The following is a 143,788-nucleotide window of genomic DNA, read 5'->3' as shown; positions in this document are numbered from 1 at the left end:
GGTGGAGTCAGTTAGATCATGCTGCTGGAGGCTGTGTCAAGTTTTGAATGTTTTCAGGGGTAGGGATTCCACAGCATCTCTTGACAACTTGTCAGTGATACAAGGTTCCTTTCATTAACCTGTTAAGATTTTCTGCTGTTCTAATTTGTGTTCATTACCTCTTGACCCAACACTGTGACGTGTGGGAGGAGATAAGGAATGCTGGCCTTTAGTTTTCAAACACTAGAAGTGGAGTTTCCCCTTGTAACATGGGACTGTGTTTCCCAGAACCTTTGTAATTGTAAACATCTACCCTGTCCAACAGGCTATGCATGCAAGAAAGAAAACTGCTCATACATTGGAAAAACGTGGACAGAGCTTCTGAAGCATAATAAAGAAAGTCATACAGGTAAACTCCCAAATGCTTTAGTAAAGAAAACTTAACTTTTGATATAAGTACTGTGAATTTGAAGAGGTGTTCTTATTGAACTCATTTGATTAATTTGCCATTGTGTCTAGGCAAACTTGTTTACTAATGCTTTATGGATACAATGGTTGCCACTGGCTAGACCGATGAAAATGCTGCTCAGTATACTAACTTTGCTTTGTGATCCAGTCAATGAGTATACATTATTATGTAGGGTTTTGAATCTGGATAATTCATTCTGCAGTACTCTCTTCTAGGCTGTTGAGTTCCTCACATTTTATATGGACTTTAGCGTTGTTCTCAAGGACTACTAGGGTTTGATTCTGAGCCCCTGCAAGAAGCTGTTAATTTATACTCAATCTGTCTCTATCCCACTCAGAGCTTGTTTGCAGTGAGTGCAACAAAACTTTTAAAAGGAAGGATTATCTCAAGCAGCATCAAAAAACACATGCTGTGGAGAGGGAAGTCTGGCGATGCCCAAGACAAGGATGTGAGAGAACTTACACAACCGCATTTAACCTTCAAAGCCACATCCTATCTTTTCATGAGGAAAAGAGACCATTCTCTTGTGATTATCCAGGCTGTGGGAAAGTATTTGCAATGAAGGTATGTATTTTTTACACTGTTCTAATCTGAATCACATGATCTGAAACAGTAAACCTAACTACTTTTGGTGTTTTTATCCCCTGCTATTTTTACCTGCAGCAGAGCCTAGCGAGGCACGCAGTGGTACATGATCCTGAAAAGAGAAAGCTAAACTTGAAGGTAAGTTACAGTTTTGGAAAAAAGTCCTTTCAACCATACCCTGTCACTTCAGAGGAGAGTCAGAATTACGTGTCTTAGAATAGGACTTCAAGCAGGAAACCAGGCTGGCTATCTACTTCATTTAGGGGACTCTTAATTTCTGAAGCTCCTTTCAATAATGCAGTACTGGCCTATCAATTTATTTCTTCTTCCCCCACCACATTAATAGTCTTTGCTCCATCCTAGATACATTAAAGTTGTCAACTCTGGATTTATTTCTGCCAGGCAAAGCGTTCTCGTCCTAAGAGGAGCTTAGCATCCCGTCTGAGTGGCTACATTCCTCCTAAAAAGCAGCCAGGAAAGGATGCAGTTGTGACAGAAAACAAGACAACGGAGAAGCCCATGGAAAGTGAAATACCAACTGTTGAAATTCTGACTCTGCAGTAAAGGTTAACTGAGACAACATTCTTCTTGGAATGACCAGTGAAAAGCTCAGCAATGACTTTCTTAAGTTTATAATGTTGTGGGTTTGGGTTTATTTGGGTTTTTTTTACACAAGAAAACAGTATTGTTTACAGCTCTCAGAGTCACTGACACAAGTCATTTGACTTCAGATCTTCACTCGCCTTGTTCTCTTCTGTACTGTTTTTATTCTTCTGGTATGCTTTCAACTCTTTGTCAGACATGTGTCTCAAAACACAGGTACTTACTCCTTCTCTGGCAACTTTTGGCTTGGAAAGGTAAGTGGCTTTCTCAGACACAGTTTCTAAAATTTGATCAAACAGCAGGAACTAAAAAAGAAGGAGAAAAATAGGACTAAGTACTCAAATACAGGTAGAACAATATTTCAGGCTGTTCTTTAACAACACTCTCCTGCTTGTGGTTTAGCTGTTCGCTGAAATGAGCTAGCTGCTAGTCCTGGTTTGAGCAGCTCAGCTTGTCATTTCCTAGCCATTTGTTCTTTACTCAGGGCCAGGATTAGGAAAATCACCAGAGATGGAGCCATTTCCTAACATATAGGCTGAATTCTTCACTCGTCCTGTTTTGCTATTTAAAGCTGTCTATGGAAGTTAATGGCATCTGACTCTCCACTCTCTTCTGGGCATACTAATGGACCTTTTTTCTTTCCTTACTGTTCTAAGGTTAGCAGAACATGGTATTGTTGAAACTGGGTGACACAGTGCATTCATATCACAAGCTGAACTACACTTTTAAATTTAAGGCCAACCTAAATCTGGACTGTATCATGAAATGTTCTGCACCCTCTCATATCCAGTTCTTCCTCTTGTTACCCATTCCCTGTGAATTCAAAATCTATTAAAAAGTTTTGTTCCTTTTACATGAAGTGGAATCACAATTTTTCCCCAGCAATTTAGTAGAGAGAATCATCAGAGAAACTTAATTCACTATCCACATTGCAAATGACAGTGAAGACAAGTCTCGGGGCCCAGCAATTATACTAGTGAGTAAGTTGCTACCAGCTCTTTTGAGATTTATAGATGCTTACTTTGCCAATCTTGGAATGCCATGAGAGTCTAAGAGCCCTGGGGCTTTTTAGTCTGGAGAAGAGAAGACTTACGAGGGGATTTAATAAATGTTTATAAATATCTGAGGGCTGAGTGTCAAGAGGAAGGGGACAGGCTCCTCTCCATTGCACCCTGTGATAGGACAAGGGGTAATGGATCTAAACTACAGGACAGGAGGTGCCACCTCAACATGAGGAGGAACTTCTTCACTGTGAAGGTCACAGAGCACTGGAACAGGCTGCCCAGAGAGGTTGTGGAGTCTCCTCCTCTGGAGACTTTCAAGACCCATCTGGATGCATTCCTGTGTGACCTGTGCTAGATTCTGTGGCCCTGCTCTGGCAGGGGGGTTGGACTTGATGATCTCCGGAGGTCCCTTCCAACCCCTAACATCCTGTGATCCTATTCCAGTAGTTTTTTACTCATCAATGGACAACTAACCTTAGCCACAGTTGCACAAACACTCTTAAGAAGAACAGTTAGACCATTGCAATAATCTAGCTAAAATAACAGCAGATTATTTTTTTTTAAACCTTGTTGTTAAACAGGCTTAAGGCAGGAGACAGGAGAATTGTGGCACCCCTGTTACAAAGGTGGTGCTGCAGAGGAGTAGGAGCTGCTTTAACTCTGCTGTTAAAAAAACCTGCATTCTTAAGAAGGCATGGTGTTTGAATTGTCTCCATGAGAACCACTTTTCTAGAACTACAGTGGATGACAGTTGCAGTTTAAGGTGGGGTAACCATTGCTTTCATGGGACCTAGACCTTCACTTATTTTAGCAGTACATGATGTATTAAAGTGGCAGTACTGAATAGGGAAAGCTAATACAAGTACAGCTGTTGATGAAATTGATTGCTCCAACTTTCAGAACTCCACTTACCATGTCTGTGTTGCTATCTCTTGCTTGCCGGATGGTAATTTTAACATGGTATTTCTTTTCAATCCACTGTGCTATCTGCTTAGTCTTGGTCTCTAAGTCATTCTTGGCAATAGTTGAAGAAATTGATAACTCCTTCTGGACCACCCCTGTTTAAAAAAAACAAAACCAAAAAACAAACAACTAAAACTGTGCTGGCTTAACATCTGACAAACCTGTATTAATTGCTGTATTTCAACAGCTTTTAGTGCTTGGTCTGCTTAAGTTCCTTCCCCCACGCTTTCTCATAGGCAGAGCATCCCAATCTCATTGTCTCAGCATGCACCACTCACCTTACAGGGCAACTACTTTGTATCTCAGACCACTCAGGAGACTGAGTGCACGTTCAAGGCACAGAGAAAGTCTCTTCAGGATCAGAAGGTTTAAAGTATTTTTATTTTACAATTTTCATATTGCCTACAATGCAGGTCTAACAAAGATAGACAGATAAGCATTGGAGCTGGAGTTAAAGATTTAGAGTGCAGAATGCCTACATTTTGCCCACAGTGTAACTGAAAGTTTGGAAGATTGATAGCTCTTCATCCCAAGCCTGTTTTCTTAAGAGATGCACTATTTAACTGCAGGCGTGATGCCCTGGCATGTATTTGAACAATTTGTGTTCTTCTTCCTTCTTACAGTTTCTCTAAAGTAGTTACCATTTGCCTAACATTTTTGTAATGTCTTGAACAGAAAAAAATACCACTGCCACAATAGTGCTCCCCTCTAAAACCAGAACTCTACCTAAAGCACAGATGCCTTCATAGCCTGAAGATAAAAAGATACAAGGTCAGATACCTTTTCTCAAACTTCTTTGCCAAACTCAGTTTCTTAAACTGCTGGAGCAGGCTGACTTAAGAAACAACTCTAAATAAAGTGAAGCTGTTCTTTTATTCTGCACAAGAAAGGGCTACAGACTATCTTAGCAGCAAGCTAGGAGGAGAATGACTACTGTTGACAAAGTTACATAGCAATACTGCTATATTTGGTGCGCAGTTTGTGAAACCTGGCTGTTACTTCGTGCCTTAGTAAAAGAACAGAAATTCAGTGAGTCTTCTGGAACCAGAGTCTAGTTCTATTCACTTAAATAAAAACAGATTAAAGAAAAAAAAAAAAAAAAGCCAGCAGATGCCAAAATAGTAAATCCTGAGAAGGCAGTAGAAGGCTTCTCCGTGGAAGACTAGACTAATCCAAAATTTTATTTTCACCACTGCAAATCCTTAATAGCGTGGACTGCACTGGCTTTGGATTTACACAAATGCAAGTAAGAGGATTTCATCTACTGAAACTGCTTTTAATGCAGCAAAGTGCTCAGGGTTGTAGTGTCAACAATCTACATACCTGGTTTTGGACTTCCTTTTTTCTTCTCTGCGCGTCTGAGCTGTTCTTCGTGAATCTGCTGCCCAGTCATGAGTCTGTAGACAGGAGGATCTGCGTTCTCGCGAAGAAGAACTAGCTTCAGGTTATGCTGATCCATAAGTTGGAGTGCCTCTGCTCGGTGCATATGTCCTAAGCTCTCTCCATCCTGATTGATGACATGCAAAATCCGATAGGGAATTCTTCGCCCAACACTTCCAAACTGTGCTTTGCTTTTTGGTGCCGTTTGAGATTTTTCAGCTGTACAAAATGGTTGAGTAAGTCCAAACACAGCTGATTTTGTAAGGTCAGGTACCACCAGCCAGAATGGAGACAAGACCCTCTTTTGTGATGTTTGTGTCAGAAGAGTACCAAAGAATCTTTTTGCATACCTGTTCTCATTTCTGGTTGTGTGACATAAAAGTTTCATCATGCCAATGGCAGTCATTCTGAGGAGGCAAGGAAGAAGAAAATAAGTGTTATCCGCATTAGTTAGGTTCATCTAGTTATCTTAGAAAGAAAGTCTGGGTTGGAAGGGACCTTGGAAGATCATCTAGTCCAATCCCCTCTGCAGTAAGCAGAGACATCTTTAACTGGATCAGGTTGCCCAGAGCCCTGTGAGCCTCACCTTGAATATCTCCAGGGACAGCGCCCCAACCACCTCCCCAAGCAACCTGTTACTGTTCCATTATCCTCATGGTAAAGACCTTGTTCCTAACATCTAATCTAAATCAGAACTTCTCTGGTTTGAAGCCAATGCCCATCATCTTGTCACTCCAGGCCTTTGTAAACAGTCTCTCTCCATCCTTCCTGTAGGCTCCCTTCAGGTACTGGAAGGCTACTATTGGATCTCCCTGGAGCTTTCTCTTCTCCAGGCTGAACAACCCCAGCTCCTTCAGCCTGTCTTAGTAGCAGCGGTGCTCCAACCCCCTGATCATTTTCATGGGCCTCCTCTGGACCTGCTCCATCAGTTTAGTAAGCCCTAGTCCTTAAAACTACTCTGAAAGATGTGTAGGGGTTCCTGTCAGTTTCTCATTCTGCATAGTAACTTAATGGTAACAAGAAGGCTTTTACAGAGACAGGACACTTGACAAAGGAACAAAATAATAAAGAGTTGATGCTGCCTTCAGTGTTTAAAGATGTGAGCCTCAACTCCTTTAAAGAATGCAACATTTCTGGTTCATTTCTCCCCATAATATCTACTCTTACAAAGCTTTTTGTATGTCTGTGTGCATGTATAGAGATTAGCCAATGGTTAGGAGCCAGAATTTGCTATCAAATAAAATGGCATGCAACGTTTGTAATTTTAGTCCAGGTTTTTTTGAAGGCAGTATCTAACACTAGGACTTTCTCCCTGGTTCTGATACTACTCTTTGGAAAGTTTCATTTAAACCATGCTAATTCAGATCCACCCTAATCACGTAGTCAATGAAGTGGTGGTTTGTGCAACATCCATCAGCAGCCATCCCAACATCTATAGCCTGACACATTCTTATGTTCTGTAAAGTTTTGGAGTTTCAAAGCCTTGACCATACAGAGTAAGACTGCTGTGAAAAGTCTTCACCTTGGCATTAAAACATGACAAAGTAACCATTACTACACTCAAAATTAGGGTTTTTCTCAGAGTTCAGAAGTCTCCCAGAGCTAGCATACAACTTACTTTTCACAGCACTGGCCCCAAACTGTACAGTTTCTCAGTTTTCCAAATGCCATTTTGTGGCTTGGCCCTGTATGGATTAAGCACCAATACTATTTTAGTAACCTTAAAAAAAATAAAGTGTCATCACTGTCTTTTAAGCTCAAGGTCTACTGATTGAGACATGCTTCAAAGTGAAAGCACTGCCTTCATCTCAAACATACTTATCAGGTATTTAAAGCATCCATTGATTTGCCCAGTTTTTCCACAGTGAATGTACAGTGGCACATTCCTAATTTCAATGAGATGTGTTTCTCCAGTTATCAAAACTATTTAGAGTTCTTACATAAGGAAAGCATTTCACCAGAACCATCCAATAAAAACACTGATAATTAGAATTAACCCGGTGGGATAAGACCTTTGAGTCCAACCTATCACCCAACACTAGCTAATCAACTAAACCATAGCACCAAGCACCCCATCAAGTCTCTTCCTAAACACCTCCAGTGATGGTGACTCCACCTCCCTGGGCAGCCCATTCCAATGGCCAATCACTCTTTCTGTGAAGAACTTCCTAACATCCAGCCTAAACCTCCCCTGGTGCAGCTTGAGACTGTGTCCTCTTGTTCTGGTGCTGGTTGCCTGGGAGAAGAGACCAATCCCCACATGTCTACAACCACCCTTCAGGTAGTTGTAGACAGCAATAAGGTCTCCCCTGAGCCTCCTCTTTTCCAGACTAAGCAACCCCAGCTCCCTCAGCCTCTCCTCATAGAGCTTGTGCTCCAACCCCCTCCCCAGCTTTGTTGCCCTTCTCTGGACACATTCCAGCAAGTCAACATCTTTCCTGAACTGAGGGGCCCAGAACTGGACAAACGGTATTTTGCTTCTTGAATGATGAGAAAAGCTGGGGGGGGGAGGGGGAAATTAAAATAGAGACACAGGTAAGACTTGCCTGCAATACATGGACTTGAAAATAAGCAACAGATTTGTATGCCCAAGATCCTCACTTGCAAATTAAAATGTAAATAAACTCTTACAGGCATCTATTCTGGCATAGTACCCATAAAGCTGTATATTTCAAAAGGCACCAGTGCTTGAAGACTAGTGAAAACTGATCTTTAGGACATTTCTTTCATGGTTCATGGAAATCTCCCTGACCATTATTTGCATAAGATATCTATGTTTTAACAGCTAAAAAGATGTAGAAATAAAAGGCAAACTCTTGAGAATCATCTGCAGTTGTATTCCATGGTTAAAAGGCAACAAGTACATGGCAAGCCATACATGAAACCAAAACCAGGACATAGCAGAGGAGTTGGAAAGAGCATGTCTTCTTTTGCTTAGGAAGGCATGTGGCTATAAACATGCACATGCATACGTGTGTGTGTGTGTGTATGAGATTGTGTAAGTACCTACCCATGTGCATACATACACATGGAAAAGGTGGAAACAATCAGCCAGGACAAGGAACTGTTCAAAATTCTGAGCAGTGTTGGCTCAGGAGCAAGCAAAATGACCTGCTTGTGAATAAATGCAGTCTGACAACAGGGAGAGTATGGAGCTTGGGACAAATTTCAGAGTGGGGACAAAGACAATATAAGCTGCTTGAAGGTGGTACATGTCAGTTCATAAACAAGGCAAGGCTCTGTGCCATAGCAGGACTATGAACTCAGCTAGCCACAGGGCGCAGGAGAGAAACACCAGGATATTCACAGCCAAGCTTACAAGCCACTGGCAAGCACCACCTACCACCCCTCTAGCCTCAGGTCCTGCCTCTGCCAAGTCCAAACCTGAAACACTGCCCCCGAGAAACACTAGTTCTTGGCTATGGCAACAGCCCTTCAACTAAATACCCACTGCCACCTGTCCAGTATCTTTCTGTGTCATCAGTACAGCAACACACAAGCCAAGAAGTCCTTATTTTTAAAACGTTTTCATAGACTAGTTGTGCGTGGTGCTGTGGTGTTTTGCTTTGTGCACTTACACCCCCTCCACAGACCATGCACTGGCATGGCCGGTGGGGCGTTTCGAGGAGCACGCAGGCTCCAGGCCTACTGGCACTGCAGACAGGTTTCGCTGCACCTGTGAGTGCCTCACGCCTACAGCTACGTGCAGGTGCTACGGGAGATGCCCTGCGTCCTGCAGGAGCTGCTGCCGTGCCTTGTTTCTGCGCTGTCCTGTGCGAACTCCGGCTGTGAAGGCGCTCCTTCAGATCTATGCGCGGATCGGTGCGGGGCAGAACGACTGCGCGACCCTGCGGTCCTGGCGAGGAGGTCACCGTGCCCCCGACCGTATGACCCGGGCAGGGCTGTGTGCCGCTGCAGGCAGGCCCCGGGGCTCCGGCCTGGCTGTCCGGAGGCCGCTGGGATTCCCGCGGCTGCCCTGGACTGTCCGCTCGTCTCCCGCGCCGGGCGGCTCTTACCTGCCGGCCGAGCCGAGCCACCGGGCCCGGCCGGCCTCAGCAGCCGAGGGAGCAGACGACTACCGGCAAGGTAGAGACAGGCCCATCTCTCCCGTTTCCTTTTCCTCTTCCTCCTCTTCCTCTTCCTCCTCCCGCTCTCCGCCCCGCGGGGAGGCGCGTGTGCGCCCTCGTCTGCGCGTCCCCGTCTGCGCAGGCTCGTTCCGTGCGCGTTCGCGTGTGCCGGCCTGTACCATGGGCGTCAGTGCGCGCCAGGAGCTCTCCCGGGAGTGCCCTGTGCTGCGGGCTGCGCGGCGCCACCTCTGCGCCCCTGTGTGCGGCGGGGTAGCGGCCTGCGGCTGTGCCCTGCCGCCTGGGCTCACCTGCGTGCGGCTGTCACTGGTGCGTGGGTGCCAGGCGGGGTATCTGTGTGCGCACAGTGGTTGTGCACGTGTACCTGCCACCCCGTGGGGATGGACACTGCGCCCGGAGAGCTGCCCCATCAGAGCATTTAGGTTGGAAAAGACCTTCATGATCATCGAGTCAACTGTTAACCCTACACTAAGCCATATTCCCGGGTGCCACTTCTATGTGTCTGTTAAACACATCCAGGGGTGGTGACTCAATTGCATACCTGGGCAGCCTGTTCCTATGCCTGACAGCCCTTTCAGTGAAAAAAATTGTTCCTCATGTCCAACATAAACCTTCCCCTGGTGCACCTGGAGGCCATTCCCTCTTGTTCCATCACTACTTGGGAGACCAACACCCACCTCATGACAACCTCCCTTCAGGCAGGTGCAGGGAGCAAGGTTTCCCCTCAGCCTCCTTTTCTCCAGACTTAACAGCCTCAGTTCCTTCAGCGACTCCTCATAAGACTGCTTCTCTAGGCCCTTCACCAGCTTAGTTGCTCTTCTCTGGACCTGCTCTAGCACCTCTATGTCTCTCTTGTAGTGAAGGGGCCAAAAGTGAATACAATACTTGAGGTGCAGCCTCAACAGTGCAGAGCACAGAGGGATGATCCTCTTCCTGGTCCTGTTGGCTGCTTTAATACAAGCCAGGATGCCATTAGCCTTCTTGGCCAGCCATTCACCAGCAACCCCAGGTTTGGTCCGTTTCTGCCAGACAGCTTTCTAGCCACTCCTCCCCCAGCCTGTAGCATTGTGTGTGGGGTTGTTGTGGCCCAAATGCAGGACCTGGCACTTGGTTTTGTGGAACCTCATACTACTGACTTTAGCCCATAGATCCAAGTCCCTCTGTAGAGCCTACCTACCCACAAGGAGACCCATCTGGGTGTCATCCTCAAATTTACGGAGGGTGCACTCTATCTCCTCATCAAGATTATTGATAAATATGTCAAACCAAAGTGGTCCCAATGCTGAGCCCAGAGGAACATCACTTGTGACTGGCCACCAGCTGGATTTAACTCCATTCACCACCGCTCTCTGGGCCAGTAGTGTTTTACCCATCAGAGTGTACACCCATTTAAGCCACAAGCAGTCAGTTTTTCCATGAGAATGCTATGAGAAATAGTGTTGAAGGCTTTGTGGCAGTCCAGCTAGACAACATTCACAGCCTTTCCCTCATCCACTAGGTGGGTCATCTTGTCATAGAAGGAGATCAGGTCTGTCAAGCAGGACCTGTCTGTTATAAACCCATGCTGACTGGACCTGATTGCCTGGTTGTCCCATATATGGTGTGTAGTGGTACTTTACATGATATGCTCCATGACCTTCCCTGGCAATGAGGTTAGACTGACATCTGTAGTTTCCTAGATCCTCCTTTCAGCCTTTTTTGTAGATGGGTGTTGCAGTTGCTACCCTCCAGTCCTCCAGGACCTCCCCAGTTGGCCAGGATCGGTGGTAAATGATTCCCATCCTGGGAAACGTTGCGACATCAAGCGCAACCTGGTATAGTTAAAGATGTCCCTGCTCACTGCAGGGGTGTTGGGCCAGAGGACCTTTAAAGGTCCCTTCCAACCCCAACCATTCTGCAATTCTGTCTGCACATCTGGTTCTGCATACATCTGCATGTCATGCGTGCCCTGGGTACATACAGATGTATTTCTGCATGTGCCAGTTGGTGTGTGTAGAGAGTTTCTGCCTCTGTACGGATACATGTGCTTCTCTCTGTGTTCCTCTTGCTGTGCTCATATATATCCAGGCTCATGTGCCTGTGTGGCGTGACTTGCAGGGTTCTGCATGTGCAGTTGCTGGGTTGTGGGTTTTTTTCCCAGGTGTGCCATGGCTGCATTGTGTGTCTTTGCTGCTGGGAGAGTCAGCTGTGTGTAGGCTTAAGGACTGATGCTCAGAGTTGTTTCTCATTGTGGTCCTCCTGGGAGGCGAGTTTGTGGTTGTGAGAGGGGAGATGTTCATGCTGAGTGCTTTGTGCATGTTGAGACTCTGTACCCAAGTCATTGTACCCTGCTGTGCACTAGAAAGTGCCACACTGTCTGCACCCGTAAGACTCTTCCCACCGGTGTGACTGCACATCCAGCGAGGTGACCTTGTGTCACCTGCTAGGACTGCTGGAAGCGTGCTTCGGATCGTGTCAGCTGTTCGGGGTGCTGAGCGTGTGTACGAGGGGTGTGTGTGTGTGCTGTGCGTGTGCTGCGTGTGCGGGGGTGTGGGTGGTGCATGATGGAGATGAGTCTGCAGGGGTCAGCAGCGTGTGCGTTTGTGGCATCATGTGAGTCAGTCTGAAAGCTTGCCGGAGGCTCGGGTTTGTTACCTTTTTAGGTAGGCTGCTCTGCTTGAGGTTTGCAGGCTCCTTCTTGCAATTTGGAGATAGGAAACGTTGCCTTTGAAAGGGAAGCCGAAGTTCATGTACAAACCCTAGGTCCCCAGCAGTAAGTAAATGAGTAAAACACTAAACAGCGTGAGAGTTTGCTGTTCTGCTGTTGTGGGGCAGCGTGTCTGCGGAGAGTATCTTCTCAGAAGGTGAGGTGCTTGTGTTTATGGAGGGATGCTGTTCAGCCAGCTGTATGGAGCTGAGAACAAGACTCAGGCTGAAAGTGTGCTTGTGTTCAGAATTTGGTACAAAATGATGCCATGGGAAGCAGCTGGGAGGGAGCCCTTGTCTACTGTCCTTCCTGCTTAAAAATATCAGGGCTTTTTATCTCATTTGCTTTGGTCACAACTAAGTCACCCTTCTCTCCTCTCCTTCCTGCCCAGGAAGAAATGCAATGAAAATTGGGTTTAATCTTCTTGGTTTGAAAGCTTTCTATTTTTAACTGTGGTCTTAGAATGGTTTTGTTCCACATGCTGGTTGCTTTGGTATGGTCATTTTGGTATACACATGCAAAAAAGTCTGTCATTGCTTTATGCTCTCCATCTTTACAGAAGGCATTGTAAGGTAATTGTGTGCAAAACCAGAAGACTTTACTAAACCAGTTCACAATCTGAAATTCATTCAATATTGCCTTATTTTCACTGAAACGTCTTGCTTGCAGTAACGAATATGGGAAAAAAGCCATTAACAGAATTAGCTAAGTAGATGGAGAGCTGTGTCAACAGCCTAGTTGACAACAGTAGCCTCGCCTATTCTATGCAAATAGTGCCTGTTTTTTTCATCCTGCTCTTTTGTTCACTTCTTGATTTCACTCAGGCTTTATGCCTTTGCAGTTGTCAGCTCTTTGGGAACAGAAATCTCCATCCATTATATCCGTAGAGTGCCTAAGAAAACCAGATCAAATAAATTATTGAAATTCTGCAGTGGCCAGTTGTGGAGAGTAAAATATTCCACAATAAGAAAACATAAAAACGATTGTTTTAGTCTCTTTTTATGGTCTGGAAATCAAGTATGGAATTTGAATAACCATGAAGGGAAGTTTTGGCAGAGCTGAAGCCTGGAGACACTTTTCTTTTACTTCATTCTCAGTTCTGCAATATGCTTTAGAGGAGAGCTTGTCTGTGGCCCAGCTTGCAGCTAGCTGCTATTGCCTCTCTGAGAACCACCCCCATAAGACATTTAATTTTCAGCAATGATAGCAGCAGCCATAAAATTAATAATCCTCTTCACTGTGATAAAAACTACCTGCATGAAAGCAAGGTGCTTTGGAGCATACAACTTGCATTCTTTCTCTCTTCCCTTTATTTAATTCCATTTAAATGTGGTGCCTGTTTTATTTCATGCCTTCCTAATTAAATTTAGTGTGCCAAGAAATAGTGCAGCTTTCTCATGCTGTTTGTTCTCAATTAACTTGATCTTTCTGTGGGTTCATTGTCCTCTTTCTCCTTGTCCTTTGTCTCACGTCTGTTTACACTGTAATTGTCCAGGGTCCGTGGTTTTATATGTGCCTATCACAGTGGGACTGCAGTCTTAATTGTGTAGAAGACACTATCATAATAAATGCAGTTAATAATAACATTCTCCCTTCTATTTTGCCTCATCATCCTCAGCCCACTCCTGACAGTCATTTATTTGGGCTTTAATTCCTAAATCTGCATCTGTCTTCGTCTTCTTTTTCTTTTTTTCCTTTCCATTTGACATTTAGTTTCCCCTGCTAGTTAGCAAAGTTGTTTTCACTTTATTATTTTTTGTGCCAAATGAAGGCCTCCTCTGCTAGACCTGGAGCCAAACCAGAGAATTTAAAATGCAAATATATGCAAAGGAGAAAGGATGGTGGATGGAGAGATTTCTCACCCTCATACATGAACAGCATAGTGATCTGGCAGCATGGATGTTGTCAATGTTATCAATAATGTGAAACTCAAGACACTATTGGGAGGCTTCCTCCACATTCACAAGAGATCTGTGGGGCATGTCTGATTGTCCACCCAAGATGCTGGAAACTGTATTTCCAGTCCTTCTGTGTTTCAGGGTCCATGTCACCCTGAAGCTATCTGTTCTGAGGACAGTACGATGCTTGTAATGCCTAGCAGAGAGCGAAAATTCCCTTAGCTGTTGGACAAAGTGCTCACCTGGAGACGCAGGGTTCTAGTTTCCTTTTATTCAAATTCTGTCATTAATTTTGTGAGAGGAGGAACCAAGCTGCTGAAGTGCCTTATACCCACAAAGAGTTCATTTCTGCTGGCACAGGGTGGAGGATAGGGCTTACTTCGATCTGTGGTGAGCGTCTTCTCTATACTGGACTTGGAGTACTTAATATCTGGTCCAAAAAAAATCCAAGTGCCAAGCAGGTTCATCAGGAACCCCATGTTGTTGGGTTTATGCCTGGGGCTCTTGGCCATGGACCAGTGGTAGTGTGTGGGACAGCAGGTTTTTTCAGTCTTATTACTAGATTTGTGATTAGTCTCCTGTACACTTGTGCTTGCAAAAATACTGAGCATCTGGAGGGCTACTTACCCTGTGTACCTCCATTTTCCTGGTTTTCTGTATAACTCCCTCCTTTGTAGGGTGTTTTGTCAGGGAAACTTTGGGGAAGACTTGGAGAGAATCTCTTTCTCCTCCCTGCCCCAGCTTTTTAGCAGCACCTGGCACAGCTCACCTCCCACTTACTTCTTAGTTGTAACCATGGCCACCTTGTTCTGCAGCCCCTTGGTTCAGAGAGGGGCCATATCCTTCACTATGTACCCCTTAGTATTCCTTTTCCTGTTAATGTTTATAAAAGACTTTTGCATGTAACCCAGATGAAAAACTCCCTTGTGCAGGGCTGGGCCTTGCCATATGGCAGAGAACGCGTCACAGTAAACACATATTTAAAGGACACAGAAATTCCGTGTATGTAGTAGGTGAGATTCCTGGGTTCTGCGGTAGCTCATTTACTCCTTTTCCATTCCAAGCTTTTGAAAGCTGCTTCCTACACACACTTCTCTATTTTTATTCTAGCAAGAGACGGTAAAAAAATTAAAGCAAGCCCACAAATTCAATTGAGTGATAAACTCGGCACTGGTGCCCAGCACAGAGTGCATGAATACTGTTGAAACAGCTTAAGTTTCGTGTGGTTTCTGAGCTCTGCCCCTGTTACAGGAATTAAACCAAATCTTTTGAAGATGCTTGCTCTGCCATTAAATTGCTTGGGCTGATTTACCAAATCCAGGCAAAGAATTGGTTTTGCTCCCTGAAAAGCAAGGCCGACTGAATTTATTAGAATGTTAATCATAAAGCAAGCCTGTGGGTCCCTAGGGTGAGCCATGATTAAAGTTAGAACTAACCAGTGTAGAAAGTTTTTTAACTGTCTAGTTTTACATCCTGACTGTAGGGAGAGGAGTTTCCACTGTACATCTAAGACATTGTTCTGCAGCCTTTGCAAGTTGCTGGGTTCAGCTGCGAAGATTTTAAATGCTGCTTTTGTTGGCAGCCTAGGACACATCCGTGACCTTATTAAAGTGGAAGTGAAAGCTCTGCTTTGCTTTTTTTTTTTTTTGCTTTTTTTTTTTTTTTCAACAGTAAATCTACTAATTTTACAGTCAGTTGAACAGCAATAGATTAATTTGTTTAAAGTCTGCGTTCACAAAGAAAACGTGAACTTTGCTGCCTTGAATACCCGAAACTACAGTGCGATATTTAAAGGGTAGAAACTATTACAACTTGCCCTAGAATGGTCCAAGCAGTTCCCTGTCACCTGCTTCTCAGCACAGGTGCTGACCTCCCCGTCTATTCTATCCCTCCTGACAGCCTAGCAGCGAGGCTGGGGCTTTGTGTGCAACAGAGAGCGCTTTTCCAATGACTGGGCCAGTTTTCTTCAGCTACCACAGGAAGCAGAATAAAGACAAGGTTAAGGGCCACCGCGAGGGTCAGAATGGGTTAAAGTTAGTTAACATCAGAGGTTATAGCTTTTAACAAGAGCATGAAGGAAACTTATTCGAAGATGCAATTTGTTTCTTCTTTGTCAACCATTATTTTTTTTTACTCTATTGATAGTGACAGCTTAACAAAGTTTTTATATGCCAGGGTTTTCATCCTTTAGAGGATAAAGAACTGTGATGCAAAAAAAAAAAAAAAGAGAGAGATGCAGGTGGAAGACTTTATAAAGCCTCCATGATTTTCAAATTGAGGGTTGAAAGTAGGCTCCCTGCGTGGCTAAGTCAAAAATAATTTGTCAATGTTAAAAAAAAATACACATTATGGACAGAAGAGCTGCCTTTTTTTTTTTTTTTACTAATCCCCCAGTGTAACTTGCCAAGAGTGGTGTTTCATCAGAAGCTTTACAGTCTAACTGGGTTTGTATGTATTTTTTTCCCAAGGTAATCTTATTTTCTCTGCCTCTAAAGATGATCAAAGTTAAATGCCCTCAACAACAGCCTGCATCGCTTCCCTTCAAGATCTTCATCACTTCCCTTCAAGAGTTTGTAAATATATAACGTAAGATGCTACTTTGTTGAGGGTTGGTTTTTTTTTATCCCCCTCCCAATTTAGTGAAGAAGTAAAAACTACAAAACGGCCTACCAAGGGTGGGTGGCTCCACAGTGGAGTTGTCATTCTGCTTCTTGGAATGAAAAGACAAAGCTTAAATCTTGCTGAAAGCTCTTGAAGAATTTATTTTCAAAAGAAATTCAGGGGAATTTTTCATGTTTCTAGCCAACAGCTCATCTTCTACTGAGCAATGCTTCCTTCACATCTAATTCCTGAAATTACTACTTTTTTCTTTTTGTTTTACCCTGGTACAAAGTCAAGAAAGGAAATCAGAACTGATAAGAATTCATCAGTAGAAACTATTCATTTTGATAGGGTTTTGGTTTTGTTTTTTTCTTTTTAACATGATTTCCTAAAGAAAAAAATAAGTGATCATCCTGTCTTCTTACCCAGCTCTCTTTCTGCAAGTTCTCTTGGCACAGTTTTAATCTCTTGGACACTCCAACACCGTTTGGCAGGGTCCTCAAAGATACTGGACATTTATAATAACAATAAATATTTATGTATTTCTAACAAGTTTTGTGAAAATAATTTCTTGAACAGAGGAGAGACCCTCAAATGAGTGTCTTATTCTGGCCAAAGGGTTTTCTGGTTGACCAGTCAAGCAGAAACTGGGGCTGCCCAGTTAACACACAGGCTTTTTCAGATTATCTACAATCCAGGGTGTCTTTTGCCTCACCAGCTGCCCAAGGGGCTGTACAGTTGACATGGAGGACCGAGGGAGTGTTGTGCTGGTGGATTTAGAGATGGGAGAAGAAGCTTAGATATTTCAAAGGCAATGAAAAGGCACTGGGGACATGCTGGGCAGATATGATACCTTTCATTTTGCTATTTGATATTGTAGTTTTGTTGTAGGAGATGGGAAGAACAGGGGGAATAATTACAGTGGGAACTGAGAGACAGCACAAACCTTGACAATTCATGCATCAGTTATATCAGTGCTCGAAGGACAACTTGTGTTTGCTTACAGGAGAAATGTCATCTGATTTGTGGTATCATTGCAATCTGCATGGCCAGTGCTTGAAATTTCAAATTTGTTTGCTGTTGTGTTAACTCAGACTAGTGCTGGATTCCTGGCTGTATCTTGCTCTCCAGGGTGCTAGATGCCCTTTGAGATGCACATCATCACTTTCATGCTTCATGGAAGGGTTCTGTTTGAAATCAGTTAGTATGAAATTTTTGGTTGGTGTAGAATAAATTCTTCTCTAAGGGACAGCTAGCAAATCTAGGGAAAGTTTGTTCATTTAAAATAGGTAGAATTATGGCTTGCTGTATAAACATGTGTGTAGACCCTTGACAAGCAAAGAGCTAGAGAAGGGGAGTAGGGAGTTGAATAAATACAGGGCCTTCTCTGTCCCCAAAGATGGAGGAAATGGCACTGTTCAGCTCTAATAGCTGAGGGGTGTGTATCCTGTCTCTTTTGTCCACACATGCACAGGAGCAGCCTCAGCTGAGGAGATGACTTCCTGTGGCCTAACTGCAGTGAAAAACAAACAAGAAAGAGTATGGCTCTCTGCAGACCAGAGAAACTGGCCTGGAAAAACACACCAAACCCTCACACTTGCTATTCCACCTACAAGTTGCTGCCAGAACTCATCTGCCTGGAGAATAAGAACATCTCTTTCAAAATGTAAAACTGATTTTAAAAAAATATTTTTTTCCTTCTGAGCTGTTCTGCTGTTCTTACAGGCTTTGAAGCATTAATTTCAAAAGCTTCACAAAGGCAGCAGGCATCAAACAGTCCAGGCTGAGTAGAAGCTTGGGGTGGAGAATTGCAGAGTTGCTTGTGTGGGCGATGCCTGCAGACACTCCAAAGCAAGGTTATTTGTTTATTACAAGTCAGTGATCATGGCTTGCTGTTAATGATAGAGCAGCAGAGGAGTTAGAGCAGCCCAAAGAGCCCTGCATTCATATAGGCTAAACTTCAGCTACATCTTTTGCCTTATGCATGTACTTCCTGGGTGATTCCTGGCTTGGGAGTCAGGGGATGTGAGTTTTGATTGCAGTGCTGACACTGACATGCCCTGTGACCTTGGGTAAGTCACTTCATATCCGTGTTTCTCCTCTCATGGGTGGTTTTTTTTTTGCCCATTTAGACAGAATCTCTCTCCTCTTTTCCTTGCAGGGTCTTTCCCTAATTATACATCTGGACCGTGCCTAGCACAATGGAGCTGTGCCCTCAGGTTACACACTGCTATAATCTGAATGAACAATAAAGAGCTACTGCACTGAGCACTTCACTGGGACTCTCCTGTTATCTCAGGGCTTCACCAATAACCTTAATAAAATAAAAGTCCTCCCAAAGACTGAGCATTCTTGCCTGCTGCCTGCTGTCTTGCTTTTTGTGTAGCATCTTGAACATGAAAAAACCTCAGTTATGAGCCCTGGGTTGTCAGAAAATAAAGATTTATAGTATTTCATGCTTTCTGAATTATTGGTAACATATTTTTTGTCTTCCTGAAATCTCGGCAGTAGTTTCAGTACTCCACTGTACCTAATTTTTTGTCAGACTGAACATGCCACTATGTATCTTATTCATTTTTATATGTTCCCCTTAATTTGGCTCTTTTGTCTAGGTGCAGTTCATGTGTGTCTGAGACTAGGGACAAAGCCTCCTCCAGAATCAATGACACAATACCTCCGAAATCTACTCAGTTTTATCCCCATAAGGATAGGGACCACTATCAAAATTGCTGTCTCCATAATGCAATCTCAGCAAAACTGGATACCTTCTCAAAGATGAGCTTTCCTTGTAGATACTGCTGGCCCAAGCTGTCAACATCTTAAAAAGATATTACTATACCCTCAAAAAAGAAATCTATATCCTTCAGCATTTGCACCCATCTATACCTGCCCTTGCAGCTCTTTCTGTTCCAAGCAGAATTCAGGCTGGATTCTTCTAGGAGATAGATATGAAAAACTCATCATCCAGAGTTTTGCATTTCACCTTTTCCTAAAATTCTCTGTCTTTTTTTCTTTATATCAGATGTGCTCTCAAAGAGCATCTACAGTAAACCTCTCAAAGCTAGGCCAGCTTTCAGTGTTCCCTGTAAATTGTCTGATCCCAAACTCTGTATGTTCATGACTTCCAGACCCCACAGCATGTTATCTACCTCGTGTTTAACTCCAATAGTTTCCTTTCCCCTTCTGCTGTCTCTCCACGAGCTACATGGTTATAGGAACATGGTTTTGGCTCCAGGAGGAGTTGTCAAAGACAATTTACTACTTTGTGATAGAAGTGTAGAATCATATAATAATTAAGGTTAGAAGGGACCTCAGTGGGGGAGCATCTACCCCAAAGGCATACCATGAGTTTTGTATTACAATCTCAACTTGGGTGGGAAAAAACCTTACTTATCTGTGAGTTGTGTCAGAATTCAGCAGGGTCTAAGTGATTTTCAGTTCCTGTTCTTTCACATTCTAACAAAGGATTGAGACTCTTATGTATACATTTTCATAGAAGCAATTACAGTTCTACAAGCTCAGTCCATTTGAAATATAAAGAACTAATCTATATTTGAATTGAAGGTGCAGAGTTTATTTGCTCATTATTTCCAAGCACTTTAATTGTGCTGAGACATTCTTTCGTTCCAAGCAATTTATGTATTTATTTGGATTCATAGTTCAGTAATATTTACACAGTATCAGATCATAAGTTATTTACATAAATTAAACATGGGTGATGAAGCCACAAGAAATGAGTATTGTGTTGTTGGTTTTTTTCCTAAAGAGCAGCAGGAGGCAATTGTTTCAATAAGAAATTGAGAAAAGATCTCTGCATTAACACGTAGGATTGTACTCAGAAATCAAATGAGTTATTCCCATATTCAGCTAAGATCAATAACTCACAGAACATAGTGTTAGAAGGACTGAGCAGAATTTATTCATGCTGTAAAGGCTCACATACATTTGTTCTATTTACATGTGTCAAAGGGAAATCATTCTGCAAAAGATACTAATGAGAAGATCTGTAAGGAGGTGGTGGAGTCACCATCATTGGAGGTGTTTAGGAGGAGACTTGATAGGGTTCTTGGTTGCATGGTTTAGTTGATTAGGTGGTGTTGGATGATGGGTTGGACGTGATGATCTTGAAGGTCTCTTCCAACCTGGTCTATTCTATTCTATTCTATTCTATTCTATTCTATTCTATGCTATTCTGGACCATAACAGGATCTTAAAGAACTCTGATCTGTAGCTTGATAGTGTTTCCTTGTGTTCAAGGCAGGATAAAATTGGTGCCTGGTCCCAGGAAGTAAGGGAATTAGCATATATACATAAACTAAAGTTTCTTGTTTGCCTGCTTGTTTTTAACACCCAAACCCCATACTTATTCATCTGAACCAACGTGTTTCAACACGCCACTGAAACCGATGAGTTATAGTTAGCTGTTTCATGTCTGGGTAAAAATAAAGTGGGAAGAATCATGGAATCTTTTCTTAAATGGCCAAAAAAGGGAACAAAAAATAAAAGCAAGCCTAGAAACAGGGCCAGTTGGTGCTTTATTTACTGGTTAGCTCCCCCTGCTTTTGTAAGCTTTGGAGAGGAATGCCATGTTGCAATAGTAACATGAAAAACAACTGTACTTTGTGAGCTTGCAATATGATTAATTGATGCTCTATTAATTGATGCTCTAAAATGTAAATTGTTTCTTCTAATCATGTCTAAAAATCAGTCATGAGCCAAGCAAAGTGATTTACATAGAGTAACTGTCACAAATATCTGAATAACGATATAGAGGCTATCTCACTGTTTCCTTCTGTGGTTTAAAAAGTATTAATTACAGATCCTTTGAAATAGTTTCAGTAAAATCAGATTTGGAAAAAAATAATGCAGCATTTAATTGAAGCCAAAGGCTTTATTCTGGGATCCTGGATCAAGAAGAGGAAAAGGCAGTTTCAGGTTTTCATTGCCTCAGCGTCATATCAGAATGTGTTATCTCGCTCCAGGCTACAGATGTGAACCTAGTTTTCCCATGTTCCCATGAAATTCTCCTCAATCATATACAACCTGACCACAGGGCAAACAGAAGAAACCAAACCAAACCCCAAAACATACAAAATTTCCAAATGTGGATATTTTCAATGAAATTCAATTATTAGCTTTTGGCTGGCAGTCAGGATGCATTTGTACAGTGTACAATGCTGCTGATCCTTTTCATAGCATTTAAAAAAAGATATTGTCAAGTTATACATCCAAATGCTTTGATACAGAAATGCCCTGAGGTGCTTCATACCTTTATTGCCCTCTTCAGGATGGGTTTTCTAATTTCTAAGTTTCACAAAATACAACAATTACTAATTTTAGTAAATTGTGCCTCAGCAGTTGAACTAAGCCAAGAAAAGAAAAGAAAGGAAAAGAAAGGAAAAGAAAAGAAAGGAAAAGAAAGGAAAAGAAAAGAAAAGAAAAGAAAAGAAAAGAAAAGAAAAGAAAAGAAAAGAAAAGAAAAGAAAAGAAAAGAAAAGAAAAGAGAAAAGAAAATAAAAAGAAAGGAAAAGAAAATAAAAGAAAAGAAAAAAAGAAAAGAGAATACAAAATTAACCAAGTTGGAACAGACCAACTTAACACCCAACACCATCTAATCAACTAAACCATGGCACTAAGTGCCTCATCCAGTCTCTCTTTAAACACCTCCAGTGATGGTGACTCCACCACCTCCCTGGGCAGCCCATTCCAATGGCCAATCACTCTTTCTATGAAGAACTTCTTCCTAACATCCAGCCTAAACCTCCCCTGGCACAGCTTGAGACTGTGTCCTCTGGTTCTGTCACAGGTTGCCTAAGACCAACCCCCACCTGACTACAACCACCGTTCAGGTAGCTGTAGAGAGCAATAATGTCTCTCCCCTGAGCCTCCTCTTCTCCAGGCTAAACAACCCCAGCTCTCTCAGCCACTCCTCAAGAGGCTTGTGCTCCAAACCCCTCACCAGCTTTGTTACCCTTCTCTGGACACGTTTGAGTAACTTAACATCTTTCTTGTACTGAGGGGCCCAGAACTGGACACAGAAGGGGCAGAATATACCACAGACAGAAGACATTGTTTCAGTAAAAATAAAAATCTGTTGTGTTTTAAATTGAAGTTTTCCATAAAAACAGTTTCAGTGGAAAATATCTGGACAAGTCCCAGATAGTGACCACTCCCAAAGTCTGCCAGGAAACAGGGCAGAAGAACATTGCTTATTGACTATTTAAGCACTTATCTTTGTTGAAGTCTACAGGGGAGGGAAGCATCTACTGTAGACTGAACAAATGCAGAGTCTTAGGATGGTGCTAGTTCGGTTGCTAGAACTGCATCATGTCATTTGCATAATGACTCCCATACCAGTAGCTGCTCCATACCTCTGCAGTTACAGTGGTAGTTTCATTGAATGCATAAAAGAGGAATTACAGGACCAGCTTCTCCATTTCCCCCTGATTCTCTGTTGATAAGGAAAGGGCCCATTATCTGGGGCAGGCACAGAGGGATGCGCACTTCAACAAAGGGTTGTGATCTCCCTTCATTATATGCAAATCTGCTGGAGCATTAATCTGCTAGGCATTAACATAATATCAATTGGTGCATCGGGGTAATTCTCATCTGATCCAAAACATTCCTCATGTAAGCAAAACAGTTTAGCTACAGAGAGAAATGGTGAACTAATTCATTTTGGATCTAACCGTATCAAAATCAGCTAGTATGAACCAGAGCTGAATATGACCTGATTATAGGTGCAAAAAGCCACTGCCTTAGAGGCAGTTTATTCATTTAAATAATCAAATTAAACAAGATAGTCCTAAATGCATCTTGCTTAACTTGATTACTTAAATAAACAGCCATCTGGTATGAGTTACACAGATGAAGGTCTTCCATAAATTTTTCTTCTTTCCATTTTTCAGCTCCAGAACTGGTGTGCATCTTGTACTTTTTTTCACATTACTTCTTCACTAGAGTATCTCTGCATAGAGTTTGGGGGCAGAAGTTAATAGAAATTACAATACAAGCAGAGCTCGCTGTCTTTACAACTTGATACTCATCAGGTGAAGGGAGTACATCAGCATCCCTGTTTATACAATGATTTTAGCCACAAGAGAGTCCATTTGTTGCTAGAGGAATACAGCTGAAATCTATCAGGATTAGAAGGCAAAGAAGGATATCACATAAAGGCTGAGTAAAAAGCCCAGCAAGTTCAAATAATCTAGTCCTATCTTGAGGTCAGAGTCCTCATTTCATTAAAAGTGTTTTTGTCTTTTTGAAAAAGAAACACTTTTTTTTTTGGGCTAGACTTTGTTAAGCAGAAAATGCTTTTGGGGTTACAAAGCATTACTTAAGGTCTAATTCTGAAGGCATATGTAAGAGCTGCTTTACACACAGGGACTGTCCTACTGGCTGTGAAGGGATCAAAGGCTTGAGAAAAGTTATGTATGCAGGAGAGTGCTTAAGAACTGGGACTGCTGAGGGGCTCATTGGTGAGCACCTTTGCATATCTTTGCTTAGAGCTTTAGATAATCATAGTTACAAAATTGTACTACTGAAAAATTAGTGGAAGCAAATCATGTTTAATTGTGGTGCAAGGTTTTTTTACAATGACCTTATGTAGAGCCTCTTGCTTACAAATGTGTCCTGTGCACTGCAGTATCTTCTTGAGAAGACCCTCCATTTTCATACTGGTGTAATAGAAATAAGAGTAGTTGATTCTTCTCCCTTGTGGTAGCAGTCCTGTGAATCTTGGCCTAGTTTTGAGCACACATCAGTCCTGCAAGGTGATTCTCCAAGACATTCCTAATACTGATTTTCACCACATGCCTTCAGATCCCACCCTCTTTGCCACATGGACGTGAAGTCCATGTGTGGGTGTGCTGTGGTATTCACATCATGTGTAGCCCGCTGTTTTAAGCTGAATAATGTGCTCTTCTGCTGGCTGTATTTCTCTGTGTGTAATCTGACCATTGTCATTCCCCTACCTGACTGCTCTTATTTTACAGGTGGAGGACTGCCCCTGTAGAAAAGTCGTGGGTAGTAATGGCTATATTTGCATTTACACGAGTGTGTGATGAAGGAGGAGAGTTGTTAAAATTATACTTCTTCCTTTGTATCTGTGTACAACATGATGGATTTGTAAGGAAAAGAAAATTTTGTGAGATGTTTAGTGTTGGCAACTATGTATGCTGGCAAGGTGACTCGCTGAGGAGTTAAAATTCCTGGATTTAGTATTTGATGTCTTCTACCCAAAGACCTTTAAAAGTAATTTAATGTCTTTTTGCTGCCATTTTTTTTCTTTTCAGGTAGCCATCAGGCTCCCCAAGGAGTTTTAACTATATTTCACTTGATGTTCATACAGTGACATTCATCATGGGGATATGGCTACCATGGCATAAAAGGAAACTGGCAGTCAGCTAAGCCATGGTCCCTGATTGCACAGCTACTCCTAGCCTGTGGGACACAAAGAAAATCTCATATCATGAACCTCAGTGGAAAAAAAAAGGTTAATGTAGTTGATTGATTTTGGCACACCAAGTGTTTGCCACACTGACCCTGGCTCACCTCAGTGAAGAAGCTGGGCAGGTCAAGATAGCTCTGTGGTGAATCCTAGTACTCTTGTCCAGCCAGGGTCTCAAGGCACTGCTGTCATACAAGGGCACAGGAAAATATCCTGAGTAAGGAGACCTGTAGACAAGGCACTGAGTAGTGTTGTCACACCAATGCAGTTTCTTTTTCCTAGGTCAAAATACACTTAATAACGGTTATGTAGGAACAGGTAATTACAAGAATGCCTCATTCCTTCTGTTTTTGTTGGGTTTTTTAATCACCTTTAGATGAGTGCTGTCACATATTGAATATAATTTTCCTCTTGGAGCAGACTCCAATAGGGAAAGAAAATAAAACGACAGGTTTATCTCATTCCAAATTTATTCTGACTCTGCCAATTTGATTTTAATGTAAATGTGAGAATAAGATAACCTTTCCATTATTAAGTTAGAATAAGCTTCCCTCCTCCCCACCCTGCACATACTACAACTAACAGCACTAAGAGGTGTGTGTAGTTAGCTCACAGGATTAATTAATGGGTGGATTTCACTTCAATAAATGTATAGGCAATTCTCTAAATGCTCACGGCACTGTCTACCCTGGTAGGTGCTCAGCCTTGAGCTACTGAATCCAGTAAGTGTCTGGGGAAAGCTGTTAATTTAGAATATGCTTCATGGTACTGTTCTGGGTTTGCACGGCAAGGTTTTGGTATTGGTGGGGGGAGGCTACAGCAGTGGCTTCTGTGAGAAGCTGCTAGAAGCCTCCCCTGTGTCCAATAGAGGCAAAGCCAGAAGGCTAAAGACAGACCCACCACCAGCCAAGGGTGAGCCAGTCAGTGATGGTGGTAGTGCCTCTGTGATAACATAGTTAAGAAAGTGTTCAAAATACTGCACAACTGCAACCAGAGAGAGGAGTGACAATATGTGAGAGCAACAGCTCCACAGACACCAGCGTCAGTGAAAAAGGAGGAAGAGGAGGTGCTCCAGGTGCTGGAGGAGGGATTCCCCTGCGTCATGGGGTGAAGACCATGCTGAGGCGGCTCATCCCCCAGAAGCCCATGGAGGTCCACAGTGGAGTAGATATCCACATACAGCCTGTGGAAGACACCAAGGTGGAGCCAGTGAATGTCAGAAGGAGGCTGTTGGAAGCCCATGCTGAAGAAGGCTTCTGGCAGGACCTGTGGACCCATGGAGAGAAGAGCAGCAGGTTTGCTGGTAGGACTTGCGACCCTATGGAGGATCCATGGTGGAGCTATCCGTTCCCAAAGGATTGAACCCCATGGAAGGGACTCATGCTGGAGCAATTTATGAAGAACTGCAGCCCACGGGAAGGACCCATGTTGGAGAAGTTCTTGGAGGAGTTTGCTGTGGGAGTGACCCCACACTGGAGCAGAAGAAGAGTATGAAGAATCCTCCCCATGGTGAGGAAGGAGTGGTGGAGAAAACTCCTGATGAACTGACTGCAGCCCCATTCCCCATCCCTCTGCCCCATAGGAGGAAGAGGTAGAGAAATTTGGAGTGATGCTAAGCCCAGGAAGAAGGGAGGGATGAGGGAAAGGTGTTTGAGGATTTCATTTTATGTATTATTATTCTCCTCTGATTTGACTGGCAATAAACTAGTTTTTCTCCGAGTCAAGTTTGTTTTGACCATAGTGGTAGTTGCTGAGTGACCTCCCTGTCCTTATGCTGACCCAGGAGCTTTTTTGTTATTTCCTCTTCCCTGCCCAGATGAGGAGGGGTGTGATAGAGTGGGTTTGGCGAGCACCTGGCATCTAGCCAGAGCCAACCCGCCACTGATATTGATTAGATGGGAAATGATGCATCTGTTTGCTTCCCAATGCATTATTCATCTCTCAGCAATCTGGAAGCACGGCGTCCTTTTACGTGTTCACCTTTTCCAGACCTGTCCTTTCAATCATGAGAAAGGAATGAACGTGCACTGTCATTACAGCAGAGCCCCACGTGTTTTTCCTGCCAACTGTGCCTCCTGTCAGTCACCAGGTTTATTATGTATCGTGAAAGGGGGGAAAACAAAACAGCAACAGGGCCCTCACTTTAGTTACAACACAGGCTAAGGGATGTGACATACATTCAAATATTTGATTGCAAGCACCAGTCCTGCCCTTGCAGGTCTGAGGAACCCGGGATGCTCCTGTTGTTTGCTAGGTTTTAAAGTCCAACCTCCTCTGTAAAGTTGGCATTTACTAGCTTAATTTTGTCATGCAACATTCCTAATCTTAATACGAGGACAGAAGAACAATATTCTTACCTGCCAGATGAGATCCCAGTAGGTTTCAGGATTTTGCAATTTAGTTTCCTTCTGGTAATCAGTGATACAAGCTGTGGATTATTTATTTACCATGCCTTTCTTATTTACGCACAGATGCTGTTCTTTGAACAGAGGTAATCACCCACAAATGCACTTTCCCTTTCAGAGTGCTCAAGCCAGATGCCAGTGCCCCAGTACCAGGTACCAGTTGTATGTGAGCAATCAAATCCAGTCAGAAGTCAGAAGCCTGAGGGCAGAGAACAGTGCTTGACATCTGTGACAGTGCTCCTAAAAGGAAGGAGTGGAGTGACATATAATTGGGTTTTGGGAGAGACTGACCCCTGACAGTGGCTAGTGATGGATATTTACAGAAGGATGTACAGCTAGAAAACATGGAGATTCTTCTGACTTTGAATCACACAATCATAGAATTGTTGGGGTTGGAGAGGACCTTAAGGATCAACCAGTTCCAACTGCCCTGCCATGGGCAGGGACACCTCACACTAGATCAGGTTGCTCACAGCCACGTCCAGCCTGGCCTTAAAAACTCCCAGGGATGAGGTTTCTACCACCTCCCTGGGCAACCTGTTGCAGTGGGTCACCACCCTCATGGTGAAGAACTTCCTAACATCCAATTTGAATCTACCCATTTCTATTTTTTTTTTCCATTCCCCCTAGTCCTGTCATTACCTGACACCCTAAAAGTCCTTCATCAGCCCCATTTCCCCCCTTTTTCCTCTCAAATCCCAAAGCACCTGGGCTCTGTTGGAGTCTCCTCCCACCCCAGGTGTGGCCATTTGGCCCTCCCCACCCACTCCCCTATTTAATCCCTGCCAGGAAAGGCAGAAGCCCCAAGCTGAGCCCATCTGGGCTGAGGATCCTCCTCTCATCACTGGTGAGTGCCCCTGGTGCACACTGGGTGATGGTGGTGGTGACAACAAAGGCCGGGGGGCCTGGTGGCCCCCCGGTTGTTAGGGCAATGATTGATGACTCCTCCAATCTCATCCACGGGTGCTGGCTGGGTCTCCTTACTGGGGCTGAGCTCCTCTGTGTGGTGTCTTGGCTGGCTGAGCGTCTTGCCCCAGGCTCTGAGATGGGTGTAAAAAGGGTGGTAGTGGAGCAGGAGCTGTTTAGTTATAGGGTAGTATGCTAACAGCACTATTTTTACCTGGAGGCCCCTTGATTCCACTCTCATCATTGAATAAATCTTTGCTTTTGTGCCTCATCTACAGACCATTTCTCCCCCTTCACTGCTTCTTTTCAGAAATAAAGAAGGAACAGGAAGCCCTGAGGAAGAGGGGCAGGTTGGAAAGAGAGAATCACTTGTTGTGAATCACAGGACAAATTTCATAAAGAACAGTCAGCAAAAGACTGCATCTTCTCCATGGTGGTTATGTTTCATGGTGGTAAATGTAGAGGGGGAAACAAGAAGTTCAAGCTGGCTTGGAAACCTCAGTCACACTTCTCTACAGACAGAGTCCCTGAGAAAGGGACACTGTGACAAGTGAATCCCCATCCTTCATGCAGGATTAACCAGGTTGGAAAGGACCTTCAAAATCATTGAGTTGAAGGTCTGTGTCCCTCAGCACCACATCTCCATGGCTTTTAAGGAATCAAGGGATGGAGACTACCGCTGCCCTGGACAGCCTGGTCCAGGGCTTGGCAATCTTTTAGAGGAAGAAATTGCTCCTAATGTTCAACTCCTGACATCACATTTACCTTCTTGACCACCACTGAGTAATGAGCAGGTATTTCAGAGAGCTATTCAAAGCTAAGTTAGAGCCCATCACTGAGTTTACATAGTTAGGATTGTTTTCCCCCACGTGCATGTTACTTGGCATTTATCACTGTTGCATTTCATATTCCATTTTATCCTCAAAGTCACTCCACAGCATAAAAATCTACCTGCAGCTCTTCATAGGCAGTTGTCATTGTTACTCCCTGAACAATTCTGCCACATCAGCAAACTTTGTCACCTCGCTATTCACCCCTTGTCCAAATCACTTATGAAAATGTTGGCCAGCGTAGCTCCCCAGTGGTTTTCTCCTTCATTATGAAAAACTGCCTCATCTTTCCCACCTTTTGTTTCACATCTTTTAACCACTTTAGATTAGCTGTTAATCCTCATAGGAGGATCTTTCATGACTGTTCCATTTCTGTAAGGGCATTCATGAGGGGCCTGAGTAAGAGCTTTTAGGAGAGGAGAAAAAAAAAAGAACAAAACCAAAACACCTTTGTGCTGTTATTTTTTTTCCCCCTTTTGCACAAAGGGAAAAAGTACTTATGAAGGTGGGTAAAGCAAAGCTCCTACTGCCCTCACTGTGCCTGGAGGTAAGAGGCAAGAAAGTGGGAAATGAAATATCTGAGACAACTCACTGAATGAAAGATGTTTCACGGAGCCAGGGTGTTCTCCCAGGCAGCCAGTGAATCACACAGTCAGTTCTTGTAAGAGCTTCAGACCCTGACTGGACAAGGTCTAAAGAAACCTGATCCAGATGTTAAATCATACTTTCTAGTAGTCAATGCAAAGTCCCAAACCCCCATTCACAGCAGCTGCAATTCTAGATATTTTACTTTTAAGTTCTCCTGTAACTGTCCTGGCCAGACATTGTGTGGGTCTAGCCTTCTGTGATGGTCCTTAAGTGCAACCCAAATCATGTCTTTGACCAGGGTGTCCCTCATTTTAGGTAGCAAATTATCTTTCTCCCAGACAAATCTGATACTCACTGTTATTTATTACCACAAATTATTGTAATTAGGGTTTGCTATTAATGGGCTGTAAAAAAGTGAATCACTGTTTAATTCAAGCTGCCATTTTGTGTTTTAGTCAGGACTTGTCTGTGTCCTTCAGGCGAGCAGCAAAAGTGATGTATGAACTGCTCTGTCTGCAGAGTGCAGGGAGCTCCCCAGGTGAACTGAGGCCCTGGAGTGTAGTTCATCACCCTGGCACACCTGGGAGTGGAGAAAGTGATTTATTTCTTAATCGAAAGGGCACAGCAATGTGAGCAGACAGACTCGCTGAGGAAAGAGCATTAGCTGTTCTCTGATTCTCTCATTGCTCATTGTGTACCAACCTTAGTACTGACTCCCCTGGGCTCAGTGCAAGATCTTGAGACACATTTAAGCAGCTGTATGTTGTGTTCATGCCCCATCCCACCACCCTGCCCTGGGGGCTCATCACTTTGCTCTGAAATCAAAGCTTTGTTCAGGTTTCAGAGGCCTGTAGTCTCAGGGGTTAAAAATAGCTATGTAAGTATTCCTTATGTTCTTCAAATAACTAAAGTGCTCACTTTCAGAGCTTAATTTACAGTGTTTGTTTTATTGTTTATTCATAGACCTTAATTTTTGAGATAAAAGGGTTATGGACCACAGTATCATAAACCAGTTCATATTCTGTGTTTATCTCTTCAGTCCTCATCACAGAGGAGAGTGACAATGAACACTGCATGCTTCCTTTGTCTTTGTCATGCCAATCTTAAAAGAAACCCAAACTCCTTCAAGAAGTCTTACATTGCTAGTTGTTCAATAGATTGCACTAGCTAAGCTTAAAAGGGTGGGTGGGTGTGTGTTGAAAAATGTTGTAGTCATTGTTGTGAAGTCTTTTGTGGACACACACGTCTCACTTTGGTTCTGATTTACACTGCTCAATGGTGCTACTGTATGAAACAGCCTCAGCAGCTGCTGTAAATTGCATTCTCTTGTTCCAGCCCATACAATGTCATACCACCCACTGAATTGTGCAGAGACCACATCTGTGCTGTGAATCGTGACTGAAAAGCTGATCTGGTTTAAAAATAAATATTTTGCAGGTTTTTTTAGAGGCAAGGCCAAAAGCCCTGACTTGATTCACAATGTGGCTGCAAAAGTGGTTGCTACAGAGCGAGGATGTAACACGGTACCAGGTGAGCGAAGGAATGCACTGCAGGAGTGAGGGGGCAGAGATGCATTGCTGCTCAACGCAAAGCCACAGCCTCATGTGGAGACAGTTCTCCATCAGCCACTGTTCTCATCTCCTTTTTCTGCCCTTTCATTCCCACCCACCATGCTAACACCTGTGCTGTACTGGCACCAGCAGTTTTATCACCGCTGAGCCAAACAGCTGAAAAATGACGTTGCAAAAATGTGGGCTATTTTTCATCCAAGTAAGTACAGTGGTCCTGGTCACCCTATGTTGCACAGATGTCTGTGCTGGCACAACTGGTGGGCAGACTAGAAGCAGAAGCAAATGCTGGAAATGGAGTTAGGAAGAAATGTGGATTGCCGGTCTCGTTAGTGGCAACGTAGAAAGGTACACAATACAAATGCTTCTGAAATGTATGCAGCCCAAGAACCAGATTGTATGCCTTCCTGGTTGCCCACAGTCCTACCACATACCCACATCCAGATAGCAGGGTCCTTCATTCAGCACTTCCCTACCATTACTCTGATAATTCCCATGCACAGGCAGCTAGAGATTCATGATCAGTGACTGCTCTTGACATCTGAGACTCTCATGTGGTTGTTTCCCTCATATAGATTCCACAGCTGTTGTGTATTACAGTGTACTGTGGTCCAAATACCACAGTGGCAAACTGATGTGTTCATATTAGTACCTTTCCCTCTGGTGTCCTCCTAAAACATACTTCCAGGATTACAAGATACAAGACTGAGTCAGTGTTGCTCAGCAGGCTTCCACGTCAGCTCTCTATGTGCATGTGTGTTTACTCTCCTCACTGTGGGCCAAAATAAGTCAATGCTCCAGCCCTCCCCCATGAACTCAGAGCATGTGTGACAGAGAAGCTGTGGAAGCTCTCAGCCTGAAATTACCTCTGTCTTGGTAAGGTGGCTGTCCCTTGACTGCATGCCACTGGAGCTCTTCATGGGTAGGGACCTGCAGGCCCTTCCTGCACTTTGGAGCAGGCAAGTCAGTGTCCCTGTGGTATGGCAGGAGCTGCTTGCCTTCCCACGTGCAGGTGAATCAGAAATCTAGCACTCTAGACAACTTTGGCTCTGGTTCCTTTCCTTAACCTGCTGAAGCAAGTCGTACCATCTCCACATCACTCAGTACTGCCTCAAGGCTCCCTTTGACCAAATAATTTCTCAGTTCCAAGCTGGCTGTAAATCATGCAGGTTGAATGTGTCTTCCCCTAGATCTCTCTCAGGACAAGAACACCCATATGAACAAAGCATAATCCTTAAGAGAGCATCCCCAGCCCTGAAAGCAGCAGAGCCCCAGTGGCATCTAATGTGGGTAAAGTGCTGCACCATCCTGGGCATGGCTTGGCCACCAAGGTCACCAAAGTTCTATGAGATAACAGTGCACAAGAGGGAGGTTCAGGCACCCCAGACAGTGCACAGACAGTAGTCTGTGCACACAGAGTTAAAAGGAAAGGGTAACCTGCTGTCATCTATTGGGCATGGAATATGCTCCATGGCAAAGCCTTTCCAAGAACACCTTCTCAAAGGGGCAGCACATGTGGACTGCACCCTCTGAACTCCCATCTACAGCTTTCTCAGGAGGCTTCTCAGGCTGGGCAGAAAGCATTATTGGGATAAAAACCTCCATCAGTGCAGGGATAGTAATCACTGGCAGCTATTTTTCATTCCTGCTATACAGGGAACATACTTTTGTTCATATTCAGAATGGAATGGTGGTAGATTTCCCTTGGGGGAAGGATAGATGCTTAAAGAGAATTAAGGAGGCTACAGCTCTTTCATTAGTACAACCTGGGACACCTTGTGCTGTGGATCATTTTCCTGGGAAACAGGCTGTGTCTCTGTAACCAGGCAGGAGAAAGAAGTAATAAGCAGCTATTAGCATCATGTCTGCAGGTTGCTGAGGGCTGCAGTGAGCTAGCTGGTTGTCAGCTCCACACCAGCTTCCCACTGTTTGCACTCTTTGAGTGGAAGTCCTTGAAAATCCACCCATTTCTTAAAATTGAGAGATGTGATGAAATTCATCTAATGATAACTATGTAATAGGATCAGTCCAGTGCTGTTTGGTTTGCTACTACACTAACCTATTGTCTCTGTGCTCACAAACCTCCATTTTCAGTAAGCAGCACATTGATTGCTTCTGGTGTTGGTTTGCTGCTGCTTAAATTACTGTGCTAACCCACGCCTTGGAGTGGCTTGTGCCAGGCTGCTTGCAGGCTTTTTAGACAGTCTTATTGCCCCTGCATGCTTACATCAGGGCTTAATGCTCTCTCTGTAAACAGAGGAAAACAGGGAAGTGGGAGGAGGGGACTTCTTCATCACTACCCAGGTTGCTTCTGGGGTATAAAGGGGAAATTTACACCCAAACTCTGAAAAATCCCAAACAATCTAAACCAGTGACCACATAATTTTCTGGGTTATTCAGGCTCCCATGTGTTGCAAAACATCAGTTGGACTGGTCTGAACTCTGGTGATCAATTTCTGTTCTGTATGTCATGTCAGAGGGACCTACCAGGTCAAATAGGGCTTTTTGGAGGCCACACAGGCAAATGCAGGGGCGAAGAGCCAGACACGGCAAAACTTCTACCCTGCATGTCCTGCTAAAGCGTGAAGAAATGACAAAAAGCTCTGCTCTGTCTGTCTCTGCGCCCTCACCAGTGTGCCTGCAGCTTTTCCACCATCTGCGTGCGTGTCTCTTTCCTTAACACACACAGGCTAAGAGCAGTTCTGGCAAGCGGCAGGATGAAGGATCTAACTAGCACATTCCTGTCTCTACTTGGGTCTCTTCTTGCAATGGTGTTAATTTTTATTACTCTTACATAAAGCAAGTGCTAAACAACATCCACTGAGGAAGCAGCAGAAGCCAGGCCGATGGCAGAACAGCTGAGGTGCTAGACGTGGGGCTGGTCGCCCGGCGAGCGGCTGACGCGTTCTGGCTGGGTCTGCCCCTGTGTGCTGAGGGCGGGCGCAGCGTTCGTGACTGCCAAAGCCGGGGCTGACCTCGAGCTGTCCTTACCACGGACGAATATGAGCGGGGCTATCTGTGGGGTTTCAGCTGTTTATAGTGGAATGAGAAGTGTTGGAATTTAAGGCTGTGACTGGCTCCCGTGATAAAATCTTTCCCTTCCTGCCTCCACCACACTCCTGTGCATGCAGAGGACTTCCAAAAAAACCAACCCAAACCACCACCACCAAAACCACAAAAACAAAACACCAATCTCCACCCCACCCCCCAAAAAAAACCCCAAAACACCCCCCTCCCCCCCAGACAAACAAACAAGCAAAACCCACAAACCACACCCCAACACCAACCTGATTTCTCAGAAATTTTCCAGGGTGTATTTTCTTTACAGAGTTAAAAGTCTGGAAAAATCAGCAGATGTGCTATACTTGTACTACTTTAGCATTTTCTTCATCACAGTCCTTTTAGGTGTGTATCTTAGGCACTTGCCCAGGTAAGCTCCCTGCTGACCTAGTTTTTCAGCCTGAAGATCCTCTTCATGAATTCCCAGTATTTAAGGGCAGCAGAGAACCTCAAATCTCCTGGGCAGACTGCCTGTCTATCACAGGCTATTACATTTCATTTGCTTACCTCTGTCTGAAGCCCAATTACTTGTGTGGGAATACAGACATCTGGCCTTGAGCTGGTGATAGCTATTGCCTTTGGCACTGAGACTAAGCAGCCTGGCTGGTGGAGATCTGCGCTCCAATTCCAAGCTGAATTTGCGTGGCTGCGGCTTCATTCCTTAGCTCTTGCTATGACTTTCTCCTCCATCTTGTACAGTCCCTTTGTAACCCCTGTTTTCTCTCTGAACAAGTTCATATGAGTTGCAGGAAGTTCAGCTTTCAGTATCCTTTATAAGCTCTTAAGCTTTTTTCACAGCAGCAGTTTCTCCAGGTCTTGAAATGTTGATTTTTTTGGATAAAGTCTTAAATATTGAATGCTTTCCAAAACTGCAGAGGCCAGAAGAGGATACAATGCTAGCACTGTACTAATGTGTGCAGTTAAAGTATCCTTTTCAGCCCAGTTTGGATATGCAGAGACTACAAGAGCCTTTTAGGCACACAAGGGACATGTTTTCCTGCTTTGCCCCTGAACTCTTCATCCCTCCATGGACCCACCATCCTGCTCTGTTCCCTACTGCTCCACATCTAGCTCTGGGATTCAGTGGCCTTTGCTAAGTAGGGCTTAGTAGACTGACAAGTCTATCTTACACTGTATGGCTGTCCTGTGCCTTCCACCTGTCCCTGGTCCCTCTGGAAAGGTGCTGCTCTCCTGCCCCTGAAGGAGATTGCCAGACCCTGGTGACTCCCAGCAAAGCCATCCCATCCTGCAATAGCTCACTGAGTGCCGTGGAGCCGATGGCAGCTACTTGCTGAGGGGTCAGCAGCCAGCTTGTCACTCCTTGCCTGTGTGACATTTTAAAAATAATTTCCAAGAAATTCCTTTTAGCATGTTTTACAGATGAAGCAATGCAAGAATATGGCCAGGGAATGGAAAAATGCAGGGCAAAGCACAAAGGCCAAAGGTGGTAATGAGGCAGAGACCAAAGTGAAGGTCCCAAGGGTTTGGGCATAGTCTGAGTGACAGAACTTACCAAGACCCTGCTGTGTGCTGGCTGCTGGGCTCCCATTGCTCCTAGATGGAGTTGCCATCACTGGGGGTGTTTAGGAGGAGACTTGATGGGGTGCTTGGTGCCATGGTTTAGTTGATTAGATAGTGTTGGATGATGGGTTGGACACGGTGATCTCAAAGGTCTCTTCCAACCTGGTCCGGTCCTGTCCTGTCCTGTCCTATCCTATCCTATCCTATCCTATCCTATCCTATCCTATCCTATCCTATCCTATCCTATCCTATCCTATCCTATCCTATCCTATCCTATCCTATCCTATCCTATCCTATCCTATCCTATCCTAGATGAGCTTTTAGACAATGTCAAGTAAGGCAATGGGCATCAGTGGGGACAGAGTTGCAGCACAACCTCAATATCTCCTCTTCCACAAGGACAACAGGGTCAGAAAACTGCTGCAGTCCAGATAGGTTGGTTTATCCTGACCCAGCACACTCACTTGGTTGGGTTTTAAATCTCTCTTGGGGGCCTGAATATTTGCCCTGAATAGCTATTCTAGCATTTCATACATCAGGCCCCTGCTCTGAGTGCTGAAGCACTCAGGAGATTACTGTAAAAAAAAACCATTACAAATTATCCTAGCATACAAGCTCATAGATCTTTGCTCTTCCTTGTGCAACTGTGTGCAGCCTGAGCACCTCCAGCCTTTGGAAGGAGTTGTGAGTAGGATGGATGGTTCAGCCTTCCCAAAATTGGTGGATGCAGAGTCCATCACAAAGACATTGAGACAAATTTGCACTGGTGTAAACAGATGCAGTTCCTGTTAAATCAGTGCAAAACCAGGTGTATCAACCAGAAGTTAATTTCATCTGGAGTCTCTTTATTCTGTAATAAATTCCTAAATGGTTTGTCAGATTTGATATTCTCTCATAAATGTCTAATTAAGGAAAAAGCAAACCACTGCTTCGTAACATCCATGACTGATAGTACTAATAAAATGTCATAAATGCAATGAATGTTGTGATAAAGCTTTTAGAGACTAATTGTCTTTCATTAGCATTACCACAGAACTGATCAGCACCTAGATAAGATACCTCTGTGCTATGGTAGCATCACTGGATGCAGGACAGGAACTGGCTAGGATGAAGAGGAGAAAGCTACTGGGTTTGGTACCCTCCTCACCTGTCCCTGGGCTGCAGACCACCTTGCAGCCCTGGGACCAGGGACCCCTGTCCCCAGGCACTTGGAAGATCACTGACATGGGTTGTTCCTGTGCATGATCTGCCCTCTGCCCTGCAGAGCATTAGCCTTGTGTCAGGCAGCATGAGGATTGTGGCTTCTAGCGGAGCAACCTGGGGAGCCCCCAGCTCAACTCCTCAGCTGTATTCAAGGCAAGGAGGAGGCTGCCAGCCCAACTTGCATGCTCCTGGGCAGGGATGCAGGTGGAATTTCGATTTGCTTCTCCCCTGGTATCGCACCAGTGAGCTCTCCCTGCATCCCACACCAGTCCCCACAACCCAGCTGTACAGGGACTTTAAAGTTGGAGATGGTTGCATAGAAATTATGTGAAAATATGCAAATTATTTCATTATGTCTCTGGCATGAAATGGCACAAGCACAGAGTGAATAGAAGCTTGGCAGCCACAGGAATGGGAAAAGAGAAAAGGAATTCAGAGGGATGCTAAATTTCATCTTCCTCTTGCCCTCCAAGTGAGTGAGTTGCAGGGGTGGGGGAAGCTTCCAGGTTGGTTTGGGAGCATGACATCTCCATCTAGCTTTCCATGGATACCTCCATCGTGCTTAGTTAATGCAGCTGAACATGGATGCTTTGGCTGGAATTTGTTCACATATTGAGCTGCATCTGTGCCACTTTGTGGTATGTGTGTATCTAGTAAATCGTGAGTGGTAGAGAGCAGAAGGGATCAGGAGCTTCAGTTTTCTGTATCCTCCAAAGCAAAGAGTCAAACCTGGCAGTAAGAATAGATTTATTTTACATAATTTGTTGTTTAACACAGCAGTCCCGGGGGTCAGGAAGGGATGGGACTTCACATAGGATACATCTGGAGTTACGGTGCCGAGGAAGTTTGAAAGAATATGCACAAATCTTTCCAGCACACATGTTTTCCTGCCCCTACCTGCTGTCACACTGCCTGCACTGATCTGAGGCTGGAGGCTGCCGGCACTGACCCAGCATTGCCCTCGCCCCCCAGCGCCGCAGCCGACCTGGGAGCCTCCCTGCTCCGAAAGCCTAACCCCGGCTGGCTTCTGTCGGCTGTGTCCAGCCTCACGCTCAGAGCCTCAGCAATTAGATCATTTAATAAACCATCTCATTTCGGGCTGTTTTGTGTAAAGCATTTTACCTGGCTTTATTTCTCGCATTGCTTTGTATTCCGTCAAACTCCAACCCCGCAAATCGATGCGGCGCCGCTATTGTTGCCTCTAAAATGTTTACTCCTGGCTCTCTTTAGGACCTAAAAGGCTGAAAACTGCATCGTAATTGCCCAATTAGTCCTAATGCTGCGTAGTGTTGACTGTTTAGTTACCATATATTGTGTACAGAACTAATTGTGGTGAAAGTAAATGAATGTGAAGGAAACAAACAAGCTACTAGAAAATAATTACTTGGAGTGTTTCTTTTTAGTACCTGTACAGCAGATTTCATTATAGTCAACAGCTTCTAAAGCTGCTTGAAATAGCGGTATTTGTCATTTTCATAGAAACTTGATAATGACATTAATTTATCTTAATGGTCTGTTCTATTGTTATAAATAGTAAAATTAGCTTAAATTGTCTTGCTTTTGCTGGTTTTGGATGGCTCCAAAGGGCCCCACAACAGCAGATGAGTAGATAATTTGGTGTGCTTGACAGATTTCCAATAATTTGTTATGTGGAACATGAGGTAATGCTAGTACCATTAATGTTCATTTTCCTCTAAATTCATTACTGCCCTTTTCCCTTTTATCTTTTTTAATGTCTGGGCCATTTTTCTATATTTCAAGTGGAGCTACCAAGCCTATTCATATTCAGCTATAGTAGCTATTAACATTCTGCACATAGAGAACATCATGTAGAAAAACAACTCTTTATGAAATGATGAGGCTGGTGGCTATTTATGCTGCAAAGTAGGCAAAATGGGTTGTTTGCTGGTATTAGGGATTGGCTGTAATTAAGTCAAATGTAATTTTAAAGAAATTTAAATGTTTTCATTTTTATAGCCAAGGTAAAACACAATTCAGGGAAATTCTAAGAAGGTGTAAATGCATTAATAAAAACTATTTTCCCTGTTTTCTGCCACTCCTGTTTAAACTTCACCGAGGATTTCATGCACGGCTAGTTATTTGCACAATATTTTCTACCCAATTTAAACCTAATTAGTCTTGGGAAAGTATTAACAATAACAGTACTTTTATGTGGGTTTGCTGATATGGTAATGATCTGAACAAACAGAAGAGCTTCCCATCAGGGAAGAATTATTTTGCTGCCTTCTCCTTGCCTTTCTTTTCACTTTTGTATCTAGCCAACATTGGCATCCTCTGCCCCTCCAGGTGCAGAGATGCAGAGCAATGGAAGAGGAGGAAGAGGGTCCATGTCTCACCAGCATATATGTAGTTTCTATGAAAACCCAAACAGAAGCAGTGAGACACAAGGCTGGATGATGTGGGGTAACTGTGGAGGGATGCAGTGTCCCTATCATGTGGCAGGAAAGCAGTGGCAGACAAGGAGGGCAGAAGCTTGTAACAAGGTGGTCTTTTTCCCTAGTGACAAGTGATGGGACAAGAGGAAATGTCCTCAAGTTGCACCAGAGAAGGTTCAGACTGCATCTTAGAAGAAAAGTCTTCACTGAAGGAGTTATTAAACATTAGAATAGGCTCCCCAGGGAGGTGGTTGAGTATCTCATCTCTGGAGGTGTTTAAAAGACACCAGACTTGGCATATAAATGTAGTTGCCATTACAGAAACATGGTGGGATGAGTCACACAATTGCAGCACTGCACTGGATGGTTACAAGCTCTTTAGGAGAGACAGGCAAGGGAGAAGAGGAGGAGGGGTGGCCCTGTATATTAGGGAATCTCGTGATGCTACAGAACTTGAGGTAGAGGATGAAGAGATTGAGTGCCTGTGCCCAGGTGGCCAAGAAGGCCAATAGCATCCTGGCGTGCATCAGAAATAGTGTGGCCAGCAGGAGCAGGGAAGTCATTGTGCCCCTGTACTCAGCACTGGTTAGGCCACACCTTGAGTACTGTGTCCAGTTCTGGGCCCCTCAGTTTAAGAAGGACATTGAGACTCTTGAACGTGTCCAGAGAAGGGCAATGAGACTGGGGAGAGGCCTCGAGCACAAGCCCTATGAGGAGAGGCTGAGGGAGCTGGGATTGTTTAGCCTGGAGAAGAGGAGGCTCAGGGGAGACCTCATTGCTGTCTACAACTACCTGAAGGGAGGTTGTAGCCAGGTGGGGGTTGGTCTCTTCTCCCAGGCAACCTGCACCAGAACAAGAGGACACAGTCTCTAGCTGTGCCAAGGGAAGTTTAGACTCAAGGTGAGGAGAAAGTTCTTCACAGCAAGAGTGATTTGCCATTGGAATGTGCTGCCTGGAGAGGTGGTGGAGTCACCATCCCTGGAGGTGTTTTAAAACGGATTGGACATGGCACTTGGTGCCATGGTTTAGTTAGTCATGAGGTGTTGGGTGACAGGTTGGACTTGATGATCTCTGAGGCCTTTTCCAACCTTGTTGATTCTATGATTCTATGAAATAATGGTTGGACTAAATGGTCTTAAAGGTCTTTTCCAAACAAAATGATTATGTGATCCTATGATTCTGTAAGGACTTTGCTCTGGGGTAGGATGTCCTCTTGGTGCCTCACTGGCAAACAGTGGAGGTGTTCATTCTTTTCTGTTGATGAGCTGTAGACCTTGGCAGGCCAACTTGAGTGTTTCCACCAAAGCATGTTGTTTTGACAGGGCTTCAGAGAAAGAGCTCCTGAGTCATGAAAAACCTGATTTCATAAAATCTGAGATCATCTTTCAGGAAAATCTTCATTGCAAACATTCTTAATTCCTGTATTGTTTGTATATTTTTTTAGATTTCACAGAATCACCGTGGAAAGGGACCTCTGAAAGTCATTTGGTCCAAAACCCTGCACAAGCAGGGCCTCTCAAAACATTTGCCCAGGGCAATATCCAGCTGTTGTATGTCTTCAAAGTGGGAACTGATATTTCTTCAGTTTGGCAACATGCAGCTCTGAGACTCCATGAAATGATGGATGTGGTGCTTGGGGATATGGTTTAGGGGTGAACCTTGTAGAGGAGGGTTATTGGTTGGACTCGGTGATCCTGAGAGTCTTTTCCAACCTGAAGGTTTCTGTGATTCTGTGAATGTGGCAGTCAAAAGATTGCATTGTTTTAAACTTGTCTTTAAAACTAGCTGCTGCTGGTGCCTGAATGTAAATATCCGCCCTTGAAGTCCACATCTCAGAACTGGCACTTGGTTATGACAATGTAATGATTAGTCTGCCTTGCCCGGGTTTAGCCATGCAGGGGGGCCTTCAGCGAATCCCCTCTTTGGTGAGGGGGCACAAAAGCCTCCAGGGCTGACCCAGCCCTTGTTTGGGCAAACACTTTGCTGGCTTTCCTGTTGTGCTTATGGAGATGCTCAGCTTCTTGGCTAAAACGGACTCTCCCTGCGGCTGCCAATGAGCTGGATGGGCATTTTGCCTCTGTGAAGCTGGGGTCTCTAAAGGTGGGTGCCAGTTGGCATCACTGCCTGGCTCCCCGTAGCCAACAAGCAGCAGGCAGCACAGGCCCAGGCACTTGCAGGAGATGGCTTGTTTCTGAATTACTCAGTGTCACCTCTAAAGAGGTCACCCTTCCCTGACAGTCCCCAGATCACAAGTTTTGAGCTGGGTTTTGTTTGTGAGGCATCCTGGCTTGTATTAGAATCACTGTGGCCAGCAGGAGCAGGGAGGTGGTCATCCCCCTGTACTCAGCACAGGTAAGGACACACCTTGAGTACTGCATCCAGTTCTGGGCCCCTCACTATAGGTTATTAAGGTGCTGGAGTATGTCCAGAGAAGGGCAACAGAGCTTGTGAAGGGCCTGGAGCACATGGCCTACAAGGAGCATCTGAGGGAGCTGGGGTTGTTCAGTCTGGAGAAGAGGAGCATGAAGGGGGACCTCATTGCTCTCTACAGCTACTTGAAGGGAGATTGGAGTGAGGAGAGGGACAGCCTCTTCTTCTTGGTGGCAACCGATAGGACTAAATGGTTTCAAGCTGTGCCAGGGCAAATTTAGGCTGGATATTAGGGAATACTTATTCACAGAGTGAGTTATCAAACATTGGAATAGTCTGCCCAGGGCAGTCACCATCCCTGGGGGTTGTTCAAGAGGTGTGTGGGCCTGGCACTTAAGGACATGGTCTAGTGTTAACCCATCAGTGCTGGGTCAAAGGTTGGACTGGATGATCTTCCAGTTCTCTTCCAACCAGATGCATTCTGTGGTTCTGTGATTTCCAACCCAAGAGCACCTTGTATGAGGTGGCTTGAGGCAATGACTCCCTGTTGTGGACCTCCCTGAGTATCCCACCCTTTGGGACTCCCTTGGGGACCCATTTTTCTTTTACCATGCATGCTTAATGTTGTTCAATACAGCCTGCATCCTGGAAGGGTAGCTGAAATCTTCTTTGTTGCTTACATTTTCTTGGGTGCTCTCAAAACCAGACTCTCTCAGGGTACATTTGACTTATTTGGCAAACTCCTCCTCCTCTCCACAGTAGGATTCATCTCTGCCTTTAGACACTACCGTACAAAACTTGGTGCCTTGTTTGCTCATCCCCACTCCCTTTCATGACAGGGAAAAGGCAAAAAAAAAAAGCTGTGCCCACAGTGTGAGTAATCTGATTTATTTTAGACAGCTACATTAGAATGAGATGAACAGTGCCTAAAAATACCAATTTCTCTCCATTAAGGAGAAAGAGAGCCCAAGCTGCTTGGTATAAACACCATCAACATGACAGATATCTGTGCCAAGGCACATCCAGACCATTGGCAGGAGAGATGCCCACTTGATGAAATTCTCCTCCGCTGTGAAAGTCCCAGGCAGCTCAAAGACTGCACATCTACAGGCCTGAGGTATGAAAGTGCAACGTAATTACACATTGCTGAGCCTTTCCAGACATCCAAACCTTACGTTTCTTTCCAGGTTTGGGCTGAAGCTTATCTGCAGTCCCCCCAAAGGTTTCTTTCGCTGTTCCCCTCCCCAAAGATGTGCTTGTCTTATTTTTTTCACTTCTGGGATGTTGCTGCCTACACTGAATTTTGAAAGAGTCATTTCTGTTTGTTGCTGCTCCCGAGATATATTGACTTGACTGAGCATTTCTAATTAAAATATCTGATATTCAAGCTTCCAAAGGCCCAGCGAGCAACAGCCAGGCACACCTGGCTGAAGCTGGGAACGGCACAGTTTTATCTGTTGTTGGCAAGAGTCTGTCACAACATGCCAGGTTTGCTCCTCACTCCCTGGTTAGCTTTTATCTGTTTGACAATGAAAAATCATGCTAAATGAAGGGGAAATTTGCATTGCAAAGATGCATCCCTGTGCTCAGCCTTCCACCCGCGTAATGAAGTCAACAGGTTTCTGATTTCGGCATCTCAAGCCACACAACTGGTTAACCCTCCCTCCCCCCAACACTCTCATGCCCAGATGAGCAGCTCCCTGTGCTTTGCTGTCAATGGGAGACAATGGGAGAGCAATGCAGCAGCTGAAGGATTCTCTGATGAAATGTTTTCCCCCACCCAAGGAAGATGTCCATCCAGGTATTTGTAAAATGATAAATGAAGAATGAGCCAGGAGCCCATATCTGATTCACTCCGTTTGACTTTACCTTGAATCCCTGAGCCGTGGATGGTGCCCAGAAAGATGCTGCATGCCTGTGCCAGCTGGTGGCCCCCAGCAAGGCCCCCAGCAGTATGGTGGCAGGGCCAGTCATCAGAGTGCCTCTGGGCAGGGGACAGGGCCACTAAAGCCTTCTCTTTCAGAGCTTTCACACACCTGTATAAAAGGTGATATGCTCTGGGGCTCTGCATGGAGGAATTTGTGTGGGGAGCAAGCTTTTGGTTTAACTGTGTAGCAGTGAACAGGTGCTTGAATGCTCCAGCCATGAAAAACAGCAATAGCTGAGGAGCTGTGGCTTCTTGTGCTAACAGAGCACAAATTAAGGACAAAGTCAAGCCATCAGAGAGTCCTCTTGTTGGTAATCCGTGTGCAGCATAGTTGTGCAGCTCATGAGACCATAATACAGACAAAGACCTGGACATGCCTGATCTATTCACTAATAGAATGAACCAATTGTAGCAATAAATGAAGCCTTTTCTAAAAGCAGAACATATCAGACTTCATCAGTCTGGGGCAAGTTTTCCTCTGCCTCATGCAAGACAGGCAAACAGGAGCTGCTGTTTACTTAAAGATGTTTCTACAGCATCTCTTGATAAAAGAGATTAAATAAATAAATAAATAAAATCCCTCTCCTTACCTTCCTTGCCAACAAAAATAAGGAGACACAAATAAAATTAAGTGTAGACAGAGGCATAGCTGCTGGATGCTTTCAAAGCCTGCCCCAGAGTGGAACCACCTTTCCTGGCTGCAGCTTGCAGCAGCAGTTCTGGTCCAGGGTGGTGAGATCAGTCCTTCCAGGTCTTGGTACTTTGGGAGAGATAGACTACATAAACAGTGAGGGGAAAGTGAATTAGGAGGGAAGGAAGCAAAGGAAAAGTGGGGGCACATAGGGTGAGTTTAATCTAAGGCTGATTTAATCTAAGATGGATCAAGCTAAAATTGACTTAGAGATGTGTAAAGAAGCAGAGCCATGCCTCAAAGAGCTGTGAGACTGGAAGGAGAACAAACAAGTGAGAATCAATCTTGTCTGTGCTGGGCCACCAAAAAGGCTGCAAACTTTTAGGCAATTATCTGTAATTTGTTACTTCTAACATGTAGGTAGTTGTAGTTAATGTTAATATTGGGGTAATACATAGAACATAGTATGCTAGATAATTCCCTGTCCCAAGGTTTTGGTTGATTATGCACCCTCATTCCTGACCACATCCAGGTTGGCTGGGCAGCAGGATGCTACCAAAACCCATCTTTGTGCAGGTGCTGCTGTTGCAAGTGACTCTGGACCCAAGCCACCAGGGGCTTCAGAGCATGTTTTTGGACATTGTTGCTAACCAACAGAGGGTACCTGAAGAGGCCACTGCAGCACAGGCTCACGTACATGGCCACTGACTAAGGGAATATTTTCCTGCAAGTGTGTCAGTCCCAGGAGACTCAGATGATGAAAAATATTTTTCTGTGGCTGATGTCTCACCCTATTTCTGGCAGATGCTTTTGGAGAGAAAAAAAAAGGAGTGCTGCACTCAAGAAGTTTCTTCTGAAATACAGTTTCTTTAGACTGCAGTTCAGGTTGCTGCAGAGAGCTGTGGCATGCTCTGAAAATACAGTTGGTTTTGATGTTAGGTGAAGTACTGAAACCTGCAGAGATAATGCTGTCATCCAGGGGAAAGGCAGTAAAACTGGCAACACTGACACATGAACAGCCCCTGGTAGGCCACAGCACGCAGGAGCGAGGACTGACCCTACACCCTGGAGGAACAGCCCCAAGAGATGACTTCTTAGGCAGGAGGCTGGTGTGCTTGGGGCTTGCAAAATGAGACAGGATCAGGGAGCCAGCATTGGCTCAGGATGCTGGTGGAACTCAGTGCTCCCTCTCCTTTAGCATCACAGTGAGTGCAAAGATGTCCACTGCCTGGGGGATAAAATTGTGAACCCTGAAACAGGAATAAAGCACAGGGTCACAAGTTTCCAGAAACACTGTGGCCAGTATTGGGATCACCCAGTTTGGCATCTGCCTGTGCAAAAGCCAGTGCCAGGAGAAACAGCCCAGCCTGAAAAGGCTAAGCAGCTACTCATGGAAGCTGTGAGAGTGGACTTGCTGACTGGGGGCCAAAATTGTTGAAATGTATCATAGGTGGGCTGTGGCAGTGGGCAGGGCTGGTGGCACGTGGGTGCTGATGACAGATAGAGAGAGGGTGGCCCTGTGGTACACCTGCTCCATGGGGAAAAACCTTGTGGTTGCTCCTGTGGTTATTTCCACTCTCTGGACTTCTGGTATCTCTGGTGTAGAGGATCAGTGTGACTGGTTTCAAACTGGGAGGTGCAGAGTTGGATATTGGTTCATTTTCAGCTTAGTTCACATGCAAAAGGCACTGGAGAAAGAGGGACCACTTGATTTTTGGCTCTCCCAGAAAGTGATGCCCTAGATGCACCTCTGCTCGGCAGGGAAGGAGCTACGAAAGGAAACATGCAACAGGAGACACATGAGCTACAGAGTGGGTTAACTGAGATGTAGCATAGACTAGAGTAGAATAGAATAAACCAGGGTGGAAGAGACCTTTGAGATCGTTGAGTCCAACCTGTCATCCAACACTATCTAATCAACTAAAACATGGCACCAAGTGCACCATCCAGTCTCTTCCTAAACACCTCCAGTGATGGTGACTCCACCACCTCCCTGGGCAGCACATTCCAATGGGCAATCACTTTTTCTATGAAGAACTTCTTCCTAACATCCAGCCTAAACCTCCCCTGGTGCAGCTTGAGACTGTGTCCTCTTGTTCTGCTGCTGGTTATGTAGGAAGGAGGCTTGTTGCTTTCTCCCTCAGACTGGTTGCAACCCACCACCAGCCCTCCAACATTTGGCAGCTGTCCCAGCTCGACTTTAACTGACTTGAGTTGGACATGGGGTAACTGAAATTCAACAGGTCTGTTGCTGTTCTGGCCCTGCATGAACTCACATAAATCTATTTTTCAAGGTTTATGCTAAAATCCAGTCATGCAGCTCAGGCCAAGCTGGAGCTCTTCTCTGCATCATTAATTCCTTGGCTTGTTTTTCTTTTTCCACAGTTCTCTGCAGGTCATTCCCTACAAAGTGCAGCAAGGGATGGAAGAGCACACTGAAATCATTATCAATAAACAGTTACATCTCAAAGACACACAGAGCCATTATTTCTCAAAGATGCAAACAAAATGGTTTTGCATCGTGTGAATTATTTTCCTATTTGAAACACAAAATCTCTCTCAAATAGCTTTAAAACCCATATTGTGGTGAAGCATCGAGTTTGTTCCATTAACTACTGACAGAGTCAACTGGAGAACCACTGTTATTAATTTCAATGGAAGCTAAAATGCAGTTCATTTTCTGTAATTGCAGGCCCATCACCTAAAGACCCAGGAAAAGCTTTTAATCCAAGGCATTTTTAGAAGGGTATGATTACATCGCATTTCTTCATAAGGTGTATAATTACCAGGGCATCAATCACAAAGAAACACAAAGAGACAAACTTCCTGGGCTGTTACACAGCAGTCTCCTCCCGCTCCCCTGGGGCTGCTGGTGTAGAGGGTGCCCTGGTGGGTGCTGGAGGTGGGGCATCTCTCTGGGACCCAACGGTGATACTTCCCCCAGCTCGGGGGGGGGAGCAGTTAACACAGCAGCTGTCTTGATGCCAGGCTGCATAGGGGACAGGGAACACACACAAGAGTGAGGAGAAAAAACAAAATCTTGGGAGGGAAAATCTGAGGGTATGAGCTATTTAGTTTAAGGATGAGAGACTCTGTGAGGTGTGGAATATTCACCAGAATAACATTTCACTGTAAAGGCACAGGAGAACCCTCCATGGCTGGACAGCTGACACGTCCACACACCAGGTGAAGGTGGCAGCAGGGTGGTGCCTCCCATCCCAGCTGCTCTCAATGGACACCACCCCATGCCAAGCTGCTGGCTGTGCTCACACTGCAGTCAGATGGGACTGTGCAGTTTGTCTTTGCGTGGTCTTTGCTACCTTGATTCTATTCAAAACAAATTGCACAGCTCCTCCATCCTGCCTGTGGAAAGAGGAAACTGTCTGGAGGGAAGAAGAAGAGAAAACTTTGGGGTTGAATTATTGCATGTCCATTTCATTGAAGGAGGGACAGCCATGATAGCCTGCTGTAATTCAAGGCTGCCTCAGCCCAGAGACATAGTGGCAGGGCTTGGGGCTGTAGGCAGAGTCTCAGGCCAGGGCCACTGAATACATACATAGAATACATACATAGAATAAACCAGGTTGGAAGAGACCTTCAAGATCATCGCGTCCAACCCATCAACCAATCCAACACCACCTAAACAACTAACCCATAGCACCAAGCACCCCATCAAGTCTTCTCCTGAAAACCTCTAGTGATGGTGACTCCACCACCTCCCCAGGCAGCCCATTCCAATGTGCAATCACTCTCTCTGTATAGAACTTTTTCCTAACATCTAGCCTGAACCTCCCCTGGCGCAGCCTGAGACTGTGTCCTCTTGTCCTGGTACTGACTGCTCCCAGTCAGGCTCCTTTGTCGCAATAAACCTGAACCATGGAGGAAGCTGAGATCGGTGGAAACACATACCAGGTGACAAATTTAAATCCCACTGAAGTTTTTCCCCAACAATGAACACTTTCAAGACTCAGCTGGACAAGATGCTGTGCCACCTTGTCTAGACTGTGCTTTTGCCAAGAAAGGTTGGACCAGATGATCCTTGAGGTCCCTTCCAACCTGGTATTCTATGATTCTATGAAATTGGGCATTTGATGTGCATTAACAGCCCCTTTCCCTTGCCTCCAGTCCTCTCATCAGATGCTAAGCAGTGGCTGCAATAGGTGTTTCTTTCAGGGGCAGCTTCACCAGTAGAGAAGAGTCACCTCTTGCTGCATCCTGCAGCGAGGGACCATTTAATTGACCGCAAAAAAATGCTAAGTGTACTTATCACCTCGGTGGATGAGGACTAAGGTGGGTAAGAGTGGTGGGAGAAGTAGCTATTTGGGAAGCAATTTAATTAATAAGAAAGTAAGACACAAAAAAGGTCAAGCCTTGCCTCTGCTGTGCTGCATTTAGTCTGCACATGTATGCAGGACTCCAGGTTCCTGCACTGGGGGCTTTTTTCAGCTGGCGAATTTCCCCAAACACAGCAATATTATTTTCTTTTAGTGGATGACATATTGTAATATGTTTAAGGACCTGTAATATTTTATGCTTGTAGCTTTCTTCTTGCAATTGCTGTGCCAGTATGGCAGGGATGCCAGTATTAAAGTTTAATATGATTAAAAAGCTCAATTGTATAACCATGGGGTTATACTCTTTATCTATTCTAATCTGATTAAAATGCTTCTCTTCAGTAGCTTTCCACAATCGCTTTATAGCAAAACCTGGGAGCAAAGCCACCAGCACTTTGGTTTGTCCCAAATCAGAAGAAATACCAAATGGGTTCCTTAATTGCTTGCCTTCCCCCCCCCCCCCCCCCCCCCCCTTTTTTTTAATGCTACCATACAAAACTGGGTCCAAACTGCAAACCTGCCTCCATGTGGCTTTAGAGGAGCTGCTCGCTGAGAAAGAGCTTGTGGAACCCTTGTGGGATGCCTGGGCTTGCCCTGAAGCTGGGTAACATTCAATATCTGCCTGCATAAGGGACAGAGAAAAGGATGTTTGGGTCTTGCTGCCTGATGCTGAGGCTGCTAAGCAATGAAGTCACTACATGTCACTAATGTCACAGATATATCTAAATCCCATCACAGCATTAAATTCATTATTGTAATTAAATTAGCTCATTGCCTATGATACCATGTCCCTACATGATATATCTCGCCCAGCATAGTGCTGAACTTGTTGATGCAAGAGAACATAATCCACCTCTAATTTCCATTGCCATTTAGCACTCATGAGCCACAATTTATTATCAGTCTGAAGGCACAGCACTGAAAATGTGCTGCAGAGAATGTAATAGTCCATTAATAGGTAAAAGCATGAAGACAGAGCTCTGTTTTAGCAAAATTTGCCTCTTCTCCTTCAGCTGTTCCTCTAATGACTACCAACTGCCATTGGTAGGGCAGAAGAGCTGTAGAAGACCGAATATACCTGATGAAATAGAGGTGGATTTGCACCACCAGTAACTATGCTTTGGATATTCACTGTGCTATGGATCTGCAGCATTAGGCAAGCCTAACCCTGAGACTAGAGAGTGCTCCTGATGTGTTTACATGAACCCCTGTAGAAGGTGGAGATGGTTGTTCTGCAGACCTTCCTGCAAGACCCTCAAGACTGAGTTCCCCCTGAGATCATATGATTCTATCATGACCACTGACTGGCACAGCCACAAAGCAGCTTTGATGGCACTGTCTCTTCTCTCCAAACCTGAGCCATGCTGTCAATAGCTTGTTGCTGTGGCTAAGGCAGGATATGAAGGGGCTGGGAGAGAAGTTGAGGTGTTCAAGATAGCTACTACTACTTGGGAAGGAGGGTGAAGATGGGCAACCCCTCCTAGATGCAATATTTGCCCCTGAGTCACAGAAGATGCTCTCCCCTTCCTTCTCTTGCCCAGTTACTCCCCTTCCTGCAATGGGAACGTTTGGCTCTCTCATTCTTCCTTCAGCAAAACAAGCCTGCTTTCCCTGATGAGGATTGTGCCATTTCTGCTTGGCTGTGCTTGTGGCTCACAGATTCCTCCGGCCGGTCTTGACCAGCACAGTTCAAAAACAAAAGCAACCTCCAAACTCAAATACATTCTCTCTCCTTCTAAAACAGCTTCAGGTGCAGTGCCATGCAGGCTCCACACCTTTGACTCAACTCTCAGGCCTCTGATTTCTGAGTTGTTGCAAGTTCTCTGGATCACTCTACAGAAAGGAGCTCATCACCATCATATCAATTGCAATGCATCACTGGCATGGGCATTGCATCCATACTGCACTGCTAATATTCAGGGGACTCCTACATGTGAGATGGCAACAAACTGAAGGACAACATCACCATTTAGCTAGAATTAAGCTTTCTTACTCATGTAAGATTTTTTGAATTGTCCTAAAGCATAAAGTCTAAGGTTTTCTCCATCCTCTGGGCAACAATATATGAGTTGTTCTTCACTAGCTTGACAGATTTATATCAGGAGTGATGAGGCCCTTGCAAATAATTCTCCGTCTCTCCTTCTAATATGTGTTGGGAAAGATCCATTTTTAAAGTATGCAAACCTATGTAGAAGTTGCCTGAGACAACTGGGATGAGAATGCTGCCTGACCTTCCCTGCTGTTACAACATACTCTTGGGCCATGTGGCATTGGACACATAAAACCTTAACTCTAAGCCTACCATTAATGCTGCCCTGTCTGGTACACTCATCCCTTTAACTCAACAGAGTCTCCTACCTTAATTCATTAGCTACTTTTATGAGCCATTAAAATTGCCTCAAAAGTAAATGGTCAAGTTTCTTAACTAAAAAGAACTTGCCTTGCTTTTGGTATTCTCACCATGAGGGTGGTGAAGCCCTGGAATGGGTTGTCCAGGGAGGTGGTTGAGGCCCCATCCCTGGAGGTGTTTAAGACCAGGCTGGATGAGGCTCTGGCCAGCCTGATCTAGTGTGAAGTGTCCCTGCCCATGGCAGGGAGGTTGGAACTAGATGATCCTTGTGGTCCCTTCCAACCCTGACTGATTCTATGATTATCTGGGTCACTCTGTAGCCAAGAACCAGGCTTAGATTTTCATTAGATCTACCCCAAATCTATTAGAGAATTCACAGATAAATTAATTCTGAATTCTTTTGTGATGTTGAATTTTCCCCTCAGTTGTTCCTAACTCTAAATGGGAAGTTCAGAGCAGCAAATTAAATATCTTCAGATTTTGCTTCATTGGCTTGCTGTGAAGCAGAACAAACTGGTTTACATTCTTCACTGGAGATCCCTAGGGTTGTTTGCAGAAGGTATTCCTCCCACGAAGCTCCAGCTCACAGATGACTAGGTCCAACACCTCACACTACAGCTCTGTGCACCTTCAGCCTGCAACAATGAATGAACTCATCTGTCTGAAAACCAAAACTCCAATGGTCTGGCTCTTAACCTTCAAGAAGTAAAAGAGCTAATAACCTCCTGGCAGAGGCAGCTGGTTTCTTCTCTGCTTCTGTACAGAGGCATGGTTTTGATATAAAGGAGCTCACCTATTTCTCACCCAGTAACTACTGCAATGAAGAAGAATCCAGGTTCTGGGCAACTATACTGCAAATCATTAAGAAATTGCTTTTAGACTCATTCCAGCTTCACAGATGTCTAAACATAGAGCATACTTGCCCATAGGACATGGAGATGGGGACTGATCACCAGGAGGCTCAAGTTTCAGCTGTAAATCTGATGTTTCCAGCAAGACTGTCTCCTTGCATCAAATCTGTGCTGTGAAAACATCCTCCAGCTGGTCGGTACCAGCTGGCATTGAGGAGGAAAGATGAAATGCTGCTTATGGCAAAGTACCATAAGGCACAGAGCACACCCCTACTTTAGAAACACTTCTCAGTGCTGGGATTACTGGTTAAACAGCTGGTATCTTACCCAGGCAGGATGAGCATGCCCTGAGACACCTCTGGTACATTCACTGACTGTAATTTATGATAAACCACAGAAAAAGTAAGTATCTTTAAGTCTTCATTGAGTTACCCATATCTTTTACAAAGAGTGAGACAATACTGGGGAGTTATTACAATGAGTAGAATGAACTTTTATTTTCATTCATCCTTCATTAATACCATACAGTCAGAGAGCAATAGCTGGGAAGAAAAAGAAAAAAAAGAAAAAAAAGAAAAGGTAATAATCTTGAAATAATTTAAACCAGAAGGCACAGAAAACCAAATCCAACTATGCAGCTACAAAAGAGAGGGGAAAGATTATTCAGGAAGGCAATTAATTCAGAAAGGTTTTATCGCTAGACGTTCTGATTGGAAGCTACAGCCCACAGAAACAAAACTGCACAGTTCAGGCTTTTGCTATGTATTCATATGAGAGGAAAAAGGAATAAATCTAAAAATCTGATTTTTGCAGGGATTTTGACTGAAAAGCCTGATTTTTAGAATAATTAGAAAAAAACCAAACCAAAACCCCACAACATTAAATCTAGTACATACGCCCTAAAGTCTACACTAAGATGTACAGAGTACAGAATTAACCAGGTTGGAAAAGACTTGTGAGATCATCAAGTCCAACCTATCACCTAGCACCATCTAATCAACTAAACCATGGCACTAAGTGCCTCATCCAGTCTCTTTTTAAACACCTCCAATGATGGTGACTCCACCACCACCCAGGGCAGCCCATTCCAATGGCCAATCACTCTTTCTGTGAAGAACTTCATCCTAACATTCAGCCTAAACCTCCCCTGGTGCAGCCTGAGATTGTGTCCTCTTGTTCTGTCACAGGGTGTCTGGGAGAAGAGACCAGCCTCCACCTGGCTACACCCTCCCTTCAGGTAGTTGTAGATGGCAACAAGGTCTCCCCTGAGCCTCCTCTTCTCAAGGCTAAACCACCATAGCTCCCTCAGCCTCTCCTCATAGGGCTTGTGCTCCAAACCCCTCACCAGCTTTGTTGCCCTTCTCTGGACACATTCAAGCAACTCAACATCTTTCCTAAACTGAGGGGCCCAGAACTGGACACAGTACTCAAGGTGTACTTTACAAAAAAACCCCAATAATAATTTTGCATTAGGAGCAAAGCATAAACAGCATCTGGGGACGGGAGGAAACTTGTTCTTAGATCCGTTGGAGTATCAAATAAGTTTGGTGTTTGCCTCGGAAACACAAGTTCTCGGTACAGTAATGTACTGCAGAGCACATTGAGGACACTGAGAGCATACATGACAGAGAAGAATAAAACCATTTCATTCATTCATGAGTTGTTTGTTTTTTTTACAGTGTTGTTTTTTGGTGGTGGGTTGTGGTTTTTCTTTTTTGCAAAAGAGTAACTTTATTCCTCTTGAAATCAAAGCTACTCGAGTTAATGACATGCGATAACGACGCCCCGATATTATACCCAGCCGAGTCTGAAAATAAAGGTCATGCTTCACAATTGAAATATGCTGTGATTCTCAAATACATTCTCTGGTAATTAATAGTACAATACAGAGGTCATTCATAAAATCAGTTCAGGTTGGGAACCTGGCTTACAAACGAAGCTCTTTTTTTTCCTTATGTTTTCAAATAGGTAGAACACTGACAGCACACAGGGTTAGCTCCCGCTCAGCACATTTCTGCCTGCGCTCCACCCTTTCTCTTCTTCAACGCGTGGGTGCTTAGCTTGCAAATATCATGGAAAAAGCAAAGTCTAGGAGTTACAGGTTGGTTGGTAAAAATGCTAAGTACAATCCAAGATAAATACTGTTACTCTTACCGACAACTTAATAGCAGGTGCTTTCTAAAGGGAAAAAAAAAATCAAAACAAAAAATCAAAGTATCCTGAAATGCAAGAGAGAGCGTTTCAGCATTTGACATCAAGGCATTTGCACATTTGTCAGGAGGTGACAGAATGAAGGTGAACTTTGCAGCTTGCTTTGCAGTTGGACTTGAATTCGAAGAGCCTTCCTTCTAGCCTGCCCACCTCTAAACCATAATGTATGGTTTCTTAACAGCTCGCCCTTTTTATTTGTTTTGGTGGGTTGTTTTTTTCTCCTGGAAATAATTCTCCCCCGTTTAGAAAGTACAAGTCAAAGTCCTGCTTCCACACATGACTAAAGAGAGCTGACAACTACAATAGAAACGGTAAAAATGATCTCTGTAAAAATGTTCATCAAAAGTCTCTGACATAGCAAAACATTCGTTTGTAAAGTAAAAGCCTAACACTGCAAGCCATTCACTCAGAGGTGGCCTCGGGCACGGGGACTCTCGCCAGCGTTGCAACAGTTATTACTCCCATGTTTCTTGTCGTTATAGGATACAAACTCTGTAATATATTAAAGTTTTCCTAACAAAGAGTCCAATTATTGCACTTTATAAAAATTCCAGTAATATCAGGCTTTTATCCTACTTTTCTATGAACACTGATGCCCTGCTAGAAAACTTTGGGGTAGCGGGGTTGGGGGGGGGGGGGGGATATAATTTCTGATGGGTTATGTGAATCAGTTTGAAATACTGAGCCAAAAATGGAAGGCTTAAGAAATGGAGAGGAGTACCTTTGGGAACAGATTTTTGATTACAGCAGCAGACAGATGTGTCACTGCAGTACTGACACACATTCTCATTGCAGGGAAGAATGGGCACGTGGCTCTTACGTTTATATATGGCGTATAACTTGAGCACGTATAACAGAGAAACCCAAAGAACCACTAAGTTCTTCTGCTGACTCTACAAGCCTGACAGGGACAGCTCAGTGACAGCCGTATCAGAGTGGGAGTTTCTCTGTGAGCTCCTGTATATTTTCATTTGCATCAGCAATGGATACAGCAAACAGAAATGGCTATTTCAGGATGGAAAGATATATAAAGGAAGTCTGAGAGGCCCATTTGAAAAAAAGAAGAAATACAGCAGTTTTGGCCCTACGTATAACCAGCTGTATCAATATGGAAAGAAAGGATGGAGATTTTTGTGCCAGCTATCTAGAAAAAAGACACTGCTTGAACCAAAGTCAGTCACACATTTATATGAGGCTTCCAGGCCAGCAAATGACAGTTAAAGTTACTTTGTTCCTCTGCTCCTTCAGCATAGGAACAAGTGCAGAATGGCTCATTCCAACCGTGGACAGTCCGTTTACAGCAACAATCATATCACCACACCTGAAAAACACAAAGAAGAAAATAATCCAAATGGTAACTCCTGCTCTGCAGTAACTAGTACACACCAACAAGCAACACTTCATTGCTGGGGTGACTGGCTTGCATCAGGTTGGAAGTGTGGCTAAAAAAGCCGAAAGGATTAGATTTTAAGTCTGTTTCTGTAACTCATCTGGGAATTTCCCAGATCACTAGATTTCAATTCTAACACAAAGATAGTTCTGCATTAAGAGCTGACCTGCAGGGAAGCATGAAAAGAGTTGGAAAGATCTAATGGAGCCAAGACAAGTAAATGGGACAGCATGTGCATGCCAGAAGTCTTTGTGGTTGATTGCGTGGACTGCAACACATTTACACCAAATGTGCCTTTACCATAGGAGGTGTAAGTAAAGCTACAGTTACCAACCACATTCCAACCAAGAACTTTGTTTTCAGTGGTTTATGAATTTGTCAAATTTAATCATTTAGCTTGAAATCTCCCTCAACCAATGGCTCAACTGAGAAGCTGTAGCACCTCTGTGGTTTTGAGGAACAGAAATCTGGGAAAGTGCTGGTTGATGGCCCATAGAAAACTGACTTCAAAGGGTTTGGTTTCAGTTTTTACAAACTTAAAAGAAGCTTCAGAAAACCCCCACCTAAGTTCTTCCTACGTTGAGTATGCTATTCTCTGTGATTTGAGTTTGTTTGGCATACCCCAGAGCAGCTGAATATGTCTCTGGATATCAGACAGGACTTTTCCTGAAACTGATCCTCATAGCTATTGGAGGCATGAAAATGGATGGCAAACAGATGCTCTCTTGAGCTCTCCTGGTGCCCTCTGCTAGAGCAGAGCAGAGGAAGTACAAGTGGTGTGACTAACACCAGTCTAATGTGCCTTCAATGGCACTTCTCTGCCTAAACCAAGGTACCCACCACCCAAAGGACGATGCTACAGTTCACTGAGCGGGGTCTCACTCATCCAGCCTTTCTGCTGAAGTTATTTCCCCTTCTATAAAATCACACCAGACAGATAATGTAGGCAGAAAACTGTCTTAACTATTGAACTGTAAAGTAATTTGCTTGCTTCCTTCCTCTCTAACCAAACAAAACAGATAATCTAAATGAAACAGAACAGCTTCAAAAAGCCCTGCCCTGGAATAAAGCATAGTGCAAGTTCTAAGGAGCTCTCCCTTGCTGATGGTCCCTTTTGGTACATTTGAACAGAGTGTACTATATCACAATATCATACAAGAGCATCTTTTCCATTCCTTACAAGGGGGTCAGTGTGACCACAACCACTTTTCCTTCTTCTCAGGAATGATACTTGAACTTCCATTTGCGTGAATACTTCTAGTTATTAATTCACCGATCGGAAATTCTATACTTTGGGTCGAACTGAATTCTTCCATTTAATGCAAACTGTCTCCCAGTTGTCCACAAAAATCTAATTGTGTGTTCAGCCAAGCCATTTTTTTCATTTATTTATCTAGCCATTGAACTGAAAAATCAATTACTGGCAAGGCTCTAGGCATCAGTACATTTTTGCTTAAGTTACTTTGTAAGTAAATCTACACGTAAAAAAATCATAACATACAGTTCCACGTTTGTTACTGCCGCCTTCACAGAAGATCAGGTTATGATCAAGAGAACCTTTAATAGGAACAGTTAAGTCCTGGTTCTGAACTAATTCTACCTAAAGCTAAGATGCATACACACATATTAGACCTCAGGGTTGCATCCAAACATTATGTGTAAGTAGAACCATAGAATCTTTAAGGTCAGGAGGGTCCTCAGGATGTCTCTAGTCCCACCTCCTGCTTAAAGCGAGGTCATCTGTGAGATCTGACCAGGTTGCTCAGGGCTTCATATGGCCAGGTCTCAGAAACTTGCAAGGACAGAGACTGGGCAATCTGTGACACTGTCTGAGAGGTGCTCCTTATAACCTGTCTCAACCTCTTTTGCTCAGCTTGTGCCTGTTCTCTCTTCCTCTTGTCCTGCAATACTGTGAAGAGCCTGGGCTCTGTCTCTTCAGTAATCCCTTTGCAGGCACTGAAAGGGGCTGTTAGGTGCCTCTGAGGACACCTGTGCTCCCAGATGAGCAACCCCAGCTCCCCAAGCCTCTCCTTGTAGGGCAAGTGCTTCAGCTCCCCTCATCTTGAGGGCCTCAGCTGAACATGCCTCCTTTATCAGTGTTTTTCCTGCCATCTAATGGCTCTCAGAGCACTGACATAGGGAACTGGTTCCTTAATTATCTTTCCAGAGGTACTGACATTTTCGCCTACTTTCTTTCCTTTCCATTAAAGCAGCAGCACCCATCATCAGTACTAATGGCTTCTGAAAGGTATATGAAAGGATAAATTAGTTTTCCCCATTTTACAGAAGTTCCAATTTTTTGGCTGTACCCTAGGAAGACACAAATGTTACAAACTAGCTGGTTCTGCACATAGTCATTTTACAATGTCTCTTGGCCTAAAGAAGCCAGTAAGACGGAGACAGCAGGTGACATCAGCACAATAGCCAGGGAGGAGGGTGGCAGATGCAGAGGTGCCAGCACAAGCATCATCGCTGACAGACATCCTTTCTTCAGCAGCAATACCCTGTACTACCCTGCACCACACTCATCAGGGAGGCAAAGCCCTACTGGTCTGCATGATTCCCTCAGCACGAGTCGCTACAGCGAATTTCCTTAAGTAATCAGTTGCACCAACAGGTAACTATTTAAAAGTGATGATGATCATAATGATGATGATTAATATTATTACTACTATTATTTTAGCTTACTTTAATCTTCCATCAAAGTAGGCAGGAGTTCCAAGAACAATGGTTTTAATAAAGAAAGGCTGGTTCGTGTGGTTCTCCTCATAGCCGCCGACGATGCTGAAACCCCAGCTGCCTAAATTGCTCCGCCGCAGTACTACGTCATGGCAGCTATGTAGGCAGCTGTGGAATGAACAGTGAGAGAAAAAGCCATGTAGACCACACTGAGGTATTTTTATAGCAGGCACAACACCTGCTGTCACATCATTACCACTGTGCTAAGTGTGGAAGAGAAGGGAAGGGATGGTGATTAGACCTCCGTTCCCACAGTAATTTTGTGGTATTTAAACCAATCACCGAAAGTGCCCACAATCCTGAGACAGAAAAGTGTTTTAGAAGAAATAATGTGGTGCTAAAATAATAATTTAAACAGTTAACTCTGTAAACTGACAGTAACAGAATGGCATTTGGGGGATTTCACAGGTAGCAAGAACGTGGGTAGAAAATAGACACCTGACGTGTTCAGCTTGAAAGTCAAAAACACAAGAAGCTTTTCTTCCACCCCCAGCAGTTTAGGCATTTTCTACTTTAAGATCTAAAAGTCCATGCATCATCTTCACTACCTCTAAACTGATGCATCACCAGTAATAAAATTATGTATGATTAGCCATTTTATGACACAGAATGTAAATAATTCAGATCATGCTTCCCTAACTATATTGGTACATGTTATCTCCCCCAGTGAAATTTAATTACTGCCAAGGAAGTTGGCAGTAACTGTAAGTTCTGGGGGAAAAAAAAAACCACCACAAAACACAAAAGAAACATAGAAATTAACTTTAGGGTAAAAAAAGATGCCAAGTTCTTTACCAATATACAACACTCCTTTAACAAATAGCAGCACAATGCATTGCATAACTTCAGGAACCACACATGGGCCTTTCTAGTATGTATATAAGCAATAAGCCACTTCTGAGGCATGGAAAGGAAGTACGACTACCAAAGCTGAGAGCTATTTACTGAGACTAGATGACTGAAAAGAAACTAATTGCTAAAGGACCTCAGAAAAAGTGGGAAATCTTTGGAGGGCCAGTTCTGTTATCTTCATCTGCATTCTGCTACCAATACACCTTGTTCTTGTTGTGGTTTTATGTGTAAACTACAGACCTGAGAGTGGTAACTATCAAGAGGGAGAGGAATTAACCTGCATGCCCTGACTGAAGTTAATAACATTATTTGCTGTAGTGAGAACACTTCTTGATAGCAAGCAGTGCTGGAATGAGTTTATAGGTGTAGCCACAAGAGAGTGAAAAACAGGACAGTAAAAATGAAACACAGTGATGTCCAGCAGACCGCAGATTAGTCAGGAGGAGGGAGCTCACTGCAAATCTTGATGAGTTTTTGTGTTTGGCAGAGACAACAATCTGCTCTTGAAAAAAAGCCATGGGAATCTCTTACTACAGGCTCACTTGTGTACAAGAGACCCATGTCAGAACAGCAAGTCTAATCTGATATTCTATAATTATGGTGTTTTTATTAACAAGATCTCTCGTTTTAGATATTCTACAGAAAGTTACAGTGTGGCTAAACAAAAAGAAAATATGCCTTGTGTTCATCCACGTGGGTAGTTACTATGGTTTGAGAGAAGGGAAACCCAGTTTCCTAAGGAAACACTGCTCCTGTTCACAGTCTGATTTGTAAGCACACTGCCAAACGAATACAACTGAGATGGTCAAGCAAAACGACAGGCAGATGTGCTGCAACTAATAAGGTCTGTGCTTTGTATCTCTCTTGGACTTATCTTCAAATAGGTAACTAACAACATTATCAATTAATTCTGTACCTTGGAAGGCCCAGCCACATGACCCATGATGGTGACCAGCTGGCATCATATTCATTTTCACTGATGGTACTCAATTGTTCTTCATTAGCCTGGGGCTGTTCTTCTACAATCTGGACTTCCAGGGCTTTCAGGGCAACTACTGAAGAGGCAGCACTAGCTTTCAGCATGGCCACCGCCTCGCTGTGACTTAGGTTAGTCAAATCGATGCCATTGATGTTCAGCAGCACATCACCTGTTGAAAGGTGCAAGAGAGAACACGTCAGGCTGGCGGAGGCGCTCCTGCCAACGGCACCTCCCATGCTAGGCTTTCACTTAGTACTGTGTCTTTTGGAGCTCAGACAGCCTGGCATTGCAAATAGCTCCGAGGCCTTACACTGCTGGTTTGAAAAACTAACGTACTGAGCTACTAAGCTGGATCAGTATCATTTGTTTCCACATAACCAATGCTGTGGCTTGTATAGCATTGTAATGTGCTGGGTTGAAATTTTCCCCCCCAACATTAACTTTGCCAGACCAGACCTGCTGGAAGCTGTATTTACAAGCCAAAACTATGATCTACAATGGAATGCAATGAATATGTACAAAATATGCAGGATTTACTATATTGACAGGTATTTACAATTAAAAAACAGCACAAGAACCCCCCAGTCAAAGAGCAGGTGAAGGTACCAGCTTCTCCTTCCCTGCCTCCCCCTGACCTCCCTGTACTAAAGGGAGAAGAGACGAAAGCAGAGAAGTTAATACTGAAACAATGCATACAATGATACTTTGAAAATTTGAGACAGAAATTACCTAGGCACCTCATAATCTCAGCTAGCTGCAACTGCTATTGCAGATGCCACTTCATAATTGTTTCCAGTAACAGATTTCAGGTCCACCCTAACTTTAAAAGGGAAGGAAGAATGATGGAAGGAACAATAGACACATCACAAAATAACCAACTCTTGTAGGTCAGTGAGGCTCCACAGAGTGTTTTAGGTCTTTTGCTTTTTCTAAAGCAAAAATCTACTGCAAAGGCCGACACAACCCCCCAGCACACTACAAATAAAGAAAGAGCAAGCATCTCTACAAAGATAATCACTAAAAAAAAACCTGCCAGCATTTTATTTTACTTCAGAATAATTTATAAAAGCTTTAAGATGAAATTGAGCATGTTATTTACTGTCCAAGAAGTGACAGACTCCTCTTTCACACAATGTCTCGCTCACTGATGAAAGCCAGGAAAAACAAAGCGAAAGTGTGAACACTTGGGCCACGTTTGGAGTAAGACTGATTTTTTAAAAGCTTTTGCTTTCCAGGGAAAGCTACAGTTGAGGTGCAGCTTAACTTGAAATCCCATTTGTTTCTGCTGTGCTTACTTTATGCTACACAATGAAAGATCAATTGCAATTCTTCTATCAAGTGTGCGTCTCATAGTAGTACAGAAAAAGAAAGAATATCCGTTGGTATGTGGGTGCAAAACTCCCTCTCTCAGAAGCATATAAGAATGCTCCCACACTGTTCTTTTTAAATTTGCAATCTGTGAAGTTTTTCCCCTACATTTCTTTCCCAGAAATCTGTGAAATCTGTAATTCAGTAAACTCTGAGTCACAGAGATCCCATGGGCAGCCTTTGTTTCGCCTAAGACACAATAGGTTTTAATCACCAAATGCTTTGCAATCTATCAGGTAGGCTGGCCTCACCTACACCGAGTCTGACCTCTACCTCTCAGTTTCATTCTGCAAAGCCAAGGAACACTGATGGGTACAAAGCCAAGCTGTCCCAGAGGATAAGGAGGCATTCAGGAGCTAGGGTCAAGCCTAATGTAGCTTCAGAGGTAAAGGGCATGAGTGAGCTGTGACCTGTCATCAGAGCATCTCTGCTGTTCAGATATTACACTGAAGAGCAGAGATTTCTCAGAGAGAGATGGAGCCCAGCCCACCACATTAAACACAAAACCAGGATGTGTGCATAGCAGTAGAGGCAACTGCACCAGACCCTCAGCTCAGGGGATTACTGTCAGCTTTAAAGAATTTAACCAGGCATTTCCTGGTCTTAGTTGCTTCCCCTGCTATCACTCTCTAAACATCCTTTTCCTGGAAGAGATGGAGGTGCGATACTAAATACTCTGTTTCCATTACTGAAACATGAAGAAGCATCCATCAGCACTTCCCTACATTAGTGAAAAGTTTCCTGACACCACCTGACTTCAGAGCACGAACACATCACACAACAATCAGCGGCCACCCGCGCCACCAGGAAGGCCAAGCCCCACCTCGTTTAATCCTGCCGTCTCTTGCCAAACACCCGTGAGGCTGCACACTTGTCACAAAGATGGGCAATTCGCCACTTTTGCTGCCTCTGCCTCCTGCCACTGTCATTCCCAGAGATTCATGTGGCTCTTTTTTCACAGTAATGTGCTTTTCTTGGCATGTAACACACTGGGAGAGATCCTGTTTGACAAGGATAAATAACATTGTTAAAAATTAAACCCACAACCAAACCAGAACACGACTAAATTGTGGGTGGAGGGAGTGGAGGGCTTAAGGTCATTTAGAGAATCACTGACAAAAATATTAGGAAGAGAAGTGATTTAAAAATAAATTTATTGAAGCACAACAGAGTTTTCTGGCAAGGTTCACTCTAATTCATTCTATGTGAAAGGAACACAGGAAATTGGAATCAGGTTGGAGTGATTTAAATGGGGATCTGGAGAAATTATTTATACAGAGATAGGGGAGATCAAGTCAGGATTGGGTTGGAGTGAGTCTTGTGTAACTTTGGAATAGCAATGATTTGAGGATCAACACCACCACCAACTCATTGAATTAGATTGTACAATTCCCTACCAACACTGAGTCAATAATCAATAATTTGTTACAATCAAACACAGTGATTCAGTTAAAGATTCGACAAAGTTTCTACATTAAATCTCATATAGACACATGTACAGATGTAGAGGTTAACCTATGATTAAGATGTTTCTTATCTGCAGATTATATTTTGGTACTCACAGAACCACCAAGGTTGGAAGAGACCTCAAAGATCATCAAGTCCAACCTGTCACCACAGACCTCAATAACCTTTGAGCATCCTGAGATCAAATTATAGTGAATTACTCACTATAATTCCTTCTTTGGTGGTGATCTTCCATTGTGAAAGACAGGTTGGTGGCTGCTGTGATCCCAGAGAGCTCCAAAGGGCCCCACTTTAGGATTGGTATTTATAGGGTCACAAGATGGTTGTCCAGTTTTGGGCTCCCCAGTTCAAGAGGGACAAGAGAGAGAGTCCAATGGAGAGCTACCAGGATGATTAAGGGACTGAAGCACGTGCCCTAGGGGCAGAGTCTGAGAGCCCTGGGGCTTTTCAGTCTGGAGAAGAGAAGATTTAGAGGGGATTTAATAAATGTTTATAAATATCTGAGGGCTGAGTGTCAAGAGGAAGGGGACAGGCTCTTCCCCGTTGCACCCTGTGATAGGACAAGGGGTAATGGATACAAATCCCTCAACATGAGGAGGAACTTGTTCACTGTGAGGGTCACAGAGCACTGGAACAGGCTGCCCAGAGAGGTTGTGGAGTCTCCTTCTCTGGAGACTTTCAAGATCCCTCTGGATGTGTTCCTGTGTGACCTGTGCTAGATTCTATGGCCCTGCTCTGGCAGAGGAGTTGGACTTGATGATCTTTGGAGGTGCCTTCCAACCCCTAACATCCTGTGATCCTATGACTTTGGTCAGTGTTTTTCCACGGTGGCTGCAATTCTTGTCAGGTGATATTGACAACTTCCAGACTGGGCTTCAGATATGAGCAGGAGGCATCTCGGGTATGTTTCACAGGCAACAGGAGTTCCAGGTGTGGTTAGGGAGTGCCTGATCTCAACTCACCATATTTACACCAGGATAAGAAGGTACCAAACTGTCTCAACTCACTGCCCCTGTAGGCAAGGTCAGAAAGCGCCTGATTGTCCCACCCCACTGCACATGCAATTGAACCGAGAGCAATGTTGGGTCCACTGCCCTTGTAACTAAAGCAAGAATGATGTTGCTGGGTGTTGACGTTGTGATGCGGCCTGGGGTGGGGTGGTCTTCCCCACCAAATCAATACACCCCAAAGCTATACTCTGGCACTTTAACAGAAAGGTTTTAAAAGGACTAAGGAGTGCAAATTTGCTTCAGATTTCCTCTGTCTTTTCTCTTGGAAAATGTCAGCACTGCATTCTTGGATTTCCAATTCGAGATGCTCCTTTTGACTCACTCTGCTCCTCATATGTACATGTTAATCACATCTATATGTATGTATCTATCTGTCTGTATGCATACCATCACTTATAAAGCCAGCTCCTTCTTAAGGCTTTAGGACTAAGTGGGGAGTGCCATGCAATTATATAAACACTTTTTAAGCCACAAGATTTCTAAGCCAACTGTAGATTTATCAGAGAGAGGGAAAGAGAAATGGTTTTAAAGATAGGGAAGGCCCACTTGTGGTTACACAGGACTTTGAAAGACTGTGTGGTATTAATATATGAGGGAAATCAGCTCAGCCAACAGATCAGCTTTGGAACTGTAGTATGAATGCAACCCAAATTGGCAGATGGAAAGTAGGTTCAAATCCTGTAATCCTTAGGACATAAGGACAGAGCTCAAAGGGTTGTGGCCAATGGGGCAGAGTCTAGTTGGAGGCCCACGGCTAGCAGTGTTGGTCTCCAGGGATCAGTATTGGGTCCCTCCCTGCTCACCATCTTCATCAATGACCCAGACAAATGGACAGAGTGTACCCTCAGCAAGGGTGTTGATGATACCAGACTGGGAGGAGTGTCTGACACACCAGAAAGCTGTGCTGCCATTCAGTGTGACCTGGACAGGCTGGGCAGTTCTGTGGGGAGAAACCTGCTTAAATTAGCAAGGGCAAGTGCAGAATACTGCATTCAGGGAAGAATACCGTGCTGATCTGCTGGAGAGCTGCTCTTCAACGTGCTCTTTATATGCTGGATGGTGTGCACCACACCTCCTTTTCTTGCTGGTTGGAGCCAGCACAGTGGCAACAAAAAAAATAATGCTCTTGAATGCCAGCTCTCCCATGCAGCAGTAACACATGAGCCACTGTCTTAGGTAAGTCCAACAACTACAGTTCTATGAGCTCAGAGAACTTGCTGCTTTCACTGCAGTCAGGAAAAAACCCACAAACCCAACCAACCAAAAAAACCCTGAAATGATGTTGCATATCTTTTGTTCCCACTCCAGACATGAAGTAGGATTTGGGTACTTGGAAGATGTCTTTTAAAGAAAAAATATAAAAGAAGACAAAGGTAGCTGTAAAAGAAGACATAACCCCTTCTTCCAAACTTGCCTCACAACACACTTACATCTTCACAAGACTAAATCTGGGTTTATACCTCCTGGAAACACCAACCTTATGTGAGTTGGGTCTGCTGTGAAACAGCTGCTGTGACTGGTGCTGGTGTGAGCTGCTGTTGTGAGTCCCTGTGTCTCGGATAATACTGACCGTCTGCGACTTCGTAGGTCTAGAGATGATCAAATTCACTCTCTCCCCACTAGCCTGTTAAATACATAAAACAAAGTAAAGAAGTCGATAGGATATTGATTATTAGCAGAGATGGAGGAAAAAACATGATGAAATATGAAACATGACAACAGAAAAACTTGTTTTCCATTTCCTAGTGGTGCCACAAACTGCTTAGACTTGCAAAGTCCCTTACTTGCTACTGGCAATTCCCTCCAGAATGGAGGTGATAGTAGCACTAGTCCTTTTCCTCTGATGTTACATTTACATCAGCTGGAAATCCTTTGCCAACAGGACTGTTTCTTACTTTGTGTTACAAAACTTCAAACACTGAAAATCACTCAATTCCATTTGCAGCCTCTGTGAACTTCTGCAGCGTGTAGCAATGTAACAAAGAAATGCCTGCATGACGGCTCTCCGGGGTCTGCAGATTTTGGTCAAAAGCTCTGAACACTTCTGGGACTTCCCAGAGACTTCCAAGGAAGATGTTATCTATGAGCAGACCATCAAATTCTTTGGGGTTTGGGGAGTATTAGGAGACTCGGTTACCAGATGTCTAACTCAGACACAGTGGTTTTCACCAACATCCCATCAGCAGGAAGCTGCAATGTGCTGCAGATGTTTCCTTACAGACTGGGAAAAAGGCATGGAGTAAAGGCTCTCTTGTGGGAACAGGAAAGGATTGTATGTCAGACTGCATCAAGCTTTGGGTAGTATTTGTCTCTAGAACAGAGACAGACATTGAGAACAGCCCTTCCCTGAACATTCAGAAAATCGAGTTTTACTGCACAAGACTCAGGGAAGACTTGTAGTTTTTCTTCCCAGCTGCTACCTCTTGCCTCTACAGTCTCACAAATCCCCTTCCTGTTTTAACCCCAACTCCACAAACAGGCAAATCAATACAAAACAAAGCCCACTGTGGTAGAGTTTACTGAGAGATTAAAAATTCACACTACATATGTACATACATAAATATAATAATGATGTTCTTTTTCTGCTAAACAGCAGGCTATGTGGTACTCTCCTTGCTCACAAAAGCAGCCTTCTAAATTTCACACTGCATGCCAGGGAAGAGTAATGTACTTCTCACTTCTGAGGAGGTGAAGTTACCTGCCAGCTGCCAAAGCAGACCCTATTTTGCACTATTGTTTGCAGAGAATCAGCCAGGTTGGAAGAGACCTCCAAGATCAAGTCCAAACAATTGCCCAACCCTATCTATAATCAACTAGACCATGGCACTAAGTGCCTCATCCATTTTCTTCTTAAACACCTCTAGGGATACTGACCCCACCACCTCCCTGGGCAGCCCATTCCAATGGGCAATCACACTTTCTGTGAAGACCCTCCTTCTAAGAACAAGCCTAAACGTCCCCCTGCACAGCTTGAGTACACTGCATCACTGCATGTGGGAAGAGGTTTTTGGATAGCTTTAGAAGACTATAGGGAAGATTTGCCTTTGCTGGAGTTAGAGAAAGCTATGTTTTGTCTTTGACTCTGAGAGTAATGTAAACACCTTGTAACTGAAGGACAGAAACTAGGCAGAATTTGGTTGGATGTGTTAAAATATTGTTTTGTTATTTTGATCTATTGTATGCCTTAATTACATGTATGCCAGTAGAAAATGACCAATTGAGATGTGACACCTGTGCCTTCTGATAGACTCTATAATTTTGCTGTATAACAGAATAAACTTCTTTGCCTGCTTACATCTGGTCCAGAAAGTATTGCACGAGGCAAATCCAACATCTATAAAACATCTATACTTTCACAACTGCAGGCTTTCAGGCATTACACAAGCTGCTCTGTCCAGGAGAGATTCTACCCCAGGCTTTGCCCAAGAGAAAAAGCCTCAAGTAAGGGAATGCACCTTACCTGTATAACCTGAGCAGCAAGCTCAGGTGTCCCATGCTTCAAGTCATGTCCATTAATTGCAAGCACGCGGTCGTTGCTGCAGAGCCTGCCGTCTTGAGCGGCCAAGCCCCCTTCCAAAAGGTCGAGAATAAAAACTCCTGGCTCGTCCGTCCTGCGCACAAGCTTAATGCCCAGCTGCTCGCTGGAGTCGCGCTTGTGCAGCGTCACCTGGAAGCTATCCTCCCGGGGACAGCCGGCGGCATCCGCGTGGCCGTGCGTGCGGCTGCCGAACCGCCGCTCTCGCAGCACGGTGAGGTGCAGCACCGAGCAAGGCTGGGAGAGCACGGCTCGAGCGTGGTTGTGAGAGACGTTGCTTATGTCAAAGCTGTTCACCTGCAAAGGAACAGCAGAATCAGAATGACCCATAGAATGGTTCAGGTTGGAAGGGACCTTAAAGATCGTCTAGTTCCACCCCCCCCAGCCATGGACAAGGACACCTTCCCCTAGACCAGGTTACTCAAAAGGCCTCAGCCAATCTGGCCTTGAACATAGAATCATAGATTCATAGAATTGTTAGGGTTGGAAGGGACCTCAAAGATCATCTAGTTCCAACCCCCCTGCCACAGGCAGGGACACCTCACACTACATCAGGTTGCCAAGAGCCACTTCCAGCCTGGCCTTAAAAACCTCCAGGGATGGGGCTTTCAACCACCCTCATGGTGAAGAACTTCTTCCTAACATCCAATCTGAATCTACCCATTTCTATTTTTGTTCCATTCCCCCTAGCCCTATCACCACCTGACACTCTAAAAAGTCCCTCCCCAGCTTTCTTGTAGGCCCCCTGGAAATACTGGAAGGCCACAATAAGGTCTCCTTGGAGCCTTCTCTTTTCCACACTGAATAGTCCCAACTCCCTCATTGTGTCCTCATAGGAGAGGTGCTCCAGCCCTCTGATCATCCACGTGGCCCTTCTCTGGACACACTCCAGCACGTCCAGATCCTTCTTGTAATAGGGGCTCCAGAACTGGATGCAGTACTCTAGGTGGGGTCTCACCAGAGCGGAGTAGAGGGAGAGAATCACCTCCCTCGACCTGCTGGATATGCTTCTATGATGTTTTCTTGTGTTTAATTGCTCCTAACTATGGAAACAAAGTGCTTTCCAAACTCAGTTCAGAGCTCACTGCAAAACCAGCCTTGGAGCAACCTACAAATCTGACCCTGCCAGGCTTCCTCTTTTCTCCTTCCATCCTTTCCTACAAACCCACTTTGGCCAATCAATATACATATCTATTTTTAGCGTGGAAAAGACCCTTAAGATCATGAGGTCCAACCATTAACCTACCACTACCAAGTCCACCACTAAACCATGTGCCTTAGCACCAAGACCTTACATGTCTTTTAAATACCTCCAGGGATGGTGACTCAACCACTTCCCTGGGCAAACTGTTCCAGTGCTTGTAAACTGTTTTGGTGAATAAAGTTTTCCTAGTATCTGATATAACCTCCCCTGGTGCAACTTTAGGCCTTTTACCACATATGTGACATCTCTATAATGGAAAACACTCTGGCATCATAGTTGAGGGTTTTTGCTCTCATGGTCTCCTACACTTGCCTTCCTTAGATCTTTATATTGTTTAATCTCCAGGACAAGAACTTTGCATGTGTTTTCAGGGTCAAGTCCCACATCACTTAAAAATAATAGCTATAGAACCCCATATCCAAATCTCTGAAGTAAGTTTATGTCTAACAGTAAGTCAGAGTTTTAGACTTGTAATGTGTTACACTCAAAATTCAGTTGTAAATGGAAAGTAGATTAAATCTTGGGGCAGAGTGACTGGAAACAGCCCAGAAGAAAAGGACCTGGGAGCATAGGTGGACAGCAACTGAATGTGGGCCAGCAGCATGCCCAGGTGGAAAAGACATCAGCATCCTGACCTGCATCAGCAATAGCATGGTCAGTAGGATCAGGGAAGTGATCCTAACCCTGTACAGGGCACTGGTGAGGTCATACCTTGAATACTGGTTTTGGGCCCCTCACTCTAAAACAGATGTTGAGGGGCTGGAGCATGTCCAGAGAAGGACAACAAAGCTGGTGAAGGGTCTGGAGAATAGGTGTGATGAGGAGCAGCAAAGGTACTTGGAGTTGTTCAGGGAGACCATCTGGAGAACTACCTGAAATGAGGTTGGAGTGAGGTGGGGACTGGCCTCATCTCCCACAGAACAAGTAACAGGACAAGAGGCTTCAAGTTGCCCCAGGGGAGATTTTTAGGTTGGAGGACAAGGAACAATTTTATCCTCAAAGGGGTTTCAGAGACGTGGAGATGTGGTGCTGAGGGCCTTGGTTTAGTGGTGACCTGGCAGTGCTGAGTTGATGGTTGGACTTGACGATCTTAAAGGTGTCTTCCAGTTTAACAAGTCTGTGCTTCCCTCCCTATAACCAAAAATTCTTTGTTAATGTGGCTCACTGATATGAAGCTCAGTAATCTTGAGCCTTTTGTCATGCTATAAAGTTAAGATAAAAATTGACAGTGCAATGAGATCTGGCAGAAAACAGGAGCACCACAAAAACCAGCACAAAAGCTATATTTGCCTTATTCTGTGAGAAGGGGTTCAAAGTTAACACTAAAAATTCACCCTTAGCATGTATTATTGCTCCCTGATTGAGGAACCCCTGCTCCAAAATGTCAGCAGGTAGAAGCTAACACCGAGTGGGACTATACTGACCTGGTCCCTGTGCAACCTAATTAAGTAGAAAGATAAACTTGCAGCTTCCCACCATCTAGCAGCAATATAAACACTTAAAAAGAAGAAGGAAAAAAAAACCACAAAAAACCCAAACCCAAAACAACAACAAAACAAAGACAAAGGGAGAAAGGAAGGACCCAGAAATCTATGTGCAATAGCCACCACATTTACATCACGCTTCTGACAGGTTGGTGCCAAACCGTTTGGCTGTGGTGTTTTCAGCACAGCAAAGGGGTGGCTGCAACAACCAATACCCTACCCCTGTGAGAGGCTTCCACTCCAGCAGTGAAGGTGGCCCTCCCTGAGCCACCTCCATCCTCCAGCCTGATGTTCACTACAAAGCCACTGCTCTTGGCAGCACCATGAGCTCAGGCACTGAATCACGGCCATGCCCTGGTCTGCTACTGCCCGAAGACAGGCTGTAACCTTGGGCAGAGGGAAGAGGAGGCGTAGCTAGGAGAAGTAACATTTAGAACTGCTACCAGCAAAACTCACTGGGGCCCATCCATCAGAGCCTTTAAATTAAATCTAGTTTTATTTTTAGCTGTTGCTAGCTAAAGTAAATACATAAAATATGGAAGCATTCAAAGGGCACAGAAGAATATACGCAATAAAATGCAGTTCTTCTTTCTGCAAGGCAGTTCACAATTTCAGAAGAAAACAGCCTTAGCATTTCTTGGGGAAAGACATTCTCATTAGGACATGTTTTACATGAATTACAGTCACAGTCCAGCAGAAAAAAAAAGGGACAATTTGTGGAGCACTTTGAAAATGTTAGTCACCTATCTACGCCTTGCAGACAACGTACACTTTTATGCAGCTGTTACAAAATGCTGCTCCCTCGGATCTTAAAAGGGTAATATTTCTTGTTTGACTGGGCAAGAAAATGCTGAGTTTCACCTCACAGTCCTTTCTGGCTTTCTTTTCACTCTTTACTGCTCATAAAAGCCTTTGAAGACATTTTTGGAAACGTCCAACTGAATGAAGCGTGCACACTGAGCTGCATCTAACTGTGCTTAATTACAGCTGGCAGAGACCGAGACTGCTCCTTTCAGTACAACAGCTCAGCACCTGCACAGGTAAATTCAAAGCAATAAAGATGATATATCTTCCAGAGGGTTTGGCATTTGTGTTGTGAACCTCTTCCTCAGCACGACAGAAGGACTCTCATGGACATCCCCTTAGCATCTGACAGCCTCAGTGCCACACGTTGATAGAGAAGACTCACTGCTGCTTATAAATCCTATTTATAGTCAATGTATTGCCACTTAGAGCTTTGGAAACTGTAATTGACACCTGCCCAAAAAGCAGTAATTCACAAAGCTCCACTGAAGCTCAAGTTCCCTATTCTAGCAATCAAGGAGAGCCCTTGAGTATCAAAATAAATTAGGCAGCATTCAATCAGCGTCTGCAACTGCTTGTTAAAAAGGCAACATTTTGGAAACCTCTTGGGTTGTGTTCTTGGCCAGCCACTATGCTAAGACATTGAGAGAGTAAAAAGGCACATTTCTCAAAAGGGACTTTATCTTCTGAAGTGCAAACTAATTTCATTCCAAGGGTAACTACAGTATTTAAGCTACTTCTATCAACTTGATTTCCGAAACATGAAATGATACTAATTTTGGACTGATCTTAGGCTATCAGATCAAAAGCAAACATTGTTACTGAAGTCATTCTGAAATGATGGTAACCTATTTTTAATCATTCCACTTGAAACAAATATAAAAAAGTCAGAGGACTGCCTTGCTTATGCAGAACTCAGTGACATTCTTAAGAGTCCTATGCACAACCCTTTCCCCTAATACAGAATTTAAACTCAAAAATATAATTTGATCTTTTCACACTGTCTGCCTAATTACCTTAAACCCTCACAAAAATACACAATCAACTTGAATTTTATTTTTTTCTTTCATATTTAGAGCACATTGCTTCAAGTCATGCCACTGAAGAACATCACTGACACCTTTGCACATACTGCAAGATGCAGATCAACTGCCAAGACTATTGGAAGGTAACAACAGTGAAGCCAGATTTGATATATCAGGTGAAGTCAGCTTTACAACACAGAAATTGCTTTTTACATAGGACAAGTTATGCCAACTTGCTAGCCAGAAGTAACCTTGGGTTCCTTCTGAAAGCATGCATAAAGACCAGGTCCCACAACATCTAAAGCCAGAAAAATGAACTCATATTTTCAATACTGATAAGAGATACCAAGGAGGAAAAACAATCCCAGGGACTGGTCTGACAAACAACATAAAGCATCATAACCAAAGGCACTAGAACAACAGGCTTTGCTCTGAATATTAATTCGCCTTCCAACCGATAATTTTAAAGGTAACATTTACACAACAAAGTCTGACAAGGAAAATCTCCCATCTCATTTAACAGGTAGTTCTGCAAGGACTGAATTGAAAGCAAGCAGACAGAATACGTCATTAGGTTGCATACTTGAAGTATTTGGTCTCCAGCAAGAAGTCTTCCATCTCTGGCAATGATCCCATCTCGATAAACCTCCTGAATGACAATGTTGATCAAAGGCGTTTCATTGCCACCCACTATGCTAATTCCTAATTCGATGTAAGGATTGGACCGATGAATTTCAATCGTGGTGATCTCGCCTTCAGGCAAGGTAGGTGGCTGTTGATTTGCTGCCAATTATTGTACAAAAAGAAAGATGATTAACATCCTTTACACCTCATTCACTTTCAGCAAAGCAAAACACCAAAGGACAATGCAGACAGGCCACACAACAACAGTTTAACAACAAACTAAACAAGTGCAACTGGATTAGTTCCACTACTTGTTGGATCACCTAGCTTGTTAGGAACAGCTCTCTAACAACTTAGTAGCATCCAGGCTTCTTGAAATGGCATTATTTGTGTTGGAAAAGGATATTCTGAACCCTCTGGATCTCGTCTTTTATAGCAAATTTCATACTCTTAATTTCCAATTTGATCACTTGTGTATTTACATTTGATGATGATAATAAGTACGTGGTTTAGGGCTTAGTCCATGGAGCATAACTTGGTCGTGACTCCTCATTAGCAGTTTTCATAACTGCACTAGGAGCTGCTGTTATCAGGTAAAGAGCCCATTTCTGAAGCAAGCATGGAGACAACTAAAAGAGGGATGCTAAAAGACGGCAAAATACAGGGGAGGAGGAAGGGGACAGGACCACCTTCCTCTGTGATAAGGTTCAATGCTTCCTCTCTAAAGTTCCAGTTGCTAGAGATGTCACTGCTTGTTTACTGCAGATGGATGCAGAAGTTACTCAGCTGCCTTTTTGCTTGAGCAGGACAGCATTCCATGTGGGGGAAAGCTGCTGATCCGGTCAAGGGAAAGAGGGGAAAAGAAATCTCATCTTAGAAAACAACTTTTGCAGTTTTACAGAACATAAACTCCTTCTATCTCACTGCAAGGCCAGTGCACCATGATATCATAAAGGGTGATACAGCACCATGATCTCTGGCACACACTCTGAGATGTGTATTTCCTTCCTAACTGTGACCTTATCCCAGCTGCATACTTGCAGATCACCAAACCCCACTAATATTTCTCCAGGACTTGCCAGAGAGAAGAGCAGAAAATGAAAGCGCACATTCATGGTTGGCAAGAGACAGGCTCTGACACCACAAATGTTTCCACATCTGATAGAAGAGGCTTGAGAAGATAAGTGATGACATACTGTCTGCTACTGTGCTCTCTTCAAAAGGCGGATTGTCGGTGCTGGGCTCATCTGTCCATGCAGGAAGGGCGGGCGAGGTGAAGCTCTGCTCGACTGGCACTATTCCCTGATCTGCATCTGAAGACAAACTGCTAGGCTGCTCTGTCCCACCAGGACCACTCTCGCCCTCCACTTCTGTTTGCAGCTTGCTCGTTTTCCTTCTCTCCAGAGCAAGCCTTCGATGAGAAGCCCCAGGACACCTGTAAAGACAATGTTTATACCATGCTTCAAGCCCGCAGCAATGTTTGTAGCACAAAATGCCTAAGGTGTTCCATCAAATGAAATCAGTCTTCTGCAAAGCCACAGCTTTAAACTAATCATAGAAAACACTAAACACAAGGGATTTAAAGGCCAAAACACATTTAGAACCTCAAGACAATACTGCCTTCTTCGCAAAACTTGTACTGTGTAGCTTTTGGGCCATGAACTGAGAGTACTGTAACACCTTCTGAATGTGGACTTACTCTGTTATGTACATTCCACTTTCTGGAAGATGACTTTGATGAAAATAGGACTGGCATGAAATTCCACAGATGGGAAACCCTGTCCAAAGACACATTTGGAGACCCACTGAAGCAATTTCCTTTCACCTTACTAAGCCAAGAGAAGGAAGCATGACATTTTTCTGGGGTAATTCAGAGGAGGAAAGAAGACAAAAATTTTATCTATATGGTAATCTAAACTGTTAATATACTGAAAAAAAAAATGCTTGCCTGTGAGTTTGTATTAAAGCTTTACCAAAAGTAACAGCTCTGCTCATCATCTCCTCTTGAACCAGCAGAAGGTGTTTCACTCTCCTGTCTCCTCTTTTTCATTCCTGACTTCACACAGGAGGTGCAATTTTTTGCTTTGCCTCATGTAACAATGCTCCATCAGCATAAACTCTTTTTCATGAATTCCCATTGTCCTTTTTTTTCCCCCTTATGTTTAAAATCTTACACTAGCTTATTGCAAAGAAGGGCTGCAAGGTTGCAAATTCACAGAAAGCCTTCGTTTACCGAGTGGTTGGTCTCACATTTTATGCGTTGATAATTGGATGTGGACATCAATCTTACATCTGCCTGTGTGGCAGTTTTGCCAGTGTCTGCTTATGTCAGTTCTTACCGTATTTGATGTCTGTAAAGTTCCTGCTTCTGGAGCTGCTGACTACCTAAAGATGCTCATAGCATAGTGGTGTCACAGAAAGGAAAAAGGAACCATATTCTCAAAAGCGCTCCCTTGTTTGGGAACTTGACAGACTGTTGTAGCAAAAGAAGAAATGATTTATTTTTCCAACAGTGTTAACAGAGTAAAAGACAGCAACAGACAGCAGAAGTCTAATGATGACCTAACTTGTTAAACCAGAATGTTCTGGGAATCACGACTCTGTTCTGACATTCTGTGAAGGAGATTTGGTAATTACACAGTTAGACTGTTTTGGTATTCAGCTCCAAAGAATGTTGATAAAGACATCTGCAGAGCTTTTGTGATCCCCAGCACTGTTATAGATACATAAAGTGATTAATATAGATGCATGATTGACACATATGTCATGATAAGCATGTTTAGAAGAATAGCATAAGGTGACCCAAATGTTCTGTGAAATATGCATAACTGCCTAAGTCAGAGACAGTTCACATGATTAAATGACACACTTAAGAAATCTTTTCTAGGGGCTTTCCCAGAGGCCATCTTGTTGGTCATCTTGTTCTTCAAAATTAAGCAAAGTGCAAGCACAGAAGATGAAAATTACTTGAAAGGTTTTGCATTGTGAACAAGTTTCTCTGATTTTAATGACGGAACACAGTTCTGCTTCTTGGGTTTGCCCAGGTAATATTCTCTACACTAAATCATTGGCATAGTGGCACTGATCAGCTATGGAAGTTGGCCAGTCTCCATTTATTCTGGTGGCCAGAGACACACAGTTACAGGTGAAATTCAGTAACAAGTTTTTATCGTTAACCAACTCATGATGCAAACCTCAAAACAAGAAACCCAAACTGTATCAAACCAGGACAGAACAAAAATCACCCCTGAAGCGTTCTATTTCTGTCAAAACCTTCCAAAACACAGCCAGGTCCTCCTCCACCTTCCTTCACAGAGCACACTCACCCATCATTACCTGGCAGCTGATGAAAGTCATCGTGCAAAATATAAATAGATTTGAGGTTTATTTTTGCCAATGATATTTAATTATCATTTCAAAGGCTAATATCAAGAAACACGAACAGCCTCCAGAGCACACCTACTCATCTCAGTGGAATCCTTTCTGTGCAGCACTCTACAAGGCCAAAAAGGGAAAAGAAAAATGAAATACTCAGATTCTTCCCTAAATTAGCCAGTGATCGTAATAGACTATGACTTTCAGCCTGGTATAGTGGAACTGCATTGCCAGGAAAGTAGCTGCCTGGTGGAGAGATTAATTAACAGGATGCCAATTCCCAGTACTGATATTGAAGCACAATTAAGGAAATTTTTCATTTCAAGATAAAATAGTTTTTACTGGCAGTGAGAATGCCACAAACAGTAAAACCATACAGTAGTTTTAACAGTTCACAAGCACCAATAAATCTTTAGCCATGCACATCTTCACTAATACTGTTGTTGTCAAATATCTGGGATAAAAAACATTTCAGACTAGATCTTGCAACAAGTTATGTACACAGATGGATATCTTGGGGTCAAAATGAGCATTAAAGATAGTTTTTATGAGTACAGAAGCCCACTCTCCTGCAACAAACTGCATAAATAAGGGCTGAAATGAGACTGAAATGTGTCTTACATGGACAGCACTTCATATTTACCTACAAAGCCAGAATATCTAGGGCTAGGACTCAGAAGAAAGGCAGGAATACTTTTTAGAAGTGCCAGAAATTATTTCATTTCTTTCATGAATCAAGATGTTCAAGAGCAGAAATACTGAAACAACCAACTAAAACAACTGAGTGATGTTATTTATCAGGAAACTCAAAGGCAGATGTCCTTTGGATGTAAAATGAGCTTCTGCTTACGTTCATCGACTCATTCCTCTCCTCCCTTCAACACCACCTTTTGCTTAATTCTGGATGGTGACATAGCATAGCTTTTACCTTCACCTTCTATAAATCTGTATCAGACACAGAAGAAAATGTTACTTTTTCTTTTCTTTTTTTTTTCCCCCCAGAGCCAAGTCTGCTGGGTTTCTCATTTAAAAGCTGATTTTTTGGAACACAGGCAGCAATCCATCTCTGCAGATAAAAAGGGCTTTCGTACAAAATTAAGATGTAGTTTACAGTGTATTCCATGAAATAACAGTAGGGGCTCAAAAGGCACATTTGCTCACTGACTACTGAAAAGAAAGACTTGATTGTAACTTATGCCATCAGCTTCAGCCCAGTCTAGAGGTTCAATAAAAGCAAACATGCCAAAAAGCCTCAGAGCAGTTGCACTAACTTGTTTTCCAAGTAGAAGCTGAATTTAAGCAAAGACTGCAGAGAAGCAGCCCAAATGCCTTTGCTATTGCTCATAAAACTTTGCCAGCAAAGTGACCTTAAGCAGTAATTCTGGCAAGATTTGCAGCTGCAAGTCAGAGTAAAACATGGTCCTGCTTTGGAAAGTCAAATGTTTGGGTCCTGGGTTTAATTTAGCCAGAAGAAAAAGAAAGAAAAAAAAAAAAAAAAGAAGAAAAAACACGGGGGGGGAAGGGGGGGGAAAAGGTGATTGGGAATAACAGAGAACTCAAGAAAAAGAAAGAAGTGTGGATTTGTTGCACACTTCTCTCTCAGACCCAATGACTTGAGAAGACTACAAGAAGCCAGGTAGCTTCAGAGCTGAGAAGGATCACAGAAAGACCCTTCACCTTTCAGCAATTGAAAGAGTCCATTGGGCATCAAGAAACTCTGAAACTGCTGCCTATCCACTTACTCAGGTGTAAGAAAAGATCTGCCAGAAGAAGGCTAAATCTTACAGATCCTTTTCACTTCTCCTAGTGCTACAAAGAGCAGGGTAGGGACAGTACTCATTGCTTACATGGGGCTGGGTGGGAAGAACAGGACTCAGCAGCAGCTGAACACCCAAATAAGTGGGATTGCCATGACTTGGAATAATAAAATTCTGTTCTATACAATTAATTTTCCCATGGAATCTTGGTATTCTAAATCCATATGCATGGTGACTGACACATGGTGAATAACTCAAATAATTTCTTCAGTTCCAGAATATAAGATCTATACAAGAGTTCAACTTAACTTGAACTAAAATTGGCTTGTTAATACTAACATTGAAACATTTAGGAAAATGTTGCCATCCCAAATGATAGCTTAAACCACCACAAGAGAATATGGGAGGAGGAAATTGATGCCCAACTCAAAAGCAATACATAAACACAATACCTAACCCTATCATTAAAAGGTTATATGAATTTCAGAGTATGTTTTTGTGCAGCTGAGTTTCTTCAGGTCTGAACAATCTCTAAGTAATTCCCTGAATTAAAATCATATGCAGAAAAGCTCAGTAATATTTTTTGGGGGTTTGGGCCAGATTCCCTTCTGGTAAATTAATCCTTTCATACTAGAAGCAGCAGTGGCACTTTACTGAACAGTAACAAATTTTCTCTATCAAAAGACTAGGAAAATCTGTATAACTCAGTATTACTCATCTATTTTTTTCCCCTTTAAAACAGATTATGTAAGTTGTGTTTAATTTTTAAAACAACAAAAGTGAATCTGATGAAACTGAAGGACTGGTAAGTCAAGAATATGTTCTTTATACAACAAGGTATCATGGAGAGCAATTAGTGACCATGAAGTAATGACATTTGTGTCTCATGCCTCTCACCTCCTTGCTGGAACTGCTTGCAATGACCTTAATGACTCTGAGGTGCCTGGTGGATATGATGACATTTTCTCCCAGCTTTTCTGCTCAAATGGAGCTCATTAAAACAACACTGGAAAACCTAAGTGTGAAGGCTTTTAGACAGTGAAAACTAAGCAACCATACTGCATTTCTTAGAAACACAAAATAACTCCTGTAAGGGCTTGTTGAGATGGTTTATATTAATCTGTGCTGAAAATTATTATAATAATAATGAATTTGTGATTTCTTTCCTGCACATAACAATGGGCACTAGAATTTCACTGGATTCACTAATCCATACAAAATCAAACTTTGCAGCTGCTGCCATCATTTATGTCAGCAATGATATTTTACAGGTGTTGAGATGTTTGCAAATAAACTTAATTGAAAACTGTAAATTACCATACACTCAAAATGCGTATCGGCATCCCAAGACAGCAGAAAGAATTTAAAATGAGCAGTCTTCTGCAATTGAAAGCTTTTGTTTTCAGCCTGCAAACAGGGAAAGCTAGGGACTCAGCTCACTCAGATTTCATAATAACCTGGTGCATTAAGTAAATTAATATTTCATACGTACCTAAAGAAAGCATACATCGTGTTCCACGTAGAAACAAATTATGTGGCCCTTCTGTAAATAGCCCTAATAGTATTCAAAGAGATGCAAACCAAAGAAAATGGAGTGAAGAAATGAGGGAGAGTGGGGAGTGAGGGTATGAACCAAATGTGTAGCAGGAGTCTTGTTAGCATCTTGTTTTTTATTGAAATCAAATCAGTTTATTATTCGGATTATAAATTCAACAAACAGTTCGGCTTCCTCGCAATTCCCAAGTTGTCATAAAGATTGGAAATTACTTTCCTGAAGGGGGAAAAAACCTTAGAGCCTAAGCTAGCATGGAAACCATGTGAAGAAATAAAAAGAAAGGGGGAAGAAAACCTCAGAAAGGCTCCTAGATAGTCCTAGATAGTAATGAGTACATTCACGTTGAGAGTACAACAACCCACAAAACCCAGGCAGCTCCAGGCTCACCACAGTCCTGCATGCCCAAGGTCCTCCCAGGCTCTGAATCCCCAGGAGTCCTCGGGATGTGAATGTGAAAAACAGCATGCTGGAAACACACATGTGAAAAAACTGTTTCCAAGGCAGGCAATGGCTGCTCTCTTCCCCTTCTCTGTGGAGCACTTGCCTGTGCACACACCCACATCACGCCGGACTCCTAGTCTCCTCCATGATGTTACCCTTCACCCAAGGTGGTCTTCAAAAGTCTCCAAATGAACAAAGACCAAGACTTGGAAAGAAGTTCATGGGGTAGATCCATGCACCTCTAAAAAAAAAACCCCTTACTATCCAGGTGGTGGTCAGTGTTGCTGGAACAGACTGAGGGCAGGCAGAGGAGGCACACAGCTAATAGCGCCCTCCTTCTGGGATGGGTGACAGGAAAGGAAGCCTCTCCCAATCCCACAGCAGCTGCCACTGTCCCTCCCTCTGGGCCCAGGGTTTTCAATCCTAACCTGGAGGGCTCTTTGCTGGCACAGACAGGACCACCAAACCATGAAAACAGCCTCATGAAATGGGAAATTGTTACAGTTTATGCAGGCTGTTTTTCAAAATAAAGACCAAAAAGATTTCATCTCAGTTGGTAATTAAGGAGAGTCAGGATTTGTACCATCCATTTTCATGGTCACCAGAAAATGTGTTTGTTTCTCTGAATGCTGCTGACAAAACCACTGACATAGAGAATGACATTTCCTTAGTGCTTTTTGTCTATGTACAATGGATGTGAACAATGCTTAATCTTATGGGCTTGACGCCTTTTTTTTTCCTGAAGGGACACATACACATTTGTCTGAAACCTCTCTGCAAAATGAACATAGGCTTTCAAATAGCAGTGAGTTGTACACAAGGAATATTTTCTGACAGCAGATGCAATTCACCTGAACTGGATCCTTTGAAGCGAGATGAACTTGCTCCAAATACATAACTCCCCTCTCTACATAACTCTTCACTATATCCCTCTTAGAATTTCAGAAAGCTCTAAACAGTTTAAATTTGCTGACGACACCAAGCTGGGGGCAGGTGTTGGTCTGCTGGAGGGTAGAGAGGCTCTGCAGAGGGACCTCGACAGGCTGGGCAGATGGGCAGAGTCCAACGGCATGAGATTTAACACATCCAAGTGCCGGGTTCTGCACATTGGCCACAGCAACCCCATGCAGAGCTACAGGCTGGGGTCAGAGTGGCTGGAGAGCAGTCAGGCTGAGAGGGACCTGGGGGTGCTGGTCGACAGTAGACTGAACATGAGCCTGCAGTGTGCCCAGGCAGCTAAGAGGGCCAATGGCATTCTGGCCTGCATCAGGAACAGTGTGGCCAGCAGGAGCAGGGAGGTCATTCTGCCCCTGTACACTGCACTGGTTAGGCCGCACCTTGAGTACTGTGTCCAGTTCTGGGCCCCTCAGTTTAGGAAGGAGGTTGACTTGCTGGAACGAGTCCAGAGAAGAGCAACAAAGTTGGTGAGGGGTTTGGAACATAAGCCCTACGAGGAGAGGCTGAGGGAGCTGGGGTTGCTTAGCCTGGAGAAGAGGAGACTCAGGGGTGACCTTATTACTCTCTACAACTACCTGAAGGGAGGTTGTAGACAGAGGGATGTTGGTCTCTTCTCCCAGGCAAGCAGTACTAGAACAAGAGGACACAGTCTCAGGCTGCGCCAGGGGAGGTTCAGGCTGGATGTTAGAAAAAAGTTCTATACAGAAAGAGTGATTGCACATTGGAATGGGCTGCCTGGGGAGGTGGTGGAGTCGCCATCACTGGAGGTTTTTAGGAGAAGACTTGACGGGGTGCTTGGTGCCGTGGGTTAGTTGTTTGGGCGGTGTTGGATTGGTTGATGGGTTGGACACGATGATCTTGAAGGTCTCTTCCAACCTGGTTTATTCTATGTATTCTATGTATTCTATGTTTAAAGTTATTTGGCAGAGATTTGCATAGTAATTTTTTAGCCCTGGCTCATTAATTCTACCTGGTTTTAGCTTTAACATTAGAAAAATATCATTGTCTTATGGAGGAGAACAAAACATCCTCACGTAAGACAGTACTGCACACATGGTACAGAGGCAATTTCTTTGCTGTAAGAGCAAAGTGCACTGTTCCATTCAGTATGAAGAATCATTCTATCTGATTTTGATAGTCATAGAGTACCAGGTTGGGAGGAACCACAATCATCAGTCACCCAATCCAACCTTATAACAATCTCATTTACCTCTTTCTGTGATGGCCTCCTTTAAATATTTAGAGTAGGATGGCATAAAGCAGAACTATACAATTATTAACCATTCAAAATAAGCTCCTAAATATTTAGGTGCAGGTAATACTGGAAAGTATCTCTCCAACAGAAAATCAGTCATGAAAGCTGCACCAAAACTTCTCATTGGTGTGAGGTGATGAGTTTCTACAGAACTAGCAGTGTGTCAAAAGTGTTTTATAAGCAATTAAAACAAAGAAAAAGTCCTAGAAACTACATCATGCTCACATGATAGATCATCAAACTTGTTCAGCAAGCAGATTTTGGCTTTTTTAAATCAGAGAGAAAAACAGAACTTGCAGGAGTTCTCAAGAGATACCTTGTCCACCTGCCTACCTCAAAGCATAATCAATTTCATGCTTCCTGATAATGTTTGGTTTTAACACATTCATAAACACTTCTGATAGTGAGGAATACACAACCACCACCACCCAAGGAATCTGTTCCAGTGCTGGACCATTACAAATTTTTTTTTTTCCTAAAATTTGAACTAAATCTCCTTTGCTCCTATGCACTATTTCCTTCCTCTTCACAGAGAGAGTTTGCATGCTTCTCATTTTTGCCATCCCTCAGCCTTTTTCCCTTATGATACACAACCCCCACTAACTTTTTCTGCTAAATCATGGTTTTGAGACATCTAGTGAATCACATCATTCTCCTCATGACTCTCTCCAAGTGTTCTCTATTTCTGGTGCAATGCTCAAAATGGGATCCAGTGCTCTGGCTGTGCACAGTTGCAGACTGACCATTTCCTGTGGCCTTCTACTGTGAATTTAAAACCCACCCTCTCCCCAGTCCTGCCCCCAGTTTCTGCTGCTACACTAACTGGCCTACCAAGAGTGTAAGGAACATGCAATGCAAGCATCTGCACCACTCACCTGTTTTTGAGATGGGCCGCCAGGTCACATCGCTGCATGACTTCCTGACACACAGAAGAGAAGGGGCACAAAACAAACAGTTTGTCTAACAGTTTATGAACCAGAATGCTGGATTTTTTGCAGAGTTTAAAATGGAGTCTTTTTCGATCCAGCGGGCAGAAATCCTTCTCCTGCAGAAAGTTCCTTAGGCACTTGTAGCAGAAAGTATGTCCACAGGGAGTGTCCAATGGCTGCAACAAGGGCTGAAGGCAAATGTGGCAGACCAAGTCATCATCCACTTCGTTTTGGTAGTTGTAGAGGTGGTTCTCCCTTGTCCAGTGCTGCTGGCCACACTCGAAGCACAGAGGGTTCAAGGAGGCATTCTGCTCCACCGAAGCCATGTCTTCACCTGTAGTCCCCATTGTACAGCTATGAAGGCTGACGGATCCTCCTCCTCATAAGATGAGGTTGCTCACGTAAAGCTCAGCGAAAACTTCTTCCAGGGTGATTTATGCTTTTCAGTCAAGTGTCATTTTCTGAAACAAATCAATAAAAATTATTAATTTTGAATGAGTTAGGAAAGATCTTGTCTGAACTTTGGACATCATCTGAGTTTACCAAAACACAACAGATAGACAAAGGGAATATTTCTGGTTTCTGTAAGTTTTTCACGGAGGAGAGCAAGAAAAAAACATCCACAAGTACAATTCCTTTTACAACAGAAATGTTTTACAGCTTCATAACAGCTGCTGCACTGCAGTTTTCACCTGCAAGATGACCAGTTTGTGACAGCAAGGACACTGCGTAATGCAACATCATGCCAGGAGCATGCAATTAGCGTCTAGCACAAAAACACTCTGCTGTGGTATAATGGTTATATCATCAAGTAATTAGAAGTTTTCTTTAATATGAGATTATGATTTTAATCTGGTCCTACTCTCCTGTTTGAATTTTGACTATTCATGTAGAATATCACGCATTAAAGGTCTAAATACATCAACAGCAGCAAACTGCTTACGCTGTCCTTTCCATTAGTCATATTGCATATAAGTCACCACTTACCTTCAGGTTTTCTCTGTGGGTTGCTACACAGTAAGAGGGACCCATTCTATCCAATATGCCACATTTGATTTAGTACATACATCAACTAGTAACAGAAGTATCCAGTAAAACAATAATATGAAGCTATTGGTTCCAAACAAGTAACCTGTTTTGCTTTTTATCTAACAGAATTACAGCATACTCAATGTGACAATAATCACACACAGAATCACCAAGGTTGGAAGAGACCTCAAAGATCATCAAGTCCAATCTGCAACCACAGACCTCATAACTAAACGATAGCACCAAGTGCCACGTCCAATCCCCTCTTGAACACCTCCAGGGATGGTGACTCCACCACCTCCCTGGGCAGCCCATTCCAATGGCTAACAACTCTCTCAGTGAAGAACTTTCTCCTCACCTCGAGTCTAAACTTCCCCTGGCACAGCTTGAGACTGTGTCCTCTTGTTCTGGTGCTGGTTGCCTGGGAGAAGAGACCAGCTCCCTCCTGGCTACAACCTCCCTTCAAGTAGTTGTAGACAGCAATAAGGTCTCCCCTGAGCCTCCTCTTCTCCAGGCTAAACAATCCCAGCTCCCTCAGCCTCTCCTCATAGGGCTTGTGCTTGAGGCCTCTCCCCAGCCTCATTGCCCTTCTCTGGATATGTTCAAGTGTCTCAATGTCCTTCTTAAACTGAGGGGCCCAGAACTGGACACAGTACTCAAGCTGTGGCCTAACTGGTGTTGAGTACAAGTCAGACAAAGGACTGTAGGTCTGTCACTCTGGAATTTATTTTTGAAACTCTATAAGTTATTCAATTTTGCCTTTCTTAAACCAACCGCCTGCTTGGGAAACTGTGTAGCCATCAGTCTGCAATTTCAAACACCAAATCCTCGCACCTCCCCACATTATCTACCCTCCTCTCCCTTACAAAAATCACTCCTAACAGGATGACTTAGAAAAGAAAATTTTCTCATGCTCTTAAGAGATGTCCTCAGTCATTAGTTTTGGTGAATGTTCTCATTGGTGGTAAAAATAGTAATCAAACCTGAGCAATGTTTACTTTGTGCTTAAAAAGCTTTAACGCAATTCAGCAGGCAGCACTCAGGACAGACATTTACTGTATTCCAACAGAGTAGTAGCAAGCGTACGGGGAATGAAAACTGCTAGTCTAGGTACCAGCCCATCAGCTTTATTTTTAGCTGACGAAATGTAGTCATAAATACATTCTGAAATTCATGTGGAGCACACACATTCCACCGTGTCGTACTTGAGAATCCCTTGTTTTGGTTTTTGCCCCTTAACCTCACACCGCCGAGCACAAGACTTACAGCACATTTTACAAGGATTATTATATCCTTTGACGCAAAAAGGATTAAATAGTAATTTGTAATCCAGGCTTCTATTCTGCTGTGGAAATTGATGCTCATCATGGCCCTGCCTTCTAGGAGATAATGTGCACCTTCTGGAAAGGATTTCACGAGGGAAAAGCGTAGCGGTTCTTTGTTAGTGGAGGCTAAGAATGCAAAATGAGACCCCAAAAGAGATTACACAAAAACCAGTCTTAAACATATTATGTAAGAGCCCAAAGATTGCAGAGCGGATAAGGAGAGCGGCGCACGGGGCCCTCGAGCTCAAACCACAGCTCTCGCTCTGCGTTCGTGCTCCTAGATTAATGCAAAAGGGACAGGACCCATCTAAGGGCTGTTCTTTATGTAACACAAAATAAACCAGATAAACGTTCCAGAAAAACACTACATTGATTTTTGACTTCACCAAATTGTTGCACCATTCAGGGCAAGAGGAGAGGAGCAGTGTTGTGTTGTATTTGGGGATACCCGTGCCAGCAACAGGCCGAGAAAGTCATTGTAAGAGTGCCTGGCCCAAATGCTAGACCCATTCCTACTACTGATGACAACTAGGATGCTTCCACCTCATGCAAGTAACCACGGAGTAAGTCCCACATCAGTAAGGCTAGAGAAAAAAAAACAGGGACTGTGCTGTGCACTGCAGTTGACCTCTGACAGTGAGCATCCTGAATTCACCCTCCTGAAGGCTTCTAGCATTTCTGTCCTTTTAAGTCTACATGACTCAGATGGCAGTCTGCTACAGAGCATCAGACACTGTCATAAAGCAAATAAATCCATGAGATACTTTGGCCATATATTTGCTGTGGTTAGATATTTGTAGCCCTCTTTCAGAACATTGTAATTAAATCCTTTTGTGCACCAAAACCTTTTTTTTAAAGACAACTTACTATAAATTATGAACAAAAAGGACAATAAGAAAAGCTGTTGAGCAATCAGGCTTTCACTGACATGTTTTAAGTTACAACAAGCCTTCTTTCTTAGGAAAGGTACATCCAGAGACCAGACATGCTTACTGAAACCACAAGACTTTATATCCTCAATGAAACATGGGCAGTCACTCTCTTTTGCTCACCACCGAAGGCAGTGAGCAGACAGACCTGTTCCTACAACTGTCCCATGCCAGAGTCTTAATGCTGCTGATGCAAGGTCAAGTGCCCTCGGCTGTGCTTGCTGTGGAGGTGCCACTTCAAGCCAGGGGCAGGCTGTTTCTGCTGGTGGCTGCCTCCAGCTGCTTCTCAGCACTACCAGTTAGCTTAAACCATCAATAAATACCATACAAACTAATCTTACCACCACTTCTGCAGCTGACATGACCACCCTCTGACCAGCTTTCTGCTGGCAGAGCTGCAGGAGAAACAACATGAAGATTCAAACACCCCCCACCCCCCAAAACAACAAAAAACAAGCCCAAGCATCATCATCATCAACAACAAAACCACCCCCCACCAAAAAAAAAAGCCCTCAACTGAAAAAAAAATTAAAATTAAAAATCCCTCAAGATTTCTTTGCTTTCATACTGCTGTCTGCTTCCCTCACTGCTGTGCTGCATTTGGGGCAAGTCTGTTCCATGACTGAGGAATCAGTCACGAGGATTTGTATTGATTATATGCCACAGCTGCCTAATTGTCAATCCCAATACTTTTTACAAGCTGTTCCCAGCAAAATATCAACCAATTTACAAAATCCACAACACAGTATTTGTGGTCTGAGCAACAATTGAGATGGCAGGCAGGGTATAATTTCACTGATGTAAAGCACTATATCCCTGAAATCCATAACGCCAGAGCTTATTTCAGCCCTCTCTGTGCCTCGCTTATGTTATTTGCTCTGTTTCTTATCACTGCGGATCACCATCTCCACAGGACGGTATCAGCTCAGGAGAACTGCAAGCAGGAAAACCAGTTAGAATTATTAAAAAATTAAAGAAGGGAAAAGAGCCAGCAAGGCCTGCTATTCCAGTCACACAATTCCCCAGGAAATAATTCTCCTGGGACTTCATTACAACAGCCAAACAGCGCAGGTGGTGCCCTGCCTTCAGTTTTAAGCCACAATCCACTTGGGACTGGCCATCCAACTGCAAGTTTTTATTTTGGTTTTGGGTTTTTTTTAAGTGGAGTGTGCATGAGACTGCTTGTAGACTCAAAAAGACAGCCTTATCCTTAGGCCTCCTCTAGTGCTGACTTATTGATTCAACTAACATTCTTTGGAAAAGCGTGACACATTTTTACAAAAGCATAAGATGTCAGGTTTTATACCTACATCAGATTTCACAATGTTTATTCCTTCTGTCTGAATGGGCACTATAAAAAAAAACACCCCAAACCCACTAACAAACCCCAAGCCAACCAGATTTGTAGCAATAACTTAGCCTTTTTGCTATGGTTGTCTCCTTTTTCACTTTAAGTGACAAATAATTAACCCTAGTTTCAGTTTGAAGCTAACAGAAATATGTATTTTACAATAAATGCTCTTAGAGATTTAAGTAATCTAATTCTAAATTCTCTGATTAAACTCCTGGAAGGCTGCTATTAGGTCTCCCTGGAGCCTCCTCTTCTCCAGGCTGAACAACTCCAGCTCCCTCAGCCTGTCCTTGTAGCAGAGGTGCTCCAACCCCCTGATCATTTTCATGTCCTTCCTCTGGACCCTCTGCATCAGGTCCATGTTCTTCCTATATTGAGGGCTCCAGACCTGCGTACTTCAGGTGAGGTCTCACCAGAGCATATCCTTTTCCTCCACAGCAGGGAAACAGAGGATATGGAAAGAAGTTTAACAGCTATGGTGAGGGTTTACTATGACCCTAACCTAGGCAGCCTTTTCCTGTACTTGCAAGGCAGCACATAATATGGAGCTCTGAGCAACGTGATCTGGTTGGGGATGTCCCAGCTTACTGTAGTGGGATTGGACTAGATGACCTTTCATAGTATTTCCAACCCAGTGGATTCTACGATCATTAACTCTGAACAACAGTATGATCACTACCCTGGAGTTCAGGAAAGGTAGGCTGAATTTTAAAATGTCTCAAGATTTCTGAAGTCTCCATGGTCACAGCATTTGAGTGTCCCAGATAGCTAGGAAGGACTCTTCTGCTGCTTTGTTCAAACACCAGGGCTGTGAACAGGATCTCCTAGAAGCCAGGGGTGGCCTGACGCAAGCCCAGGGAGAAGGAAATGGGGCAGTGAGTATATCCATTGCTTAAAACCACATCATAACCAATTAAACTTAAGTTCTTAGTTCCCAGTCTTCACAGGAATTACAGCATCAGGCTGATGATTCACAACTGTTTTCAAAGCAGACCCTAGCCTGAGTGGATGAATAAGAGATAGCTAAAACTGTAAAAACATATTGAGAATTAATAGCTAGTGCAGAGCACTAGAGGGGGGAAATTTTATTCCACATCTTCCAATAAGCATGACCTAGCTCATTAGATGTAATTTCTGCTGTAATATTAAAGCCATACAGCAAACAAGTGAAGCAGAACGAGCAACTTACACTGGCTTTACAATATCCATGTTAATTATATTGATATCTGACGGCTGCACTGTCTTCAAACACCGAGTGCCAATTCAGTTCTAGACCAAGTTTATGAGACAGTAATCCTGTTAGACACTTCCTCTTCTGACAACACAAACAAGTGAAAGTGTCAAAAAATGGCATCTGGCAGCTCAATGTCAGGAAAAAAAGCTACAAGAGATGGGCAAAGCACTGCAATTAGGCTGGGACAGATTCCTGCTAATGCTGCAGCCACACTGTCACCGCATGCCAATTATCCAACACACCTATTTTTGGTATCAATGAGCAGTCCTTTTCTACTTTTTCTGAAGTCATTCAGCAGAGACACTGGGATTTTTTATATTCAAACTAAATAAAAGTGTGCCTGAATGGTGACTTTGTGCCACTGAACCACAGCCAGGCAAGGCTGGGCGTGGAGTAAAACCATCACTCCACTGATCATTTCTTTGCCTCTGTGCTTGTCTTTTTGCTTCATCAAAGTAATGCCCACATAACCAACACCTCAGTCCTACACCAGATGCTGATGTGGCACCATCACTACAAAGGCAACAGGTTGCAGGCAATGGTCTTCCTTCCCAGCCTCATGGGTGTGGGTTTTCACAGGCAATATCCTAAAAGAAGCACACATGTGCTCCCCTTGCTGGGTATTTCCAGGGTATGGCATTTTTCCAGACTGTGAAATGAAACCCTGCTTAAACCTGGCAAACAAGGAAGGTTTGGGGAAATTAATAGGACCGTAAGTTGTGTTAGGTTATTTGTGGAGTGCTGTGTTTCCGTGGCAACGGGGGGCTACAGGCTTTAATTACTGCTGCGATGTTAAGGGCTCTCACTGTATAGTGGTGTGTGTGAGACCATGCTGCCAGGCCAGGGTGGGACCCCTCTGCCCCATGGCTGCCTGTTGAGGCTTAGGGGGTATGAACAATCGTCACACCAGAGAGCAAAGCCATGCAAAGAAAGGGGAAGTGCAAGGCCATCCAGCCCTAGAATGGATGAGACCTGCTTCCCAAAACTAGCCCCTCAAACCCAGGGATGCTCAACACCAGGGGATGACAGGAGGTAAGAGAAGGACACAGTATCCAGAGATAAAACAAGTGGGCAGAGCGTTTTACTTCAAACACGCAAAGATCACCCTGTAGTCATTTTTTATGGCACAAATGGAATGGCTTCTATTTTGGGACTAGGGGATTAAAATAGCTTTACTTTAGTCGAATGTGTCTCAAGCAAGACAAGGAAGATGAGGATTGTGAATCTACAAAAGTCTCCACAACAGAGTATCCATTCCTTATAGCAAATACAGCTGACAAATCATCTCAGAAAAGAAGGAGACCAGAGTGTGAGTCTTTAACAAAGACACCTTTACACATTCGCAGATTAAACTTGCCATGTTCTTACTAAACACAAAGCAAGATAGATGAGATCTGCCCAGGTTCAGGTGGTTAGGCTGCTTTCCTGGCCTGCAGAAATTTGAGCCCCCGAGGAGAAAGGACTTGAACTTGGACTCTCTGCTCTGCAGGCATGGCCTTTACAATTCTGAAGATCCATTTTCTCTACCTACATTCAATTTTCCCCTAAGTAGAAAGAGAAGAGCCTCTTTCTAGGGGCTAACCCTGCTCGGTATCAGAAGCCATCCCGCTGCAAAAACCACCAAATGTGGGATGAATGGAGCCTCAAGATGCCAGTGTGTCTCCCAACAACTGAGCACATTTGCAACTTTTAGGCCTGAGAGGATAAAAAAATTCTGGATGAAATCTTCTTCAAGATCCTAATTCCCTTCTGAGATTTTTTTCAGCAGTGAAATAAACCACCGCCACCACCACCACCAAAACCCAAAAACCTCAAAGCGAAATGAAAGTGAAAAAGCCACACTCACCTGTCAGCAGAGCCAAAGACAAATTTCCTTCCCAGTGCGAAGAAGACAACAAAAGCAGTGTCTCATTACCACTCTTGCAATGTGTGGGCTTCTATAGCCAGTGGGAACAAAAAAACCCAGGTACCCCAGCAGTCAAAAATCCACCTCAAGGAGACAACTAGAGAGGCTTTCATCTCACTAATGGAGCACAGGAGAAAGGCAAGAAAAACATTTGCTATCTGCCATAGTTATTTTCTGCAATGCAATCTGTCCACCAGCCCTTGCCATATGTGCCTCCCTTTCTGTCTGGAGAGATGAAGGCAGCAGAAAGCTGTCTATCAAGATGCTAAACCTTCTGGAAAGCCCTCCCCTCTGCACTTTGCCCTGAAATGGGGACTTTTGTGGATGAACAGAAAACACTTAAGCAAATTAAATGTAGCTGGTTTCTGGGTATGCACAGAGAGAATTTGATTTGAGTAATTCAGATTCTAAGGAGCTGAAGCGATTCAAAGAAAATTAAGATGGAAACAGTGAGCTACATTCCCTTTTTTCTTCTCCTCTATATAACCAGACCACATCCATACAGGTGTGCATGGAGAAACTTCAGGAAGACGACATTTGGATTAATCACAAAATGGCTTTGATGACAGAGAGAAGCTGGGGGTGGAGGTGTGGAAATAGGGATAAAAGAACTTTCTGGGTGGTTAAACTGCAGGACAAACTATTTTCAGGGAGGAACACCAGCTCTGCCTCTTCCTTTGGGTGTATGCCACCTTGCGTAACATGTTCGAGCTGGTTTGTTCCATCAACCACAACCCAAGTGATGGTGGAAAACCATTTTGAAACGTAAACTATGCTGTTACTAAGCAATTCTTTCACTCACACACCTCACAAAAATAAATGAAGCTACCTCCTACTAAGCTAACAAGAAAGAACAATCTCTCTCCAAACAAGGGTTTCTAGAGGTGTTAGAGGTGGAGACAAGAGGACACAGTTTAGAGACGGCTCAGAGAAATGATAAGCAACATGCTGTCCTTGCTCTGCAGGAAAGCAAGCAAACTTCTCTGTGGGAGCAAGTGCCCACTAGCTGCAAGGAGCCAATGACAACTCATGGCTAGAGAAAGAACGCAGTAGATGGTCTAGACAGGAGGTTTGCAGCTTCAGCCTGCAGTCTCAGCCTGCCAAACAGCAACCTAGTAGCATCACTTGAAGAGCTAAGGCAATCCCCTAACCCTTCCTGCCCAGCCTAGAGACTGCTTATTTTCTTCCTAATGAAAGAAAATAAGTGTCACCACAACAGAATTTTTCAAAAAAGAAGAAAATAACAGCCTTCTTAAGACCACAGTTAAAAGCAGTGTCTACCTCCACAGGCAGGCTAGATTAGCCAGGAGACATGACTTTGCTTGTGAGCAGGGGTACTGAACACAGTCTAGCGGCTGGTTGACTTGCAAAACCACCCTACTTGGTCTGCAGCCCAGTGTGACCGGGGAGCAAGGAAAGCTGTGCTGGCTCAGGCCACCCCTTGGCAAGCAGGTAGCTCATGCCGAAAGCACTGCCATGCCTGAGCAGTCCCTGCCTGTGCCTGGGAATGAAGTTAGGCTGCCATCCGCTAGCTGTCACAGGAATTAACTCCACAACAGATGCAAGTTCTTTCATTCTTAGTGCTTTAGCATGATGGCTGCACCTCTTCCTAGTAACTGCTGAAGCTGCTGCTGCAATATGATATATATATTTTATATATTATATTACATATATTCAGTTGCTGATATATATTAACTTAATTTCCACCTAATTTTCAGAGAGAACTCTCCTTTTCATCTGTGTACAAGGCTATTTTCAGAGCCATCTGCATTACCCTGCTTTGAGCACAGAGGAAAGGCAGAGCACAACCCACCCCCATGCTCTTTATACAAAATATGCCCACCTTATTTTGTAGGACACTTGTCAGAAAAGTAAAAACTTTCCGTTGAGATCTCCTCCTTATGTACAGGTACAATACCTTAAGCAGATGGTAGATGTACTCTGTACACAGAGACTGAAAATAAATGGCTCCACACATCACCATAATTTGCATAGCAAGAACGTGTTAGATCTAGAAGCTGTAGTCTTAAATATACAAATATTCTCTTAAATAAAAACCATTTTAATGTTTTGTATGTAAACAGGTCTTTACATACACAGCAGACTAGTACTTGGTCTGGGGCCTCCAGACAGAATTTGGAGAGGGAAGTGGATGTTGACTATGTAAAGTTGAGTCTGGTTATACAGATTTGACAAAGAATACAGAAGCAAAGACAGCACTGCACTTGTTTTCAGTCTGCCTGTAGGAATCATGTATTTTCCACCTCAGCCCTTTTAGTTCCACTCTCATCACAAGTGGAGACATTTGTTGAATGGGTAAAAAAAATGAAAAATCCCCAAACATTTTTCCTAAACATTTCTCTGTCTCCTAACCCTGCTTGCCAGCTGCTTATTTCTATTAGTTTCCCTATTAGCTTGGCTGACTGCATCTTAATAATATGTATGCATATATACTCTTTTAATAGAATTTCAGCACCTATTTAGATAGGAGGCTTTTACAGTGCAGTTAGTTATGTGCCTGGGCTGTAAAGTTTGGTCGCTGCAGTGTGCCCTCAGAATCCTTTTAGTGCTCTCAGAAAGGAACTGCTTCAGTAAGAGCACTGCTGAAAAATAGTCTTTAAAGATCCAATTGAAAATTGTTAGCAATGATGCATAGTAAGACACAGTAGGCCAGCAGGTCCTGCTAGGTATTCTCAAATGAGTGACAGGGGCTAAATATTAAGTGGCAATCTTCTACCTTCCCCTTGCAGAATGAGTAATGTGAAGGAGTGAGTGCCGAGCTGCTGTTACAGCACTTCTGGCCACTTTCCTTGGTAGTCTCATTTTTGTTTTCAAAAAATAGTAAGATTCCTAAACAGGCAGACAAATGAAAATCATTAGTGTCTCTGTAAGTAGCACAAATTAAAATCAAAGAAAAAGGATGGCACAAAACTCACATGAGTGGTAGTACCTATGTAAAACATTAAACTGGTATCTATATGAGGAAATGATACATAACATACATATATATATATATATATACACACACCTGTAAAGAAATAAACTAGAATAAAGTTGCCCAATAAAAGTACAAGAGGGTTAAAACCTTGTTCTGCAAGCAAACAGAGAGAAGGGCCAGGAGAACTTTGTGGAGTGGGGAAGGATCAGGGCTCCAATTGCTACGCTTGTCTAGCAAACAAAAGTTAAGTTGTCAAAAAACCAACAGCCTAGAATTATGAAAGAAAAATGCATTTCAGTTCTCAGATACTTAATCACAAATTTTCAAAGTATCTAGAAGATATTTACTCACGTCAGTAGGGAATTCTGGTTCACCACATTTTGGGTAGAGTGAAAAAGGAGCAATGTGCTAAAGAGCCCTCCCGGGCGGGACGTCCAGATTCCTAACTTCAGGCATCACTTTTCTGTGTCCGTGGTCAAAATCGTTCCAGCAATAGAGGCTGACAGAAGCATACTACATTGGGAAGGAGCCAGCCTTCTCCTCCTCCTCCTTCCCTCTGTCCAATCTCAGCACCTTGAAATTTTGCATTTGAGCTTCTGTGGGGGATGATACAATTTTCACTTCCTTATTTATTCTACGTATTCAACCCGTAAGAGCTAGCTCTTAAAACACCAGTCTTGCTTTGAAGGATATTACTGTATTAGCATTACTTTTGAAAAAAAAGGACTTTATGAGGCTGACAATTCAGACTGCAGAACACTCATCTTTCCTTTCCCCAACCACAATGTTAATTTTTCCAAAGCAAGCACTTCTCAACATGTTAGGTTAGGTTTGGTTCACAGACCTAAACAATTCAAATTCTCATTTACTACATTTCCCCCCACCACCACTTTTAAATCATGCCAAACACTTTCCCATCTTTTATGCCAGATTCTTGGATGAAACATTTTTAAAACTTCATAAACTTTTATTTTTTTAACATTGCTATATTGTACAAGAGCCAGAAATCTTCACAGGCAACACTCCTACTGCAAATGAACCCCAAAGATTATGCTGTCTCTGAGATAAAGACTCATTCCCATGGGATATGTCTCTTTTTCATGAAAAGGGAGCAGCACTGTGCATGAAGACAATGAGACCCAAGGAATGCTGCACAAAGTCTAGTGCTGCTGCAGACACCTGTATACCCTTCCTACAGAGGCAGCAGTGTTGATAACTTCAAGTTAGCTTAATGCAATGGCGCTAGCATGCAATGGAGCACTTGGAAATAACATACTTCTAAGCTTCTCTGCTCCTACCAGCAGCAACAGGCATTCAAGGAAACAGTCAGAAGTTCACCTGAAAAATGCCAGTTTATAAAATCCAGATATTGTAAGAAAAGACTCAAAGTCACTATCAAGTTGAGGGCAGTCCAGTGGCTCACAGGAACACAGCCTATTGGGTCAAAGAGACCACACCGCAAGTCACCTTCACCTGGCAGAGTTGTTAAAAAGCTAAGGGATACTTAAAAATGAGTTCACACTTTATCTTGAGTAAAGTTCCTTCCACATCAAGCATGCTATATAGGTAAGTATGAGAAAACAAAGACAAAAAAGACCCAATCTGCTGCATGGGTATTAGCTTCTGGCTAGACACAGCTATTTCGGTCAGAAAAACAACTTTTCACATTTCTATAAAGAACTATTTGGTCCTGAAAAAACAAAACTAAAACCAATCCAAACCAAAACAAAAACACCCACAAAAAAAACCCAAACAAACAACCCAACAAAATCCCCTCCACAACCCAGTCATGATTTTAATTGTTCTGGAGATTTAAAAAGCTAATAATTGCAATTTTATGAACCAGGAGGTGGGGAAACAGGGTAATTTAAAGTCCTCACCCTGTCCTTTCTGTGTGCAATCTGAAAACCAGAAGTGCAGTCAAGAACAAGATTCAAAGGAGACATCTTTTAAAGCAGGTGACTCAACTACAAGCAACACTGTCTCCTACTATCAGTCATATGTGATGCAAACGTAGAAACAATAAATAATATCCCAGGCAACTAGTCTGCCTGTGTATTGAGTGACTGTAAAGAAACCATACAGGAAAAGGAAAGAATCCTGAAAAGCCCACCCTAGCTAAACAATTTAGAGATGGAAAATATAAAACCTTTCACAGAACCATGAAATTACACTGGAAAGCTACCGCAGTAACACAACGTACTTGGCTAAAAGGACTAATTTGCATGCATTTCCCTTTATAAACTTTAGAACTGGAAAGACATGAACTTAAGATCTACTGCTTGTCCATACAGACTGGTTTAACTGAATATGAAGTTTCAACAAGGTTAAATTTTGAACTGGTATTTACTTTTTTAAAAGCATGCTGTCTTGCTTTAGCTTCAGACAATTCCTACTACTAAATGGAAATAAATATAAAGCTTAAATGGTTTTCTCACTATGTAAATGAAATCACAGTATCTTTCCCATATGCAACAGAAGATGGATTTTTTTGTTTGTTTTGTGTAGTTTATTTGTTTGTTTGAATGCTGGATTTGGAGAACAGCACATCTGCTGGAGCTCCAGCTGGCTGGAGACCCACTTTCTCCATTGCCCTCGTGACTCCCTTCAGACCTGTGAATGTAACCCAGGGGATGATTTGGCTCTGAGATTCCTGCTTAGCTACAAAGTGTGGGTAAAAGCATGCGATGAACTAGCTATAAAACCTTGTTCCAAATAATTATCAGAAACATTGGTACACACAGTATGCTTAGGGTAAGAAAATGCACAAACAAAACCACTCAACATCATCAACAATTTCAAATCTTCAATTAAAAAAACCTCCCAACAGTCAAATCTGTCATCTCGCTTGCTCTCCCACTTTTGTCTTTCCCTCCTTCATCTCCCCAAATCCTGGAAAACCAGTGAAACAGGAATTATTCTTCTAGGGCAAACATTTCCACTTGAAGATATTAAGTGCAAGTTATTTCAAAATACCTACAGGCTAGAGATCTTAACTTTTTTATCCCTGACCAAGCTGTCCTGAAAGCAGATTTAGCAAAAAGAAGGAACAGATGCACGGACGATACTCTGTTTCTCCTTCTGTTATTCAGAAGTATTTAATCTCTTTTTGTTTTAAAAAAGTCTTAATCAGAGGGCTTGTGTAACTTAAGAGTTTGGCCACAGTGCACAGCACCCAACAAAATGCTCAACCCTTTTTGGCGAGGCGGTCAGAAAAGCTACCTGGAAGTTTACTGAGTTTCTAGGATGTGTATTGGAAAACCTTATGGATAACTGTACAACTATTACTACATATGTATCCTAGGAGACCAAAGAGCTTTTGCATTTTAGAGCACATTTCCCAGCCACCCTCTTGATACACATCTCATGCATTTATAAATAATACAAATAGCCGTGAGAAAGGAGGATGTTGGTTTAATTTCAGCCAGAATGTACACTGACCTCTGCTCCTATCAGCATAAATGCTTTATTTTACTTCACTTCTTCTTTCTCATCTTCTAACTACACGGCTGTCAGGAATCTCATGTAATTCATTGAATGTGCTTTCAAACTTGAATTTCACAACTGAGCGAATCTAAAATCTTTTAATCTTTAAAAATTCGCATGCACACATGCAAATCACCAGAAGGAGCCTTTGTATTCATGCAAGTGAATTTTAGATTCCTGACCACAAGACTTTGCAAAGCATCGACCTGTTAAATACAGCATTATCAGAAAACGCTGAAAAATAATTATTTAGGGTAAACCCTCGGAAAGTGAAATGCAAAAAAAACCCAATTAAACAAAATGCAAACCCCAGATAAATCAAGAGAGACTCACTTTACACTTTGGTTAGAATAGCCACGCATTTAAAACAAGCTGAATCGAAAGCATCCCCTTCAGTTCTTGTTTGTAATTCTCATCACAGGGTCTAGCCCGCAATTAAGCACTCGGCACTCTGCCTCTGAAGGCGAGCATCCTTCAAACGCCGAGCGGAGCCCCGGAAACACCCAGGTACGATTCCTCGGCAGCTGGCACCAAGGATCTGTTACAAAACCTGCGACACAGAGCACGACAGCCTCTTCCCTTCATCACCTGTTTAGCCTACATTTCTTACCCTTCCATCTCAGTCAGAGGCGAGGAGGGAGCACAGCATACCTGCCCAACATAAAGGAAAAGAAGAATATACTGTTGTGCTCCTGGAGGAGGGCGTATCACATGACAACAGGGAACTTCAAGGAAAAAGGTTGTCGACATGCTGGTATACACAAATTAATTCACCAGTGGGTAATTAAAACAGGACCAGCCCCTCCTATAATCACTAAGCAGCTCTCAGGTTTTGATTTAGTTAAAGCAGTAAAATTCATCTAATCACCTAACCTCGCACGAATATGTGTGAAGCCCTAATAGCTGTGGCTCAGTAAATACTACCCAGAGCAGAAGCCAGTGTAAAAGATCTGCAGGCGGTCTCTTAGAGCGTGTGTCCTTTACAAATCCTAAACCTAACATTAAAATGAACCGCAGGCTAAAACGTCGCCAGCAATTTCTCGTGAATGCATAATGCAACGGAGCCACTACACCCAGCACATCGCAGCTCTGTAAGCACACTCAGCAAGTGTGTGCAGGCATCACACACGCTGGAATACCTGCAGTAACTCCACGGAGAGAGTGGCTTTACAACACGTACAGGACATTTCAAGTCTCTGTCGTGCTCCCCATGTGCTACGAACGTTACATAAAGCAAGACAACATTTGCAAGAAAACCAAGATTGATTATATAACATCATTTTTGTCGTCCCCCCTCCCCCATTAAGAAAATTCTGCTTTTGAAAAAAAATTAAAATTAAAAACAAAAATTAAGTGAATGCTAAAACTGTTCTCAAAACTGCCCATACTTTCTGAAAGCCTACATTTTGAGATAGTTTTGTAATTCAGTATCTTGGTACCGGAGGGGTATTCCGTACAGAAAGTCAGGTTTGCATTCTGAAATTATTCTGCTTTTGTCAATTAATAAAAGAAGAATAACAAGAAGAAGAATAAAAGAGCACTGTGCTTTTCTTTCAAATTAACTAACTTTTTGGCTTCTTGAATATCAGATATACTATGTGTTTTCAGACTCACAAGCTATAAAGCCACCTTCTCTAAAATCTAGTATACTGGACTTCAATAAATCTACTTTCAAATTGATTACTTCAGTATTATTTTTCCACTATACTGGACATAATACAAATGACATGCAAGAGAATCCACAGCCAGCTACATGCAATATCCACCATGCCCCTCACGACACCAGCCCCTCCCACCCCTGTTTAGTGAAGTGGATGAAAAAAACCTTAAACCTATAAACATCACAACACCATCATAAATCAGCAATAGACAAATATGCTCCAAGGGTTCAGCCTGAGGTCTCAGTGGGTTCTTCAGAAGACTTCAGGTTGGTTTTTATATCCCACTCCATCTGAGCAAAGACGATTGCAAAGTAAATTACCCGTCTGAAAAAGTACCACAACTGTTTTTCTTAACTTCTTGGCTTGGCTTTGTCTTAAACAAACAGGCTTGGACTGATGTTCTTCCGGTCCACGGGAGAGCTGCATGGCCTAAACAAGGAATCACCCCTGGTGAGGCTGCCAGACCACCTAAATAAATTGCCTGATCAGACACAAGGCCCATTCTGCTCCTCCCTGTGAGATTAAGCCACCGATGGCATTTCAAAGATCTAGAGTGCTATGGAAACTTTTGACCTCTCCTAGAGATATTTCCAACAGCGCTAAAGTGACGTCAATGATGTTTCTGCTAGGCCAGGGGCATTTTCTCTGCAGTTTAGCATTTGCCTATAATAAACCATTTCATTTGGTGAATCAGTATAAACCAATCCTGGCTACAGTATTCCTCTGTTAATACACCAATACTATACCTACATGGGCTTCCTTTAACATGCATGTGTCATTCATGGCTGGAAACAGCATGCCAAGATACCAAGATACTTAAACATGTGGATGTAGCTGTACTGTGGGGATGGTGTGGTGAAATGCCATGCCATAGAGGAAAGGGGTTGAAAGTAGAGCCCTTTTCCTCCCACATGAAAGTTGTTCTCTGGCAGAATCCTGTTGTCACAAGGCTCCCTCTGAGCCTCCAAATGTCAGCACTGCCCACACTACCAAGAAAACTGGAAGAGGATAACCAGGATCTGCCTGCTGAACCAAAATTCTGGGTTTGAGGCCCAAAATTGCTTTCAAGTCTTCAAAAGATCTAAATGGCTGAAGGAAGAGTGCTCTCCTCCTAAGTGATGAACCTATTCCCTGCACCAACATGGGGTTTAACACACAGACTCCACACTTTTAGAAATGCTTTGTGGCAGTAAAATTAAGAATTAAGATTTGGTTTCAACTAAGCGTGCCATATTACTGTAGTGAGCAGCTGAACAGTGAGATTTTATTGCAAAAGAAAAAGTTGCCATGAAGCCTCATATTATACTAGCCTTTAGAATAAAATAAAAATAATTACAAATAAAGTATTTTGGAAGGAAGAGGTAAACAACTTTTATCCTCATTAAAAAGTTGAGAAATGCGCACATCACCAGTAAAATATAATTAATGTACAGGCTTCAGAAGAGTCCAAAGGACCAATTTAATTAACCACCTGCTGATTTCATAAATGACAAGAACACACAAAGGTAATGGCACCTTATAATTGAAAATGTCCTGTTTGTTTAGGTAAGCAATTGTGCTGTTCCATGTTGTGCATAAATATGAGGAAACACATTTTGAACTCATGGCATTTTCAACTTTCGAAGGTGTGACAGAACAGCATACTGCTCAGGATATAGTCACTTCATACTCCACTATTTAATACTGTTACCAGAGAACTTCCAAAGGTCTTAACCTTTATGTACTCTTTTGATGGACTTTTCTCATGCTCTCTTCAAAAACACAGAAGAACTGGGATGAAAAAAAACCACAATTTTATTAGTATGTCACTTCAAACAAGCTATCACCTCATGTAAGGACTTAGTTTGTATCTATAGATCTCTCACCTTCAAACAAAGGGATCCTCTGTAAGCCCCATGAAATTTGCAATTTCTCACCCTTTTCCTTTATGTGGGAAAAGCTTCCTTGCAGCTACTACATCCTTTATTAAAGCTGAAGAGAAGCAGCTTTCACCAAGGTAGGAAAACAATGTAACGAAATATGTGAAAGGCTTTTTGTCACTTTTTTTCATGGGACTTTTCAGGTATAAAGCTGAACTGAGTAAATATTCTTTCTTGCATTCACAAAACTCAAAATGCCTTTGTGCTGCTACATTAGAAACATCAAACTCTATTTGACTGAACATGAAACAGAGCAACATCTGAATTTATGAGCTGTCCATCTTGCTATATAATGGACACGGTAGGAGCATTCATTTATACCTGTGTTAGGCCATACATGGTTTAAAATCATAGACTGAAGAGATTCTTCAAGCATAGCAGTCCCCACTGGAAAGCTGATTGTCAGACTAAAAGCCTTTCCTTACAGGACTCAATAACATACCACAAGATGAACCTCAGTGGTCTGACACTGCAGCAGCAGTGCCATGCAAGGATGGATGTAGCTGCCTTGTACATTAGTCTTAGGATCTCTGGTCCCACTTGTCCTCCCTATCAGTAGTCCTGGGATGACACCAATGATTTCACAGGGCACTGGCTCACTGCCCACCCACTACAGGAAAAGAACTTTTTAATGGAAATTGTACCATTAAGTGCTGTTCCTAACAGCATCTCTGTATGATATATCAAGCTGAAGTGATTAGTTTGCGGCTACCCATTAAAAGCACATTTCTGCAAGTCTGCATCCAACAGTGAAATCTTTACTTATTGGTATTAACTAGTCATGTTTACTGTTCCTGAGGGTTTTCCATCCTTAAGTTTATGATATTTACTCAGTCCATAACAAGCCATTACCAGGCCCCTCTAGCTGTATTAGCTGCCCATCAGCAATGCCATCATACACAGAAACACCTCTTTAAAAAACCTCCCACTACTTTCATGCACTATGCTTGATTTAACAATTAGATGAGGAAAGAAGGGTTCTTAAATTAATAACATAAAGCAGCCTCTAAAAACTTTTGTAACATTTTTTATAAAGTATTGCCAGTTTCATCTGTTAACTCTTTAAGAGCACTCACATCAGAAACTGATAGGTCTCAGGTATCACCTGTGCCCCATACTCCAGCAACAGCACCTTTGGGTTCCTCATTGATATTCCCTTATATATCCTTCCTCAAAGGACTCTTGGGCATCTTACCCTGGCCCTGAACACAGAGCTGCTTTCCAGTGGTTAAATCATGATACTGCTTAAATTGTAATGTGTTTGTAAATGTAATTGCCTGCAGCTCCCAAAACCATCTTGATTGTTCAATACTTGCTGACCTGTTTCTAACATTTACTATTGCAATAAACTTTATCAGAAACACTTGCCTTCTTCCATGCCACTAAAACATTCTGAAAGAAAACAATACTCTTATGAACTCCATTTACCCATCATATTCCTCCCTAACAACTGTACTTAAGGTCTCTCAAGTGGTCCTACCTACAGTAAGCAAACATCCATAGTACACAGATTTTGTGCACCAGGTTAACTAGGTGACATGCATTAGAAAAGAAACTGACCACAGCCAGAGAAAGGCATAAAAATATTCATTACAAGTGTTAAGTCCTGCTGGCCAAAGCTCTCAAACATAAATGGTATTTGTGTAATTCACCAAAAGTCACCTGTGATGTGGGACAAGGGAAGAGCAACAGGGAGTACAGGACAACTTTGAATTTTTCAATTCAATGAAAATTCAGCTCTGACTTTTTCACTTAGTATCAGGAATTCCCATTGAAGAGAGCAAAGACATAAGACCTTGAAGATGATTCTCCTTAAAAGCCACCTGCAGGTGGTGGAGTCGCCGTCCCTGGAGGTGTTCAAGGGGAGATTGGACATGGCACTTGGTGCCATGGTCTAGTTGTGAGGTCTGTTGGAACAGGTTGGACTTGATGATCCTTGGGGTCTCTTCCAACCTTAAGTTACTGTGATACTGTGTGATACTGTGATACTGTGAATTCTGTACTGCTCCTTTGCTTCTTTTTAAAATGGGTAAAATGCTGCCTATTTTCTCCTATTGATAGGCAGACTTATTTTTTTTCCTCTGTAACACTATTCTCCCAAGTTTTCTGCTTTACAAGTTTGAAAAGTCAGAGTTGTGGTAGTCTGCAGCTTGTTTATGACACTGGCCCTTTCCATCTCCCCAGGCAAGCTGGAGGGGCAGGCAGGAGCTGGACATACTCCCATCTGCTTCCATGTGATTCCTGAGCCCATTTCTTTGAAGACAAGGAGATAAATTATTGAGTGATCAAAATACATATAGAAAACCAAGCCATTTTAAATATTACACAGGGGATATAAGTAGTTTATTAATTGCATCTTCTAGACTAATTTCTGATTCCATTAGGTCGTGGCACAATGAAGCAGTTTAAATCAAGGGATTTATAGCACTTTGAATTAGTTTAATAAAGCCAAAGCTTACTGTATGCATTCAAGTACTTCACTCAGAAGAGCTATGTTTTTTCACTATTTTATAAAATCAGTTTAAAAATAAAATGCCTTTCATTACCATTTGTGGTAGAGAACTTTATTTAAATTGTGCAAGAATAATGAAAACAAACAATACCATTTCGTGCTTAAATGCAGCTATAACCTTTAAACTTAAAAGTATTGACTTTAAAATCGCACCACTTATCACTACATAATTAGATTCTTTCAGTGCAGTAGTTCTTTTTTGCCTTCCTGCTCTCTCTGCCACCAAGGAAGGCTTATGTTTGATTCCTACCACTGAACACCCCTTCCACTCCTTGGTATTTCACCACAGAATATAATTTTGGAAGTGGCGGAGTCTTGCCTCAAGCCAGAATTACTGCTGCCAAAAAAATCTCGTCCTTAAAAAAATTTCCTTTGCATCCCCCAAAGTAGGATGAATACAAAATAAACTATAGTCAGAAGTGTTTTTCAGGTTTCTCTGCACATTAGCTCCTTGACTACCTCAACACCAACACCTCCACAGGGGACCCACTTTCATTTAGCCGATTCAGATTCTTCAACCCAGGAGCTCAAACAACATTTGTTATCTTTTAGTAAATATCTGCTACTGAATATTTGCATTTCACAGGCTTTCCCACAGCTTCTGGTTGTAAGAGAAACCTTCAGGGCGGTTTTAACTAGCACTATCTCATTTCACATTTCAGAAGACCAGGAGAACATGGATGCTCAGCTTCCAGGGCTCAGCTGAGGCAGCTTCCAGCTCACAAAACCAGAAGTTTTTACGCCATCTCCCTACATCTCTACTAGCATCATGGCTAGAAGGTTATTTTCAGTGTCTTGTATGTGCATTATTTTAATGCACATAATGAAACACAAAATACAAGAAAATTATGCAAACAAAACATGCAGGCTACCTGCTGTAAAATCGACCTGGCAAACAACTTCAGAAATCCTTAGGGACACCGAATGTTCTTAAAGTCAATTTTCTGAACTGAGAAGAATTCTGTCTTCTGCTACATTTCCTAAGTAATTTCTTATAGAATTACATCAGGCATCGAAGACAAATTCAGTTCTTCTCCTGCCAAAGCCTGCATTTGCTTTGTGGCTTTATAAACTCCAGACCTGCTTAATACATGTAAACCTTTCACATAAATATATACATAAAGCATTGAGAATTTTTTTCCTGCCAGAATTACTTTGCACCATAACTAAAATGGCACTTCTCCTTTGCTGCACTATTATGTCGTGATACTAACTCAAAAGTTCAAACCATTTTCATTTCTTTATTACCAGTAGCAATCTAGGAAATGCTGCCATCAGTAGTAAATCTACATGAAGTCGCACTCCTCTGGTACATTTTGTGCATAGCAATCAGTTCATAATGCAATCTTATGTTGTTTAAAATTCAGTTTATTCTACAATTACTCTGCTAGCCTGACTCTAATTTATTATATTTTCTGGTACATTTGATTTTGGATATTATGACATCCTGGCTCATGCCATTAGAGAGGAAACATAAAATGGTGAGCATGTCTAGGGACAGCTGAGAGTTAGATAGCAACAGCCTGGAAAATTAACAATATCACTGTCTGTGTGCTCAGTTAGACCTCTCCTGCATTAGCACTTAAAAAAAAAAAAATATTGGCAGTATTTCTCCAATATAGACTTGACATCCAGGAATAGCCTCAGAGGCACCATAAAACCTCAGCTAGTGCAGCCAGCAGCTCGGGTGATTGGGAGGGCAGACCGCAGCCTCTGAGCCCACCCAGGCAACTGAGCTACGGAAGAAACACCAGCCCTGCTGCTGCTCAGAGCCCATGGAGCCCACCAAGAACCCTGATGTGGTTCTAGCTTCCATAGATACTATATACATTGATTAATGTTTTCAGCATTGCATTGTCTCAGTCCCAGCTACCATTTCTTTCTCCCAGCACCCATGGTGAAATAAGAGGCAGCAGCCAGAAGCCTTCTCAGAGCATCTTTCTGGAGAACCTTGGCAGAAGGGAGGGCTTTGCCTCCCCCTCCAGTTTGGCAACCGACTACATTAACCTTCAAGGCACACAGCCAGCCCCACATGCTTACTCAGGCTTTTGCCAGCAAGGGAAGCTCTCAGCACACTCATTTGTCCTTTGAAGATTCATCCTCTTTTGCTTCTTACCTCCCCCTACCACATTTGGTGCTTGGATTCCTGCATCCAGAGGATGGAGAAGCAGTCCTGATGAGGAAACATCAGTCTGCTGTACTCACGTCTGACCTTTTTCCCTACAACAGATTCTGACAACTTCAAACATGGAAAGTTTGCATGTGCCTGCGCAGCCTGCTCTGTCCCAAGAAATTCAACATTAGGTTTTGAAAACATTTCTATTTCCCTTCTTTTGTCTGTTCTTCAGAAAGCCTAAAGACAGCTTACCAGAACAATACCCAAGAGTGAATGCTTTCAGTGCAGCTGGACTAGCAATAGACTGCCAGCACTGGAAATAAAGGATAGTGGGGGAAACCTTGCTGGACCCAAATCCTCACTGATCATTTTGCCCTCCAGAAAAAAAGAAAAAGAAGAAGAAGGGAAAAAGCCACAGTCTACTTTTCCTATATAGAATAATAAAGGTTTCTCTTGTGTCTAAGCTGTAGCTCAGACAGTATTTTCAGCTCCTTATAAACCTCATAAGCAGCAAGGACTTCACTGATGATGTAGTTGCTACAACTGTTACAGCTAATTTAAAAAGACAGTGTAAAAAGCTACATATGTCAATGTTAAAATATGATGACTCAGGTTGCAAGCTTACTTACAAAATTAAGAAATGCCACTTCTTAGCTTACCCATCACCTTTCACTTTTCCCCCACCCCTTCTGTAACCTGTATTGTAACCCAGTTGCTGTTTTCCGCTCAGAAGCTTTTTCTTCCCCAGCAGCCCAGTCCTTTGCGAGGGACAAAAGGGTGCTGCATGAGGGATGCACAAGAGAATTTCCAATGTTAGGTTGCTTAATTTCACACTTCTCACAGAAAGAAAATTATTACTGCATGAAAAATACAGAGTACAACTATAGTTTGTGAGGTCTGATAAGAGTAAATCAGATCAGGCAACGCCTAGGTGGAAGGAAGAACTGGGATGAAGGGGCTCTCCTCTCCTGCTAAATGCTATCCTACGCCTCAGCATAATGAAATATCAGCATTGTGATGAGAGAAAATAGGTCCTCTCATTTTGGCATATGGTTGTCGTGAAGGGTCAAACCCCCAAACATGCCTAGCCCAGACAATGTGCTAAGCACCTGCAAATGTGCTTACCTGGGGTCTGGATGGCCAAGGCAAATGTATAGCACATGGGATTAACCTTGTAAGCACCTGTGAATGTGCAAACCTGGACACTTTCTGGGGTCCAGATAAACATGTACTACGTGTAATTAACTTTGTAACACAGCTGTGAATTGTGTGTGCCCCTGGCCACGTTTGGATATGCCCCATCCCATAAGTCCAGTTACCAGGGTTCTGTGTTACCAAAGGGTATTAATTGTCTTGGGACGGTATTTAAACCAGTCAAGAAGTCAGGCAACTTGCCTTGTTCTCACCCAGACAGCAACTAGAGCCAGATGCTGCTGGAGTATCAGCTGAGGGCCTGCTTACCACAGAGACAAGAGCCAAATGCTGCCTGTGTAGCAGCCAAAGAATCCACTCTAGCAAACTGACAACTTCACCCAGGCCTTGCACCTGGATCAAGGCAAAAAGGGGAAAATTTCCAAGGGAACTGAACCCCAGAAAAGGTTGCAGCTCAGCAAAGGAGCACATGAGAGAGAGGCCCCCTAGCCCTCTCTGTGCCATGGACTGCTTGCATTATAGGCACAGCATCTGGGAAGATACCAGACAGAAGAGCAAGTTGTGAGTACCCAGCTCATCTGTCATGGAATCCCATTTGTGGGAAACTACAGATCACAGCACCTGTATTTCCAATTTGAATTGCTGTATTGGAAAGTTTAGATCTGTGCTTAAATCATTTAACTGTCGTTGTATGTGCAGTGTAAAACCCACAACCGAATAACTGACCCTGTAAATACATTTTGTAAATGAGTTATGGTGGTGTTTGAAGCTACCACTGCCAGGAAATATTCATTATAAAATATATTAAAATATATTATTTTATTACAATGGGTACCAGGAAAAGTTCTCTGAAAGCCCATGACACCTTCAGCTCCAACCATTTTCTCTTCTCAATCCCATATACTCTTAAGTAACTTGTCTATGCTTTCTGTAAATCAATGCACATGCTCTGGCACCTCCGTGCACCAGCTCTCATTACCCTATGTTTGAAACAAACCATTAACTGAGATCAGAGACTTGATTTCACTTCCCCACGACGCAGAAAATAATCATCAATAATTGGCATAAGATTAGGAGGGTGGTGAGACACTGGAATAGGTTGCCCAGAGAGGCTGTGGACACCCTATCACTGGAAGCATTCAAGGCCAGGCTGGACAGAGCTTTGAGAGACCTGATCTAGTGGAAAATGTTCCTGCTTATGGCAAGAGGGATTGGAACCAGATGTAAACACGAGCAAAACATTTTTCACTCTGTGACAGAACACTGGAACAGGCTGCCCAGGGTGGTCGTGGAGCCTTCCTCTCTGGAGATATTCAAGGTGATCCTGCTCTAGCAGGGGGGTTGGACTAGATGATCTTTTGAGGTTCCTTCCAGTCCCTAACATTCTGTGATTCTGCAGTCTCTAAGGTCCCTTCCAACCCAAACCATTCTACAATTCTTTGTCGGTCAGCTTCATCTGGGGCACTGCCTCAGGCATGCAATGGAGACTTACAATAGTCACCAAGAAAAGGAGGATTTGTATATAAAATGATTTGGTAATCTGAAAAAATCCCTCAGTAAACAAAGAAGTTTACAGATAATCGTATTACAGATTAGAGTTGTTTTAAAACAATGCAGAATGCATTCGAGAACAGCTGGGAAGAAAGATGGTAGTTTTAAAAGCAAAACCTTGGGGGAAAATATTTTTCCCCTCTCAAACAGAAAACAGTAATTCATTTTAAAAATACTAATCCTCTTCAATTCACTTTAAGTCAGGGCATTTCATCAAATAAAGATTTTTATCAATCTCTTTAAATGCAATTTCATAAATATTTAAATACTGTTTTCATATCTGATTCAATGATTGGTTGTTCGTCCTTCTTTGATTGCTTACACTTGATTTCAAGTTTGAGAAGCAGGCTAATTTTAAGGCAGAAAACTGAGTGAGTTTGTTGTTAAATAATTTAATGGGTCATCTTGAGTGCAATCACACAGCACTTCCAGGATGGCCCAAGGGATCAGGCCCAGCCAGCATGGATTTAGGAAGAGCAGGTCCTGCCTGACCTTCTATGATCAGGTGAGCACCTGGTGGATGTGGGGAGGCCTGTGGATGTAGTCTACCTGGACTTTAGCAAGGCCTTTGACACTGTTCCCCATAGCAAACTCAGGGCCAAGCTGTCAGCCCATGGCTTGGACAGGAGCACAGTGCAATGGGTTAGGAACTGGCTGGAGGGCCGAGCCCAGAGAGTGGTGGTGAATGGTGCCACATCCAGCTGGCAGCCAGTCACCAGTGGTGCGCCCCAGGGATCAGTGCTGGGCCCCATGTTCTTTAACATCTTTATTGATGATCTGGATGAGGGCATTGAGTCCATCATCAGTAAGTTGGCTGACAACACCAAGCTGGGGGCAGGAGTTGATCTGCTGGAGGGTAGAGAGGCTCTGCAGAGGGACCTCGACAGGCTGGGCAGATGGGCAGAGTCCAACGGCATGAGATTTAACACATCCAAGGGCCGGGTTCTGCTCATTGGTCACAACAACCCCATGCAGAGCTACAGGCTGGGGTCAGAGTGGCTGGAGAGCAGCCAGGTAGAGAGGGACCAGGGGGTACTGGTTGATGGTAGGCTGAACATGAGCCTGCAGTGTGCCCAGGCAGCCAAGAGGGCAAATAGCATCCTGGCCTGCATCAGGAACAGTGTGGCCAACAGGAGCAGGGAGGTCATTGTGCCCCTGTACACTGCACTGGTTAGGCCACACCTTGAGTACTGTGTCCAGTTCTGGGCCTCTCAGTTTAGGAAGGATGTTGACTTGCTGGAACGTGTCCAGAGAAGGGCAACGAAGTTGGTGAGGGGTTTGGAACACAGCCCTATGAGGAGAGGCTGAGGGAGCTGGGATTGCTCAGCCTGGAGAGGAGGAGACTCAGGGGTGACCTTATTGCTATCTACAACTACCTGAAGGGAGGTTGTAGACAGGCGAAGGTTGGTCTTTTCTCCCAGGCAACCAGCACTAGAAAAAGAGGACACAGTCTCAGGCTGTGCCAGGGGAGGTTTAGGCCAGATGTTAGGAAGAAGTTCTTCATAGAAAGAGTGATTGCCCATTGGAATGGTCTGCACGGGGAGGTGGTGGAGTCACCATCATTGGAGGTGCTCAGGAGGAGACTTGATAGAGTGCTTGGTTGCATGGTTTAGTTGATTAGGTGGGTTGGGTGATCTTGAAGGTCTCTTCCAACCTGGTTTATTCTATTCTATTGTAAGGACAGAATTTAACCTTTGTACTACGGAAAAATAGAGATCATGATAGAAAATGCAATTTAATGTCTGCCTTTTTATATGCATCTACCGATCAGATGGAGTATTAAATAACTGACTCCCCCTGTGTCATTATTTTTCTATCACTCATTTATTATTTTCCAAACTTCTGTTGGGCAGTTTTCGTGAGAATCCCTCCTATAAAACCCATAAACCATTCATGACATTTTCTATAATCAGTGCTGATAATCACTATAGCTCTTCTATGTCAACATTGTCGAAAGTCTTCACTGCTGTAACTGCTGACAGCACTGGAAGAATAAAGTTACTCATGACTGAGAAGTAAAAGCAAAAAAAAATTGCAGAACTGAACAATAATTAGGTTGGTAAAAACATATCTTGGATCTGATTTGTGTGTCTCTACCTACTGTATTTCAGCTTCATTCTCCCATAAAGAATGCTTAATGTTAGAGATAAATTTGGAAAGGTTTCTAAGATCTGAAAAGAAAGAATGGAGAGAATGAAAAAAAATGTTGAAAGAATAAGTACAAGGGTCTGGTTTTCCTTTTTTTAGTCTGTTTTTTATTTATATATGTAAATTTCTTTTTTATATGTATACATATAAGTAAGTTCAATGACAAGTAAACAGATTTGTACCAGCAGCAATGGAGTCTTAGCAATGAAATCCCATAAGGGATGCTTTGCTATAACCACGTCATTGTAGCTATAGTGAATTCAGTCCCTTCACTGGGAACAGAAGCAGACAAGAAGGACCCTCACCTGCACAAAGGACCCCATGGAGTCAGCACTGCAGATTCAACTGCACAGTCAAGCTGTAAGGATGGCTAATTAGGACTCAGCATGCGATGCATCACATGAAAAATAATATATACAGGATAGCAACTGTTCCTAACATGTGGATGCGTTGTAGCAAATTCCCTTCTCTCCTGCTTTTCAACTTAATCTGGTTAGCAAGTTTTCAGGTACAGGTAACAGCCTCACCTGTATCAGTGCTTTAGAGCAAATCACCTTCTCAAAGCCATGATACCTAGCTAAACCAGCAATCCTTCCTCCCTGATCCTTTGAGATAGAAAAAATAAAAATCACAGCACAGTGATCCTGCTTTGGCAGGGGTGTTGGACTAGATACCTAGATCTAAATCTATATCTAAAGATCTCTAGAGGTCCCTTCCAACCCCTAACATTCTATGATTACTTTATGAAATATATTGCTTTCACTAAACTCGAGACTTCCTTAAAGACGAACAATACTTGCTGGGAAATCCATGTGGTGTTCATCATTCGTAGAAGGTAACATGTCAAGTCACACCCAGAAGTTCTTCATCAAATACCTTCCGCTTCATAACAGCATGGCACTTAGTTATGAACGTTTCCTGGCTTCACAGCTTTTTGAACTTTTAAAAACAGGATTTGGGAAAGCATTACACTGCTACAGCATTTCTCTAGTCAGTGGCACATGTCCCTTACTGCAGAAGAAAGAACTGTAACACAGTTCCATTTCACACTCCAGTAACCCAAAATTCTGCATTACTGCTTACTTTAGTGCTAATTTTCTCATAGATTCTCTTTTTTCTGCTTACATGGCACGACAGCTCAGGTCAAGTGCGCAGACAAGCTGTGCTGCTGATTAGCCTTTTTACCGCCACTGAATCACCTTCACTTTTGCTTCACAGGAAAGTTATTTTCTCTGAAGAAAGCAGGAGAGCAACAGTCAACAGATTAAGTCAGCACCTATCAGTCAGAGTGGATCTCAAAGTGAGGGGGAAAAAGCCCTCCCCACAAGTATTATTTATGCAGAATCATGCCCACACCATGACAGGAATACTTGCCGCTATGCATGAAGTGAAGCCTAATTCAGCTCGTGCCACTTCCAGCGACAGACAGACACACATCAGAAGCTACAGGATATGAAAGTATCAGAGCTGAACAGGCATGCTGAGCCATCCCCCAGATAATAGGAATGAAGGATGGTTATTCTGCCAGACAAAACAGAAAGGCACCTGGATTTTTTTATTTTTAATTGGTGATTCAAAACAGCAGCATTTGGTGGTTGTCACTGAAGTCTTCTGAAGCTTTGTGATGTGCATGTAAAAACCTAGCTTACACATCTTTTTAAGACATCTGGATGACGTGCATGACAGAGCCACAAGTACACAAACATATCTGTACTTTTAGCCTCATATAACTTGGATGAGATTATCTTTAGCATAAAGGGAAAAAAAAATGAATTAAAATAGTTAAGAAGTCAACCTAAATTCCCAAGACAATCAATACAGAGCAAATAGCATTTTAGACTGGCTTAGTCTAAGGCAGGAAACCCTGTGATATTTAAAGTTTCTATCTTCATTATCAGCAGCAATGACAGCTTAGTAATAGACCACTTGTAAAAACAGTCCAGGAATTGACTTGTACAAACTTTTAATTAACACAAATACAAGATCTTGCACAGGCATGGACCTGTTTTGCTAATTCACTGGATGAGCCTTCATTAGCTTTTGTCAGTGACAATAAGCAGCTGAGAAATCCTCTCTAGAGCAAGCATAATATAAAGACAGGAAAAAGGGACTGGATAGAAAGAAATCCTCATCAAGCTGCTCTGGACAAAGCTGGACTGAAAAACAAAACCAACAATTTTGGTTTAAAGTTTAAAAACTATAAAGAAGAAAAAAGTCAGAGCAGCCCCGGGGAACTCTGGGGGTTTGGATGATAGCTATGGTGCACAACTATCAACATGTGTATGACCAGAATAACAAACTCTGAACATGACCAGCAAGCTTATACAATACAGTAGGATCTATGTGTTAGGTCTTGTGACACATTGATCTGGTTACAAACAAGCATTAAATAACTTGATTTTTTTTATAATTTAGAGGAAAAGGATGATAAGGGGAGGGGAGGAGATCTAATAAAAAAGAGGCAAGAACACAGGGAAGACTGGACTATTGGTAAAAAAATGCATAAACTTGGAAGCAACAATAGGTCATCCTCCTCTACACAAAGTGACAATAGCCATTACTGAATTTTTCCTCTCTGATTTCCAATCTCCAGATACATAGAAGCAACTTAATACAGCCTGTATTTAACCTATTGCAAATATTCAGTGCACTATTCATGAGGCACATAACAATATAAACATCTCTAGTCTCCTCCTTGAGATGTGACTTGCTATAGATGTAGGCTATGCAGTCAAAAGATGGACTTTGAATGTACTGTTCTGCACAGACCATTACCCAAGGCAGTGGAAGAATTAACTATGTTGAAGTCAAAATGTGGTTAGCTCAAGAGCCTTGTGGGCGTTGTGGGTTTTCCTGTTGCTGTCATTTTGCTTTTGCTGCTGTGGCAGGTAGTGATGTTAATTAGGAGGATGATTTGGATGACATCGCTATACCCACAGAAAAACCCAGCATAGGCTCCATTCCACTGCCTACAAGTATGCTGCTGATACAGCCCATTTCTAATACAAGGTACACAGACAAAAAGCACATTCAGGTTACAAGAAAGTAAAATGCATCAATAAAGAAGGCTTGCTGGTACTAGCCAAGCTCTTTTTTTAATGAAGACTTTGTTCAGGAGTGTCAACCAAAACTTGATAGTCAGAAAAACTGTGACACACCTAAATTCTGAAATGTTGATTTTGTGTCAGAAAAAAACCCCATGGGTTGGTCCTTTCAAAGCAAACACAACATTCCCATGGCAGAACATGACAGCTTATCTGAGCACAATATAGCAACGACTGAAAACTGCTCTCCACAAACTGGTTTCCGTACACAAGTCAGCAACATTTTACCTTTGTTAGTTCTGCTTGAATTTTCATTTGTTTCTGTTGTGCCAAAACCTACCAGCTTTCCTTTTCCTATGTAGGAACTCAGAAACGAGGATTAGCATCAATCTGAAGAACAAAGAAAGCTACGAGAAGGCAAGAGCTTAAAAATCCTCCATCACTGTAATTCTTTGGCCTTTCAAAGACAGAATTTCAAAAATGACACTGCATTAAGAGAGGTTTGTCTGTGGAGGAGAGCTCAGGCTCCAGCAAAAATTCCACACAAAGAAAAGAAAAAAAAATCTATACGATGAGTACAACTGCAAGAGTCAATATAAGCGTCAACATACAGGACAACTGACTTGACCTCAATAATAAACTGCTTATTCTCAATAATTTTGTAACCAGTTAACCCCCAGGAATGCATGATGCCACATCCTGACACCTTCTGTGGGGCTTGTGCAACCTCTTCAGAGGTGGTCATGGGAACTCGCAGAGGCAGTGCTAACTTAGGGCTAACATGGGGAGAACAGTCTGTATCACAGCTCAAAATCACTCCCATTGCAAAGAATGTGCCAATGCAGAAGTAGGCAGCTTGCCCTTGGTTTCTACCCACTGTGCTGAATGATATTTGACAGCACTACACCACTCCAGGCAACTTGATCCAAAAGCCCTGCTTTGCCTTTCTGCAACTACTGGGTTCCTCCCTGTGCTCAGACACACACAGGTTCTCTCTTTAGCAAAAACCACTGTTAGTTATCTCTATTGCTAGAAACATTTTGGTAGGAACAAAACAAATAAGCTGTTGTTCCTTCTTCTTCATGGTCTAGAATTCCTTATTGCTATCATTTACAACATTTTGAAGACAAAGCAGTTCATATATTGGATACATTCCTTGACTGAATTGCATTTTGCTCTACAAACAAGGGCTCTTCATAAAAATTCTGTGCACCCCATCAAAGAGTGGTTAAGTGTGACAAATCTCTACAGTGAAATATAAAAAAGCAACAACATTATCTGCGGAATGAATGTAAAAATACAGAAAATGCAACATCCATCACTCCACCCAAAGCACACCAACTCTGCCTAGAGCAAAAATAACTTCTCTATAATACTGAGCTGACACATTTATAACCTCACAATTACTTTCTTACCTAATTTGGTCTGTTTTGCTGTGATGACAGCAAGAAAATTCTAGACATTCTTAACAAAATACCACAACCCCAGAGCAACATCACAACTTGCTTACTTGAAACAGCGTGGCTGGAAATACTGAGCTACGCTACCCCAAGGTTCCATTTTTAAGGTAAAGATAGTTCCCACTAATTTTGAGGGGAGGAAAAAAAAAAACACCCCACCACAGAAATACAAAACTATTTATAATTTTGTATGTTCAGGTTACCTGGTTTTACATCAAACAACTGCATACTTAAGCTTTTCTTTTCACCATCTAGTGCACAGTCCAGTGCAAGAGACTCAGTAAAAGATTTCCCTCTTCTTCCAACCCCCAAATTACTTGTAAAACTAACATTGATTGGAAAATGCATCTACAAGAACATAAAGGATTAACATCTATGCATATCTGTATCAGTAAAAATACTTTCAGGTAAAAGAGACGCCTACAGTATTGCAAAGCACATTGCAGGGGTGGTCTGCTCAGGTATAGCACTGCTAATGCAGCAGCAGGGCTGGGCGCTTCTCTTTACGTGTCAGTAGACAAAGTAGTCCCCAGCTGGAAAGCAGAAGTCGGCTACCTACTTTATCTCATGCAGAATACAGAACAGTCAGTATGAAAACACATGACAGGTTTATCCCATGAATTTTGCAAACATAAATCCTGACCCGGAAAACATTTACATGCAGGCTTAACATTAAGCCTAAGAACAGACCCACTAATTCCAAAATAAATACTTGAGTGTTTAAAAATAAACATATGTAAGTGCAAACATCTACAGAATTGGGAAGAAAAACAAACAAACAAACACAAGAAGAAGAAAATAACAAAGAGCACACTCCACAGTGTTATTATTATTTATTGCTCCACAGACATCACGACCTAACAATTACATAACTTAATACTGATATTTAAAAACATTTTAATCTTGAAAAGGCACTGCAATTTCTAAATAACAAACTCCACTCACCTAGTAAAGCAACTAAGCAGCATGTAATTCAATGGGGTCACCTCGAAATCGCTTCCTCAAACCAAATCAACAAAGAATTTTCAAGTATCGGAATCAAACTGGCATCCAGGTTCCTTTAGTGCCTTTTACACTAGGGCGCACTCTAGCACTGAATGAATGCGGTTTCCTTAGTTACAGCTCTTCGTGTCTAATAGCTCTTTAAACCAACAGCATCTTGCTGATCTGAGACAATAATTTCTATTAATCAATGTTTAGAGTATGTATTTTTACACAATTCACTTTGGTATTTTTGGTATCACTTCTGCATGGTTGCTTTCAACTACTTTTAGACATTGTTTAAGAGTACACAAAACCAGGATAAAAACAGAGAGCGGTATTCCCAAGTATTTTCAAATAGATAGCATTAGCTAGTAGCTAACAAACTTCTGCTGTATTTTAGTGATACAGGCCGACAAATGGATTGTAAGGCAAAGACTGGCAGGCTGTTCAGTGCCAGTCAAGCCTCATAAAAAACCCAAAGTTTCACCAAAGTCATCAGCGCTTCCACAAGAGCAGACTCCAAACAAACGCCAAAGCTTGCAATGTCAAAGCCAACACTTTTGTAATTACGCCTGACAGGTTTTAGCAAGCTTATTTTTTTAGCTTAACCTGTCTCAAGAGAATAATACTCTTCCACCTAATCACCAGCTTACTTTCCTCTTGAAAAAGTTTCATCCCTGAGCTGTAGCTGAGTTTTAGTTTTTAACAGAATATTCAAGTGCTGTGTTAGGAAATCACACTGTGTTTTCAAATCTCAGATGGGAGTCCAAGGCCCTGGGTTCTTCTCTCCTGCTAAAGTTACTAAGCAGAGTAAGCAGAGTCAAGGGTCAGTACAGCTATAAACTCAGTACCAAAACCTCTTGTTTTAAAATTATGGTGGATGTTTTTTCCCCTCAATATCCAGAGAACCCGGAATCACAATAATACAAGCACTTTACAAATAACATTACATACTTCTTCTTGTTGTTCTTGTTCTTGGTTTTGTTTGTTTAAATAAATCTATCTGGCATAACAGTGTGCTTTACATCCTGCTGAATTTGGAATCAATCATTTTATATTGAATTGAGTTCAGGAAAGGGGACTCCTCCCTCAGTGAGCAGATTGCTTACAGGAAAGAGGGGAAAAAAAGGAAATTATAAAGGACCCTATTAAGTCTTATGGTCCTAGTAAGTATACTGATATACCTTGTTTCCATTTTGAGGAAATTTGTTTTAATAAAGTCAGGGCAGCATATGGTACTAACATGTTTATTTTCCAAGTGGTGGGGATGCTAACCGAAACCATCTGATGTTTGCTCCTAAGCCTCCTTGATCTGCTGCTGGATTGCAGCTTAGAATAAAGCATCGCCAAGCCAAAAGGAATTGGGTAGAGCAACAACAACAAAAAAAAGGCAGTAATTCAAAGAGTTTGTTTAATGAGAGCCTTTATCTTTTAAACAGCTCAAAAGCATTTATGATTTGAAATTTATTTTCAGAAACCATCAAATGTACCCCCAAACTAATCTTCCACAGATATTTTTTACTTTGCACACAGAGATGAAAACAAATCGACAACATCATGTAATTAAAAAAGGAATTAAAAGAAGCTCAGAAGTACTTAATAGTGGATTTCTACAGAAACAAACGATCAGTGCTATGCATTAGGAACATAGCAAGAAAAGTCACAAGTGACTGTCAGATTTGTCACTTCCACAGATCCGGCAACTGTTTTCTCAATTAGCTGACCAAGTACTAGTATTAGGACAAGAGCAGTCACAAAGTATGCCTTGTTAAACGTTAAAAGACACGGGATTTTAAGCTCTTAAACCACATTTTCATTGGTAAATACTACAAAGGGGAGACAAAAATGGAAAGCCCGGATCAGAGCACCGGGGACTAGAGTTAACAATTTGAAATAGCTGCCAACTACACAGGCTTCAGAGACATTTTACATACAGCTCCGAGTTCCTCTGGCGCAGCTGTAAAACACATAACCTGAAACCAGCTCCTGCAGCAGGGGTTCGCTTGCAGCTGTTCTTCTGCCTCCCCCGCACGCGGTAATTTGACTCCTTTTCAGGCAGCAGTTTCTTTAATAAAGCTGCATGAAGTCAGCATAAAGTGTATTCAGGCACCCCAAACACAAGAGCCTCTGGAGCAGGTTCCCAACATCTGAGCCCACAGCTTAGCTGCACAGAGACTCGCTGTGGGTCCAGGTTCACTCTCATTTACCCCCGGCGCGCAGAGACCCGTCGTGGGGTGCCCACCCCACGCTGGTACCCTCTCTCCCGCGCGGGCCAAGAAAAAGCCCCGCTACTCCAGGGCGAGAGCCGGGCCGCTCGCTCCGGGGCGGGGGACCCTGCCCACAGGCGAACACATCTCAGCCCCGTACATCAGCTCCCGTGCCTTAGTTCCTCTCCCGTACTTGTTGCCCCTGCAAGACAGCCCAACCTGGCGTCTGCAGCAGGCCCAGCTCCACCGCCCCTGCGGGGAGCCCCCCCCCCCCCCTAGCGCCGCTGCCACCTCCGTGGCCAGGAAAGAGGGAAGAAGGGGGAGGGCGACGCGGCCACCGCCCTGCCCAGCGGTCCTCCTGTCGCCGTCGGGTGAAGGGAGGCTAAGCCGCCCGGCACCGTAGCGGGGCAGGGAAGTTACTCACCGCCGCCGGCTCCGTGCCGCGCTTTCCTCAGCCGCCGCCGCGCCCCTCAGCCGAGCCGGCTGTACCCGCCCGCCCTCACCGCTTGGCGAGAGACAAACTCCGGGCACCACTTAGCGGAGCGCGTCTCCGCCGGACCGGTGCGCCCACCTCCGCCCCCCGCCCCGGGCAGCGGTACGGCCCAAGTGACAGTAGCTCTCCACCACTCCGGCGGCAGCCCGGGGCGCGGGGCCGGGCGGCAGGGCGCACCGCAGCCTATGGGAGCGGGCCGGGGCGGGCCGCGGCGGAGCCCGGGGCCGGGGTGTCCCCGCCACTCGCCTGATCGCAGCTCGTCGTGCAGAGCCGGGGGACAGCGGTGAAGATGTGGGCAGAGTCGGAGCGGAGAGGGCGGTCGGAGAGCTGCCCTGCCTTGCCCTACCCGGAGACTTGTCCCCGCTCGCCCGAGCCCTGGGGCCTTTACAAGAAGGTAAACCTCGGGGGACTTTGCGCTCCCGCCTCCCTGGCGCTGCCGCCGAGCCCGCCCGCCCCTGTCTAGCCACAGGCGAGTGATGACCGCCCTCATGCCTCCTTCCGCCGGCCCGGGGCTCCTAGCCCTCTCGCCAGATGGCATGCATCGGGGTGGGCAGGAGTCTATTGGGCTAGCTGTCACCCCTACTCTCCGCTCAACAGGAGGGGCCAGGAGCGGCCGCAGGTGCCGGGCGGGGTGTGGCGGCGCCCGGGCTCGCACCGCCCTGGCTCCGCCCCGCCGGGGTCCTCGCCGTTCTTTGCGCCTGCCCCCGCTGCTCCGCTCCGCCCTGAGCCAGGCCGCGAGCGGGTTGTGGCGCCGGTTTTAGCCTGAGCAAGTGGTCGGTACAAGGGGAGAGCGGGGACTGCTGCCCGACTTTGCTGCGCCGCTATGGAGGAGGACCCGGAGTTGGAGAGGTGAGGGGCGAGGTAGCTTCGGCTGAGTAGCCCCGGAAGCTCACGGCCGCTTAACAGGGCCCGGTGTCGCTGCCGTAAGGCCCAGGCAGCGTTGGGCCAGGGCCGCCTGGGACTGGCCTGTCTCGGATGGGGGAGGTTGGGAAGGGGAACGCTAGGGCTTCACGTCGGTGGACTGCGGATCTGGCTGCCGCCGTAGGACGGCATCTCCCGGCGCCAGGAGGTGGCGACTGGACAGCGGTGGAGAGAAGGGCTCTGCTCCGCCCCGGCCCGTTCCTTGCCTTCGCTGCGGCCCTTCCGGCGACAATGAGTGTGTGTCCCGAGAGGCGCGCAGCTGGAAGCTGGTGTGAGCCGTGTCCTCAGGACACGACTTCGGAGCCCTCACTGAGGGAGCTGCTAGAGCACATAAATCTTTCTACGTAATGGGAACATTCAGTTCTTAAAAAGTAAACCACAACTATTCTTGTGATGTATGCTGGGAGCATTTAGAAACAAGACTGAAAAGGCTTAGGTGGCTTATCTGTCATCAGTTATAATTGGGTGATTAGGTGTACTTGGTAAAAATAAATTAAGGAAAATAAAATTCTTAGAGATTTCAAGTTTCAGTGTTGGATATGTGCCAGTTAATTAATTCTTAAAATTACTGTGTACTTTGCATAGAATAATACTAAATACTTGGTAATTATTTTGTCAAAAAAAAAAAGAAATTGCTTTCTACTTTGTATTTCCTTGGGACAAGAGAATTCATCTCGCTGTGTGTACTAAATTACAGTGTTCCCAAGCAAACATTGGGGATTAAAATGCGAGTTTCTACATTTGGAGGCCTCTCTCTCATGCTTTATGAATAGACTAGGTGTTTGCATCTCGAATTTTTGGGGTAAAAAATCTTATTTGTAGTACCTGTAATTCCTTTATATTTGCAAACTTGTTTATGAGTAACTTCACTTTTTTAATGGCTGTTTAAAATACACAATTACAGCAAAGTGATGAAGTGATTACCTGATGCTTTCTGAACTGTTCTCATGGTGTTCTCAACTTTTAAGAAAATGTATCTGAGGGTGGTATTTTCTATAGAAAATAACCTATTTCTGCTTATGTCTGGCAAATATTTTACAGCACTGGGGTGGAGGAAGGGCTAGAGAGCATAATGTTTTCTAAGAGGCCTTTAATTCTTGGTAAGCTACTTCTGCTCTTGGATGATCAGTTTAATAATTAATGTTGCATGAATGTTATTTTTGGTAGTGCCATTCCAAACTTAAACCTTTTTAATTCACAAGTTGAAACCCTGTCACTGTGCTTCCATGCTGTTTGTCTTCTGGCTGTTACTGCTGTGCTGGGAACTTAGTGGCCTCTGGTCAGTTTAGGGCATAGTGGCTCACTCGCCAGCAACAGCTCCAGTATCTCCTTCTGATGGAACCAGATTCAGGTTTTTTTTCTGCCTCATAGCTTCAGTCTGAGTTGGGAGTTGCTATCCCTTTTCTCCAATAATGAGGATGAAGCTCCATCACTTACAGAGTGGTACACAGTGGGGTTTAGCCGTTTGATGTCTCCAATCTATGCTACTGGTCTCCTTCATATGTGCTTAATTGGCTCTGAGCACATTGCAAGTACAGTATAGTGAACTTGATTATCATTTTCTGTCCTGGATCCACCTGTCATTAGTTATTCATGCCCTCAGCTGTCATAACATCTCATTTTGCTGGTAGCACCTGGCATTTATGTTTACTTCATAGAATCATAGAATGCTTTGGGTTGGAAGGGACCTTAAAGATCATCTAGTTGCAAGCCCCCTGCCATGGGGCAGTTATTTCTTGGTTAATACTTAATTATTTCTTATTCTAAGTACCCTTCCCCATACAGTCTTCAGGAGTCTGATGAGACCTTTCTTTATCTTTTGGTTTGCAAACATCACTCCTTAGTTTCATAGTCAATGACTGGTTTTGATCATGCTCCCTTGTGAGTAGTGCAGTGATCATAGTTAAAGTTCCTAAAAGTTATAAATCTTGTAAGATGTATTTAGCATACAAATAATGACATTTCTGTTCTGTAGCCACAGTGTTAGCTATTTTAGGTAGATTTTTTTTTTTAAGTGTTTAAGAAAGGCATTTATTTACAGTATTTTCAGTAGTCTGTCTCTGAATTCAGGTATGTCTTGCGATCTGCAAGTCTTGAATAACAGCTTTGCCATGGTGGGGGAAAGAAGTTTAACTATTTTTGTGCAGGTTTTTTTTCAGGTTTGAAGCAAATTTTGTACCCCAGCTTTCCAAACAGTGATCTGTTAGGATAAGTCAGTCATCCTATTTTTCCCCCTGTTATTATTTAAACAGAGAGCTCTTCATCTTGCTTGCTGTATTTTGTCCTTACTGACATATTTTGCTGCTATGATTTTTTGCCTTTACTGTGCCTGAGTCTTGCTTGACCTAGCATTTGGCGTTTCCCTCACTTTAATAAGTGATATTTGTGACCCAAACTGAATACTAACTTGCAAGTTACCATGTGATTGTTGTGTACTGTGGATTTTAAAAGTAAAAGCTGTAAATACCACAGGTGTGGGAAATAGTAGTATTTGCTACGTTTTACTGGTTTATTTCCTCACCTCCATCTCACCCAGTGTTTAATCTTCATAACCTTTATCATGCCGTATGAACTGACATTTTTTTCCTGTGAATATGGTGGTACATCAGTGAAGACCTAGAGTCTTGAGATACAGCGTGATTCTAAGTAAACTCTAGGCTGAATTCTGTTAATATATAACTAATGGTATTGTGAGGATATGAACCAAGAATGAGTAGAGGGGGGAAAAAAGGCTACATACAAATCATCTACTAGGAACTGTTGAGTTTATTTCCCCTACAAACACTTGCATGTACTTCTCCTAGTTTATTTCAACTAAATATCTTCTGGAATAGTGCAGAGCTTAAAATTTTCATCCCTATCTAAAACAGTATTTCTTCCCCTTCTCCTTCCTGAATTGTTTTGTGTGTATGAAGCACAGAAAATATGTAACTTCTCTGCAAATGCAAAGAAAGTGCCTTTATTATACTGAGTATCCAAATCCTTCCATAATCCTGTCTTTCAACAGCTATAAATCTTTCACAACCTTGGGTATCATACCTTGTTATAAGCACCTACCAAGCTTGTTTGGGCCATCATTTACTTGGAATGAAGTGTTTCCTAAGGAGATGCTGTTCTGAATCACAAGAAATGCTATAATTCTGTAACAAGAGGCCTGTAGTTGAGCTGAGAATCAATAGTGTAATATTTTGCTGCACCGTTGTCCCAGTTACACTTTATAGCAAGTAAACTTTGTGCCTGAGAGAAATTCATTGATAGTTCTTGCTGTTGTTTAACAGTTAAAATTGAAGTACCAGGATTTAATATTTAGATTCTTTGTTTCTTGGCCAAAACAAAGCTAAAAATCACTGTTCAACATGGAATGGTGTATTTGTTCCTTAAGATGGTGAGAAGATCACCACAGAAACGTGCTCCAAGTAGCACTCCTGGGGCTGACAAATGTTTCAATAAGTATGAAACCTGACTGACAAAGAATGGGAGCATTCACATACCTGCAGTGCCTCAGCCTTTGTTGAACAAACATTGGGAAACTTGTGGCATATTTGTGGCTTTTTACATTCTTAACTTTGTGGCTTGGCTTTATTCTTGACATTAATTTTCATCAGTTTTCTTAGTAAATATGAGCAGAAAGGACAAAGCAGCTCACAGGAGTTAATTGTAAGTAACACTGGCCTTCATTACCATTCCTATATTGCAGAAGGCAGTATCTTCAGTCCTTTAGTTGACCGAAGGACTTGATATTAATTATTCAGATTAATTGGAATACCAACATCCACTCTATTTCCAGTCCCATGCATGGTTAAAAATAAGTTGTATAGACACCATAAAACTACTTTGACAAAATTGATTTAAAAAAACTCCTTTTTTTTTTTTTTCTTTTTTTTTCTTTTTCTCCTGGGCTTGCAGCTTGTTGTCAAGACCTAGAATGCCTCAGCAGGTAGGCTTAAGTGTGGTTTTGAGGATTGCAGTAGTTGAGTGGCCTGGCAGTTGAGGTTAAATAATAGTAATACAGACTGAAAGCAATAATTAATGCTGTGAAGGTCTCTAACAAAGATGTTTGTTACAGATGTCCCTTCTCTGATTCTGGGAGATGTTGACTATGAATAGTGCCCTTCTAGTCCACATCTGTTGACTTCTGCAGCCAATTGTGTGCTGTGAAGCAACACCAGTAGGTGTATTTTCATTAGGGTTCTCATTGGGATCTTAATGAGATGATGACATGGGTGGAAATGTGCCTAAAAGCTCCAGAGCACACCCACAGGTGACTAAAGAGAGGCCGTGGTGGACAAAGGAGCCCAAATAGTGCCCAGGCCCATCCCAGCAGCTACCAGCCCATCAGAGGTTCATCTACATAAGCCCAGAGGAGTACAGGGGCACAGTGGCAGGTGGGAACCTACAGTAAGGACTCAGAGGAGTCTTCTCTGAACCCTTCCCATGACTGGCCCCAGGAGACAGCTTCAGTCAGGTGTGACACCCATCAGGATGAGTCAATGCTGAAGTGCCTTTAGGACTTAAGGGTGTTGCTGCCTAGGCATGTGGGATACATTATGGGATGCAGGACAACAGCATTTCGAAATTGCATAAGGCTTGTTACAGGATGTGCAGAGGAGAAACCAAAGGCAGGGAAAGGGATAGGTTCAGATGATTCAGGGAGAATCAAGAGTGGAAAAAATAGAGAAGGGGATAAAAAGGTCTGGTTATGTATGAATAGGCTGCTGGTTGATATACTTGTCTGGCCATGCTCTGTGCCTGATCAGCGCAGTTTATCCCATTTCTGTTATGTTCCTTTAGGGTGAGGGATTCTAAGGGGAGAGTGTAAATCTCAGTGCTAGCAGTTAGAGTCAAAACTGTGAGTTGAAGGGGTCATGTGTCCATGGTACCAGCAACTGGAACAAGTGCAAGTCTAGATGCCAGCAATTGAACTGGGACCCTAGGCTGCAGGGCTGGGTGCCAACACCCAGCATGTTTTATGCAGTGAGTATAAGCAAGTGTCCGCCACTGGAGTGGGACTGGGGACCTTTTTATCTCTGCTGCAGTACTGGAGCAAGTGTGACAAGAGAGTGTGTGGCTGCTAGTGAAGATCAAGCTGGATCAGCTAGTGAGTGAGTAAATGAAGTGGAAACTGGAAGGTATGCATATAGTAAGTGTGGCCAAGGGGTTTGCAGAGGTGAGACATGAGTGTACACCTGTGTGTCTTTATGAGGAAGACTGCAGTGAGATTGGATACTGGGGGACCCAGTCCCAGCCAGCTCTTTGTGATGGTCTGTACTAGCAGTGGAGTTGGGCTGAAGCCTCAGTGGCTCCTTACACCTGACCAGAGAGAAGAGCAGGATAAAGCTGTTGGTGCAAGTGCTGTGGGTGATACTGAGTGGTGTGGCCAGTGTGGGGGTGTGTGTGTGCCTGCCTGCTGGGAGTAGATTTTCAGCCTTGCTACTGGTTGGACCTGGGCACGAAGCTGTGGCTACCTGGCCTCTCAGCTGATACATCTTCTAAATGAGTGGTCCATAATTACAAACATTGGGTGGTCTCTAATGACATGGTGGTTTTGTTGCCTGTAACTGTATCAGACACACCTCTTCATTACCAAGTACTCTTTTTTTTTTGAGTCTATTTGATATTTTTTTTTCAGAAGTGATGAAGCTGTTTCCCTGTGAAACAGAAAATATCTCTTGTTTTGCCTGACTTTGAAGCCCTTAACATTCCCCCCTTTTTTTGGACATATGCATTTGTAATGCAAGTAGTTAGGATTTATGCAATAGGAGCTTTGCCTGTAACCTCAGAATATAGAGGAAAAAGATTTAATCCCTCAAAAACGTAAATAGGTCTTGGACCATACTCTTGAAGATAAAAATATCACTGCTTATACCTTCATGTTGCTGTAATTCTGCAGCCAAGTGTGATTGCTCAGAAAGGATTGCCACAGCAAGTTTTAAATGATGCTTGCTATAAAAAATGCCAGAATGATGACAGTGTTCTTAAATGTGCCCCATCCCTAATTTTCCCTCCTGTCTTTCCCTTGGTGTTTGGCTGGTTCTCGTGTGAAAGTTGTGTGCCATGTTCCCTTTGTTAACGCTGCCGAAGCTGTTAACCACAGGACTGGTTGTATAGGAACCAAGCTGTAAAAATGAAGAGAGCAAGGAATGCAAAGTCCTGAGAGACCTCTAAAAGCAAATGTGAAATCCCTGCTTGCTTAGCTTTTAAGGTTTTGGCTTACTTGTGTAGAAGATACAAGTTCAGTGAGTGGAAATACATTCTTTCAGAGGACCCAAGCGTGTTTTTCATTTGTCTGTGCAAGTCGAAAGGGCTTTGTGAAGGTGCAGTGAATAAGAGTGATGTTGAAAGACTAATATTAGGAAACAATGTTTGATAAGAAGGGAAGATGTTGACTTGTAAAGCTACTAAGATGGATGCCAAGTCAGTTTGGAATTTGATACAACCTGGGGGGGGGGGGGGGGAGGGTGAGTGGTGTTGGAAAGTGACTTCTAGTTCTTGGATAAGTTAATAGAATTGGTGTTGACATACTCATTTCATAGAATCGTAGAGGGTTTGGGCTGGAAGGGACCTCCAAAGGTCATCTAGTCTGACCTCCCCCACAGTCAGCAGGGACATCCTCAACTAGATCAGGCTGCCAAGGGCCTGGTTGAGCTTTACCTTGAACATCTCCAGGGAAGGGGCCTTAACCACCTCCCTGGGCAACCTGTTCCAGTGTTCCACCACCCTCATAATGAAAAACTTCTTCCTGATATCCAATCTAAATCTGCCTTTCTCTGGTTTGAAGCCACTGCCCCTTGTCCTGTCACTTCAGGCTTTTGTAAACAGTCTCTCTCCATCCTTCCTGTAGGCCCCCTTCAGGTACTGGAAGGCTGTTATTAGGTCTCCCCAGAGCCTTCTCTTCTCCAGTTTGAAAGACCCCAGCTCCCTCAGCCTGTCCTTACAGCAGAGGTGCTCCAACCCCCTGATCATTTTCGTCGCCCTCCTCTGGACCCTCTCCATCAGGTCCATGTCCATCCTATGTTGAGGGCTCCAGACCTGTACACAGTACTCCAGGTGAGGTCTTACCAGAGCAGAGCAAAGTGGCAGAATCACCTCTCTGGATCTTCTGGCACTGCATCTTTTGTTGCAGCCCAGGATGTGATTGGCCTTCTGGGCTGCAAGTGCGCACTGTCTGCTCATGTCCAGCTTCTCATCCATCAGCACCCCCAGATCCTTTTCCACAGGGCTGCTTTCTAACACCTCATGCCCCAATCTGTATTGACAGTGAGGATTGTTCTGGCCCAGGTGCAGAACCTTGCAGTTGTTCTTGCTGAACTTCATAAAGTTCACCTGGGCCCAGCTGTCCAGCCTTTCCAGGTCCCTCTGGATGACGTCCCCTCTCTCTGGTGTATCAACACCACCATTCATCTTGGTGTCACCTGTAAACTTGCTGATGGTGCACTTGATCCCACTGTGTCATTTATTGTGATGTTTTCCCTGAAACTGAATTGCAGCTGTTTAAAATTGTGTGTGTTTGTATGATTTATTATTGCTTTGTAGCTCTGATACTTTGGTTTAATAATAAAACAGTGACAGATTTTTATAGTAGTATATTAATGGCTGTCTTCAAGTCAGGTTTCTCAAAATATAATCACTAAGTTTGGTAACTGTGGTAAGTGATCTGTTGTCAGCCACTTCTTTTTCCTCTTTCGTCCCTTTGGCTGACATGGCTGTTGGAAGGCTTAGGACAAGCTTTTATAAAGGCTGCATGTTCCTGCTGTCATTACTATAAACTAGCTGAGATTGCAAATTCTAGGTTTGGAGGGGAAAAAAAATACCATAATTTCATGGAGACTCATGTGTGCAACATTTCCCATGTTCCAGTCTTAGAGCCTGTGTTTCTTCTTGGGGAGCAGCCATCCCACACACGCTCCACCGCACCTACCTAGGGAGGCAGCAGTAGCTGACGAGGTTGCTGACACTGTACTTAGCTTAGCATCTAGGTGCAGATGACTCAAACAGGTGACAGCTTACCTGGGCAGATACTCAGTTTCCATGAATGCCTGTGGTGTGACTGGATATGCAGTATGTTCTCACAGTCAGATGTATGCTTAAAAAGGGATTTGAAGTACCCAAAGCCTTGCTGCTACTGAGATCATGCTAATAGCCTTGTATGAGAGAAACTTACGTGGAGAACCTTAAACCAATGTGTCGTTAATAGACTAGTGCACAGATAAGCAATGCTACCATTTTTGGTGCATTGCTCTGTTACAATTTCTGAGGAAGTCTTGGATGCTTCTCCTTGGAAAATCCTTCAAATACAGACTGTCTTCCCCTTGGAAAGTCCTTCAAATGCAGACTATCAAAGAGTTATGATCTGTGAGCGTTTGCATGTCTGTCTGGCACAGATCTCAGCTTCTGCTGGATGGAATGGTTTCCCCTTGGAAGAAAAGGATATAGATAGATAAGTTGATCAATAGTTATTTGTATGTTGTTTGAGAACCTGTGACCAATCTGGGAGGAGTGGTCCCACAGTAACTGGTTCTAAGTATAAAATACGAACATTTATTCAAGCAGAACTGCAGAATAACTGAGTAGCTACACCTTAGCATATATTGCTGCTGTACTCATTTAGAACCAATTTGTCTTCTGTTGCCAGGGAAAACCAAAGTATGCTGAAAAGCACTACAGAAAGAAGAAAAAGCATGCCTGTTTATTAAATATCACCAGCCTATCCTGATGAATGAATGAATCCATGAGTGTTAATGTGAAGGGAGCTGACAAAGGCAAGATCATAACAAACTGAAGAAGGTTAGATCTATAGACTGACAGATGAAGGCTGCTATGTAACTGTATAATAGTTTCTCATTAACTACTGAAGGAAATTGTGTACACAATTGATACTTGGGCTGGTTTTTAATCTGTGGCAAACCAACAAAATCCTACTCTGCTGATAGTACCATAACAACATGATGGGGCATGGCTTCCTTGAAGTTTGAGTTGAAATCTGTTGGCAGTTACCTTTTTTGCAGTCTGCACACACACATATACACACGTGTGTTATCAAGAGGATGATTGTGTTGCTTTCATTGGCTGCTGCTATTTGGACTTTCTGGGACATCATAGCTGGGAGAGTTAAACAACAAATACCCTCTTTATTACCTTCTGTTTGCAGTTCCTCAGGCCTTCAGTCATGTTTGTGGTGTTAATGCTTAGTTTCATATGCTGGGCATTACAGCCAGATTCATAGCTTTCCTTTTCTGTCTTGCAGTTATTTTTAGTTGACATACATAGTTACTTACAGTTAACTAACCACATTGTTGGTTTGTGCATTCAATTTATATGATAAATGGCTCGTGTTACCTCTTCACTGGTTTTTGCATTAACTATGTGCTATGGAGCAGTTACTGAAGTTTTATTTGAGATAGAAATTAATTAGCAAAGAGAACTGAAAGACTGACATCACAAGAGTTACCTATAATTTGCATAATTTATACTCTTCAATGACTTTTTTGTCAGCCTCGTTGTTTAATTGCTTTAGTGTTAGTCTGACTGGCTTGTTGCAGATGCTGATAATGCGAAGTCTGGTCATTTAGGGTGGTGGTGGACCATTGGTAGTCACAAAGATGAGCTCTTTTCTTCCACTGTTTCACAAAGTTAGTGCCATTTGACAACTGGTAGTTGCAGTGCTTTTGCTGTCACCTGGCTGCTTGCCATTTTTTCTGGTGTCATTTGACTGTGCTCAAAATAGGTCTGCTGTGCTTGAGAGACCTAAGTGAAGTGACAGCAGGGAAAAGGATTCCCAAGGTGAAGCAATGCAAACTGTGCTTTTCAGTGTAGTACGTTAGTTTTGCAGACTATCTCTGCTCTTCAATTAGTACTGCAATTGTTGTATTTGTAGCAACTTTAATTGCTTTTAATATATAAAAATGTTTCTTGGTGGAATCTGAATTATCTTAGCAAGAAAGTCAAGGTGATTTTGGTAGCCTCTTTAATACTGCTTATTTCATTACAGTGAAGAAGCTCTCCACTCTATTTACAGAAGTGCATAAAGTGGCAGGTTCTTGTGTTCTGCAAGTGGTAACTTTTTTTCTTTCCCTTATATTTAGGAAGGCTGTGGAAGAGTTACTTAAAGAGGCAAAACGTGGGAGAACCAGAGCGGAAACAATGGGAGCTATGGGTTGGTAAGTTGTGCCAAGAGGACATAAATGTATGACCAATGCCAAAATAAATTTTACCTTTAATGTGTTACAGAAGTCTCTACCTTTTAATTTGCTCCATGTTTAAATAATTTGTCTTCATGCAGGTATTAATTTGTCTGAACAAGAATTTGAAACCCGATAAGAAGGAAATTCCAGTAAATTCTGCTTGCATGAAGCTGCTGGGTTGAATGTGTTGAAAGCAAAGCAATTGGAAAACTGGAGTAGCTTCTGTAATAGTATTCCCTTTTAGTAGATGGAATTCCAAAGCCTGGATTGGAACCTTATGAGTCTTTAAATTACTGGATGGCTTCAGTGTGCACATACTTAGACACTGGCCACTGAGTTAGATTCTGTTTAAGGTAAAAGAATTCATAGCCTGATAAAGAAACCTAAATGCTTAAAACAATAAAAATACTAAACAGTCCTCTAGTAGAGAATCCATGTCTAAATTGCAGAGGAAAATTAACTCAAAGTATAATCCAATTTTGGAAGGAGGTAATTTTCTTTTATACAAAAACCCCTCAACAGCTGAACCCCAAGGGCTAATTTGTATAGCAAGTGGGGAAATAATCACAATATTTTAATCCTAAGTGAAATACAGTATTAATTCTTCAACACAGTATTTCAGTTTTTACAGCTAGATTATCATGGAATGTAATTGTAATTACTGAAGTAATAACATGCTGAAAAGAGTAATTAATCTCAAAACAATGTATATGACTTTGATAAGAAGCTCCTGGATCTAGGGATCTTCACCCAAGTAGTGCACCAGTTGGCTGTTAAACTCATTTGCAGATAAGGTTTGCCTTTCCCCACCAAGGGTAGTAAAAGATAAGCCTGCTCTGTTAGTGATGTTCTCAGCTAATTCCTTGGCTGTGTTTGTTTTAGTGGCTCTGAAGAGGTTCAAATATGTCTTTATGTTTTTTAAACAAGTTTTTGGGGTTTTACATGGTTTACCCAGTATTTCTGCCAGAGATGCAGCTTATGGGCTGTATGTTAAAATAATGAATTGGTTTAATCCCCTGGAATGGTTGCAGCTACACTGACACAGAATGCTTTTGCCTGGTCAGTCTTGCCAAATGGCCAGATAAAGCAGTGCAGGTAACTAGCACCACGAAGTGTTGCATGCATCCAGCCAGCTACTGTGAATTTGCAAGTTAATTCCAAATACAGAGACTAAAGATTTCTCTTGGGAGGTGACCAGGCCTTCCTGTGCAACTTCATTGCCACTTGTGGAGTCAGGAATTCACCTGCTTGGAGTGTGTATGAGATTCTACTCTCAGCTACTTCTTACTGCTTGTTTGTAAAAGAGTAGTGTTCCTGCTCAGCTGCCTGTGGTGATTAGTTCAGGCTACCATGCAGTTTGCTAAAGCCTAATTCCTAAGACCTGCCAGAGGAGGGGACGGCCAAAGGTGGCCTGTTCTTCGGAATAGCTGCAAGTTCCACTAGAGTGAAATTGTGTCTGGCTAGGTCAGGATTGTGTTGTAGGAGGAGAGAATTGTCAAGAAGGCTTCAGGCAGACTGTTGACAATAAGGACTGACATGGTGATACCCTGAACTGAGGCTGTAGAAGTCAAGATCTTTTCAACTTTAGAGGAACATAGGAATAGTTATACTGGGATCCATCTCTGCTGTGCCCAGTCTCTTACCAGTGGCCATAACCCAGTGCCTAGGAAATGGAGAAAGAAAGGTACAAGAAAGTAGCAGTAGTTCCTCAAGATGCTGTCCCAGCTTCAGGCAGCCTGCAGCTCAGATACCCTGCACTCAGAGCTGACTTCTTTTTATTTTGAATATTTTCCTCTCTGAACTTATGCTTAGGGAGACTGGTAGTAATCTCTCTTATTTGTCACAAATCTGCTGCTGTAGAGTTTGGCGAAGGCTGGTGTACAGCTTGTGTTATGTGGCTGTAAGGGAGGTATAAAGCTTCCCTGTAGCCAGACTTCCAGTACATCTTTGGTGTCTTGCTCTGCAAGTGTGAGAGACAGACCAGTAGCTGGAAGCCACCCCTGCTCTGCTCTCTTTAATATTTTACATGCCTCATTGTGCTTTTCTGGTCCTTCTGACCTGGTGCAGCAACAAGGTATTGCTTATATATGTGGGAGATGAGATGACCATTAGGATATTTAGAAGGAAACTGAAGTATGCTCAGCTGAGTATCACACTCTAGCAAAATGCCATCAGATGTAACTGATGTTAGAGTAAATCCTCAAGGGCTTGAGAGATTAGATCTAAGGACTGACATGTAACCTTGCAGCTGTAGACTGCTGAGAGACAAGGTACCTGCTGCTCTGAGCTTTGTGAATAGCAAATGAAATGAGCAGAAAAGTTAGTTCATGAAGATGTGTGTTGATAGACCAAATCCTGGGAAGCATAACTGGTAGAAGCAAAGAAACAAGGTCATTACAACTTGTCTAAAAGGGCAGTCTTAACAGTAAAACACAAAACCTTCCTTCCTTGCCAAACTCAAAATGCTTACAGGTGTGTTTCTCGAGGACTTCTGGGATTTCCTCAGCCCTTTGTCAGAGTAGTCCTGGAGAAGAGATGCACAAACCCTGGAGACATCTAGTGTAAGGCCATCAGTCCCGCATTGGCACTGGATAGTTGAAGCAGCTCAGCCTATGAAGAAAAGATTTTTCTGCCATCTGTCTTTGGGTAAGAAGACGCAGAGGCTGCTGCTTCTCCTACTTTGATTCCAGTTTATGTTGCTCTGCAGCAGCTGCTGAATACTGGGAAATAAATTTCTGGAGCCAGTGGCATTTGAGAGGAGTTGGTTAAAGGGAGGTGTGTGGGGAGGTGGCATTTCTGGGGAGCTATAGTGTGCAAGTGTGCACAAAGGAATAGTGTCTACTGGTGGTAACTTGATGGCAGCAAAACCTTAGCCATCCAGCCTCTGAAGGCTGTTTTGGGATAGCTGTCAGGTTCAAGCCACTCTTCCATTACTGTCCAGAGTTGTTAATTCTCATAGCTCAAGTGCATGGTTTAAAGAAGTTCCCTGATCCCCCCTGTACACTTTTCTGCTGTCCCCTGGTGCAAGGTGGACAGTCAGCTACTGTTTCAGACTAAATTGCAAGCATTCAAGCTTGCATAGCTAATCAGTTCAGAAAAAAAGGTACCAAAGGGTTCTTTAGGGCAGGGTCAAATACAAAGACTCAGCCTCCAAATGTGGGACAGTGGTGTTAGTGTGTGTTCCAGTTTGGGAATGTTTGGCCAGTGTTACAAGCTTGCTATGAATGGTTGGGTGGGTGCTGCAACCTGTAGGGGCTGGATACTAATAGAAGTCTTGACCTGGAGAGGGAGATTGTCAGTGATATCAGGCAAGAGTTTATGCAGGAGAGGAAATTATCTAAGCTTGTCTGGACGTGAAGCAACTTGTCAGCATTGCCAATGGGCTGCATGAGCTCATAGTTGCTTAAGTGCCTTAGGTCACTGGCTTCTGTGCTCTCAGGACTGCTCACCTTGGCAGTATCTAGGTCTGTGGCAAATTAATCCAAGAAATACTGGATATTCTTATTGGTAGATCTCACATTGTTGGCTTTCATGTATCGACTTGCTCCTTGGATATCCTCAAAATTCTTGCTCTCAGTGCTACAATATTTCTGGTTCCTACAGTACTCCTTTTGTGTGCACTCTGTGGCCATAGGCATTCTTGTTGGGGTTCTCCTACATCCTTGTGACACCACATGTTGTAGATCTTGATGATGATATATCCAGTTCAAGCATTGGTAGAGCTAGAGAAAATGTGTGAGAGAAGGATGTCATGGTTTAGACTCAGCCAGCAGTCAAGCCTCATGCAGCTGGTCACACAGCTACCACCACCACCCCAACCCTCTGGTGGGATGGGGAGGAAAACTGGGAGAAAATGACATGTTGAGATGAGGAGTTTAATAGAATAGCACAAGAGAGAAGCAGCAGTGGGCGTAACAATAGTATTCATGAAACAGTGCATAAAGTGAGTGTTATAAAATGGGCCAGGCACCTGATCCTGTCCAGTGCTGCCACAGCTGCCTGCTGGGAATATCTGCACTTGTCTCACCCTCCCCACCCCTCTTAATGTAGCAGGCCTGACACCAGTATGGTGTGGAATGCCCCACTGGGTGGTTCAGCTGCCTGTCTTGGCTGTGGCCCCTTCCAGCTTCCTGTGAAAAAATTAACCCTATCTTAGCCAAACCCAGGATAAATGTGGAGGGAGGATTGTCTTCTGAAGGTGTCTTAATGCTGAAAACATTGATTTGTGGCTGAACTTCAGTGATGGTGCTGTGATGATGGAACTCTGAATATCAGAGCACCTGTCTGGAACTTAAACTTTGAAGGGTCAGTTGATCCAGGACTGGAAGCTGTAGACAAAGTGTAAGAACACTTGAAATGGTTAGATAAATTTATCCTTGATTCATCAGAGAGCATTGGAGACAGATGGAATAAATCTGTAGGATATTTGGGGTTTTCCATTGTGTGTCTAGTTAAAGCTAAAAGCTCAGTTTTTCTGAAGTGTTTTTGTTGATCCTGTGTACAGTGGAGTTTCTTCCCATTTTAGGGGGCCACCTAGCTTTGAGAAAGGCAGTTAAAATGCCACAGAAGCTACTGTGTGGAAAAGTTCGAGAGGCTTACTGGCTTTATTTCTCCAGTGCATAGGTCTGCTCTTCAGAGATGCAGGTAGCAGGTGAACTAAGGCTGAACTGAATACAATCCTCTCATCTTGCTTGAAAAGCTTACCTAAAATATGGAAAACAGGATGTTTTGGGGTGGTTTGTTCATCTCTGCATTTTAAGAGCAGATGGAATTGCAAAAAGAAGATAAATTTTGGAAGCATTAAATTATTTTAACCCATGTTTCTTGTAAAGCAAATCCTAAAAGGGCTTTCATTCCTCTGGACAGCCTTCTGGTTTATACCAAATCTGTTAGAAGTACTCCAGAGTACAAAATAATGAAGAAGAGGCTGAAACATTTGAGGGCTCTGGAACTGCAGAACGCTGTGTTGCATTGTCTCTGATGGGGTGTTGCACGACTGCAGCAGCACTGCATTGTGATTCCCTTGCGTCTCTAAGTTGAATGTGAAGAGGAGGAGAAACAGAGTACAGACAGAGATTGCAAAGTAAGTCTATTAAAATCTTGTGATCAGATCACAGGTTCCCATCCAAAGTCCTGCCAGCTGCCTCTAGTTGCCAAGATCATACATAAAAGTTTGCAGTGTCCTTCCACATACCCTCTTTTGTAAGATCCCCTGTGAAGGGATCACAGCTTAGACTAGTGAGTTTGGCAGAACAACCTCTAGCTACCTTATTTTTGGCCTTCAGTCACTCTCCTGTTATGTACTGTATTCTCCATAGCAGTTTGAAGTGGCAGAAATGTAACTTGTAAGCTTTTAAAAGTGCTCTGTGGCACTGCTCCCTAGTCAGCAGTATTGCATTCCATCTTGTGTAGGATGAGCTTGCCTCTCAGCTCTTCAGAAGTCACATTGAGGGCAAAGCTGTGGTTGAACTGAGCATTTGCAGGATCAGGCCTACATCAAGCCAAAGGCTTGCCTTTGAGGAAGTCAGCTTTTTCAACTCAAGAAATTGTGTCAAAGATAACAGTGGATTAATGCTTTTAATCTTCACAATTCCATATACAGCGTGGATATATGTAAACATCATGGGCTTGTTTGTGTGCATGTGTGATATAGCGTGGTGCCATACATCTCATTTCCTGTAAGACTTAAAGGCAGAATTTGCTTTGTTGAAGCCTGAGGTCAATAAATCAAAGGACTAATGCTTCTCTTCAGCACCATAATCTGCTGCTGTTCCATCAAAGCTCAGTGGCTCACTTTTATCACTGTATGATGGTGAAGTAATGACATCTCTTAACTGACTCTGAAGCCCTGCATTTCTCATCAGTTTTCATTCTTCATATAGCTCAGGCAGCACTCAGTGCCAAAAAGAAATAAACACTTCAGCAAGGTGAATTTATATTGGGCAGATTGTCTCATTCTGGTGCTATATGTGTTAGTGTTTAATCAATGTATTAGCTCTTAAGGAAAAGCAAGACAAATGTGAAATCGTTTTTGCCTGGATGCAGCTTAGAGAAAGCTGCACTCTTTGGTAGGAAATGTTCAGGTACAACATTTCAATGCTGTCATAAGACATGCAGAGGACTTAAAAAGTTTAGGACAAGAGGTAATGGCTTCAACTTGTGCTGGGGGAGGTTTAGATCAGACATTAGGAAAAATGTCTTCACCAGATGGGGGTCTCAAGCGTTGGAACAGGCTGCCCAGGGAAGTGGTTGAATCACCATTCCTGGAGGTGTTTAAAAGAAGTAGATGTGGTACTTGGAGGCATAGTTTAGTGATGGACTTGGTGGTGTTAGGTTAATGATTAAATTTGATGATCTTGGAGGGTTTTCCCAACCTAAGGGATTCTGTGATTCTGTATGTTGGCTGCTCTGTGTTATGAGCATAACCTGTGCTGTGGCATGTTCAGAACCACATTCATAGCTGATGTAGCTTGAAGTAGAAACTATCCTCCTGGCATATGTTAGCCTTGTATTTTTACTCAGTTAATGGATAAATACTGCCTTCCTAGTTTACAAAACATCTATACTGGATAAAGATCTAGGCCTTTTTTGGTGCCCTTTTTTTAACTACTAGTTGAGCAAAACAGTGTAGATTTATATGCAGAAGAATGTATGCCAAGAAATACCAAGCAGAAACAAAACTGTAGCTGCTTAATGTGTGCTTCTACAATTACTCTCCCAAAGTATTTGAGGATTTAGAACAAAATCAGTTATCATTAATGCTTAGTAGGCAGACCTGAAGCAAAAGACCATGATAAATGCCACGTCCACTTAAGTTGTTATGTGTGCTGAATAATCACATGTGAGTTTCATTAGGTTTCTTGTTCTGATATCTCTGATTATTCTGAGGTGTCAAGTTTTTAAATGGTCAGGGTATAGTTTCAGTACTTCACAAAATACTGAAGCAGAGTAGATGATCTTAACATTGTGGTGTTGGGATTTGTTGACTCCATAGTTTATTCAGTGAAGGACACTGCTCTGATTTGTTTAGAGTCGCTGTTTAACTTCTCCGCCTGCTCACAGACTCAAAAATACTGTGAGGACGGACACCACAATGGCTCCCACTGTCAACAAAGTCTTCAGAGTGACTTCTACTTACTTCAGGAATATATACAAATGAACTTTTTTTTTTTTCTCCTGCCATTTTTTAAGTAGTGATACATTTGGAATGAGTACAGCAGATACAAAGAAGATAGATAAACTGTACGCCTCTTGTTTACTAGGACTGTCTAATAAATTATGTGCAAAAGCGTTGAGCTGCAAGAAGAGGAAGTCAGAAACAGTGGAAGAATTGGATAAGTGTCTTTTGTGTAAGAAAAAGAAATAAAGTGCTTTGGTGGTTGCCAGATAAAATTTGTATGTCTCATGGGTATGTTTTATCACTACAGATGTTTGGGTTCTTCGTGCAATCATATTTTCTACTTTCAGAATATCCCCATTCATAAGATAATGCTGACTTTAGTGGACTATGGCCTTGTAAACCATTCTGATTTGACTTTGAAATATTTAGTAACATATTCTTTCCTGAATGCCTAAGTTAAGCACTGTCAACCTTAAAATGCATTGTCATCCTCTGCTTTACCCTGGACACAGTATATTGTGAAAACCATGTGGATTTTCACTTTGTTGGAAGTAAAATTACTCTCCTCCTGTGAAGAGTAAGATAAAAGGAAACTGGAGACAACCTTGAGCATATCTTTCTGTACTGAGAGTTTACACTAGGTGGCATGCAAGGAAAGCCAGAAGCACAAACCTGTCTTAAAACTACTGAAGTTAAAATCTCAGACTTGTTTCAGGATGTTTTTATCTTGTCTTTTGATGGCTTTTAATTGTCTTTACAGGTTGAAATGTCCTCTTGCTGGTACCAATAAAAGATTTCTTCTTAATACCATCAAAAACACATTACCATCTCAAAAAGAACAAGACCAAGAACGTGAGCAAAAGGAAGACAGTAAGGAGCCTGAGCCAAACAAAAGCAGGAAAGAAGAAAAGCAAAAGAAACGCAGAATTCACCCATATACTCCCAGCTTTCAGTCCAGAAGGAGAGTCAGCTACTCTCCTCCGAGGCACCGAAACAGGAACCACCACACAAAGGATAAGCATGAAAAGCGATCAAGCAAACGATGAGGAGAGTGGTGAATGTGTGGTGTTACAAACCAGGAGTGTCACTAAGAGTCAGACTGCAGGGATGTTCCTTTTTCAGGAAAAGGTGGTGTTCTAAATTGAATTTTGAACTGAGTTGCTTGTGTGAGAAGTAACCCTGAAGTAGCTTTAGTAAACTTTCCTTTGGGACCTTTAAGAGAACAGCAAAGTGCAGCATAAACCTTTCAGTCATTTTAGAACAGACATTCCTTTCCCTGTGCTCCATTCCTTATCCCCTTCTGGCTAAGCTTAGGGTCTTGGTGATGGAGTGTGATACATGTGTTACTGTCCAATACAACTTGTTTAGTCCTGTCACTCTTTTAGAAATAAATTTAAATTAAGCAGAAATTTATTTATTATATAAAGTTGGCAGAACTTCTTTGCTGCTAACCAATGAAGAAGTTTTGCACATTTGGGTTAGTTTAGATTTAGAGAATCTAAACGAGGGGAGAGCTGGTCAGTGCATTCTGTATAGGATATAAGAGTTTGCTTTCTTTAGTGTAAACCCAAGACATTCTAAATGGGCAACACTGGTTTTGCTTTGCAGGAGAAACTACCGGGGAATACTGATGTTGCTTGTTATTGTGTATTCACAAACCTGTCATAGATAATAATAAACATTACCCCTAAAAAGCCATAACTGCAATAATTGTCTCTGTTTAGACTTCCCTCTGTAAGGAAGTAGTTTGAACAGTAGTCTGTTGTCATGGTGCTTTCAAAACAAACCTTGAAAAGACAAAATTATGTTCTCTGTCCACTGCTAGGAAGTTTCCAAGTAAATGTGTAATACTAGAACTGCAGAGGAGTTACTTAAAAACAGTCAAATGCTCACTTTCCCAAGCCTGTGTGACGGTTCTGTAGTGGTACAGTTATGAAGCAGGTGATGTGGAGCACATACACCACACATCAGCATATTCTACGTCACTTCTGTTTGTGTTACAATATACGAACTTTCTGTGTGGAATATTTTGTATTGCGAAAAATACTTGTTTTGAACCTGAGTTTCTGGTTTTAAGCGTGTTGGCAATAAAAGCAGAAATGTTCATTAAAAGTGCTTTGTGGGATGAATGCTTTTAATGGGTTTCTTAACTGACATGGGCCTCTCCTCTGAGGGAAGGCAGAGCTAGCGCTTTGTGGCCCTGCAGTGTTGTGTCAGGGCAAGAGTGCCACCTGTAGGCTTATCCATACCTCGTCTTGCGGTACTTGCCTGTCTCGGGAAGATCACGCTAGCAAAGAGATGGGAAGACCAAAGTGGAGATCTGCTCTGGCTGAGTTTTCATGCCTGAGCTGGAAATTTCCCTTCTGAGTAAGGGGAAGGTAATAAAACTGTTGCTGAGCCCACCAGTGGCTGCCAGGGCTTATGTAGCTAACAAAGTAGGATACCTTCACATTTTTGCTGAGTTGTGAATACTTTATCTCCCTGCAGGAACTATAACACTAGAATAATGTCCCCACCTTTCAAAAAATGTCAGGTATTTAAGTGAGATCAATGAAAAGGTACAGTCTTTGAGTGTGTAGGATTGTCTGTGGTTTAAACAAACAGATGTTGTCTGCAGTCCTTATTTTGCTGTACACTGGTTGTGTTCTTAATTCTTTTTGCAAGGACAGCACCCATAAGACTGTGTGTCCCCTGCTGCAGTGACTGTGCTGGAGGTGCATGGCTTTGTAGCTGAGAATTCATCTCACCAGTGGTCAGTACTGGAGCTGGAGATGTTCCACAGAACAAATACTCATGAATTCTTGCTGGTCTGGCCTGTGATGATAGCATGGTGGACTGAATGCTTTGCACACTCAGACCTTCAATTATCACTTTAGAGTAACGGTTGTTGTTGATTCTGCATTTACTTAAGCCAGGCTTAAATTGACCCAGGAAAAGTAGTAACAGTGTGCTTTCAAACTACTCTGGACTGTTGATAGAAAACTCTTGTGTAATAGAAATGCTCATCTAGGGAGTCTGACTTGACCTAAATCAGGTAACTGGAGGAAAACATGTCTTCAGAGTACAATGAAACTGATGAAGAGCCTAGAGAATAAGTCTTATAAAGAGTGACTGAAGGAGCTGGGACTGTTAAGTGTGAAGAAGGTGAGGCCAAGGGGAGATTTCATCAGTTCCCTGCAGTTACCTGAAAGGATGTTGCAGAGTTGTTGGTGCTGGTCTCTTCTCAGGTAATTGGGGATAGAACAAGAGGGAATGGCCTCAAACTGCACCAGGGTGGACATTAGGAAGAAAAAAATTCACAAAAGAGTGGTCAGGCATTGGAATGTGCTGCCCAGGGAGGAGGTTGAGTCACCAACCCTGGGTGTGTTTAAAGGTCATTTAGATGTGGAGCTTGGGGATATGGTTTAGGGGTGAATGTTATAGATTAGGGTCAATGGTTGGACTTAATAATCCCAGGGGTCTTTTACAACCTGAATGATTCTGTGATTCAGTGCTGGTAGGTTCAGATCTAATTCTGCTCTTTTCTGACTTACTGAAGAAACTTGAATTACTAATCTTCCATTGGTTGGTTCCACGTCTTTCACAAGTGTACACAATAAACTGCTGCTCACTGTTTTAAGGCAAATTTGCACCTGCTGATGACTTTTTGTAATAAAAAATTGGGTGCATAAAGCCAGGTTTGTATTGTGCCTGCAGCTCCTCGGGTTGTGCAGCAACGACATCATGTTTAGAGTATCTTAAAGATAGGATTTTAGCCCTGAAACTTTGAGTGTGACTTTTCACAATGTGTTATTAACTGCTGTGACTCAGAACGCTTATTATCTGTGCACAGTCCTTGAAATAAATAAAGGCATACATAAACAAGAAGCACCTTTGAAAACATCAGTGCAGCAGCATTAATGTACGCTGCATTCCCTTCCCATGTGAGTAACTAGGCTGCAAGGCACTACCATGGGAGGCTGAGTGTGAGAGCACACTGTTTATGTGTTTACCTGTGAGCTGCTAATGTTGTCTTTAGTAGTTTCAATGTCCATTGTATGGGTAACAGAGTTCAGTCAGGCGAGGCTATTCTCCTGCCAGAGCCACAAGTATTTGTTAATTAGACTTTATTATTATGTTCTTCCAGAATGTTCAATTTCATCCACCAGATACTGAAGGAAGATCACAAAACAATGTGAAAGAGAAGAAAACACTTTATGATTGGGCTTTATGAAATGCTGTTATTAGTGCTGACTGTCAAGGATGTAGTAACGCACAGCTCTTACGCTCGTTGTCCAGCCTCTCTTTTGTCAGTTCATTTGGAATTTTTTACAATGAATCATGAATGTCCAAAAAAAGACCAACAGCTTTCATGCATAACATGATTTAAAGGCAAAAATAGACCCTGCTTTAGGCTGAGTCAGTCGAAAACAGAAGTTTCTTGAGGTGCAGTTGTAAAAGCGTTCCTCAGTGATTATGAAATTTCTACAGAAAACTAGTTAACAAAGGAGATGTAAATGTTTGTAGATCAATGGAATAATGTAACAGGAGGGGGTTGCTTTTCCTGCACAAACAGAACTGGGTTTTGTGTGGTGGCTGCAAGTTGATCACCAAGAAGCGCGTTTCCTCTCCTGCCCTGTCACAGCTCTCATTAATAATTGCGTGTTTTCACTTAATTAAACTGGAACAGCAGCAAAAAGGGGACTGGCTTGGGTAAGGAGCAAGAAAACATATTTGGATTGTGCTTGGAGAAGGATTTTACTCATTTTTATCAGTGGAGTCACTGATCCACCAAATCTTTATTCATGTGAGTGATCTTTGCACTTGCAAATAATCCCGTTGTAGCTCACCGTCTAGGAAACTCTCTTCTGCATTAATGTACATTCTTTGTTTTACTGACTGTCAGTAGGAAATGCTCAAGGAAATGTTAGAGGGTACAGCTGTAATTAAAAAAAAAGCAAGCCCCAAACATGTTCCAAACTGTATGTTCACACCCTTATTTCCAGATACAATCATTTTAAAACAAGGGGGGGGAGAATTCAAGTATTAATATGTCAAATATTTAGTAGCCTCTCAAAGTCTCCAATGAACACTGTGGTTGTATGTTCCTCATTTATTTTGCATCACCTCAGTATTACTAGGACTCAACAGATACCGAAGAGGGTTTGGGCAGCTCTCAGGTTGTTACCCTCCACCTTATTAAAGGCTTCTAGAGGGCTGCTTGTCTATTGAATCTCAAAACCTTGAGTCTCCATCTTTATGCAAGAAAAATAAACTTTTATAAGTGAAAGCTAAAATAATATTCCATACTTACACAAAATTGGTGGCTTTTGTATGAACACTGCTACCCAAAATAATGAGCCAAGTGGTTTAGGCATAGTTCTGACTGTCCAGTGTCTTTTATATGGTAGTATATAGGACTAAATGTGCAAACACTCTGCAAGCGGTGTGGTGCCCTGGAGAGAGAATATAGTCCCCAGACTTGGTAGGCACCACTGCCACAAGTCTTAGAATAGAATAGAATAGAATAAACCAGGTTGGAAAAGACCTTTGGGATCATTGAGTCCAACCTATCATCCAACACCATCTAATCAGCTATATCATGGCACCAAGTACCTCCAGTGATGGTGACTCCACCACCTCCCTGGGCAGCCCATTCCAATGGCCAATCACTCTTTCTATGACAACGTCTTCCTAACATCCAGCCTAAACCTCCCCTGGTGCAGCTTGAGACTGTGTCCTCTTGTTCTGGTGCTGGTTGCCTGGGAGAAGAGACCAACCCCCCACCTGGCTACAACCTCCCTTCAGGTAGTTGTAGATAGCAATAAGGTCTCCCCTGAGCTGCTTCTTTTCCAGGCTACACAACCCCAGTTCCCTCAGCCTCTCTTCATAGGGCTTGTGCTCCAAACCCCTTACTAGCTTTGTTGCCCTTCTCTGGCTCATGTTGACTGTGGATGTGCATAAGCAGTGGCCCATCATGACTTTGACAGTGAGCAGGGCAGATCTGGGGCTTAGTTTCTTTATGAGCAGGGATTTGAGATGTGGGAATACCCAGCATGGATTTGTAGGGATGTTTTGGGACAATCACAGCCTCATGTGAATAACTTCAGGCAGTCTTTATGGCACATGAAGCACTGTTATGGTCAGGAGTATGGCATGATAAACAGACTGCTGTTTCAGCAGCATTGCAGGCTGGAACATGGTCACATAAAGTGTTACAAATGAGCTGGTATTGCATCACCTCAGGTAGGGCTATCTATGTCATATCTCAAGAAGTTATCATGGAGCAACTCCAGGAGTCTGCTCACTTGTGTAATTTTTCCAACAGATCTTAGTGGTTGAAATCCCCCACTCGGATGAGAGCCTGTGAGTGCAATGCCTCATGTAGATGAAGGAAGAAGGCTTCATCAGTGAGCACCCCCTGGTCAGACAGCCTGTAGTAGACACCAAACACAAGGTTTCCCCTTGTTGCCTCGGTCTCCTAATTCCTACCCATAAGCTTTCAACAAATGTACAGTAGTTAGAATAAACCTGACACATACTGTAGCTACTTAACCACTGATCCTTTTTCAGTAAAGGCCACCTTACGGAGATCCTTCCTTAGTTTGTGCCAGCACAGTTTTAACTCCAGTGGGGTGGCCACTGTAGGGCTCCCGCTTGGGAGAGTTCAATATTGTCATGGAGGATCTGAAAGAGGAGCATGACATGAACCATGGTATGAAAGGGAGAACACAGGGTTATGATCTAGTGTTTGCTTGGTCAGTCAACAGCCAGAATAGTTTCAGTACATGTGGTGGTTTAGCTCTGTCTGGGGGCCAAAAGTCCACCAAAGCCACTCTAGAATTCCCCTTCTTAGATGGAAAGGGGGGAGGAGAAAATATAACAAAAGCCCGTGTAAGACAGAGACAGTTTAATGATTATGATAAGCACAAGCCATAGACCACACACAGAAGTGAAAGCAGAGAGAGATGTTCTTCTCTACTTCCCATCAGCACACAGTGGTCAGTGACTCCCAGGAAGTGGGGTTCTATGTATAGCGATTCCCCTGGAGGATAGACACCATGGACAGATGGAGAAGAGGAGGCTCAGGGGAGACCTTATTGCTGTCTACAACTACCTGAGGGGAGGTTGTAGCCAGGTGGGGCTACAACCAGGCAACCAGCACCAGAACAAGAGGACACAGTCGCAAACTGCACCAGGAGAAGTTTAGGCTTGAGGTGAGGAGAAAGTTCTTCCCAGAGAGAGTTGTTAGCCATTGGAATGTGCTGCCCAGGGAGGTGGTGGAGTCACCGTCCCTGGAGGTGTTCAAAAAGGAATTGGACATGGCACTTGAAGACATGGTTTAGTAGTCATGAGGTGTTGGGTGATAGGTTGAACTTGATGATCTTTCAGGTCTTTTCCAACCTTATTGATTCTACGATTCTATATCCCCCACTTCCTTCTTTCACTTCATTCTTATATCTGAGCTGATGTCATATGGCATGGAATATGTCTTTGGCCAGTTTGGGTCAGCTGGCTTGGTTGTGTCTCCTCCTAAGA

The 143,788-nt window shown here is 43.1% G+C and overlaps 4 protein-coding genes across 9 annotated transcripts in view; 2 read left to right on the top strand and 2 right to left on the bottom strand.

Moving 5' to 3' along the window:
- The window catches only part of GTF3A (general transcription factor IIIA), a 5,018-nt gene extending 3,407 nt beyond the window's left edge, over positions 1 to 1,611 (top strand). The window contains exons 6-9 of the mRNA XM_054164683.1: positions 305 to 388; positions 786 to 1,012; positions 1,112 to 1,171; positions 1,436 to 1,611. Coding sequence (XP_054020658.1) covers positions 305 to 388; positions 786 to 1,012; positions 1,112 to 1,171; positions 1,436 to 1,597 — 533 coding nt within the window. The 3' untranslated portion in view covers positions 1,598 to 1,611. The remainder of the gene's footprint in view (positions 1 to 304; positions 389 to 785; positions 1,013 to 1,111; positions 1,172 to 1,435) is intronic.
- A 66-nt stretch (positions 1,612 to 1,677) lies between these two features.
- On the bottom strand, positions 1,678 to 9,050 carry MTIF3 (mitochondrial translational initiation factor 3). Of its 2 annotated transcripts, none has more exons than XM_054164682.1 (4): positions 9,000 to 9,050; positions 4,927 to 5,390; positions 3,553 to 3,698; positions 1,678 to 1,941 (listed from the first exon to the last, which is right to left on the bottom strand). In XM_054164682.1, exons 2-4 carry the CDS (start codon positions 5,387 to 5,389, stop codon positions 1,738 to 1,740), a joined length of 813 nt encoding a protein of 270 aa, XP_054020657.1. In that variant the 5' UTR covers position 5,390; positions 9,000 to 9,050; the 3' UTR covers positions 1,678 to 1,737. The 2 variants fall into 2 exon arrangements, with proteins under 2 accessions (XP_054020657.1, XP_054020656.1); XM_054164681.1 differs by lacking the exon at positions 9,000 to 9,050 and adding an exon at positions 6,602 to 6,983 and having other exon boundaries at positions 1,731 to 1,941.
- A 45,438-nt stretch (positions 9,051 to 54,488) lies between these two features.
- LNX2 (ligand of numb-protein X 2) lies at positions 54,489 to 118,157 on the bottom strand. Of its 4 annotated transcripts, none has more exons than XM_054164485.1 (10): positions 117,980 to 118,157; positions 82,550 to 83,064; positions 73,531 to 73,769; positions 72,294 to 72,493; positions 67,119 to 67,490; positions 65,136 to 65,282; positions 62,005 to 62,182; positions 59,751 to 59,982; positions 57,932 to 58,090; positions 54,489 to 55,174 (listed from the first exon to the last, which is right to left on the bottom strand). In XM_054164485.1, exons 2-10 carry the CDS (start codon positions 82,948 to 82,950, stop codon positions 55,039 to 55,041), a joined length of 2,064 nt encoding a protein of 687 aa, XP_054020460.1. In that variant the 5' UTR covers positions 82,951 to 83,064; positions 117,980 to 118,157; the 3' UTR covers positions 54,489 to 55,038. The 4 variants fall into 4 exon arrangements, with proteins under 4 accessions (XP_054020460.1, XP_054020462.1, XP_054020463.1 ...); XM_054164487.1 differs by lacking the exon at positions 117,980 to 118,157 and adding an exon at positions 97,135 to 97,564; XM_054164488.1 differs by lacking the exon at positions 117,980 to 118,157 and adding an exon at positions 93,667 to 93,703.
- Positions 118,158 to 118,332: 175 nt separating this feature from the next.
- Positions 118,333 to 138,299, top strand: LOC104306093 (uncharacterized). Of its 2 annotated transcripts, none has more exons than XM_054164489.1 (3): positions 118,333 to 118,442; positions 129,052 to 129,126; positions 137,031 to 138,299. In XM_054164489.1, the coding sequence occupies exons 2-3, from the start codon at positions 129,110 to 129,112 to the stop codon at positions 137,314 to 137,316; spliced, it is 303 nt and encodes a 100-aa protein (XP_054020464.1). In that variant the 5' UTR covers positions 118,333 to 118,442; positions 129,052 to 129,109; the 3' UTR covers positions 137,317 to 138,299. The 2 variants fall into 2 exon arrangements, with proteins under 2 accessions (XP_054020464.1, XP_009905332.2); XM_009907030.2 differs by lacking the exon at positions 118,333 to 118,442 and adding an exon at positions 118,751 to 118,897 and having other exon boundaries at positions 137,031 to 138,298.
- The last annotated feature ends 5,489 nt before the right edge of the window (positions 138,300 to 143,788 follow it).

The sequence above is a fragment of the Dryobates pubescens genome, chromosome 10 (assembly GCF_014839835.1).
Source record: "Dryobates pubescens isolate bDryPub1 chromosome 10, bDryPub1.pri, whole genome shotgun sequence".
NCBI lineage: Eukaryota > Metazoa > Chordata > Aves > Piciformes > Picidae > Dryobates > Dryobates pubescens.
Note: the sequence above shows the minus strand (reverse complement) of the source record. Positions and strands in the feature narration are given on the sequence as shown.

Bases quoted from the DNA above. Each gene is read 5' to 3' on its own strand.
- MTIF3 (XM_054164681.1), bottom strand. From the start codon at position 6,654: ATGGCATTTGGAAAACTGAGAAACTGTACAGTTTGGGGCCAGTGCTGT. The intron at 5,391-6,601 runs GTAAGTTGTATG...TTGCCTCCTCAG, and splicing joins TGGGGCCAGTGCTGTGAAAA to AATGACTGCCATTGGCATGA. The intron at 1,942-3,552 runs GTAAGTGGAGTT...CTTCTTTTTTAG, and splicing joins GAGATAGCAACACAGACATG to TTCCTGCTGTTTGATCAAAT.
- LNX2 (XM_054164485.1), bottom strand. From the start codon at position 82,950: ATGGGGACTACAGGTGAAGACATGGCTTCGGTGGAGCAGAATGCCTCC. The intron at 73,770-82,549 runs GTGAGTGGTGCA...TTGTCTTTACAG, and splicing joins GCGGCCCATCTCAAAAACAG to GTGTCCTGGGGCTTCTCATC. The intron at 59,983-62,004 runs GTGGGGCTTGGC...ACCTTTCAACAG, and splicing joins AGACGGCAGGATTAAACGAG to GTGATGTGCTGCTGAACATC.
- LOC104306093 (XM_009907030.2), top strand. From the start codon at position 118,872: ATGGAGGAGGACCCGGAGTTGGAGAG. The intron at 118,898-129,051 runs GTGAGGGGCGAG...CCTTATATTTAG, and splicing joins GAGGACCCGGAGTTGGAGAG to GAAGGCTGTGGAAGAGTTAC. The intron at 129,127-137,030 runs GTAAGTTGTGCC...TTGTCTTTACAG, and splicing joins ACAATGGGAGCTATGGGTTG to GTTGAAATGTCCTCTTGCTG.